The sequence below is a fragment of the Pelecanus crispus genome, chromosome 1, assembly GCF_030463565.1.
Source record: "Pelecanus crispus isolate bPelCri1 chromosome 1, bPelCri1.pri, whole genome shotgun sequence".
Lineage (NCBI taxonomy): Eukaryota > Metazoa > Chordata > Aves > Pelecaniformes > Pelecanidae > Pelecanus > Pelecanus crispus.
In genome coordinates this window covers 12,144,820-12,288,998 of record NC_134643.1, presented here as the reverse complement: position 1 = coordinate 12,288,998, position 144,179 = coordinate 12,144,820, and positions in this window count along the sequence as shown.

Genomic DNA, 144,179 nt, shown 5'->3' with positions numbered 1-144,179 from the left:
TTCACTAATAATTTAATTACCTTTAAAATCTTTGACATTATTAACATTATATATAAAGGATAACACTATTAAATTTAGGGATTCCTTCAGTTTAGGATGTAGATCCTTTCCTGTTGACTCTTCCTTAAATGTATCCAATATTGTACTATAATAATTTCAGCCAAAGTTTTCCTGAAAATCATTTGGCATTACGCTTCCTCTGTGACAGATATCAGAAGAAATCATTATATAGATCTTCATATATTTTTCTGGACCATGCTTTTTCTTTACTTCAGAGCTTATCACAATTCCTCTATGGTTAAGAATAACTTTTGTACTCTACTAAGTGCAAAAAACATCAAAAAAGAAAACTGTTATACTTCAGGAATGTTAATCTGTGCAAAAGTCTTAATAACCTTAAATTAAAACTACAGTTTTAGAAAAGAGGTTCTTATTGATGTATCTAAATTAGTATTCTTCATAGAATGATACTTTATTTATATAATTTAGGATAATTTACTCTGTTGAAATTGGGGGGGGTTCTATTAATTTACATATTTTCCTTTCTTAATTGTGGCTGTATGAAATTCACAGAGCTGTACACTGTTAACAGTATATATTGGTTTTATGCTGCTTTTGTGTAGATCTAACAATGAAACCTACTACTTGAGCTTCTCAACTATTCTGAACATTTTCATTGCCAGTTCAAACATTTGTATAGCAAATATGAAAAACAAGCTGTTTCACTAATCGTTCCTCTTATTGTGGATTAGTACCATTTTTTTTCCCAAGCATTACTCATATAGTAATGCCTTGGAAAAAGACAAGAAAATACCTTGGCAAAATAACAAAAACTTGCTAAGAAATGTTACTCTTTTTAATTTAAATTACTTACAATGTACAATCTGGTATCTGCAAAAATATTTTCTTGGAGGATATAGAGTCAATAATAAGTTATTACATAATATTCTTGACTTAACTCTCATCCCCATCAATAAGAAAGAAAGAAAGAAAGAAAGAAAGAAAGAAAGAAAGAAAGAAAGAAAGAAAGAAAGAAAGAAAGAAAGAAAGAAAAAAGAAAAGGAAGGAAGGGAGTGAGGAAGGAAGGAAGGAAGGAAGGAAGGAAGGAAGGAAGGAAGGAAGGAAGGAAGGAAGGAAGGAAGGAAGGAAGGAAGGAAGGAAAAATAAGGGAAGCAAGGGAGGAAGGTAGGAAGCTCAGGAAGGGAACTACACTTTTCTGAAATGGACTATTAATGTTTTGGGGTTTTCTTCTATGTCCCAAAACATCTTTGTGAAGCAAGTCATAATGATACTTCTTTAGAACTTCATGGAAAAAAAAAATACTATGAAAACTTCTTGGCATGGCAATGCCTCTGATTGATGAAGAATATCCAAACTGTCAAAGAAAATATTAAAGTTCCCTCTTCCTGTTCACTCACCAGGCAGCTGTGTTTGGAGTTACAGACTGATTCTGCATGTTGAGAAAACATCTTGAATTTAAGGAACCTCTAAGTACTGGATGTTTCTCTGGCCACTGACCTGTTTCCTGAACACAAACCCCTCCAGTCCAGCAGACTTAGGTTCCCAGGGTGTCCAGGCCTTCCAAACCTCTGCAATAGCTTAAGCACAACCTCTCCAAACTGCCCTGCCCCCCATTTTCTGTCATATCTTAACAATTTAGGGACATGTGGAAAAGTACTGGAAAGCTGGAATGCCTGCAGCATGATGAGCACTGTTGTCATGATGATTAGGCTGCAATCAGATAACCATACAAAAGCAGCACTGACTAGTAACCGTATAGAAAAGAGATGCGAATTTTGCAGGTGTTATAAATTATCTGTTCTTTAGACTTATCAAGTAGAACTAGACAAAAGAAACATGCAGAGCTCTCCAACTTCATATTAGAGGATATTAAAGTGTGGCATTTAAGCACAGAGCTATCTCTGAGCAGGTTCTGAGGTGCCTTTTCATAGACAGAAAAAGTGTATCCAGAATCTTCTGTGCCCTGCAGGATGGCACAGCCTTCTCTCCCCAAATTCTTGTGTGCTAGGGCACAATGGGGCTCAAACCCCTGCAGGGATCATTCCACAGATAATCGCCACAGCATCTATAAATAGCAGATTTGCACAATCTCCTCTGTCTTTGTCTACATTTTTAAAAGAAAATGAGCAGAGTTTCATTCTGAAGGAACCTTGCTAGTTTGGTATGTGGTATGCAAGCTCTGAGATCCTCCTTCCAGCCACCTATATCCCACAGTCTGAAGCTCCATAGAAGAGAGGGGGATAGTGGTTCTTTGTTGCTCAGAGGACAACAGTTCAATAATGCCAAAAGCAGAACCAGGGAACATTCCCATTCAAGCAGAGAAAGTTTAACTGATGTGAACAGTGAAAAGTAGAATTGTGAAGGGCCCTTTTATTGTTTATATAGTACAGTACATAGGTATGGGTTCATTATCACCATCTCACTACATGAACTCGTCAGTCTGGTCTTTGTATCAGAAATATTCTTATTTCACAGATTGGTATTTTAGCCAGGATCTGTCTTTAATACCATCTGAAAGCTGTTTAGTGATTGTTACAAAAATTACTTGGTTATAGGGTTGGATCATGAGCATGCAAGCAAAAATTTCAGAGTAGCTCATTAGCTTGGAGATGGGTATAGGCATTGGAATTGCAGAGAAATCCTTGTGCAGCAGAAGAGAAAGCAGTGTGGAAGATGCTGAGGGACTACTGGGAAGGGGAAACAGGTTTGCCAGAAGTTTTGGCAAGCCTCTAAAGTACCTTTCTTTCCTTAAATAAGAAATTTCTTATTTGTCTTTTTTCTTTTGGTAAGACAGAGACCATTAGGAGAGTTAAGGGCTGAGGTACAGCTTCTTGCAGCATCCATGAGGATTTAGGAAGGAAAAATCTACCCAAAATGACAGTGTGGATTAAAATATGTATAAGTCTTTGCACACAGACAGTGAAGTCTTATGTAATTCAATAAAACTTTTCTCAGTCAATAAGAACAAATATTTAGAAAAGTGAGATATGTTTATATAAGTAAATTCTTCAGATTTCAATACTGGCTTTGTTTATATCTAAGCAGCAACATAAATCAATCAATCCTGTATGAAAGAAGTTTTTAAAAAGCATTCATACTAAAATAAACTATCTTGAAAGTCTAAAAATCACAGGTTTTTTTGGAATGGCAGCTAGTTGCCAAAAGTCTTCAGTTTCTGATGGTCTTATATGATATGTAATTCAAATATAAGATTTTTAAACAACAATAAATCACTACTTATCCATGCAGACAATGCATTATGCTTTAGCACCATTACAGTAATCAGGATTGTTTGGAATACCAAAATGGAAAACAAAAGCAGACAGGCCCTTGATATTTGGTGTTTTTCACTTGTTTTAAAATATCCTAAGAAATGAGAAGGGAGAGTATGGTTGACCACAATAATAATATTCCAAATTTTATTCTTTAACTTTCTAATACTTGTCTTTTTCAAAATAGAAATTCATTCATGAATTTTCTGCAACACAATTCTATGTTCAGCTATGCTAAACTAGTTTTATATTCTAGATTTTGGAATTTTTTTTGTGGGTTTTTTTGAGACTAGGTCTAATACAATGGCTCTATTCTTCCCAGTGAGATTAAATAGGCTCTACTGGTTTAAGTGAGAAGGAAATGTAGTTATCCATAACTTAAAAAAAGTGGATATGAGTTTTATTTAAAAGCAAATCAGTAATACACATAAATTTAAAATTAGTTACTTATTTTTCATTTTCATTTCCATTATATGGAAACTAAATACTGAAAATGTATACTATAATTGAAGCTTATTTATGATCTATCTGGCAAAAGAAATTTAGAAGATATTGCATTAAATTGTAACATGCACATTAAAACTTTTAATACCTGCACTTTTTAAGGTTCTTGATTAGTATAATCAAGAAACATATGTAAATGTCCATTCTTTTGATAATTTAAATGGGATAAACCATTTAAGGCATGAAATAGGGAAAAAAAAAGTATTTCTCAATTGTAATACATGTGTATTTTTCTAACATCTTTTTGGAAAGCTATATTTTTTTTCTGAAACTGTTCCCCCTTACCACACACAAACTTCTGGATTTTTCTGTCTTAGGTTGATTCCTTGTCTTGAACACATTTTAAATGACAAGAGAGTTTACTCATTTCTAATTTATAACCAGTAAAAAAAAAACCAAAAAACAAAACCAAAAAACCCCAACAACAAACCAAAAAAGAACAACAACAACAAAAAAAAAAAAAGAAAACAAAATACATACAAATTCACTCTTTCTTATTAAAGACAAAAAGTAATCTTTCTGAATTAAATGAAGGTCTTGCTGCAAAACTATCAAGATGAAGGGCTAGAAATGTGTAGGGCCACATGTTTTGTTAATCCAAAATAGCCTTCTGAAGGTTCTGAGTTGCTTATCTAAGGCTGTCAAATATTTGGCATGGCTACCATCTTGGCATGTCATGAGCACTTTATTCAAATCCTTATAGGTGGTCATAGCATTTGAGATAGTAAAACTTTGATTCCTAGGGCCTCTCAAGCACCAGGGTAGTAAGACAAAGATCTTGTGTTTCTCTGAGTATTTAAATTCCACATAAAGGCAGAACTTCAGTTTACTGGGAAAGCTGTTGCTCAGCAGCAGGCTACCTAAATATTCTGAATGAGAACCCCAATTAGGGCATGTCCAGTCTAAAGAACTTACCAGAAATTTCAGATCTGAATCCTAGACCTCCCTATACTTACATTTCCTCAGAGAGTACCTAGGGGAGCCTACAAGAAATCATTCCTCCTGTTGAAGCAGTACTGATTCAGAAAAATGGCTGGCAAGAAGGACATAACTTCTTGTCTACTGCTAATGGCTACTCTAGATACCTGGTTCCTCGAGGTTCATTAAATTTGGTTTGCATAAAATACATAAATAGCATTTTGAACTGGGATGGAACCCATCCTTCCTTCTCTCAAAATGCTAAAATTTACAAATATAGAGCCTATGCAACAAGAGAGCTGCTGAATAGCCTCATGGCAGCCATATTTATACCCTGGTAATGAGAGCTTCTTCCTCTTGAGAAACAATAACTTTAACTTCAGATCTCCTCAAACTGAGAAGAATATAATTCTCAGGTCTCCCATTTCCTGGTCATGTGCTTCAACCTGAAGAATATTATACAAAAATATATCACCTCCTCTTGTCTTTGTGTGTCCTGGTTTCAGCTGGGATAGAGTTAATTTTCTTCCTAGTAGCAGGCACAGTGCTGTGTTTTGGATTTAGTAGGAGAAGAATGTTGATAACACACCGATGTTTTAGTTGTTGCTAAGTACTGCTTACGCTAGTCAAGGACTTTTCAGCTCCCCATGCTCTGCCAGGTGCACAAGAAACTGGGAGGGGGCACAGCCAGAATAGTTGATCCAAACTGACCAAAGGGCTATTCCATACCATATGACGTCATGCTCAGTATAGAAACTGGGGGGGGTTGGCTGGGGAGCAGCGATCGCTGCTCAGGAACTGTCTGGGTATCGGTCAGCAAGTGGTGAGCAATTGCATTGTGCATCACTTGCTTTGTATATTATTATTATTATTATTTTATTGTTACTATTATCATTACTATTTTACTTTATTTCAATTACTAAACTGTTCTTATCTCAACCCAGGAGTGTTTCTCACTCTTACTCCTCCGATTCTCTCCCCCATCCCATCGGGGCAGGGGGAGTGAGCAAGCAGCTGCATGGTGCTTAGTTGCTGGCTGGGGCTAAACCACAACATTGTGAAAGAAAAGCATAATAACACAAGATTAAGCAAACACATTCTAAGTGTTATTTACCTCAGCTTTAGTAAAGACTTTGACACTGTCTCTCATAACATCATCACAGACAAGCTGACAAAGTATCATCAGATAAATGGACAGTGAGGTGGCTGAATGACTGTTCCCAGAGGACCGTGATCTCCTTGTGCCCAGAATGGCATAAGGTACAGTTTGAGGCCAGTCACTAGTGGTGTGTCTCAGAGATCAATACCGGAGCCAGTAGCATTCAACATTTTCATTAATGAAAGATGGAGTTAGACTCTTCTCAGTAGTGTCCAGTGACAGTACAAGAGTCAACAGACAAAAATTAAAACACGTGAAATTCCATCTGAAGATAAGAAAACACTTGTTTTTTTACTGTAAGGGTGATCAACCACTGAAACAGGTTGCCCAGAGAGGTTGTGGACTCTCCATCCTTGGAGATTTTCAAAACTTAACTGGACATGGACCTGGACAAGCTGCTTTAGCTGACCTTGCTTGAACAGGGGGATTGGACTAGATTACCTCAAGAGGTCCCTTTCAACCTAGAATATTGTGTCATTTTGTGAATATGTGTATGTATGTGTGTGTAAATATGCGTATATACATATATTCCTTCTTCAAGAAGGAAGTCTTAAGGGTGCAGGAGTGGGCTATCCCCATGTGCCGTAAGACCAACTGGTGGGGAAGACGACCGGCCTGGCTGAATAGGGAGATTTTGCAGGGAGTCAGGGAAAAAAGGAGAGTCTACCACCTTTGGAAGAAGGGGTGGGCAACTCAGGAGGAGTCCAGGGATCTTGTTAGGTCATGCAGGGAGGAAATTAGAAAAGCAAAAGCCCAGCAAGAAGTTAATCTGGCCAATGCTGTAAAAGATAATAAAAAATGCTTTTATAAGTACATCAGCAATAGAAGGAGAGCCAAGGAGGATCTCCATCCTTTGCTGGATGTTGGGGGGAACATTGTCACCGAGGACAAGGAAAAGGCTGAGGTACTTAACGCCTTCTTTGCCTCTGTGTTTAGCAGCCAGACCAGTCATCCCCAGGGTACTCAGGCCCCTGAGCTAGAGGATAGGGACGGGGACCAGAATGGAGCCCTCATAGTCCAGGAGGAAGCAGTCAATGACCTGCTATGCCACCTGGACGCTCACAAGTCTATGGGGCCAGATGGGATCCACCCGAGAGTATTGAGGGAGCTGGCAGAGGAGCTCACCAAGCCACTTCCCATCATCTATCAGCAGTCCTGGTTAACAGGGGAGGTCCCTGATGACTGGAGGCTTGCCAATGTGATGCCCATCTACAGGAAGGGCTGGAAGGAGGACCCGGGAAATGACAGGCCTGTCAGCCTGACCTCGGTGCCGGGAAAGATTATGGAGAGGTTCATCTTGAGTGAACTCAACAGGCAAGAGCAGGTGAACCAGGGGATCAGATCCAGCCAGCATGGGTTCATGAAAGGCAGGTCCTGCTTGACCAACCTGATCTCCTTTTATGGCCTGGTGACCCACCTGGTAGATGATGGAAAGGCTGTGGATGTCATTTACCTGGACTTTAGCAAAGCCTTTGACACCGTCTCCCATAATATTCTCCTTGGGAAGCTGGCAGCTCATGGCTTGGACGGGTGTAGTCTTCGCTGGGTAAAAAACTGGTTGGGTGGCCGAGCCCAGAGAGTAGTGGTAAATGGAGTTAAGTGCAGTTGGTGGCCGGTCATGAGTGGTGTTCCCCAGGGCTCTGTTTTGGGCCCAGCCTTGTTTAATATCTTTATCGATGATCTGGATGAGGGGATTTTGAGTGCACCCTCAGTAAGTTTGCAGATGACACCAAGTTGGGTGGAAGTGTCGATCTGCTGGAGGGTAGGATGGCCCTGCAGAGGGACCTGGACAGGCTGGATCGATGGGCCCAGGCCAACTGGATGAGGTTTAACAAGGCCAAGGGCCGGGTCCTGCACTTCGGTCACAACAACCCCATGCAACGCTACAGGCTTGGGGAAGAGTGGCTGGAAAACTGGCAGGTGGAAAAGGACCTGGGGGTGTTGGTCGACAGCCGGCTGAACATGAGCCAGCAGTGTGCCCAGGTGGCTAAGCAAGCCAACAGCATCCTGGCTTGTATCAGGAATGGTGTGGCCAGCAGGAGCAGGGAGGTGATTGTCCCCCTGTACTCGGCACTGGTGAGGCGGCACCTGGAATACTGTGTCCAGTTTTGGGCCCCTCAATACAAGAAAGACATTGAGGTGCTGGAGCGTGTTCAGAGAAGGGCAACAAAGCTGGTGAAGGGTCTGGAGCACAGGCCTTCTGAGGAGCAGCTGAGGGAGCTGGGGTTGTTTAGCCTGGAGAAGAGGAGGCTGAGGGGAGACCTTATCGCTCTCTACAGCTGCCTGAAAGGAGGTTGTAGTGGGGTGGGTGTTGGTCTCTTCTGCCAAGTAGTTAGTGATAGGACGAGAGGAAATGGGCTCAAGCTGCGCCAGGGGAGGTTTAGGTTGGAAATTAGGAAAACTTTCTTCATGGAAAGAGTGGTCAAGAATTGGAACAGGCTGCCCAGAGAGGTGGTGGTGTCACCATCCCTGGAGGTGTTTAAAAAATGGGTAGATGTGGCACTTCGGGACATGGTTTAGTCTAGTCTACCCTTGATTGGTTTAGTGTGGACTTGGTAGTGTAGGTTAATGGTTGGACTGGATGATCTTAAAGGTCTTTTCCAACCTAAACGATTCTATGATTCTATGATTCTATATATACACCTGTGAATATATGAATATCAAACTTCTGTATTTGCCAAGGCCTAACACTTACTTATGTGCTATAAACACAGTCCTGGACCAGGTTTTAAACTGATATCTGCTATTTTGAATACATTAATTTACAGGAACAGAAAAACTTCATAGAACATTGTATGCAACACCTGGGTTTTCTAGCCAAGTGTAGTGCCAGAAAGAGAAGGTGACATACATATGTAATTGCACACCCACACTCACACAATCTTTTCACAATATGGAACAGATTTTGTTTACCTCTGTCATAGCTACTGTGTGTTAACTTTATTCATAGTAAGTAGTAAGAACCATTGCCTTGAGCTGATTACTGACTGCGGTCAAACTTCCTGCTACTGTTTGCAAACTAAAATTAAACAGGAAAATCTGAGTCCTCTAAAGATGTATATACAAACATATTTATGTACACATTTTCAGGAAGACTAAAGTGCAAACAAGTTCTGAATGAAGACCACCTCTAATTCAACAGAAATCTGTCTACGTCTGAAATATCTTCTCCAGAACATGAGTACTTCAGTGTTAACTCTTTCTTTCCTAAGACAGCTTTTTCACACATTTATTTGAAAACCTCCAAAAAGGTAGCTAAAATTTTCTAGGATTTTGTTTCTTGTTACCTTTTCCTACTTTCTGGCTAGTATACATAGTGCTTTTCTTCAGCCCTCTGCAACCCAGTTATATTTGTATTCAGATAGGACTGATATTCAAAGCTGTCTGGACATGGTCCTGGACAACTTGGTCTAGGTGGCCCTGCTTGAGCAGGGGGGCTGAATCATATGACCCCAGATGTCCCTTCCAACCTCAACCCTTCTGTGATTCTGTGCTTCTGTGCTTCTGTGCTTCTGTGTCTGCCATAGTTAATAATTTCTCTTCTACAGTTTCCTGCCTTGTTACAAAATTCCCAGATTCTGCCTGGAATGAAGGGAGAGTCTTCACTGTGCTATGTGAAAAATCTAAATCCTTAGTTGGTGTGAGTTTTCCTAGTTGCAATGAGGCAAGTAAATTACACCATTGGAAAGCTGATTTTAGATGGTGAACCTGACCATTCATTGGTGCTGAGGAGAGAAGGCAACTAATTTGTGGCTCTTAGAGAAAAGAAATTAAAGGGTTCACCATTCTGTCAAGAGAGAATGGAAAGGCAAAGAAAAGGACTGCTGGGGGAGTCAGTAAAAAGAACAATGGTTCACCTAAATAAGTGGTGAAAGTAGACATACATGTCACTCAATAGAGAAAAACTGAGCCAAAAAAACCCTAAGGAAAATCCCACCTGGTGTATCATGTGCAACAGTGACTTGGGGCTAACATCTAGCACCTGGCTGTGTGGATGGTCACAAGTAAATAAATTCTTCTGTTTCAGCTCCTTTGAAGTACACAAATTCAAACTGTTTTGATACCTGAAATACAGTAAGGTTTTCCTAATTTATCTTTCATTATATGGATTACAGAAGTATTAGTTTAGGTATTGCTTTATTTTTACTCTGTACTGTGTCACTCCTACATAAAGAAAAGAAAAGAAACTCCATAATAATAACATCTCTATATATCTTAAGTATTCCACTTCATTCAAGGACTCTCTTAATGTGTAGAAATACTTGGCAAAGGAGTCAGCTTTGGGTGACTGGAGAAGGTGACTGGAACCCAGCTAATAGCACACCACTTACTAGCAGTGGAAGAATGTTGTCAGTTTGATAGGAAATTGAGAAATGAAGGAAATTTTTTCCACAGTTCTGAGCAAAGACTTTTGGTGTAATCATGACCATGTGTCTTGCATGTTCCACTTTGGCATCACCAAAGATGACTGCAGCACACCATGCGGCTACAATTAATTGGAAGCATTGCCACTAACCCATTCTAAAAGCTGCAAACCCAGGGTAGTAAAGATTTAGGAGAAGGTAGGAGATTGTAAAAAGGAAAAAAAAAAAAATCCCAGAAAGCAGAATTACAGGCATACTGACAGTGTCAGTTGGTGTGACAACTTGTTGCAGGTGACTGCAATGTCCCAAAGTGGCTTTGCCACATGGAGGCATGCTTCCTGAAAGGGTTGTGATAGTAGTAACCCACATCAGTAAGTAGATACTTACATACAGTTTTTTCTAGCTAAGACAACAAGCAGTAAGTAGAATTAGGAACACACAAGTAAAAGAGAAGACCCCTCAAGTTCAGTCTCCAGATAGAGGCAATGATGCAATGAGATTCTTAACATTTTTCCTCTAAATAAGCACGGTAGAGGGCTGTTCCAGAACCTCTCATCTATAGCAGTTAAGAGCTTTCGTTGATCAAACATAGCATCAACATTTTTCCTGTGTGTTGTTACCTTTTAGCTAGATGATCTTTCCCCCACCCAGCTGTATAATTCCCTCATATATTTGTACAGCCAATCATGTTCTTTCTCAGGCTCCACACTTCTAAACAGAACAAGCCATATAGTTTTAATTTTCCTTTGTAAAATCAATTCTTTGTTGTCCTGATTCCTTTACTGTCATTTCTTGTGTCATACTACAGTCTCATGTTTTGTCACAGTGTGTAATATATGACTCCACTTCCACTGCTTAAGTCCAAAAGAACATCTAAAAGATGTTCTAAAAGAAAAAAAATCCAAGCACTACCTGTGATCTCTATCCTTGACAATATTTCTCAGTGCTCTGTAACTAAAATTCACAAATATTCTTGGCCATTGTGCTGAACTCATCAGTGAAATTCTTAGCTGACCCCAAGACCACACCTTGAAGAACCCTTTCAGTCCAGTTCAGCACAGCTCACGGTTGTCTGTGCTTTTCAACAGTTTATTACCTATCTTAGACTTAGGTTAGGTGCTTCCCCATTTCCTTTGTCTATAAAAACTGTCATTTCACTAAGCATATTAGACTAATGCTTTTTATAAACACACACTGCAGTTTGTCTTGTTTCCCACTTATTTCCAAATCATTAATTATCACTTACTTAGCAAATGACATTGCTTTTCACTTCAAAGCTTTTCTGTTATGGACTACCTGATCTACAATATGCTACACTGATAAAACTTTTCCTGCAAATTTGTTTTACAATGTACTGATGGAAGATCAAGCAGCTTTGTATGTCTAGATCCTGGTTTTCTCTTTCTTGTACATAGGTAGAACATTTCTGAATTTTCTACTGACTTAAGGTCATCTTCTATGAGCCTACTATTTATTCCACATGCCATTTTTTTCTAATTCTGTAGTGCACAGTATCTGGTCTCACATGTTTGGCACAATCAGATTTTCTTGGTTTTCTTTCCACAATAGATATAGTAACTGTCATTTTCATAAAGTCTTTCCCATAGTCTTTTTTCCAGTGCCCATCTTTGCATTCACACTTGGTGTAAACAAATGAAACAAAGGATTATTTCTTCTTTTAGTTATAGAAGGATTTAAATACTTATTTTATTCTTCCATTTAGCAAAATTATCTTAGATGTATTCCCTCAGCATTTCCTGTCCCCTCCTTTCCCTCCTCCCCCCTCCTCCTCCCCCCCCCCCCGCCCCCCCCGCTTATTTTGGAAGTTTTATTTTCAATATTATAGTCTTTCTCACTTCAAATCTCTTAATCCTCTCTCAAGCACTGACTGCTGAGCACCAAAATACTGCTTTGGAAAATTAGGCCACAACATTTCAATCCTCTCCCTTCTTTGACATCCTGGTTTGGCATAACATTTTGCTATGATAAGCAGTCACACCACAATATGAATGCCTGGACTCAATATTAAAAGAACTGTTGTCAGAGAGAAACAGTCAGTGTGTAGTCACTAACATGTTTAAGATCTTTATGTCTATGCAGTTCTGAAATCACGCTCATATCCATATACATCATTCAGTCCTTGACATTGGGCAACTTAATCATAGCATTATAGAATCATAGAATGCTTTGGGTTGGAAGGCACCTTTAGAGGTCATCCAGCCCAACCCCCCTGCAGGGAGCAGGGACAGCTTTAACCACATCAGGCTGCTCAGAGCCCCGTCCAACCTGACCTGGAATGTTGCCAGGGATGGGATCTCTACTACCCCTCTGGGCAACCCGTTCCAGTGCTTGACCACCCTCATCATAAAAAATTTCTTTCTTATGTCTAGTCTAAAGCTATTCTTCTTTAGTTTAAATCCGTTATTCCTTGTCCTGTCACAACAGGCTTTGCTAAAAAGATTCTCCCCATCCTTCCTGTAGGCCCCCTTTAAGTACTGAAAGGCCGCAATAAGGTCTCCTCGCAGCCTTCTCTTCTCCAGGATGAACAACCCCAACTCCCTCAGCCTGGCCTCGTAGGAGAGGTGCTCCAGCCCTCGGATCATTTTGGTGGCCCTCTTCTGGACCCGCTCCAACAGGTAGGTCCATGTCCTTCTTGTGCTGAGGGCCCCAGAGCTGGACGCAGTACTCCAGATGAGGTCTTATCAGAGCAGAGCAGAGAGGCAGAATCACCTCCCTCGACCTGCTGGCTGCGCTTCTTGTGATGCAGCCCAGGATTCAATTGGCTTTCTGGGCAGCAAGCGCACACTGTTTGTTCATGTCCAGCTTTTCATCCACCAGTACCCCCAAGTCCTTCTCCGCAGGGCTGCTCTCAATCCCTTCATCCCCCAGCCTGTACTGATACCGGGGGTTGCCCCATCCCAGGTGCAGGACCTTGCACTTGGCCTTGTTGAACCTCATGAGGTTCACACAGACCCATCTCTCCAGCTTGTCCAGGTCCCTCTGGATGACATCTCATCCTTCGGGTGTGTCGACTACACCACTCAGCTTGGTGTCATCTGCAAACTTGCTGAGGGCGCACTCAGTCCCACTCTCTATGTCATTGATGAAGACTTTAAACAGTGCCGGTCCCAGTACAGACCCCTGAGGGATTCCACTTGTCACCCGTCTCCATGTGGACATCGAGCCATTGACCACGACCCTCTGGATGCAACCATCCAGCCAATTCCTTATCCACCAAACAGTCCACCCATCAAACCCATAACTCCCCAATTTAGAGAGAAGGATGTTGTGGGGGACTGTGTTGAATGCTTTACAGAAATCCAAGTAGATGACATCCATTGCTTTTCCCTTGTCCACTGATGCAGTCACTCCTTCCTAGAAAGCCACGAGGTTGGTCAGGCAGGACTTGCCCTTGGTGAAGCCGTGCTGGCTGTCTCGAATCACCTCCCTGTCCTCCATGCGCTTGAGCATAGCTTCTAGGAGGATCTGCTCCATGATCTTCCCAGGCACAGAGGTGAGGCTGACAGATCGGTAGTTCCCAGGGTCCTCCTTTCTTCCCTTTTTAAAAATGGGCACAACATTCCCCTTCTTCCAGTCAGCAGGGACTTCACCTGACTGCCAGGACTTTTCAAATATCATGGAGAGTGGCTTGGCAACTACATCAGCCAATTCCCTCAGGACTGTGGGGTGCATCTCATCAGGTCCCATAGACTTGTGCACACACAGGTTCTTCAGGTGGTCTCGAACCTGATCTTCCCTTACAGTGGGAGGGGCTTTGCCCCCCTGGTCCCCATCTTGCAGTCCATCGACTCAGGAGGGGTGAGGAGAGAGGTTGCCGGTGAAGACTGAGGAAAAGAAGTTGTTGAGCACCTCAACCTTCTCCTCATCTGTTGATACTAGGTCGAATACATATGCATATGCAGACATGCCCAAACAGATTGGTATGTGGAAAGGAAGTATTCAGATTAGAATATAAGATGTTCATGACAGCTGACACTCACAGCATGGGTATGAGAGTGTAAGAGATGAGATTCAGACTAGGTCCACCTTGGGAAAGCACAGCCTCTCTCAGTGATGTCTGATTTATAAAATACAAACAAACAAACCCCCTCAGAATTTTTAGTGCTTATAAATTGAAGAAGTTTTAAAATAAGCTAAATTAGGCAGTATTGCATTTTCAGTGGAGAATTCAGATAATAAAATTCTTATTTTCCTATAAGAATCCAAGAATTCACCTCAAAGCAGTCCTGACTGGAAGAAGAGGTGGCTTATAAAGTATCACATTGCTAATAAATATTATCTAGATGTCAGTATGTCAAATCCAATTCTTTATTGTAATTATTTTGTTATTTATTACACAATTCTTATTTTTTATTCTATAAAAAGATTTTTAAAATCTTGTACTCAGTATCTATTTAATGTACATTCACAGGCATATTTTCATCTGACTCAGAATGGTTTTCCCTGTCTTTTCTTTTTTTTTTTCTTAGGGCATTCATGGTATTGATTCAGTCAGGGATTCCAGACAAGACAGGAGCATTATGATCTTTTCAGCTGACCTCACCAGACATAAACCTTCACCTAGTAATTCCTAAAGTCAAACCCCTTTCAGCCATGGCAATCAATTCACAGAATTACCCTTTAATATTTACTGCCCATTGATATTTATAATTGGGTCTGTGAAAAGTATATGAGCAGTCAGTATACGGTGATCTTTGCAGAAGGAACGCTTCTTATATTTTATCTGTTTTTTTAAGGTTTTAGAAAAAACACATTGGTTTCTGATAATTATTGACAAAAATAAAATTAAAAGAAAATACAAAAGTTCAGAGCAGAATCTTTAGCTAGCTGAAGTTAAGGGTGACATTTACAGGAAACCATCCAAAAATATTTTTAAGCTTCTAATAATTGGAATAACAACTCCAATGTTGTTGCAAGTATTCACATGAAGATAGTACTTAATTTGGTGGTGATCTTTGAAAGAGAGCACTAATCTTTGGCAGCAGCTAGAAAATTTATTTGCTTTAGCATTCTCAATTGAGCCCTGAATCACCCCTGCATTAAAAAAATAATAATAATTGTACCTCATTTTTTCCTTAAAAAACATATTATAAAGTAATATGAAAACCAAAACACTGAGATAATTATATGATTAATGTTTTCTGGCTGTACTTTATGCCTTATAATACCTTTGAGAGACTTTCTTATAATCACCACACCTCTGTTTTTGCATTCTGGCCCACAAAAAATATATGTGTGGAGGCAGGATGTGCTAAACTATAACAGACTGAACTTAGAAGTTTGTTCTGAGCTGATTGCACTCCTTCCTCTCAGAAGGGATGCCCTAAGAGACTGGTCAGGTGAGGGTGCATTAGGACAGATTGAATATTTGCATGTTTCACTGAGTTCTGCAAGCCAGAATTCCTACAGCTTGTCTTGATTTGGCGGAACAAATCATAGGAATTACATCTGTAAAAATGGGCCTCTATAAACCTTCTGTCAAACTAAAATCTGCTCAAAAAATATTTGACATCTCGATAATTTTGATTAGCAATGTGATACTTTATAAGACACCTCTTCTTCCAATCAGGACTGTTTTGGGGTGAATTCTTGGAGCACACTGATCCCTATATTTATGGGATTGCACAAGAACCACAAAGTATGTCTTGAAAATAAACCACAGAATCACAGAAATGTTGGAGTAGATCAAGTCCTACTTGTATTTCAAGAAGGACTATCACCAACAATACTAAAACAGGTCAGTCATGGCTTTGCATAGCCACATCCAAGTGTTCCCAGCCTCCCTGGGTGACTTGTTCCCAGTGAAAAATTCCTGATGTCCAGTCTGAATCTCCCAAGTTGCAGTCTGTGGGCTTTGCTATAGCCTCAGATACTACTGAGAAAATTTGGTTCCATTATCTTTCTAACAACCGTCAAATAGTCATGCTTTTAGATGGCCTCTTGGTTTCCTATTCACCAGAATAAGCAAGCATATTTCCCTCAGCTTTACCTTGTAGGTCATGTGCTGTTGGCTCTCAACGTTTTTGTAGCCCTGCACTGGACCCTCCCCAGTTTCTTGACATCCTTCTGGAATAAGGGGGGCCCAGACCAGGCACCATATTCTAGCAGTGGGCTCATCATCACTAAAGGAAATGCTTTCACTCAATCTGCCTGCCATGCTTCTTCTAATATAGTCCAGCATGCAAGTCACATCATCTGTGACTTGTTTATTCATTTGTCATTTGTGTATTCACCTGGCCTCCCCCATAACACTTAAGTACTTTTCAGTAGAGTTGTTACATTCCCATGCTGATGCATGGTGTTACCCTGCCCCAGGTGTTGAGCTTTGCAATTCTTCATGTTGAACTTCATGACGTTTATCTTGGTTCAGTCCTTAAAGTCTCTGTGGATTGAAACACCTGTTACCGCAATTGGGCATCACCAAAACTTTCATTTAGGGTGCAATCTAAATTACCATCCAGGATGATGATGAAGATGCTGAAGAATATGTGCCCCAGTATCAAGTCTGGGGTACACACATCAATACTTGCCACCACTCAGATGCCGTTGAGGAACAGCCATTTGAACCCAGCAGTCCATTTAACTGATGTTTCTATCAGTGTTTCTGTCTATCAATAAGGAAGTACTGAACATGAAAACATGTTCCAAAGGGCTCAATGAATAGAAGGTAAACTAAGAGAATATTTTTCTAGGGCTCATTTCCAATTCAAAATTACAAGTTTTAACACTGTGATTTTGGAGAATAACTGGATTATTGAGCTTTTGGGCATATAATGTTTTTTTTTTCTGCAGTGCTGTTTGATCAGCAGCATTTAATGGGGACCCAGAGAAGTGAGACAAGTCTATTCTGTGGAGGAACACAGTTATGCTAGGTGAACCAGTCTCCTAATGGAACAATATCATGCCATACTAATATATCTGGAGTGTTGTTGGGAAAGACAAGCTACTTGTGGCAGAATATTAATTCTGTTCCTTCATTCTTGGTGTGAACAAGATAGGAGACTCTAAGCCAATTTTTCCATCAAATGGTATACCCCCCACCCCCAAACAAAACAAAACAAAACAAAACTCACCAGGAATTCTGTAACAATAAATCTATTGTTAACTGATATTTAAAGAAATTATTTTTGTGAGGTAACCAGCTAATATATAAACAAGAAAGCATCAGGAAAATTAAATGCTTTCAAGCAAATGTATGGCACTGTAGCATGCTGAACAGATAACTCACCAAGCTTGCTCAGCTTCAGGGACGTCACACAGCAGTGCCTACACTGATAGCCTAAGACAAAGTTTACATAGAAGCATAGAATCATGGAATCATTTAGGTTGGAAACAACCTTTAAGAACATCAAGTCCAACCATTAACCTACTACCAAGTCCACCACTAAACCATGTCCCTAAGCATCACATCTACACCTCTTTTAAATACCTCCAGGGATGGGGACTCAACCACTTCGCTGGGCAGCCTGTTCCAATGCTTGACAACCCTTTTGGTGAAGAAATTTTTCCTAATATCCAATCTAAACCTCCCCTGACATAGCTTAAGCCCATTTCCTCTCATTCTATCACTTGTTACTTGGGAGAAGAGCCCAACACCCACTTCACTACAACCTCCTTTCAGGTAGTTGTAGAGAGCGATAAGGTCTCCCCTCAGCCTCCTCTTCTCCAGGCTAAACAACCCCAGCTCCCTCAGCCGCTCCTCATAAGACTTATGCTCTAGATCCTTCACCAGCTTTGTTGCCCTTCTCTGAACACGCTCCATCACCTCAACATCTTTCTTGTAGTGAGGGGCCCAAAACTGAACATAGTATTCGAGGTGCGGCCTCACGAGTACTGAGGACAGGGGACGATCATTTCCCTAGTCCTGCTGGCTACACCATTTCTGATACAAGCCAGGTTCCTGAAGATTTCATTTTCTAGTTCTCTTCAACTTCTCCAAAGCATCATGCCTTTACCACAAAGCTAGCTATGGAGAAGAAGGTCCACAGAATATTTATTAATGAATAGCAGCAAATAATATTCCAGGCCCAACATTTAGGTTCTGACAAAGAAATGGAATTTCTGCCTTTACAGAAATAGGATTCAATGGCAGTTTTGGCTGACTAAAGGCTAGCAATTATGTGCTTTGATCTTTATGTATGATACCTTTAAATACATACTATGTTTCAACAGAAGTTTAAAAGCTTATTTAATGCTACATCTCTTCCTGTCAACCCAATATAAAAAAGCCTTCCATTTCACAGGACAGAGGAGAGAGTGAACTTGTTTGAGCCTTCCCTATTCCTATTGTTTCCAACTCCAAAAATCCTTATGATATGGAGGGTATTTCATAGTCCAAACTATTATAATGATAGACAGATGGCAATCTAAAGGAAAAATAGCCAGAGGAGCAAGAAAAATTATAGGCTATATACAAATCCTACCTTTGTTCTAGAAGAAAAGAACCTCAACCACCAAGGTATTAAGCTTTGTATGACAAAACAGCAGACTGCCTACATTTCATATGTGTGTGCATATACATGTCACCTCTTAAAAAACAGGTCACAAGAAAAATAAGATATCATATTTAACACATTAACACCACATGCCATTTCAGACAGTGAGATAAGATAGCATGGTGAGTAGGCCTAACTGTTGGTATTTAAGCTATTAATCATAACCTGTCCTTTCCAGCAGCATGGGGGAAAAAGTCAGCATAGTTAACATATTTCTCATGCATATGCTAGCCTGTACTTCTGTACTGTAAATGAGCTATCTCTCCAATACCTTGATTTGATCCACTCTGTCTTTTAATTTCATTGTGGATTACAGTAATCAATGGCAGCTGCAAAGGGAAACATTATTTTCATTATTTCGAATCAAACTGAAAACAAACTTTAAGCTGTATGTCATGGAATAAATTAAATCTCTTGTACTTCAGATTACATTCTAAACGTGATACATCAATCATACCCTCCATGTATTGTGGGCCTCTTTTCCATCATGTTCCCTGGTGACCTTTCACTGTGTTCAAAGGATAATATAACAAAGTAGCATTACAGAGATCATTTTACATACCTCTCATTTTATATTCTTACAACCCGTTGCAATAAAAACATATTACAAATCTAAACCAAACAGACCTAGATTATATATGTTCAACAGATCAACCACTGGTTGGGTTGATTAGGCTGCAGAAGTTTAAGAACACAAGCTACAACTTGTATAAACCACTAATACCAGTTACAGTAAACTTTCAATATTCAGAGTTCAGAGATTTATGTGGAGGTGCATTGAGTCTAAGGCCTGATTTTGGTCTGAGTGCCTTTTTGCAGCGTAGTCAGAATATTCAAAATAATCATTGCCTAAGTTTCTATTTTTCCATTTTCCAAACGAATGGTTTCATTAATTTGTTTGGCTCATCTCCAGATTTTCCTACCAAGACTTGTGTTTCAGTAACCTGCTTTTTAAGGGAAAAAATAATGGGAAAAAAAGTACACTAAAATAAACAAACAAAGAAATAAGTATTCCAGAGGATAATAGGGATGGCTGAAGATTTTGTCCACTAAAACTGTGAAGTTATAATTTTATTTTTTTCTTCTTCTGGGGGATTATGCTTAATCTAGGAAATGTAACTCAGCACATATGCAGAAATTGAAGTCAGAAAGCATCACGCTGTGTGATCACCTTTTTATCAATAAAATAAAAAATGTCTCCACATCTTAAGAGATCTTTGATGTATGCCTATGATTTCCAGAGAAACCTTCAATTTACTAGTCTGCTTTCTTTTATTGCAGGGAATGAAATCACTATTTTCTCATAAACAAACAGAAATTCATGTTGTGTGAATCACTACCAAAACCAATCAGTTTCACCTTGATGTTTTCAAAGATACTGAATTTTGTTGTGCTCTTCACACCAAGTAAGTAGTCTCAGAATTGAATTCGCACAGAGGATGGCACCCACTAGTCCTCATAGATTTCCTCTTATCTAGCTAAGCTCTCCAAAAGGTATCATTAATACTGGACCACATCCATGCCAAAATAATAAATCTGTATTCATTCCTTGAGCTTGCACTATTAATACTCCTCTTGCTTATGCCGAGTACACACTCATCTTAACGCTACTTACCATAGCCAAGAGCTATGGTACCATATACCATATACCATATACCATAGCTATCTCAATACGGAAATTGAGGGGCTACACTTGAAAACACTTAAAACCACATACCATTCTATTTTTTTTTTTTTTTTACCATAAAGAGGTAGTTTATAGGATGGAAGCCCTTGCTGACTTTTGGTTTTCCCTTGTGCAAACAGGGTGTGGACCAAGGCAGCTGTAATCTGTTCTTTCTTAACTCTAACTAACTTCCTATTGTCAGTTTCCCCGAAGAAACTTTAAAAAGCAAATAAGAACTTGACTTAGTGCCACACAGTGCAAACCTCAAGTCCGTTGTCAAGGAACTTGAGTTTTGATACTCAGTCTGGAGTCTTACTTTCTTTATTTTCACCTCATTACTTTTTATTATGTCAAGTAAAGCCAAATTTCTCCAAGGGCAGCTTTTTTCATGAGAGGGGGGCTACTAAGCCCATTTAAGATCCTCTTTGTAAAGGGAAAAATTTCTCCACTTAATTTCTTTCTCTTCTATTTTCAGAACTAACTTGCCACTTTTGGCGCTTTGTTTTTGCTCTGCAATTATGTCGTTTTCCTTTCTTATTCCTTCAAGTTGCAGGGAAAATTCAGATATATTGATTTTAGACTCAGTTGAATAAACCCATACATATCCACCATAAATGTATTCTTCCTTGTGAACTTTGTGACTGATATGAGCTCATTAAAATCAATAGACAAATTTCAGCACTGCAAGGTTAGGGTCATGACTATCGCATTTATCAGGCAGCATATATAACTCTTTAGAGCATTTATTGTAAAGTCAAAGTATATAAAACACTAAAGTCAATAATCTCCTAAAATAGCCCACAAAATCAGTGTTTAAGTAAAAGAACACCTTTAGAGCAAATTAAACCACTGTAAGATGTATATCAAATACCATGGGCAATAACATTTTTTAAAGTCCAATGAAGTCATTATTGCTGCCTTTAAAAACAATCCCCTAATGGAAAGTTCTTAGGAAAGCCATTCCCCCTCAAAAGTCCATAGGCTCTAATTTAACTGTTGTTGCTTGAAAGAAAATGACTAAGATGCTGACAAACCATGACTGTATTGTTAATCAAGAGACTGATCATGCCCTATCACTTTTATATCATCTCTTGAAATGACTGTATTTCAGTATAAGTATTCAGTCCAATTTGTTACAGAGAAGGTATAATACTACTCTGACTACAGCATCTTATATTAATTTCAGATGTAAAATATGTATGTGTAATTATGCATTTGTATTTTGCAAACTATAATATTTGTGATACTATGGGAAGACTGAAAGAAGGCTGCTGTTTTGTTTTGTTTTTTTTTTCCAGGAGAAACTGAAAAACACCTCAAAGCAATTTCACAGTATAGTCGCTATTTCAAAATTAATAGATTCCATGTTACAACAAATTGTGTCAGAATACCTTAAATTCTAGAATAACCAGTTTACAGAGAGAACAGCTCTTTTTGAGGTCAACTTTGGTTGTTTTGTCTTTTTTTTTTTCTTTTTGAGAAATATTTATTATTTAGTAATTACATTTCTGCTTATCCTCTGTGCTTTTACTCATACTGGATATGGTAACTTTTAGTGATACAGACTAGCGGCTTTTCTGTGTGTGTGTGTGTTCTTTATCCAAATGGCAGGTAAGTTAGTTATTCTTTGATACATAGCAAAATTTGGATAGAATGATAAGAAAGAAAAGTGTTATGTCAAGTCAGTGACTGAAATAAGGAAATTTTATGGTGGGCGTGTGAAAATAAAACTTATGAAAAATACTGGCATACCGATTTTTGTCATGAAGCCATCCCACCTAACTTCAAGAATTTAGCTGAAATACCCAGGATAAAACCTGGTTCTCCTAGGCTTCTTTTATAGTTTTATATAAAACAGCCTTTTTTTATGCCTCACACAATGAAAAATTTGTGGATTGAAAAGCAGAAGTCAAGCCAGGATAACTGGAAACTATTCAGATGATGAAAATAATAGCAGAGAAAATGATTTTGAAAGTATCTTTACACTGTCATTCAGTTTCTTGCTGTACATGAATATATGGGTACCTCACTTCTTTGACTATAAAATGGGAGTAATTGCATTTGTCTCATAGGAACTGGTGAACAGTAATCATTAAAGACTTAAACGCTTCCATGATGTGCCTGGTTAAGTTATTTAGACAGCAAAGTTTTCTTTCCATTCTCTTTTCATTTGGGGGGGAGTTATAAATGTTTCAGCTGCCCTTTTCTCATTTAGAGCTTGGAATTTTAAAAGGAGAGGAAAGGAAGGAGGACATTCTTTATCGAAACTTGCTTTAGAGAGGCTGTGTATCGCCTTGTACGTTTTAGGACTGGATAGCCTGAATCCTCGTCTGCAGCATGAGGCAATGAAGTGGCTCCAAAAATAACCCACGGCTCTGGTTTGGTGGTTCCAGGATTTGTCAATGACCTCTATTGGTCTGCTCTGATAAACAGTGCCCCGCAAAGCAAAGCTATTGGCAACTGCAGCAGCGGCAGCGCCCGAGCCGCGGGGCCGGGGCGGCCGCTCGTGCCGGGGCGCCCTCGCTGCGGCGGCACAAAGCGCAGGCGGAGAGCGGCAGCCCCGCGCGCCGCCCGCAGCGGGGAAGGACGGGAAACGGCGAGCTGTGACGTAATGCAGCTCTGACGCACAGTGGGCGGGGCCAGGAGTGACGGCGGCCAAACCCCACCTATAAACGCAGCCCCCAGGCAGCGCGGCAAGCAGGACGGGCGAGCAGGACGGGCGAGCAGGGTGCGAGGGCGCGGCCGTTGTCGCGGCCGGGGCGCGCGGGGGGGCCGCGTGCCCCCGCTCCCCGCTCCAGGGCAGCGCAGGCGGCGGTCACCGCCCGCCCAGGAGCGGGCCCGGCAGCTGCGGTCCCCGCCCGCCCGAAAGCCGCCGCCGGGAGGAACGCGGCGACCCAGGCGCAGCTCCCGCACAGACACGCAGCCGCCCGGGGCTGCTGCGGGGAGTGCCTGAGCCTGTGGCGTGTGCCGCAGGGCAGCCGAGACGGCAAATGGCTTCGCTGCGAGCGGGGAGATGATCCGCTCGGCCTGGGGCGGAGCCGAAGGAGGAGGTGGGAAGGCTGAGGAGTGTCAGGAGGGCGAGAGGGAACAGACCGGTGGAGCCGCACCCTCCCGGCCCTGGGGCCAGGGCAGCAGGCGGGGGCCCCACAGGAGCGGAGGATCCCCTGCCCTCTTGCCGGCAAGCAGGAGGAGGGGATCCAGGAGACGGGGGGATGGAAACGGGTCCCTGCCCGGGGCGGCAGGCGAATCCCCTCCCGGCCTCCCTCCCCTCCCCAGCTGCCCCCACACAGCAGATACGGGGCTCTGGGAGCTGAGGGCCAGGCGAGCGGGGAGGGAGGTGAAGGCGAAGGCCCAGCCAGGGGGTGCCGAGGGCCGGTCAGTCACCCCACGGATTACGACTGCCCCTGTTAAGGAAAAAAGGAGGGTAATTGTGGTGGGGGATTCCCTCCTGCGGGGAACTGAGGGCCCGATCTGCCGCCCGGAGCCATCCCACAGGGAAGCCTGCTGCCTCCCTGGGGCCCGGGTTAGGGACGTTACCAGGACACTGCCCGGCCTCGTGAGGCCCTCCCATTGTTGCCCGTTGCTGGCTGTACAGGTGGGCAGTGGTGAGATTGCAGAGAGAAGTCCTAAGGCAATGAAGAGGGACTTCAGGGCACTGGGGCGATTGCTCGCAGGATCGGGAGCGCAGGCAGTGTTTTCCTCAGTCCCGTCAGTGGCAGCTAAGAGTGCTGAAAGGAATGGGAAAACTCACCTGATTAGCAGGTGGCTCAGAGGCTGGTGCCATCGGTGGAATTTTGGGTTTTTCGATCATGGGGAAGTTTACACGGCACCGGGCCTGCTGGCGCCTGATGGAGATCGGCTGTCTCCAAAGGGGAAAAGGATCCTCGCCCATGAGTTGGCGGGACTCACTGAGAGGGCTTTAAACTAGGTTTGAAGGGGGAAGGGGATATAAACGGGCCCGCTAGTGAGGAGCCCGGGGGCGGCATGGCAACGTTGGGGGTGAAATCAATAGCCCGGCTCAAGTCCATGTACACCAATGCACGTAGCATGGGCAACAAACAGGAGGAGCTGGAAGCCGTGGTGCAGCAGGATGGCTATGACGTAGTCGCCATCACAGAAACGTGGTGGGACGACTCTCATGACTGGAGTGCTGCACTGGATGGCTATAAGCTCTTCAGGAGGGATAGGCAGGGAAGGAGAGGCGGTGGGGTGGCTCTGTATGTGAGGGAGTGTTTTGACTCTATAGAGCTCGACAGTGGTGATGACAAGGTCGAGTGCTTATGGGTAAGGATGAGGGGGAAGGCTGGAAAGGCGGATGTCCTGTTGGGAGTCTGCTGTAGACCACCCAACCAGGATGTAGAGGTAGATGAAGCATTCTATAAGCAGCTGGCAGAAGTCTCACAATCACCAGCCCCTGTTCTCGTGGGGGACTTCAACTTGCCAGACATCTGCTGGAAATACAACACAGCAGAGAGACAACAGTCTCAGAAGTTCCTAGAGTGTGTGGAGGATAAATTTCTGACACAGCTGGTAAGCAAACCTATCAGGGGAGGTGCCTCGCTTGACCTGCTGTTTACTAACAGAGAAGGGCTTGTGGGAGATGTCGTGGTTGGAGGCCGTCTTGGGCTTAGCGACCACGATATGATAGAGTTCTCAGTTCTGGGTGATGCCAAGCGGAGGGGCAGCAAAACTGTTACCATGGACTTCCGGAGGGCAGACTTTGGCCTGTTCAGGATGCTGGTTGGTAAAGTCCCTTGGGAGGCAGTCCTGAAGGCCAGAGGGGTCCAGGAAGGCTGGGCCTTCTTCAAGAAGGAAGTCTTAAGGGTGCAGGAGTGGGCTATCCCCATGTGCCGTAAGACCAACCGGCGGGGAAGACGACTGGCCTGGCTGAATAAGGAGCTTTTGTGGGGACTCAGGGAAAAAAGGAGAGTCTACCGCCTTTGGAAGAAGGGGCAGGCAACTCAGGGGGAATACAGGGATCTTGTTAGGTTATGCAGGGAGGAAATTAGAAAGGCAAAAGCCCAGCTAGAATTCAATCTGGCGAATGCTGTAAAAGAAAATAAAAAAATGCTTTTATAAGTACAACAGCAATAAAAGGAGAGCCAAGGAGGATCTCCATCCTTTGCTGGATGTTGGGGGGGAACATTTTAAGGACAAGGAAAAGGCTGAGGTACTTAACGCCTTCTTTGCCTCTGTGTTTAACAGCCAGACCAGTCATCCCCAGGGTACTCAGGCCCCTGAGCTAGAAGATAGGGACGGGGACCAGAATGGAGCCCTCATAGTCCAGGAGGAAGCAGTTAATGACCTGCTATGCCACCTGGATGCTCACAAGTCTATGGGGCCAGATGGGATCCACCCGAGAGTACTGAGGGACCTGGCAGAGGAGCTCACCAAGCCACTTCCCATCATCTATCAGCAGTCCTGGTTAACAGGGGAGGTCCCTGATGACTGGAGGCTTGCCAACGTGACGCCTATCTACGAGAAGGGCCGGAAGGAGGACCCGGGGAACTACAGGCCTGTCAGCCTGACCTCGGTGCCAGGAAAGATTATGGACAGGTTCATCTTGAGTGCACTCAACAGGGAAGTGCAGGTCAACCAGGGGATCAGGCCCAGCCAGCATAGGTTCATGAAAGGCAGGTCCTGCTTGACCAAACTGATCTCCTTTTATGACCTGGTGGCCTGCCTAGTAGATGAAGGAAAGATTGTGGATGTCATTTACCTGGACTTTAGCAAAGCCTTTGACACCGTCTCCCATAATATTCTCCTTGGGAAGCTGGCAGCTCATGGCTTGGACGGGTGTAGTCTTCGCTGGGTAAAAAATTGGTTGGGTGTCCGAACCCAGAGAGTTGTGGTAAATGGAGTTAAGTCCAGCTGGTGGCCGGTCACAAGCAGTGTTCCCCAGGGCTCTGTTTTGGGCCCAGCCTTGTTTAATATCTTTATCGATGATCTGGATGAGGGGATTGAGTGCACCCTCATCCTGAAAATGACACCAAGTTGGGTGGGAGTGTCGATCTTCTGGAGGGTAGGATGGCCCTGCAGAGGGACCTGGACAGGCTGGATCGATGGGCCCAGGCCAACTGGATGAGGTTTAACAAGGCCAAGGGCCGCGTCCTGCACTTGGGTCACAACAACCTCATGCAACGCTACAGGCTTGGGGAAGAGTGGCTGGAAAGCTGGAAGGTGGAAAAGGACCTGGGGGTTCTGGTCGACAGGTGGCTGAACATGAGGCAGCAGTGTGCCCAGGTGGCCAAGAAAGCCAACAGCATCCTGGCTTGCATCAGGAATGGTGTGGCCAGCAGGAGCAGGGAGGTGATTGTTCCTCTGTACTCGGCACTGGTGAGGCCGCACCTGGAATACTGTGTCCAGTTTTGGGCCCGTCACTACAAGAAAGACCTTGAGGTGCTGGAGCGTGTTCAGAGAAGGGCAACGAAGCTGGTGAAGGGTCTAGAGCACAAGTCTTATGAGGAGCAGCTGAGGGAGCTGGGGTTGTTTAGCCTGGAGAAGAGGAGCCTCAAGGGAGACCTTATTGCTTTCTACAACTCCCTGAAAGGAGGTTGTAGTGAGGTGGGTGCTGGTCTCTTGTCCCATGTAGTTAGTGATAGGACAAGAGGAAATGGGCTCAAGCTGCGCCAGGGGAGGTTTAGGCTGGAAATTAGGATAAATTTCCTCACGGAGAGGGTAGTCAAGCATTGGACCAGGCTGCCCAGAGAGGTGGTGGAGTCCCCATCCCTGGAAGTGTTCAAAAAACAGGTAGACGTGGCACTTTGGGACATGGTTTAGTCTAGTCTATGCTTGATTGGTTTAGTGTGGACTTGGTAATGTTAGGTTAATGGTTGGACTGGATGATCTTGAAGGTCTTTTCCAACCTAAACGATTCTATGATTCTATGAGTCTATTCCATGATTCTATGATTTCCCATCTGGCTTTCCAGAAGCCAGGGACTGGCAGTATAAAACCAGCTGTCAATATCCTATGTCTCCTCAGGGCTACATTGAAGATCTGGTTATGTCTAAAAGGGGACCATACGTTCTATGTGAAGCCAAGAAGTAACTGTTAGCCAAATTGAAAGTTTTAAGAGTACAACCAAAATGAAACAAAAATTTATTATCATTAGTCCAAATACATTGATGCTAATACCATCTAAATAGAAAGCAAATCTTGTTAACAATACAGTATTTCAGAAGTTGTGATTTAGATAAACCTTCTACTACCAGCCTCTTTTTCACCTCTGTTGTTAGACTCACCTTTCCACTGCTCCTTGGCATCTTAAGGTCAACAGTTCAATCATAGAATCACAGAATGGTTTGTGTTGGAAGGGCCTTAAAGATCATCTACTTCCAACCCCCCTTACATGGGCAGGAACACCTTGCACTGCACCAGGTTGCTCAAAGCCCCATCCACCCTGGCCTTGAACACTTCCAGGGATGAGGCATCCACAGCTTCTCTGGGCAACCTGTTCCAGTGCCTCACCACCCTCATAGTGAGGAATTTCTTCCTTATATCTAATCTAAATCTACCCTCTTTCAGTTTAAAGCCATTACCCCTTGTCCTATCACTATAGGCCCTTGTAGAAAGTCCCCCTCCAGCTCTCTTATAGACCCTCTTTATGTACTGAAAGGCTGCAATAAGGTCTCTCTTCTCCAGGCTGAACAACCCCAAGTCTCTCAGCCTGTCTTCATAGGAGAGGTGCTCCAGCCCTTGGATCATCTTCATGGCCCTCCTCTGGACTCGCTCCAACAAGTCCATGTCCTTCTTATGTTGGGGGCCCTAGAGGTGAATGCAGTACTCCAGGTGGGGTCTCCTGAGAGCAGAGTAGAGGAGCAGAATCACCTCCCTCAACCTGCTGGTCATGCTGCTTTTGCTGCAGCCCAGGATGGGGTTGGCTTTCTGCGCTGCAAGCGCACATTGCTAGGTCATGTTGAGCTTCTCATCAATCAACACCCCCAAGTCCTCCTCAGGGCTGCTCTCAATCCATTCTCTGCCCAGCCTGAATGTGCACTTGGGATTGCCCCGACCCAGGTGCAGGACTTTATACTTGGCCTTATTGAACTTCATGAGGTTCGCACAGGCCCACCTCTGAAGCCTGTTGAGGTCCCTCTGGATGGCATCCCTTCCCTCCCTCGTGTCGACAGCACCACACAGCTTGGTGTTATTGGCAAACTTGCTGAGGGTGCACTTAACCCCACTGTCCATGTTGCTGACAAAGAAGGTAAACAGTGCCAGTCCCAATACCACCCTTGAGGAATGCCACTCATCACTTGTCTCCACTTGGACATCGAGTCGTTGGCCACAACTCTTTGACTGCGACCATCCAGTCAATTCCTTGTCCACCGAGTGGTCCATCTGTCAAATCCATGTCTCTCCAATTTAGAGATCAGGATGTGTGGGACAGTGTGAAATGCTTTGCATAAGTCCAGGTAGATGACATCAGTTGCTCTTCCCTTGTCCACCAACAGATATCGGGGTGGTTGAAGTCCCCCATGAAGACCAGGACTTGTGAACGTGAGGCTGCTCCTATCTGTCTATAGAGGGCCTCATCTGCTCAGTCCTCCTGCTTGGGTGGCCTGTAGCAGAACCCCACTATAATGTCACCTGTCCCTGCCCTCCCTTTAGTCCTGATCCGTAAGCTCTTGGTCAGCTCCTCATTCATCCCCAGGGGGAGCTCCATGCACTCCAGCCGGTCATTGACATAGAGGCCGACACCCCCTCCTCATCTACCCCACCTGTCCTTCCTAAAGAGCCTGTATCCTTCTGTTCCAACAACCCAGTAATAGGAGCCATCCCACCACATGTCCATGATGTCAATAAGATCATAGCCCTGCAGGCGTGCACATGTCTCTAACTCTTAGTTATTCCCCATGCTATGTGCTTTTGCATAGAGGCATTTAAGTTGGGTGCCAAAGAAGCTGACTTACTGGCTGGAGTGGCTGGAATGTCTTTGTGCTGCTTTTCAGGTGCTCTCCTGCTGACCTGTGATCCTTCTCCAGGCTCTGGGCATCTGTTGTTGGCATTGGCATCAGACTGGTAAGAGTGGGATGGATTGAGGTTCCCCTCCCCTGGCAACTTTAGTTTAAAGCCCTCTTCACCATCTTGGCAAGCCTATGGCCGAAGATGCTCTTTCCCTTCTCTGACAGATGAATCCCATCAGCCCCCAGTAGACCAGGTTTCTCAAAGCAAGTCCATGGTCTCAGTAGCCAAACCCCTGGCTGTAGCACCAGTCCTGTAACCATTTGTTGAGTCACCAGATTCAACTGGCCCTTTCAACACCCTTCCCTTTGATCAGGAGGATTGATGAAAAAACTACCTGTGCTCCAGAGTCCCTTACCGTCTCTCCCAGGGTTCTGTAAACCTTCTGTATACTCCTGAGACTGCTCCTGGCTGTATCACTGGTGCCCACATGAAAAAACAGCAGTGGATAACAGTGGACTGTATGAGGCTTGGTAGTCTCTCGGTGACATCCCTGATACAAGCCCCCGGTAAGCAGCACAACTCTCTAGAGAGTGCATCAGGTCAGCAAACGGGTGCCTCCGTACCTCTCAGAAGAGAGTCACCTACTACTGTCACACGTTGCCTTTTCTTACTTGCACTGGTTGTTATACTGGGAGCAGATCGAGCAGCCTCACTCAGCTCCAGCATCTCTCCTGGTGTGATGGGTCTTTCCTCTTCAGTCTGCAGAGCAATGAAGCAGTTCTGCAAGGGCACCTCAGGTGCCTCCAGTCTAGGGGGAATTACAGGGATTCATGACCTCCTTGAAATCTTTGCTGGGAGAGCATGATGTTCATGACGGGGGTTAATTCCTTCTCTTTTACAGAAGGAGCACAATGTTGACAGTTTCTTTCTGTCCCCTTGCTGCCATTTTTATGTTTTCTTATGTGCTTTGCACCCTGCTCTTTTGTCATTTTGCATACATTGGATACTTGTTCCTTGTCCTTTTTTTCCCCCTACCTCCAGTTTGGTCTAGCTATTAAGTTTCCATTTTTTTCAGTAACTGATTACTGGTGAGTTATTGATAGCCCTGGGACCACTGGTATCATACTGTGCCCAAATCTTCGAGGCCTCTCCTGTCACCCCACATCTGTCCTCCTTTAAGCTGCATCATGGTTATACTACAGAAGTAGTTCAGTCTTGTATAGCATAACTACTTGTTCCTATCTATATCATTAACAATAGGCATTGCATCACATAACTATATGATGCTAAACAAACTAAAATTAAATAACAGCCACCTCGTTATTAATCAGCTGCTGCTAAAGCTAACCAAGCTAGACCAAAGCAAGCCAAGTCCAAACAAAGTATGTCTGATGGCCCCAGGCCTGAGGTCTGCCTTAGCTTAATGCAGAGCTGGTGGCCTGCTACAATGGCAATTCTGTGCTTGCTGTCCAGCAAGATTACAGCAGATGGAAGACTATATACTGACTATATCACACAGGAATTATTTTCTGACATAGGCACCACAGTTGACAGCTTAATCTGCCCTTAAATCTGAACAGATAAACTATGTCACTGGTGCAGAGGTCCTGGCCTGTAACATTGAGCAACTGTATAGCAATGTACATTTTCAAATAATGGCCAGGCAGTAATGAAGAGCCTTACCGTATATCTGCCTGCCTAAAAATTGCAGCACTAAGGCATCAAAGGTCCTTATTATCTTAACATTATGACATCATAAAGTGATTTTAAAGGGGGGGGGGGAATAACATGTGAATGGATGATTTCAGCTATTTACAACTTTTTTCTATGTGTGTGATCAACACACTGCTCTGCTTCCAGATCTCTTCACCTCTTGACCATCCAGAGATCTCAGAGTCTGCAGAGAGCTTGAGTAACAACCCAGAGAGCCCTGGACTGGCAGTGCAATGTCTTTATATTCATGACAAAATACTAAATGCTGGGTGTACTAGGCTCACAAAATTCCATTGAATATAAATATGGCCTCATGGTATGTGATGTTATGCATTCAGAAAGGTCAAGCAACCTTGTAAAACTCCTTACAAGGCAGTTTAAACATACAGTGTTCTATAGTCAACCATCTTATATACTGAATACAGATATACTTCACTAAATAAAAACTGGTAACGTTACTGAAAGCCTGTGAGATAGTAGAAGAATGAAAGGACTCAAGCAAGATTAGTTGTAAACTGAGCTTTATACCAAGGTGACAGAAGAAATAGCTATTAAAATGAGTTTATCAATAAGAGGTCTTTTTTCTCACATGATATGTATGGAACTTTTCAAATTATTTTATTTCAGTTTTAGTGTGGACCTTCAAATAGTAATAATTCGTCATTAAATGCACATGCTGTGTTTTACTTCTTATTGCAGAAATCACAGTGCTCAGTTTCTGTGTTTTTGCAGCAGACACATTTTCATTTGGTTTCTTTTTTCCTTTTGAAAACCAAAACCTAGAGAGTGAAATGAAGATTAAAATTATACTAAAAAATGCAAGCAAAATAGATACAATTTGTATGCATTTTTTAAAAAGGAATCTCTGAGAAAAAGATTTACAAGTCGCCATGCTCATAACCATCAAAACTAAAATTCCCAGTAACTATAAGGTCTTTATCTACTTGTTATACAGAATTATTTGCTAGCATCAACCTTTGTAGTTTGTGCCTTTGCAGAGGCACAAACTCTGCTGAATTTCAGCTCTGAAGATGATCTAGGAAAGAAAATTGTTTCCTTAAATAAGATTTCAACTTTGAACTGTATGGAAGATTTTAGGTGACTGTAAATCTGCATATATTTAAATATTGCTACATGTTGAAGATATCTCTTTATGTAAAATAGTAATTCATTTCCAAAAGACAATGCAATAACCATCTGACAGTACCAGTTCACAGCTATATTTAAGGTGGCTTCTTAAAGAGAGGAAAACACAGCTTCCTCTTGGGTAAGATCCTGCTGGTATGAATACACAGAATTAAAGTTCATGATTCAGTTACTTCTAGCCTAGTTACTTCTTGCCTTCTCTAAAAGCATCTGGAGAATAGTATCTCATCTCCCCATTGGACTCTGAAATCAGAGGCAGGAAAACAGACTCAGAGCCTCATTAAATTAGGCTTCTATTATAGCACTGGAAGTTGTTGCTCTAAATTGAAACGGTCAGTTTGTCAGCTGCTAGAACTGGAAATAATCTTACTGCAGAGTATATCCACTAATTTACATGCACTAAGGATCTTATTTATGGCTTTTCTTGTCCCAAAGGTGTTTTAACTGTTTGGGTTTTTTACAAAGAATAAGATTCAATGACGCTTAATTTTTGTTTCTTTTGGCACCTGCTGGGATAATCACAATGGACCACTGAATTTTTTTGCCAAAACGTACGCTACAATATCCAGTCTAAATCTTATTTCTTCCATAGGTGACAAAATATGGCAGAGCCGCTTTTCTTAGGAGTCATACTGGTGGAGTCATACTGGTGGAGTTACTTCCAGCTTCTTTGCTTGTTCTAAGATTTGTGAATGCCCTCCTATAATTTATGAGAATAGAGGTCAACTAGATGAAAGCCAGCAATGGCACAAGTTTAGGAGCTAACAGACAGCTGAGAGGTCAAAAATTATGTCAAAGGCTAAATACAGCTGAAAATGAGGGAGTCGCATAGAAACTATGCGCTTGTACTATGCGCTTGTACATCTCTACACAGGATACCTTGTTTGACTGATGGAAGGGAGTTATTTTTTTGGTCTTGAAACTATCTCTTTCTTAAAGTGAACAATGGTGGCAAGCTTCAGCTACACAATATACTTAGAATAATAAACTGATTTTTTTTTTCAGGTCAGATTTATTTGCCTAAAGACTTTTCAAAAAATGTACTGATTTTTTATATATGCAAACTTTTATGTTTCTGTATATTCTCTATTATATAGATACATAAACTCACAAAAAAGCACACCAGGAACAAAAGAAATATAATATGTGCACTCTTCCTCTAGCCCAGTATGCTATCACTCAAAGTAGGTCATAAGCATGAGAGAGTATAAGAACAGAGGAAGTATGTACGACAGTTCCCTCCAGCACTCTCTGGAAAGTGTTGGGCACTTTCTTTGCCAGAGTTGATGACTCTCTACTCTGGTGTAGCTTTCAAGGGATTTCTCTTCCATGAACTTATGCAAATTTACCTTGAAGCTGTATAAGCTTTTAACATTCACAGAGACCTGCAGCAAATTCCAGTACTTAACTTTATAAGACCTCCCTGCCCACCCCTGTTTAATCTGAGAACCTGTGGTCCTTGAAGTTGGAGAGACAGTGAATGGCTGTTTCCAGCTCAGCATGTCTTCCATGCATAGTTTTACATACTTCTATCATACTTCCATCCTACTTCCTTCAGTCCTCTCCTTGTAAGGATAGAGAGTTCCTTTCCATATTCTGGTTTTGGTTTTGAGCAGGCTTTTGATAGGTGTCTGTACTATCCTCCTCATCCAGAAGCTATTCTTTACTTCCTGTACTTTTCCCAGTTTCACTACATCTCCCTTTTTCACACAGTATTAAAGTTGGTGCATCAAGGATCTTTACAGAAGCATAACAAAGGCCTTTGCTTTGATTTCCACCTGGTAACCACAGGATACCTCCTATCTGTTATAATTCAGTATCTCATTTCAGCATCATAACGGGTAGATCAGAGCTACTCTTGACACAAGTAAAGTTGGGACTGTTTTTTCATGTGTGTTTACTTACATTCTCCCCTGGGGCGGGGGGGGCGGAAATACCTAGGGTTGCAAGTTTTTTCTGCAAAACTTTACAGTCAGTTTTCACTTTATGTGCCCCAAACAGCTACAAATTTTGTCAACTTGCCATTTGTCCGCCATTGCAAATCATTTATGTTGAACAGCAATGGCTTTTTCACAGATCTCTGAAGGATTTCACTGGTTATCTCCTATTATTGTGAAAACTGACCACTTGTTTTCCATCTTCTAGCCAGTTCATTATCAATATGAAGGCCTTTTGTCCTGTCCCATTGACCAGAATTAGGGCTCCAAAATAAGGAAATACCAAATTAGGAAATTCCAGTGTTTGTATTTCCTGTGCAATCTCGATATGACACAGTCTTACATGTAATCACGTATTTAAATTTTCCAAAGTTGCTGTGTTCTAGTCACTGCACTGAATCATTTTCATTACAAAATCAGTCAGAGCTCTGTACTGATGTGGCATCCCAACTTTGCTTCCTGCACAAGTAGAAATGAGTACTGAATGACAAAGGTTAAGTGTGGGAAAACAAAGTATAGTTGAACTTTGCCTTGAGAACCTGTTGTCTGCATTTGCCTTGCAGATGTCAATGTTAGAATCCTACTCAGTGAGATTTATCTCAGATGTCACTAGCTGTGTGTTCTTTACATTTATTTCTGTGTGTTTATCCCTTGTTTTCTGGTATGAAATTTGCAGATGTGCTTAGTGTGTTTTGAACAATGGTAGTGCTGTATCATGGTATATATTAAAAAAAACAACTAATAGACACCTCAAATTAATAGACTCATTTGATTTACTGTGTGCATCAGCTTCAACCTTTCCGACCTTCTCCTGTTTCTCTCAGCTAGCAACCTCACCAGGGGTGTTGTGAATATTAGTAAATAAATGTAAAAGACTTAGATGCTATGACAAAATGCATACTGAATTTAATAATTTATTGCAGCTTCTACATTTTGTGCAGCAAACTTAACTTGGGCTAATGCTGCACACTGTTTACACAATGTTGATTAGCTGCTCAGTAAGTGAGCACTCCCCATTCTCTGCACAAAGAGAGGCATGGAATAAATAACATAAGATTATGTAATTAAAGACTACATGGTAATGAATACATGTAGGACAACCAGAACAATATAACAAGTGCAATTGTAATTGTGACCTTTCCCACTCTGAGTGCTTTACAGTATAACCTTAACTTTTTTTTTAAATTACTTATATTCATTTAACTAATTGACTCGATTAATTATAAATTAATATAAATATTTTTCAGAGAATCACCTGAAGCCAGCGAACACCAAACAGCCCAAGTTTGCCAATCCCAAATCATGTAAGTAAATTTCATTGACAATAGTCCCATTCAGTTATTCACGCTATTTGTGGCCAGGGACTTTCCACCAAAATAATTTTGACAGAAAATACCATTTAGTTAAATCTGACCCTTCCCAAGGAGACATAATGATGTCAATAATTTTTTTTTTTTTAGGAAAGTCTTCCTTAAGCCAAGAAGTAATGTCTGTCAAAACGAGTACCAGAGCAAGATAAGAAAGGAGGAAGTGAAGGAGAGAGAAATTGAGGAGAAGGGGTTGCTAGTGTTCTGTTGGTTAAGTGAGTAAAGACTTACGTGGAAGATTGTCTGGTGTATTTCAGACCAAGGACTTGAATAACTGTATGAGTATGATTTGGGACTTTTCTTGGATGAGCTTATTGTAGTTTACATTGGTGGTGCTGTACCATTTTTTGTAAATAATTTCATATTTCCAGAGGCAGAGGGAGGGAGGGAGGGAGAGAGAAGTCAATGTTTACTCTATGTCTATAGGCGTAGACATGTGATAAAGGCATTCATCTGAACTGTGGAAAATTTGATTAAGGACTGAATGGGGTTTGCTGATTCAGCACTATTCAAAAGTTTGTTTTCTATTCATTGTTCAATGCGGGAATAAAACTTAGTACTCCCTAATCTATTACCTGGTGGCCAGTTTATTCATCTAGTCTATGGGTGCTTCATATTCAAGTCTCTCACATATGTCACGCAGAGTGAAGCTACAAACCTTTGACTCCCAATGACATTCCTAATTCCTGTACGTATTATAGGGTTGAGAACTAACTTTTATTTTTAAAAGGTCTGTAGGTTCATTTGTTAATTGTGAAGATATTTTTTAAAATTTAAAATTTTGTACAGAGACATTTTCCCACCCAATTCCTGTGGAGTCATGAATTTCACATCATTTGACTTAATGTTGTAATTTGACAAGTGATATGTATGAGCACTTGAAGAAGAAGAGGAAGGAAACATTGGTAAGAGAAATTACGTTATGTGCTTCCTTTGTCTGTAACAGACGTAGAAAATGGAAACTTATTTTTGGTCTGGTGTTAGTCTAGATAAGCCTATCTATAGAGGCTCTAATGTAGCTAGTTTAGATAGTGGTTGAAATCAGATATGAAAGCATAGGCTCTAGTGCAGGCATCTTAAACCCACCAGTGATTTCAGACATGCTCTCAGGCAACTAGCCTGTATTGAAGGTCGTGTTATCATAGTTTCACTGTTATTATTACCACCAAAAAATAGTTGAGATATTTCAGCTACAGTTAAGACAATGACCTGAAAGAGAAGCTCTGGATTTGTAGAAAAAAAATGTGGAAAAAAGAAAAAATAAGGAAGGGTTAAAAATAAATGAACCTGTAAAGAGAGCAAAGATAGGACAACAAAAAATGGAAAGGACAGGTCAGAGAAAAGGACCTGAGATGTGGAGAAGATGCATGGTAAATTATGTAGAGCTGAAGACAAGAACAATGTGAAACTAGGGAGGATCGGAAAATACCCTTCCTTTAAATTGATTCAGATCATAGGGAGACAGGTCAGGATAACCAGGGAAGAGGAGGTGGAAATAGCAGAGACAGAAAATTAGACTGTGAAAAAATTGTTTTAATAGTAATGGATAAAATCTTTTAGACAAGAGTAAATCTGTCAGAACTCAGGAATAATGAAGGAGAAAGGAGGTCTGAAGTTGATGCTAAGGCTGAATGTGTGTGTGACAGAGAAGAATTGTAATTACTGGAATTAACAAAGAAGAAAAGAATGAGAGGTAATACAAAATGTCTCATTATTCATAGCCAGCGCTAATCAGAGATTAGCCGGTACTTCATTGAATTTCCATATTGCTGCAGTAAATTAAAACACCTTCAATTTTTCTGCCGTACAAAGACTGAAGAAGTAGAAAGGGAGAAGAGCTGTACAGCACACTGAGCATTAGCATAACCCAGTTACAGACCCAAAGATAAATGAACTTAATGTCAGGTTTCAGGGAGAATAATTATGTTTGTATACAGAATCAAAGGCAAATGAAAATGAGAATGTGAAAATGAAAACAACACTTGAGTAAAAACAAAATCTAAAGAGGTAAAATGTTCTCAAACTGGGAAGCCAGAATAAACTCATTCCAAAATCCTAAAACAACCAGCACAAAAAATCACAGATCCAGTACCAAGGACTATTTGATGAAACAGTCATATCAGAAATTATAGTGTCTAATGGGAGCAGTGAAAAAGAATAAAAGATCAGTTTAGATATGCTTCTCAGTTGTATGCAGATATTAGAATGAGCTGTGGATGTAGCAAATTATTAAAGACATGAGACAATAATAAATGAGGTAAACTTCAACATGTGTTTCCCAAAGACAGATCTTCTTGTAGATCTTTGAAAAGGTATCTTCTTTGATAAGGAAGCCCATTTCCAAGCCAAAAGAAATGTTGCAGCTTTTGTGTCTCTCTGCTTTAGTAAGGGACTTGATGCAATGGCACAAAGGAAATTCCTTGTGAAACTGGAGAAGATAGGGATTAGCAGAGGAACTGAATGTTGAATAAAGGGATGGCTCAAGGAAAACAGTGACTGAGGAAGATAGTATCTGGCTGGAAAAAGGCTTTTAAGGGAATTTCTTGGTTTATAGTCTTTAGAAGAATCTGATTTAAAGTTCTTATGAGAAACTTCAAACCTGATTGAGCTCGTTAACGTAAACCAGGAGGTACCAGGAATCAACATCATTACAGAGGAAGACTGGAATTACCGTCCAATATCTGAATGACTATGATGACCAAAAAATCACTATGGGCAGATCTCTCTTCAAGAAAATGAATTCAAACCAAAGGAGATGCAAAGAATGGCTACTGGGATATCAGGGAAGAAAGAGAACCTGTCATATATGAAGAGAATTAAGGAGCTGAGATTCTTAACAGAAAAAGAGAATAAAGGAAATAATTTCTACTCATAAATACATAAAAAGAAGAACAAATGAAGGTAGTAGGATTTAAGATAAAGCCCACACTGGCACAAGCAAAAGGATATAATGAGAACAAAGTGTTATAATCACTAAAAGGGCCTTTGATTTTTGGTCACAGCTGTATGGTTAGAAATCTTAGTTTTAACATGGAGGTAGAAAAGCACAGAGAACCAGAGGGGCTGCTGTTCCCTGCCACAGCAGGGCACCAAATCTGACTGGAGAAAGACCAGGCAGTCTTCCAGGTTATATCCTATATTCCTGTCCTGTTTGATGTGTGGTCGCAATTAGTCTTGCAGCTATGTTTCAAAACAATCTGTTAGTGAAGGCTGTTAGTACAGAAAAATCTACTACATTCAGTAGCATGTAAGAAGGTACAGCATTTACCTCCTTTGTGAGACACTGAGTCATTTTGACTTACAGCAGACCCCTGAATATACTTTACTGGTGCCAACACTGGATTATTAGGGAGATTATTTTGATTTTGAAATGCCAAAATCTGACTGCCACACCAAAGCTGTACACGACCTGCTCTGGTCTGACTGAGATCATGGGACAAACTAAAAGCTTTTATTGGCATACCTTCCCTGTGCCCTAGCCATACACACAAAAGAACTTTGTTCCAAGCTACCTGAGCTCCTGGTTTGAACTCCAAAATTTCAGTGATGTCATTTATCAAACTAAGACTGTTGCCTTCAGAACATGCAGGCTACAAATCTCTTTTTTATTAGCAAGCCTACAAATACCACAGAAAAGGACATATATCTCTATCTTAGTTCTTAGCCCCCTTTAAAGGAGAAGTTTGGGGTTTTTTTCAGTTTGATCAATGAGTCATATCCTAATCACACAGTATTTTAGAGACGTGATCTTAAATACATAAAAATTAATATTATATTTTTTTCTGTCTCCTCTTTCTACAAGCTGTTCCTAGCAAGTATGACAGAAGTCAATGCATTTGCAGTCATTAAAACTGCAAAGTCTGGATAAAGCCATGCTTACAAAATGAGAATCACTCCCAGCTTATTCTGAAATATTTCTGATGTGACATGGATATCATTCTTTATTGGATCTTTTCAATCTAATTACATATTGCTGCTCTAACCTGTTAAAAAAATATACATAGGTTTGAAAAAAAAAATGCTTATTTCACTGATCACACTATTTGATAAAACACCCATTTTTCCCTGTCCTTACAGTAGAGGGTTTTATGATCAAATGCTTGTCAGCTCAAGGTGAGTTCATTATATTAATTCCTGGAAGAAATACTGCTCCTGTATGACCTTTTTATTTAACATTAGGACAAAAAACCTGTAGTAATCTGTGACTAATATTTAACTTTTGAAATACACATTTCTGGCAGGGTTTGAGTAGTTTGCCAAATCATTTTGTGATATTTTTGGCTATAAAAGATAGTTTCCCAGGTATTTGGGTAGACAGCTGAATGGAAAAAGGAAATGCGTTGCCTCCAGATTTGATGATTGAATGTAAGCAGTGTTCATTGTTTGTAGTCCATTCTTTGTTGTCTTCAAACTGCAGCTTTCAGCCACTAAAGAATGGTCACCCAGGAAAGTAAAAATCACACCTGGCACCTCACTTCTGAGGTCAGCATGAATTAATTTCAGTCATTTCAGGATAGAAGTGTCTGCTATTGAATATGTCCACATTTGAAATCCATTTTTTTATTAACATTTTTTTACTTTCCCAATAACATTTAGAATATAAAGCCCAGAAAATGCACATATATTACTATAACATTTTTCAACAAATTTTGAAAATTATCACTTCCTTTTATATTAAAAAAAGAAGCACAGAAAAGAAGAAATCTTTGTATCTGCATTGATTTTGTGTCAATATCCTTATAAAATGTAATTCTAACAATACATTGGCATTTAAAGGTTTTAAACATTTACTAAGACGACACCTATAATGGACACAATCTTAGATGGAGAACCAGGATATCTTTGTTCTATTCCCACCTTTTCCTCTGACTCACTGTGGTCATCTTCAATATATGTGTTTGCATGGGTCAAACGTGGCTACTAACCAAATTCCTGTCTACTTACTCAGCTGTCTGCCTTGAATGACTTCCTGCTTGTGAGGATGCTTTGAACTTGAGCAGCCTCATCTGGTAGGTGAGATGTATGCTGACACTCAGGTGCTCAAACTAGTAGTACAATATCAATTCAGCTACCTTAATTTAATATTAAAATAGAGTTTGCATGTAACCTCATTCCTGAATGCTATTTTCCTGCTTGTCACTCTCACTGAACTTAATTAAGTAACAAACAGGATACCCAAGCTATTTGGAGGACAAGACCATTATGTGTCAGAGGCAAAAATACTTCAAATAATCTTTGTGTGTCTGTTTCTATACTTCAACAAAATACTTAAGTTTTTTTCCATTCAGACTTGAGTTCAAAATGTGTTTTGATTCTTACAGTAACCAAACCATTTCTTCTATGCCTGGTTTTGAATTTTTTTTTTTTTTTTCAGATATACTGGTTTTTTTACCCCTTCAATGCTAAAAGAAAGAAGAGAAGTAAAGATACAGGAAGATCATGAATACTAATGTGTTTGAACCAGTCTTTGGAATGATTAAAATCAGCACAAGTTTCTTCATACTGTTTTAAACTTACCAGATGTAAAAATAATCATGATCATAATCATGATTTCAAAGTGCTTGAAGATGACATTCCATCCATAGAGATTAGCATGGGCCTTACGATAACAAGCATTGCATCATTTATCCTTTAAGCTAAGAGGGGCATTTTATACTTTCCAGGGTGGCAATGTGATATATTTCAATTGTTCTTAATCCTAATGAAGCTGTAACTATAAATAATAGGTAGACATCAGGATGAGACACTAGATTTAATAAAACTAATTAATTTTATGATGTCTACAGAATGACTTTAGTCTTGGAAACAAAGACAATTCAAACTTATTTATAGAGGAATGTTTATTCCTTCTCAACCATATCATCAGTATGTTTTAATATGCATGCCAAGGTAGAAGTATCTGCTTGCAGTAAAATTTAATGCTTGCGGGAAGAAAGATACTTTTAGAATGTTGTCTCTCTGACACTTTGAGAAAAGCTTTGCTAGATTTAATTTTAAAAGGGATAAACATAACAAATGCTGCACATAAAATTGTTAATAAAAAATGTAAACTTGAGTAAAAAGCCTGTAAGTCAGAAAATGAAGAGTTAATGATACATTTGTGATGCAGATACCAATTAAGTCATTGTATGCATACAATACCTAGCAAAAAATCCATTGCCTTTGTGTACATCTGGAAAATTTAAGGAATAAAGAAGAAATACCTGAGTTACAGCAATGCTTCTTGTATTCAGAGTCATGGATAATTGTACCAATCTGTAGAGTGATACAGAAAATGGGACTTACTGAAAAGGTGTCTAGTAGTGTTATGGAATGGCTCTATTTTTATTATTGGTGAAGACTCGATATTTTGCAAATATTCTCCTTCAAGCTCATGCTAAGGTGGCGGAGGGTGTGTCTAATCTTGTATCTTTTAAAGACTAAGTCATTCTGGGATTGTTGCAGGAAGGAGATTTAATTTCACTGATTATATTTCACTTTTCCAATAGAGATGTATGTTTAAACAATTTATTGTAGCCCTAGACTTAGCTAAACCTTCCTTCCTACTTCAATTTATTGTGCCAGATAGCCCCTAAATAAGCCCCCTAAATTCACTTTGGATTACCTCTAACTTTTACCCAAATTCTGAAGTAAAAATATAGGGAAACTAAACTAATGTAACTTAACACTAGCTTACAAGACATTTTAAATTTATACCACAAATTAATTTTACCTAAGATTTTCCATCAGTCACCTGCATCAGTGTTTTGTCAAATATAGTAGCTACTTAATTTAAGGAAAAGATACATTCACTATAGTAACAGAACCAGACTTTTTTTTTTTTTGAGTATGAGACATCAAGGAAGAGACTTTTACTACCACCTGGAAGAATGTTTAAAAAAGCATAAAGAATAAAGTGTTTCCAAATCAAAATATTGAAAAAGGAGCTTCTGTACAACCTTAAGGTAATTTAAATATTCCCAATAATACATTCTTTGGAGCTAATACCCCTCAAGAAAGAAGGGATGGGACTGTTTCTAATGAAATTCATGTTCTGATGGGTTGAGAAATGTACAAAACTATCAGTGGTTAACCTGGCACTGCCACCATTTCATTTAACTTAAATAGAAAGGAAAAAACCCATATCCAAACAGTTTAAAATTGCTTGCATGCCCACATCCATTAAAAATTCTGTATCCAGCTCTTTTGCAAATTTGTTGTATTGAATTTTTATATCCACCCCTCCTTTACAAAGTTGTGAAAGTAAAGCTAGGTTATGTCATGCTTCTTCAATCATGAATCACAGCTTACAGACAGACAGTCTTATTTCAAGTTACCAACATGAAGCCCTAATTTTGATGGAGTAGCACAATGATATTCTGCTGGTGGAGCTGAGATTCAGGATGATAACATATTTATTTATTATAATTTTTTCCTTTCAAGCAAACAGAACTTTGTTCTAACTCTCCAGTTTGGCAGAGAGGCTCTAAATGTTTTTAAAGTTCAGTTAGCTGAAACAACATTTAAAATATTTACAGGAGGATCCTATTATAAATAAATTCTACATATGCTATATATTTCCTCAGATTAAGCAACTTTCTTGTGAGTCATAAAGAGGATTATCTCTACAGTCTCTTTGGAGGCTCTTCTCTCTTCAGGAATTGCTATAAACTTCATGACATAATTTCACCTCCATTTTGGTCTGTGGTTATTATCCACTCCATCTAGATAGTTTCGTGCATAGAAATTAATGAGAAGTGGGCAAATACAGACAAACCTGTGCATATATTACTAAAGAACTCAGATCAGCTACTCTTCCCTGTACTTTTCTTGAAAAAGAAGAGCAAAAATAGTGTATGTTTCGGAGAGGTAGTTTTTAGTACCTGTGGTCAAAACTGCGCACTCCTCCCACTTAAAATGTCTGAGCTATCTGTGTCTGAGCTAGTCACCCTAGACTGCCTCTGTAATCAACACACAGAAAATATGAACCTCAAAAGGTGAATCATCTGACTTGTAAAGATATTGCTACAGATGCAATGAGTAGCTCTCTGGAAGGGCATAGTTTTCTCCATTAACTCAAAAAATTGATACAGGAATGAGCTGAAAAACAGAAGTTGAACATTGAAAGGCTTCATTTGGAGAATGCTGCTGATGGTCATAGGAATGCTGTACCCTGCAGTGTACCCTTCCTAACTGTAACTGATTTGTACAATTTAAGCAATGAAAAAGAAATGGGAGAGCTTCTGTGCCTCTTAGGAGGTTTTCAGAAGCAGAAGTTGCTCTCCAACAATCAGAAAAGGAGAGAGCAATCCTGTGATTACAGAGCAGCACCATACTGCTCAGGGAGAAGATTTTCTGCAGGTTTGACGTACAAATTCATTTTAGCTTTGAGAAGTCTTAGAGAATCATAGTTTTCATAGTTAAAAGGTAGTATGTGCATGAGCATGGACTACTTATACTTCCCTGTCCTGCGTACATGATGTAGGTCTTAAGTGCTTAGTATCCATGAAGTACTTTTTAAGTTGAATGACAAGTAAATAAGCCAAGTTTTTTCCCTTGCTATTTTTGTGCTTTGCTTTTTCAATTATTATTTTTTCTTTTTTTTTTAAACAGATTCCTGTTCATTTTCAAAACTCATTGTTCTGTCTAAATTCAACTCTTTCAGTAAAACGTGACTATTTCATATGAAAATATAAGCCCTGATTTTGTATTTTCTTTCCCTCAAGATTAGGGTTGTCATAATAAGTTCATCCCTGTGAACCTGCTTGGTTACCGAGAGTTTGAGTGCCAGTCTCAGATGCACTCTTTTCATAACTCACATTAATCTCAGCAGTAGTGCCAAAGCAATGCTTTTATTTGAACATTTTCACTTTCCCACCCTATCCTTGCATAGTCTATATATCTCACAGTCTGCATTTGATCTGAATAAATAAAATGGACTGCTGAGTGTTCTGACTGGGATGGGATGTCTCAGATTCATTCCACATGGTGGTGTTTGCTTTTTCACTTCTTTTTTTCCCCTGTTTGCTATTGTGAGCCTTTTGAAGTTTACAAGTCAAGTTCTTCTCTCATTTATACAAGTGCAATCCCATTAACTCAAATAGGTGTATGCTAGGACAGGGCTTGGACCTGTTCCTACCACTTGCTGAACGTTGCAGTCTCCTTTCTAGACAGGTATCTTATCTGCTGGCTTTCTTGTCTTGTTTCTTTTAATTTCAGCTCTAAGAATGTGCAAGGATAAGCGTTTATCATAACATGCCATGGATTCTGGAGTTTCTTTAATAAAAATAGCCCAGCATGTGCCTGCCACAAATTTCAAGGTCTGTATATTGCCTACTCAAAATAAAACAGCTCCTCTCCACACTTCATTTTGAGTAGAGATGGACAAATATGGAATTAAAGGCTAACCATAAGGGTCCTACAAGTGTCTGCAAAATTCAAGTAATAAATATCCAAATATTTTTTCTTCTTCATGGTTTTTTTTTTAGGCAATTTTTAATACTAATCTTGTTCTGGTAGTTCAAGTGGCTGTCAGGAACATAGTTATTTCTACTTAGAAAAGTGGCTTAATGAAAAATCATGAGTATTTAGGCTAGTGAATCTAGAAAACTGCTATATTCATGGCATAGAAAAAAAGGCATCCCTTCAGAAATGACACAGTTCTTCCAGCATTGCAACATGCTCGTGAGACCTGCTGAATCTATTTACAATCTTTACAGGGATACATTCACCTCATTTCTAATGTGTTCCTGGGCAACCATCACAATGGTTAGGAAAGGTTGATTCAAATAGAAAGAGGGACAAGGAGAAAATACTCAATTAAAACCAGACTGAGGTGAAAAAAGAACAGAAAAAATCTGATAAAATAAAGAGAGGAAGGAATATAAAATTTGAGAGATTTAGAGGTATCAGTGAGGTATCAGGCCCAGCTACAACCTCATCCTTTGCTTTGCTGACCAAGCAGCCTGTTTATCAAAAAGAAAGTAATGAGTAAGAGTCCCTGAGCCCTAAATGAAATTTCTAACCAAACTGTAACAATTAATTTACGGATAGAAGGCTTCAGCTTAGACATTGCTTTCAGCTTGTTCCTGATTAAGTGTGGTGTTTTTAAGACCCTAAAAATGTATTTTATCACCTATCAAACTCTATACTCCCATGGCTCTCTGTGTAATCAGAAACATTATGTATCCCTTGAAGATAGGCTGTATTGCAAGCTCTGCTCAAAATATTGTCTGACTTGATTCAGTCCTGAAGCTTAAGTTAATGAACAGCTAAAACTATTTTCATGTTTGTGATCACCTCTTTGAACGGGTAAAATTCCCGCTGATTTTAGAGGGACAGTTGTTCATTTTTGAATCTCATGGTTTAACCTGAATGCAGCCTGGTTTTAATCAGGCCATAGGGTAGTTGAATCAAAGTTATTAGTTTCACCTGGAGGCAAATGTTCTTCATTCAATAAAATTTCTTTTGAAATATCAGAGTTTGTCTGAGTAAAGGCTCAGGGAAAAATAAAAAGAGTATTCAATGAAACAAGCATCAATCAGGTGATCAATAAACTCTCCAGTCAGGAAAGCTCATAGAAAAGTTAGTGCTGCCAGTGTTGTAGCTGTAATGTACAGGGTACATTTGCTAACATACTCAGTAGTTATTTTTCTGAACAGATATGGCTGGAGACAGGGACATGACATTGTCGAAAAAGTAAGAAACATCTCCTCAAGTAACTACTACAATAGAGAATTACTACTTCACGTTATCATCTGATCAGAGCTATTAAAATTTGTGTTCTGCCAATGCCCTTTTTACCTGTTACCTTAACACAGGTTGAGACTAAAGCAGTGATATGCTCACTATTCCATATACTTTAAGTTTGATGTTATTGCCAGATTTCCCCTATGCCCCCAGCAGCTGAAAGCCTGGATTCAGTAACAAAATAGCTTGGGTTTTCAGCACAGACATGTCTGAAAAAAACTCATGGGGAGCTTTGAGGAACCAGACCTCAATAAAATTTAGAGGGTAAATCTGAGTTTTGGAGAATTTCCTTGTTCACTTTTTTTTTTTTTTTTTTTTTAATATTTGCCAGTTGCTTTACCCCTCATGCTCCTTTTTCCAGTAGGGAAAAAAATATTTTCTTTCACTAATTTGGATTCTTACTCTTCTGGAAATAATCTCTCAAGAAAAGAAGAGGAGTAGTTTCTGATCTCTACCATTAACATCTTTTCGTTTTCCTACATTGTGTGATTTTCCAGCTATTGTACTTTGTTTTACAGTTATCTGACCATGGACCTGTCTGATTACAGTTACTTGGTTTTGGTAATGTATTTATTTATTAATTATTGCCAGGATCTTCATGAGAACAGATGAGAACAAATGAGTTACTGGATGAAACGCTCCCTCTGCTGTCAAAGGAGAGTATCAGTAGTGGTAGGTTTGTGCCTAATGCTGCAAACATTATCAGGGATAGACGATATCATGATCCATTAAATGTGTTTCTAACTGTACTGGCTAGGTATGCGGTCTCCAAGGGCAAGCTCTTAGCTCTTACCTTTAGTCTGGATGAAACTTAATATCTGAATTTGAACATTTCCTCTGGAGCATTCAACTTTATTAAAAGAGATAAAATAAAACTGGCCTGGTTCTTACACCATAAATCTTACTACTAATCTTTTTCAGATACAGTGTAGGCCGTCAGCAGCTGGCTGGAAGCCCTCTGAATAGGACAAGTTGTTCTCTTGATGTTGGTGGCTTTGCACGGGACTGTTGTTGGGTAATGTTTAGGTCACTTTTAATTTCTGTTGTTTGTTTTCAAAAAACACTTCCAAACAAATAAGGGAACATATGTCCTGAGAATAAGGTGACAGTAAAAAATGGAATAATACCTGCACATATAGACTTACTTTTGATGGCAGAAAGTAGGTGAGTTGGCCCTGAATTAGCAGGGCTAGGATATCATCCAGGGAACTCTGCAAGAACAGTGATGTTCTGCCACTCGCTGAAGTAATGCATGTCTTTGATTCTGCAGAAGAGCACTTTTGTACATTGTACTGAAATTCTGTTAGCATTGGCTCTGTCTTGCAAAAATGTGATCATAAATGTTCATGTACCAGGCGCCACATGTATTTGCTTTGATAATGTTCATAAGTTCTTTTATTCACCTTGTGAGAACTGTTGTACAAGCAAATATTTGTTCACAAGAGTATTTCCAGAATGTGAAAATGCGGTGAACACTCATGCAAACAGGTTTGTGTGTGAATATTTGAATAGCATGTTTTTTAAAGCCCTTCTGAGGTTAAGGATCTGAATGAGAGAGAGCACAGTACCTTAAATAAAAGAGGCAGTAAAAAAAAAACGCAAACAAACCCAAAAACAAAAAAACCAAGGAAGTCCAAAACCAAGCAAAATTTGGAGATTCCCCAAATCATAATATTTTCTCATAACATCGCTATACTGGGTGGAACTCTAAACTCTTTTTTATTTCAATTCCTTTATCAAAAGCCTAAGTGAAGTCATTATTATGCTAACAGAAAAAGCCTTTTTAAATATGATTTACTCCAATTAGGACACTCAATCAACAGCAGAATAATTTTTTTTTTTTTTTTTAAAAAAAAGACCATGAAGGAGAGCAAGTAAGCTGGAAGGAATTCAAGTTCACTAGCACTAAGCTTCAGGTACTAATTTCTCAGTACCGAGTCCAGAAATTCTGCTTTATGTGCCATTCAAAGATTTTATTTTAGACAATTCTGAGATAAACCCCATAATTAATCTCACCAGCAGAACCCTCTGCTGCCTCACTCCCAGCATAGCACTCTAAGCTCTGTAGTAGATCCAGGCATCTTTTAACCATTCTCTCCTTTTGAGTGCATGACTTGGTGTTGGTATAAGGAAAGAGTAGCCTCTTAAACACTTATACTTTGTAGTCTGGTGATTTTAACATTTTTTTTATGTGAACAAATAGGATTGAAACCTCCACAGGTTTAGGAAAGTCTTGAATTCAGGGGAGACCTTATCAGTCTCTACAACTACCTGAAAGGAGATTGCAGCGAGGTGGGTGTTGGTCTCTTCTCCCAAGTAACAAGTGACAGGACTAGAGGAAACGGCCTCAAGTTGCACAGGGGGAGGTTTAGATTGGATATTAGGAAAAATTTCTTCACTGAAAGGATTGTCAAGCACTGGAACAGGCTGCCCAGGGAAGTGGTTGAGTCCCCATCCCTGGAGGTATTTAAAAGAGGTGTAAATGTGGTGCTTAAGGACATGGTTTAGTGGTGGACTTGGCAGTGTTAGGTTAACAGTTGAACTCAATGATCTTAAAGGTCTTTTCCAACCTAAAAGATTCTATGGTTCTATGTTTCTGTGATTCTTTTACTTTGGAGGAAGTGTTCTAGCCATAGAAATGCCATCACTGCAAACATGCAGCAAAGCCAGTGAGTTATGCTCCTAGTATGCCCAGCAATATTGTGCTCCTCCCAAGGATTCTGTTACAGATCTGGCAGGAGAAAGACCTGTATGTAATTAGCTCATTGAAGATACTGTTGAAGACATTCATTAACACAGCTTTAGGTGGCTGGGGAAGCCTTTTTTTTTTTTTTCTGTTTTCTTTTTCCTGAAATTTAAGATGTTATTGGTCAATTAAAGAGGTTAGACAAGTTTTTCCTAAATTCCCTTCTCCTATATTAGTGTCTAAATTCACCCAGTTTCAGTGGCTAAATGAATGCTTCCCTAGAAGACTGAATACCTCCATTAAAGGCATCATATTGCCAGATCCTTTTGAATGTAGATAAAGCCTCATTCATCAAGCAAAGCTCCCATAAAGCCATAGAGCTGAAATGCCTAGTCTGTTTGGCAGATATATGTGGAAAATGGGGACAGTCCCCAGCCAAAATAATCAGTCGCTCTGCCCTGCAGCCAGGGTCCAGGTATTATGAGATCTGTAGCTCCAGAGCTCACCAGAATTTTCAGGATTTTTCCTTGGAACAGGGTAAGCCTTGCTTCAGCTGGGGTTTAACTCCTGACCCTACAGATGGTCTCCCCTATTACAAACAAACCACTCCTGGCTGATCTTTTCATGTCAGAGCTTTCAAAGTCTGGTGAAGCCAGCGTTCTGAGTGTATGAGGTTGTGGGGTTGTCCCCTTGGTGGGGAGCCAGATCTTAGGACTTCATCTTGCTGCTCCATGACACAGGTGTTACTGTCCCTTCAAGCTCTGCTGAGCTGAATGCCAATGTAACAGAGCAGCCACTCATCTCTCTATTTAACTCTTATTTTTCATGTGGTTCTCAGGCACATCTTGTTCAAATGTCTGTTTCAGTGCATGTTTTTTAGAAGAGGCTATGTGTCAATTCACACTTCTAGGCCATATGACAAGAATTGGACAGTATATTCAAGTCCTGCAAGGAGTATATTATAGCTGTTTATCACTGATACATTAAAATAGTAAATCAAGGGGGAGACACTTGGATAAGTCAACACAAGATTTGTGTCTATCAGAGCAAAGCCACAGGCCAGAACCTCAGCAAAAAGGCAGTGAATTAAACTGGTCTAAAACTAAACTGCACTTTTCATGGTTAAGTGCAATTACATGCAGGTTTGGTTTCCCTGAAAGGAACTGACAGGAGAAAATTTAAACTATAAGTTTCTGGTAGACCAATAAATCTTGTTTTCCATGACTCATATCTCTGTCTCCTGGCCAGAAAAGAAGCCAGATATTTTATCTGTGTTTGCATATATGGCTAGAATTATAAAGCCCCGTTCAAAAAAAAAAAAAAAAAGAAACAAAAACAAAAAAACAAAGGGGAAAATACAAAATGTCATAATTTTCTTCAAATTTAAATTCTCTGTTAATATTCTGTTTCCATTGCATAAGACATTCCAGTCCCATTCATGCGAAAATTCAGACACAAAGAAATTATGTTGCATATAGTGCAGCCATGAACTTTTTGGTCTACCAAAGCTTTTAACCTTTAACCGCACAAAGATGTCTTTGTTATTTAGGAATATACACTGTAGATTATAAGATCCCGATACTACAATCAGAGTTTTTGAGAGAGATTCTTTTTGTTTGTTTGTTTATCTACAGTACTTCTCGAACATTTCACTGCAAATATAATAATGTTTCAATAAATGTTATTCATTGTCTCTTTTTCAGGTTCCTTTCTTCAACTGGAACTGTACTGTCTTGATTTGTGAAGAGCTAATTCCATAAAAACAATACAAAAACTTCACTTCTTAAAAAAACATTATATCCATACCCAAAAGAAAGCAAAAACTAGATCTCGGGCAAAAGTTGAAACCTTATTTATCAGGTATATTTAATGTGAGATATTTGAATCACACATTATTTTGAAAAAAATGAGCTGTTCATGGGCAGACACAAAATGGGGAAGAATTCCTACTTTATAGAGGGTTTTGCAAGGCTCTGTAGAAGGTGATTATCATATCTGATTTTGGCAATTATTAGACTCCTAATTCAGGTTCTCCAGCTTCTCCCCTAGAGGCATTTGTCTCTTCCCATGGATTACACAGGGAGCCTTGGATCCTGACATAGCTATCTTCAAGTGTAGACAACTATTAGGACAGTGAAGTTTAGTGCATAGATAAGTAAAAAATAACTTTAATAATCACTTTAATGAAAACTTCAGGGTTTTAAGTGGTTAACTATATTTGTTACAGGCAACATTTATCTATTCATTTTGTCTGGGTGAAACTTCCCCTGAGGCACCAACTGAACTGCTAGGGACTGGGTTCTTCTGTAGTGCATCTACTTTTAAGCTTCTCTGGGTCTTGGAGCCTGGGGTTTTTTTTTCCTCTTGGGTTTTTTTTTTTTTTTTTTATTTAACCTTTTTAACATACTTCCTGGGCTTACACCACAGACTTTTACTAATTGGGAAGGCTGGCTAGAAATCAAGTGAGAAAGGTGAAGAAGCAGCAATGTACTTGTGGCTACATCAACATTAGTAAATAGTGTGAGACATTGATTAATTGGATGTGGCATGGCTCTTGCCCACATGGAGGAATACCCTTGCCCCTCAAAAGAGAGACTACTTACTGGGAATAGTCTCTGTCTGACACCACCCCCTAAATCACACCCAAACATTGCTTGGGAAGGTAGGCAGGAGGCAAAGACTGTGCTTAGGACCCTTTTAGCCATTTATAAGGTTGGATTTTCCCAGACCAGGTCACTTGCCTATGCCTTGTTCCTGTTTATTTAGATACGTCCAACATGTCTTTTTACCAGCATTACTTTACCTACCTCCCTGTGAAAGATGACGTGCAAATCCAAAAAAACTCATGAGGTCAAAGCACTGAGAAACTGCGTATTCTCTCTGGGTTAGGCAGCTCAGCACTGGTTTCAAGGGTCCAGGGTGCTAAGCTGGACAACAGCATTTCTACTGAGGGAAATGAATGTCTAGAAAGGCCCGGAGAAGCTAAAGATGAAAGTGATTGCTGCTTAGTCAGCCCCAGAAAGCCAACACCTGCATCTGCTCTGTTGGACCAAAATTTGTACACTGGGGAAAGGTCCAGATGCAAAGCTTAACTAATCCTTTATGAATAACATATCATCAAACATCTGTATATTTTAAAGCCAATAAAGCAAGGGTAAGAAGGAAAGTAAAATGCTGCGTTATTGAAGACTGAAAGTACCCCCCTGGCTTCCCCCAGGCCCTGAGCTTCCTCAGGTCTCAGCAATTGTATCAGACTGAGGACCATGCACCACCAGTTTTATCCTGGGAATCCTCTGCCTGCGTGTGCTGAGCTCTCCTGCCTGTGCCTCCACAGAGGGCTCTAAGTGCATGTCAGCGGGAGCTAGTGCATGTGCAAGCTGTCAACAGGCCCTGGCCCTGAGCACAGCATTACCATTCCCCTACAATCCGGCAATTGCACTGCACAGGGGAATGCCTCAGGTGTGCTGCCATGGCCAGAATTGAAGATTTCCAGAAGGATCTAATTTCTTTTTCTAACTGTTTGCAGAATTGCTTTGCATATATACTCACCCAGGTACCTTTGAAGGCAAAGCACAGTTTGCCCCCAGGCAAACAGCTTGTGAGGGCAGCTACTGGCTCCTATATCTGTAGCAATGGGCATGCTACACAAAACAATTTGGCTTTCGAGGTCAGTGTCCAGGATTAAAGAACCGCCTGTGTGGGGAGAGAGGGAAGGAGGGAAGTCAGCATCACTGCCACCAGGAGAGCTCAACGGTCTTTAGTTTTTCCATACTACCATATGCTTCTTCAGTTATAAGTGAGTAGTTATTAGAGCTGGAGAGAAATTACCCATTGAAATGTCTTGATGAAAAAAAAAGGAGTTTAAATAGGCATTTTCCATTCAGGTACTTCATGAAAACCTTAGAAAAGGTCCAGATAGGAGTCAGGAATAGCCACTGACATCAGAAACACAGTATAGCACTTTGTGATGCTGATTAAATTGCAATAGTATGACAAATGGTACCTAAAGCCCTGCTTTACATTTGTGTTAAATAGAAAGGCTTTTAAACAGAAATAAAGGATACCGTAAATAATGTGCTGCTTGAATTTTTCTCATGCATTTGAGTGAGATATGCATTATTTCTCTTTCTTTTATTGGAACTTTGCTAGAGATATAATTAATTAGTGTACTTTTGCATGCATTTACCATCTTTTTCTTACCAATTAACATCATTTTTCGTGTCTTTTAAATGACAGACTTAGAAATTACAATAGTACATCACCATAGCCAGTTTGGTATCTCTACATATCTTCAATCTAATATTAACAACAAATTTTTATGTCTGTTGTGTTATAACTGTGCTTAAGGAGTGACAGCAGGACACATCCATAAGGCTGTTTGCAACACTTGTGCTGAATCTGTTCTAGCTGCACTTGTATAGTTTAAACTGTTTCTCACAGGCTTAACCTAGACCTCACTGAAGGCAGAAAGAGTTCTTCAGTAATCTCCAGTGCAGACCCCTGAAAAACAAGACAAACTGTTTTCCCTTCTGGCAGAGTTAACCAAAGGCCTGTTCTGAGCCCTACACATCTTAAACAATGCTGTTCAATGATACCTAAAGCTGTGGACGTGTCTGATGCTTCCTGGCATCTCTCTCTCATTTTATGTGAAACCTAGAAAGACCTGTCAGCTCAGGGCTTTGCCAATACACACATTCTTGCACATACAGGTCTACGTGACGAAACAAAAATGAATCTAAGCTTATCCTGTGCTTCAATAAATGTTTTCCTATGAGTTTTTTAATTTTTTTTTTTTTTCTCTTCTTCTGAACTCCGCTTTGATGCCAGAAAATAGTATCATCTAACTGAGGGCTAAAGACCAAGCAATACAAGCACACTGCGCATGAAGGTAATTGTCTTTGCTTCCCAGTGATAAACCATATGAAAGAAATTACAGCTTTTCCCTATTATTCATGGGGCTGATCCAAAGCCCATTAAAATCAATGGGGAACTTTCATATTAGTAAGTGTTTCAAAACAGGTTCTAGGAGATTTGTGATACAAGGCCAGCATTTTCAAGGTGTCAGGGAAGAAATTTAGAACATGGGCAGGTGATAAAAAACAACTAAATAACTACTCAGTTAATGAGTTACCACACATCAGCAGAACCACAGTAACTGACGGCATGCACAGTCTTAATTTATTATGAATTCACAAGAAAATATTAATTTAATTCTTTTTTAGCCATTAATGGCTTGTGGAAGATCATTTATCCACTCCACTTCATCTAGGGAATCACCTGACCTACTCTAACATTCTAAAAGATTGAGATACAAGCTGAAGGGTATTCTGTGCTGCTGGGGTAGGCTTTTTCACAGTTCCTCCCACTACAGTTGCTCCACTTTCTTTGAAATGTTACAACATTCACCGGAAAGAGGAACAGAACAGGACTTGTCATGGTAAATTGCCTAAAGTTTTTCTCTAGCCCATTAAACCTGTGATTATTGTACAAAATATAGAACTGACACAGCTTCAACAGAAGAGACTGAGAAGTTCAAACACTGAAATGAGTGCCAAGCTATATTCTAGATATCTTTGAGCAGAAATTTCAGTATCTGGCATGTTTTGCTAGCAGAAATATCTCTGTAGCTGCCTGGCTTTTATATAAATGCTTAGTAGAGTGGCATTGTGAGCATTGGTATTACCTAACTAAAGCCCTTCTTGTGAAGCTAACCCTGAATGCTGCAGGTTTAAACCAGTGGGTTCTGCAGGAGCATAGCACACTAATGACCCTAGCAGCGTTGATTTGTGTGCTTCAAAACAGAATCAGGTTTAAGCAAATCACATTCCAAGTGTTGCTCTAAATGCTTTCTTCTAGAACAGCAAGCTTCAATGCAACAGTGAGGGAGCGAGTTTGATGTACCCTCTGTCGCTGATAGGATTTGGCAACTAGGGAGAGGATGCTCAGCTCAAACTTACAGCGCCAAGCCATTCACTAATTTTCCTATTTGTATTAGCCTTAAGTATATATGAAAGCAACACACTACCACAATTATTGGATGTTTCTATTGAGAAAATAGGAGGGACTGGAACAACAGGGGTACTGCTATTCAGAAATGGAATGCATTGGCCAGACTGAGTGTTTCAAAAATTATGCAGCACTTCATCTTGACAATATGCCTTGGCTTAGCCAGAAGCTACATTTTGTGATTAGTATATTCAGTCACTTTCTTTTCTTTATGTTCAGAATCCAACTGTTCTGCAGATCTGAAAAACAGAACAAAAAGAAAAAATATGCTTTTAAAACCAGTCTGACAACTGCAATTAAATCAATCACCCACTCAGTTTCAGATATTTGTAACATCAAGTAATTTAACAAACACCTTTCATCCATAACAGCTTAAGGCATATTTGCTTTAAAAGCACTTCAGTAGAAAATTCCAGCATTCCTCCCCCACTAAGATCCTTTTATAAAGAATGCACTTCTAACTATAGAGACTAAAAAGGGTTGAATATTCACTAGTTTATAATTTTCATCAAGGACCATAAACTTCTGAGGGCACTATGCCTAGCTGAGGGCAAATCTACTACTTCTTGAGGGAAAATATTTAGGAATGGCAAAGAAACTGTTATGATATGTTAAACTACAAATAAATTTCATGTAAGTCCTGGCTTCCATTTCTGTTGTGCTCCTGTGCATTCCTATCAGGCCATGAAACAGAAACAGGTGCTTGGGTTCCATCCTTGGCAAAGTGTCTAACCAGCAAAATTTCCAAAACCTTCTGTTTCTTACAGTTTGCAGCCCTGTTCTCCAATGGAGGTCACGAAGAGCTAGAAACCTAGATGGATATGTCCAGCAGAGCAAACTACTCATGGGATGCTGCTTGGAAATATTTAAAATTGAACAGAATCAAGTTTCCTGACATATTCTTCACCTTTGTGCCAGGACAGAATAACTCTCAGAGTAGGTCTCTTCCAGATGCTGTGTGCTTGTGGAAAAGGATGAAAACACTAGTTAATTATATTATGGAAACACAGAATCATAGAATCATTTCAGTTGGAAAAGACCCTTGAGATCGTCATGTCCAACCATTAACCTAGCATTACCAAGTCCACCACTAAACCATGTCCTTAAGCACCACATTTACACCTCTTTTAAATACCTCCAGGGATGGGGACTCAACCACTTCCCTGGGCAGCCTGTTCCAATGCTTGACAACCCTTTTGGTGAAGAAATTTTTCCTAGTATCTAATCTAAACCTCCCCTTGTGCAACTTGAGCCCATTTCCTCTTGTCCTATCACTAGTTACTTGGGAAAAGGGACCGACACCCACCTCACTACAACCTCCTTTCAGGCAGCTGTAGAGAGCGATAAGGTCTCCCTTGAGGCTCCTTTTCTCCAGGCTAAACAACCCCAGCTCCCTCAGCTGCTCCTCATAAGACTTGTGCTCTAGACCTTTCACCAGCTTTGTTGCCCTTCTTTGGACACGCTCCATCACCTCAACATCTTTCTTGTAGTGAGGGGCCCAAAACTGGACACAGTATTCCAGGTGCGGCCTCACCAGTGCCGAGTACAGGGGAACAATCACCTCTCTGCTCCTGCTGGCCACACTATTCCTGACACAAGCCAGGATGCTGCTGGCCTTCTTGGCCACCTGGGCACACTGCTGGTTCATGTTCAGCCGACTGTCAACCAACACCTCCAGGTCCTTTTCCACCTTCCAGCTTTCCAGCCACTCTTCCCCAGGCCTGTAGCATTGCATGGGGTTGTTGTGACCCAAGTGCAGGACGCGGCCCTTGGCCTTGTTGAACCTCATACAGTTGGCCTGGGCCCATTGGTGCAGCCTGTCCAGGTCCCTCTGCAGGGCCATCCTACCCTCCAGCAGATTGGCACTCCCACCCAGTTTGGTGTCATCTGCAAACTTACTGAGGGTGCACTCAATCCCCTCATCCAGATCATTGATAAAGATATTAAACAAGACTGGCCCCAGTACTGAGCCCTGGGGAACACTGCTTTTGACCAGCCTGTATATAACTGTAATATGACTGTGATACAGTCCTTGTAGTATTAGAACAACATGCATCCAAATTGGTCTTAAAATTAAAGCTCCTGTTACACATTGGGAGGCAGTACAATTTCCCTGAGCTCAATCTGAACGTCACTACCAAAGAAAATTTATATTACGTATTAAATGATGTTGCCTTCTATTTCATATAGGTGAAGCTGGAGTGGTGGATCACAACATTAGGGAAATCAAAGAAATGGATCTTTTTTCCAAATTTCTGCAGCAGTTAGAATCAAATAAAAGTGGTGACCATATCGTTTCCTGTCAAGGTAAGACGTGTGTCATAGGAGAGTATGTAGTGAGCTACAGGTATGAAAAGACACACATATATGCATAGTATCTGACTTCCAGCTGCTGGTTAAGTAAGTAAATTCTCAGAAGTTTGTATTTCATTAAACGTCAACATCAAATCAAAATCAACTTAGGTATAATATGACAACTCTGGCTATCCAGTTAAAACAGTCTTTAAGAAGATGGATGTGCACAGAATTCTTAGAAGAAGATGATAGCTCACTACAAATTTTTTACTAGCCTAAGTTAAGCATCTACAGCATTGTTTCAGACTACTTAATACATTTTTAATATAATCTGTCTATAAATCAGAAAGATTTATAGAAAAAAACCCCCAGTTTTTCTATAAGCCTCTTTTGAGTGTAATGAGTGTTAAAAATACAAAGTATAGGTAAATCACCCAAAGCATCAAGATACACTTGCCTAAAAAACAGTTCTCTAAAATAAGTAGTATGTCACATGGAGGATGAATCACCCCCCATGGGGCCATCTTTTTCTCTGCTGACTCTTCAGGAAATCTAAACAACCGGCTTAGAATTTAAAAGCTAAAATTATATAATATGAATCTAACCCCAGTGATAAAGCACTTTTTCATTCTTTCTTCAGCACTAGGCTATTGGTACGTCCTCTCTTTATAGCTTAGAAAATATCCATGTCATGTTGTGCCTAAAAAACCATAGGCTTTGAGTAAGGAGGCAACTAGGAGAATCAAGATTCAGAGACAAAACCTTTTTCAAACAATGAAGCTCCAGAGCTATTGAAACTAAGTCATTTCCACAAAGTTCTTCAAGCAGGCAAGTCACCCCTCCCTCAGCAAAGAAAATGCCAATATATATCACAGCACTCTGATGAAATTGCATTGAGGGAAAGGAATAGCTGTGAGGATTGGAAGTTCAGTCAAAATATTATCATAATACGGAGAAGGGAAGTCAGTAAGACTCACGTAAAGATTTCTCTAAAAATTTTATAGTCTTTTTTTCCTGTTACAACTGAGTCATAGCTATAGCAGAAAGTTGTGCATTTGCTGCCAATCTTGGTGTGGTCAGCTTGAACACTTTGCTGCTTTGAACAGGGCCACGTGGCCTCACTGAAAGCCAGGCTGCTGGGATGTAGTTGCTGCAATGTGTCTGAATCCCCTGTGTGCTCAGCAGTGCCTTCTGGGACAATTTTGTGGTGAATGAGGGGATAACAGCATAGCAATCAAGGAACAATAAGAACTGGGCATCCTAAATTTTGGGTTTTTTCTTGCATCATTTTGGTTGCTTAACCATACATTTTTTATTACCCCCCCCCCCCCCCCCCCCAATCTGTTTGTTTTATTCTGCTAAAATAAGAGATCTTATACAGGCAATCCAATTTCATTAACCAGATTTAGAAAAAGAGCATTATTTTTCTCTGTTTGCTAGACTTCATTGACCTCAGAGGGTTGATTTACACTGTAAAAATTCACTGACAAGGAGCGGTAGTATTTCTGGGATCTTCAAGTGCTGACTGATAGGATCATTTCAAAAGACAGCTCTGGGATGGCTGATAGTTGCCATAAAATATTCATTATTTTTGAAATTTTGCAGCAAATTTATCCTATCTCTCTGGAAGCACAGGCTTGACGATTACTGATCCTTTAGGAGTAGCAGTCAGGATCTGAAAGCTTGCCAGCCTGACTTGGCAATTACTTTTGTTGCTGGAAAAAACATGGGACAGCCAGTTATTGTCTAGCATACAAGACCTTGAAGAGTTTCCAGCTGCACAAGACTTTGATTTAATGCAATATTTAGGAAATAACAGAGGGTTTTGAAGTAGTCCGGTGGAGCAGGTATGGTATTGATTCTGGTTTTAGCTATGCTTATCAATACAGTAAAAAAACACTCCAAATTATGGAAGTGCTAACAGATCACTAAGTACATTTATCCAATAAAATCTATGACAGCGATGAAGTGCTCAGACTCCTTTAATGAAGCTGTTTATTTTAAAGGGCTCTTTTAATTGAGCTATTCCCTTTTGTATAACAATGAGAAAAACAGCATTACAGCAAAGACCTGAACTTGAATCTCTCTACCACAGGCAAGTTCTGCAGGGATGGTTGTTACACAGTGTAAGTAGTCAGAAATGTAAAGACTGCAAGATACCTCTGAATGCTCCCAAATTATCTTATATAGTAAGAAACATAATAAATTTATTGTAAGACAAGTTGTCCAGTGTTTAGAAAACTCAACAGATGTAGGAACCCAGTGTTCATATTCTGTCTCAGTCCAGCTTGGAGTACAGGATAAAATTCAGGTCTTCTGCTTTTTGTTAGGAAGTGTTCAAGGAGTAAGGGAGGAAAGCAGTGAAAAACTCTGAAGCCATTTTATGTTATATAAAACTGTTTGTTAAGCTGGATATCACCCATCATAGAAAATTATTTGGATGTCCCTGAGGGAGGCAGGACATGTGAGTCCTTCTCCCCAATCTGTCTGCCAGAGTTGGAAGGGGAATATAACCCTCTAATATCTTAAGAAAACACCCTCTTTTCGTTCATTTGCTTTTATTTAAAATGGCTTATAACTGAACAGAACAATTTGTTCTTCAACAAGTTGAAGAAAACATTTCATTCAACCAAAAAAAAATTATGATTGTCTGAAAATGTCACAAAAATCAGTTTCATTTCCCGCTTGTATCTGAACCAAACAACTTAAAGATGTGCGCTTGAAGGCCAGAAAGCCAACCGCGTCCTGGGCTGCATCAACCAGCAGGTCAAGGGAGGTGATTCTGCCCCTCTACTCTGCTCTGGTGGGACCCCACCTGGAGTACTGCGTCCAGTGCTGGGGCCCTCAGCACAAGAAGGACATGGAGCTGTAACACCTCTCCTATGAGGCCAGGCTGAGAGAGTTGGGGTTGTTCAGCCTGGAGAAGAGAAGGCTGCGGGGAGACCTTATTGCGACCTTCCAGTACTTAAAGGGGGCCTACAGGGAGGATGGGGAGAATGTTTTTAGCAAGGCCTGTTGTGTCAGGACAAGGAGTAATGGTTTTAAACTAAAGGAGGATAGATTTAGACTGGATATAAGGAAGAAATTTTTTACAATGAGGGTGGTCAAGCACTGGAACAGGTTGCCCAGAGAGGTAGTGGAGGCCCCATCCCTGGCAACATTCAAGGTGAGGTTGGACGGGGCTCTGAGCAGCCTGATGTGGTTAAAGCTGTCCCTGCTCACTGCAGGGGGGTTGGGCTGGATGGCCTCTAAAGGTCCCTTCCAACCCAAAGCATTCTATGGTTCTGTGATTCTGTATTATACATACAAGCGAAGTCTTAGGCTTGCCCTAACATGGAATAGGACATTTCTAAATGCATTAACATTTTTGTGGGACAGGAAAGCCATTTCTATCCAGCTAAGGAGGAACCATGAGAACATAATATAACTATTGCATGTAACAACATGATTATGCAGATTGTCTACAGATGTGAGTCAGAAGAGGTCTAATGAATGCAGTAGGGTTCTGCTGATTTGTATCAGTTGATGATCTCAATTTGCCGCATTTTGGATGAAAGATAGAAAAAATTTGTCCTAATTTTTTTTCAGAGATCATAGAATCATAGAATGCTTCCTAGAATACTTTCTGAAATGTCCAGTCCACATGTTCTGATTAAATGCTGTTTTGGAATGTCAAACTACTTACCCCTGCAGTGCTATCCAAAATAACTGCAGAGTAGTGTTTAAATAGCAAGAGACCAAGCCATTGATAAAACAGAAATGTAGGACAACATTAACTTTTGAGGTGATAGCAGTAGAAACATAGATAAAAATAAGAGCTAGGTTGAACCAAATCCAGTTGGCTTCACGTGTACAAGTTTTCAAATCACTGTAGGTTGTTCTATTCTATCCTTTAGCGATTCACTGATAATGAATCTGCTGACATTGCACTTCCACAACAACCACATATTGGCTACATGGACCCCAGGGATGTTTAAAATACAGACTGCCATTACTGTAGGTTTCTTGTCTTGCAAAAACTTGTCAAAAGTGGGGCTGATGAAGAAATGGAGTTTGGAATGAGGAATCTGACCTACCTGAGTTGGTTTTTATTGTGGAATTAGGCTTTCCATTACAATTCTTTCTAGTAAGCAAACACATTCAGCAAAGTCTGAAAAGTTCTGGTTGTGAGGAATCTTTAAAAAACTCAGCAAAATATGTTTCACAATTTCCATATTTTATTTTACGTGATACCATGAATTCAACAACAGGTCTTCCGCTTTCATGATTACCCATTGTTTTATGTAAATGAAATCACTGGAAGTCAACTTAAATTTTGCCTCGGTGGGAGGGAATTTGACATCAGCCTTTACCTAGAGTTAGAAGAAATAGAAGGACATGGTAAAACTCCAAGAAGCTGGGCCTTGAAAGTAGTAACAGTTCTACAGAACCTGTTACTCTGATTTCTCTAAACCTCCAATACCCTTTTCAGGAAAAAGCAAAGTGGGAACCACTGTCCTGGGAGGAAACATTTACCCCGCTTTCATGGCTCTCCTGTCATGCAAACTGATGCTTGTGAAATTGGTGTAGGTTAGGATGCATCTGTCTTCATGTTGTCCAGCAATCTTTAAAGGAGAAAGTTCTGGAGGCACCCACTTAGCAGAGACATTTTCAGCCATATGAGTGTGGCAAAAACATTGTCAGTAAACCACGCATAGGTACAAGGCATCTATTATGATTTTTTTGCCATTTACAGCAACAGAAAACTTCAGACAGAGGAATGGGAATCTTTTTCTTCGCAAGTAGGAAAACCTCAAGGAAATACATCAAGAGATCTATTCATGGAGTTTCTGTCTTCTCCATAAGAATTCTATACAAGGGTTGCTTTGGCTTTGTAACTCTGCCTGGTCTAATTAAGACCTGTCTGTGCTAAGTTCGCCAACAAAGATCTGTTATTTGTAAAACCCACATGCTTTTATTTTCTGCGCTTATGCAGTTTTCCATTTCTCTGCTTTTAACTTCTCTCAGGAACAATGAGATCCAAATTCTGTAGGGATGAAATATTAAATCTTTATAGAAGCAGATGTTGCATGTGTGCTGACTGCGTGAATTATCAGGTACAAGGCTCTTAAAGAGACTGGCTTGCTTGCCTACAAACATTATGTGACTTAATAAAATGTCTTTTATATGCTATCAGATGTGTGTGTTTGCAGTTGGGCTGCGCTGCATTACATCTGAAAGGCCTGAATAAATCAGAGAGTCAACTGGAGCTAGTATTAAATTCTAGGAGCAGGAACATCTACATCAAAGACAATGTAACTACTAAGAGGGCACTGCACTATCATGTCAAACAGTATGGTTTTACTGACTGTGATTTACAGAGCTTTTGTTAGGACTATGAGGCCAAATTCTATGCAGAAGTGAATTGATTCTGCTGACTTCAGAGGAGTTCTGCCTGCTGTTACCATCACACAATGTGTTTCTTAATTAGAAAATACAATACTTTTATAAAGTATAGAAATAATGGTAGTTTCTCATGATTTCTATTACAAAAATGTTCTGTAAAGCTATCACGAGACATTTTCCATGAATCAAATAGTGTATCAGGAAGGAGAAGGTAATGGAATATATTGAAATGCTGAGTCCACTCATGCTGGCATTACTTCATCATGATAAAGGATTATTTTATAGCATGAATCCAAATCCTATAGAATGCATTTAGAAAACATTCCAGGTTACAGAAGTTTAGCTCTTCATGCGAGAAAGGAAGGGTGAGCTGGCATCTTCCTACCACAGCACCATACAGAGGCTCCTCCACTGAATTTCTCTTGTGTTGAAAGTACCTGATATGTGAAGACTACAGGAAAAGGGTTTCTTAAGGTCTGTTTGCAAACTGCTTCAGCTGTTAATCATTCTTTCATGGCTTTATTGCAGATTTAAAACAGATTTATTACAAGTAGTTGGTGGGTGACTGTCAGAGACAGAACAATTCACTTCAGGAAGCAGAGAGGTTCTGGAAAAATCTATGGACACTTTGAGTAGTGTTTCACCTGCCCAGGACTCAACTTGAGCATCCAGAAGTTAGATGCTTAAATCTGAGCTAGGTATCATGTGTGTCTTTTGTGGTCAATGGAGAGGAAAAAGAAAACTTCAAAAAGGGAAATTTTTTTGACCTGATGTGTTTGAATTGGACTGTATGATACCCATTTCCCTCTACAGACTCTAAAAGGAGACTGCTATAACTTAGACTTCATGTGTTCAGCTATAGTCATTCATGGCTAGATGAGATGAGTCCCGTTTATTTAGACTGGAACCTTTACTTACTGATTTATGGAAATTAGGTGTCACATTTCTCTCCCTCCCCCCCCCCCCGCCCCCGCCAAGTCCCTCCTAGTTTTGAATTAAGATATGAGGAGAGGTCCTGAGATCTGTGTAACTGTTCCCATAGTCTTAACCTAAGAAACATCTTCTTTAAAATATGTTTCTGAATATTTTACAATGTTCTTAAATGTTTGGAATATCCAACTCATGTGAGATGTAGCAATGAAAACCTGCAATTAAGCTTGGAGGGGGGTACTCATTTCTTTTTTTCTTGCCTCTCGGTTAATAGTGATTCCTGCATACATTAAACAAACATCTTTGACCTCATTGTTCTTCTTTGATCAGGTGGGGAAATTGCAAAACTGCTTTTGAAATTGCTGCAGTTTGTTTCTAGTCACTCCAGAAGAGATGTGCAGGCACTCCAAAAGTGGCAATATGTCTTGCAGATCCTATGAAGAGCTAAGAGGCAGATACTGGTCTGATACGCTCTTAAGTTTTATGGAATTCACCGTGTTGATGGCATGCAGAATTAGATTCAGTGCTTCTAAATACAGCTTTGCCATTGCCCCTTGTGTGGGACTGGATAAATCATCTCCATTCTTCTATCACCACAGTGGAGAAAAGAAAATATTACTATTGATTTTTTTCCTTACAAGGCTGTTTTGACAATTTGCTAATTCATATGGTACACTTGAACATGAATTATTATATAAAAGTGTTAAATAACACCTAGATATAAATTTAGTTATGGTTCATAAAAGCTTAGCTAAGAAAAGGATTTCTTAGTTTTTCTTCTCTTTATCCAATTGCTGCAGTTTTTCATACTTGGAATTAAGGCTTTGAAGTACACAATTGCATAGGATTTATTAAGATGTTTAATGATGGGCATTTGATAGACTTGTTTTTTATTGTTAGCAGGCTAGCTAGAGTGTTTAAATTTAGGAATATTCAAAGTCTGTGCCTATGGGAAAAGATAATTATGTGCAAAGAGGTTTTTGAGAAAGATTCAGCATGCAAAAAAAATATTTTCATACTACTAACCTTTCCCAAGTAGAGGAGACTGATATTTGTATTACCTCATTTCAAAGGTACTACAAGTTTTCCTGTGCAGCTTGGCATATGCCTAATAATTACTGTAAAACTACGAGGAAATCACCCGTTCCAGTTTGCTTAGATAAAGTTTCTTTGAACTGCCTTCCAACACTGGACTCCATTCATAGCACATTTCATTCTAACAGAGTTTCCACTGTCTGCTATAGAGGGTAGCTTGCGTAAGTTTTATGAAGCACAGCATATGGAATTACACATGCTATTTGTAACAATCAGTGCATAAATAACATGCACTTTAGCAAAGACCTTTATCCTCAGTCATAAAATGTGTGTTTTCAACAAGATGATACTTTCAACTGGAGCAGTTTCCTCTTGATTTTTTATCAATATAGACAATGTTTTAAAATATTTTCTGAGGCTTATTGTATACCTATGCTTTGCAGTGCAACAGCTTATCATTTCTTTCAATATTCATGTTCAAAAATTGGAAAAATTAAGCAGCCTTCTACTTAAAATCCCAAGTCGATTACTGCAGGTGTCTAACAGGCACAAAAAAGAGGTGTTTACCACCTTTTTCGTTCCTGGAAGAAAAAAAGATTCAGTTTTCAAAATTAATGGAAACTAAATGACAAACAAGGTTTAGAATGAGAGCTAGATCAATTGATTAATCAGGTAGAAAAATTTATGTCTCCCTCTCTTCCATAAGAAACTAACCCTCTCTGCAAATTGAGAAATGAGCTTTTCAATACAAGATAGCATCCATAATGTGCAAACTAAACCACATGTACTTTTAGTCAGATATGAATGGCATTGTGTTTTATAGAGAACAATATTGCATATCTGTTTATGTGCTAGCTCCAAACAATAAATATCTAACATTTCTGGTTATTCTATTAAAAAGAAACAGTTATAATCAGTGTCTATAAATATGCTTCTATTCATGTTTTATATTGTGAGTGTTTTTAATTTCTAATTTGGAAGAAATGGCAAAATTACAGGGACCAAATTGTGAAATACCAATTTCCTGATCAGTGTGTTGAAGAGAATCCTGTGATAATGATAGATTACCCAGGTACAAGACGAGCTAACTCAGAAGTCCATTCTATCAACGAGGGATAGAAACAAAGTTACTTCTGTTTTGATGGAGAAATCTCAGAATAATTATTAAGCGATGAGATTTGAAAGAATCTGCAAAAACAAGGGGATTGTGCAATAGTCTGCATCTTCTTAATAAAACAATATTTGCATTTTAGCAAGTTCTAGAAACCCCGTGCAAATTTAATTTAGTGCTGTGCAATGAGATGAAAAAAATAACCCATTTTTGTTGTACTTTCTTACAATATCAGCTGGCTTCCTCTTCATATGTGTGGAATCACTTAACGTGAAAGAATTGCAATAGGAAGCACTAAGGTTCAACCAAGTGTTCTCCATTAAGTGCTTTTTGAACCTTTTTAGTTACTGTTTGGAATATGAAATTTAGACTGAGTCCATTTTTGTCCTCTACCAAGACCAGCCACCAGGAACCAGCTAAGATGACCCAGTTCCAGAGTAGCTTTGTGCCAGCAGAGGAATTGCCTTTATTTATAGAGCTTTCAGTTTTCCCAGTGGGACCTGAAAGGGTTTTGAGAAGGATGATGCAGAAGCTGAATACCCAAGTGCAAGATAAGGAGCAGTAACTTTTTTCTTCTTTATTCAACAAAGAAAAAAAAATGGCATCTCTCAGTTCCCCTAAAAACTACCTCATTCCTGGAGGAACGGAGCGGGTCAAACGGCAAAAGTGTTTGTTTTGAAGACGTCATATACTTCCAATTGCTGTTGACTACTTTTCTGTATGGTAGATATGAATGAAAAATGAAAATGAAAAAAAATCTGTTCTTCTCAGAGAAAACTGAAGTTCCTCAAGAACTGGATATACACTGCAAAGTGAATTTTCACTGCCTGTAACATTCCTTTATTCCATTTGGCTTTTCACGTGATAGAGCAAAAGAAACTAAGTTCTTTATCTAGCTTATTACTGGAGACATATATGTTTGCACATTCAGAAGTTAGCTTGTTGGAAAAACACCTTTTTTTTTATTATTAATATTATTAGTTTTTTAGAAAATTTGGATCAGCTGTACACACAGAAATTACTTTTGTAACATTTTCTGGATAAGACTTCACCAAATGGAAATTACTGTTTCACGTATCATCCCTGGGGTCTTGATGTCTCATCACTCTGGGTCAGTGCATCTACAAGCTGATCCCAAGTGGTTCTCAGACTATGAGGAACTTATACATGCTCAAGCAGTATGGGATATTTAAAAAATTTTGACTGATAAAGTTCAAATATATGTTGGCATAAAGCGTAGCTCTCTATCAGATGCTGTGTGCTTGTGGAAAAGGATAAAAACACTAGTTAATTATATTATGGAAACACAGAATCATAGAATCATTTCAGTTGGAAAAGACCCTTGAGATCGTCATGTCCAACCATTAACCTAGCATTACCAAGTCCACCACTAAACCATGTCCTTAAGCACCACATTTACACCTCTTTTAAATACCTCCAGGGATGGGGACTCAACCACTTCCCTGGGCAGCCTGTTCCAATGTTTGACAACCCTTTTGGTGAAGAAATTTTTTCCTAGTACCTAATCTAAACCTCCCCTTGTGCAACTTGAGCCCATTTCCTCTTGTCCTATCACTAGTTACTTGGGAAAAGGGACCGACACCCACCTCACTACAACCTCCTTTCAGGGAGTTGTAGAAAGCAATAAGGTCTCCCTTGAGGCTCCTTTTCTCCAGGCTAAACAACCCCAGCTCCCTCAGCTGCTCCTCATAAGACATGTGCTCTAGACCCTTCACCAGCTTCGTTGCCCTTCTCTGAACACGCTCCAGCACCTCAACATCTTTCTTGTATTGAGGGGCCCAAAACTGGACACGGTATTCCAGGTGCGGCCTCACCAGTGCTGAGGACAGGGTGACCGGTCACTTCCCTAGGCCTGCTGGCCACACTATTCCTGATACAAGCCAGGATGCTGTTGGCTTTCTTGGCCACCTGGGCACACTGCTGGCTCATGTTCAGCCGGCTGTCAACCAACACTCCAGGTCCTTTTCCACCTTCCAGCTTTCCAGCCACTCTTCCCCAAGCCTGTAGCGTTGCATGGGGTTGCTGTGACCCAAGTGCAGGACCCGGCACTTGGCCTTGTTGAACATCATACAATTGGCCTGGGCCCATCGATCCAGCCTGTCCAGGTCCCTCTGCAGGGCCATCCTACCCTCCAGCAGATTGGCACTCCCACCCAGTTTGGTGTCATCTGCAAACTTGCGGAGGGTGCACTCAATCCCCTTGTCCAGATCATTGATAAAGATATTAAACAAGACTGGCCCCAGTACTGAGCCCTGGGGAACACCGCTTGTGACCAGTCACCAACTGGTTTTAAATCCATTCACCACTACTCTCTGGGCTCAACCACACAGCTGATTTTTTGCCCAGCAAAGAATATACCTGTCCAAGCCATGAGCAGCCAGTTTCTCCAGGAGAATGCTGTGGGAAACCGTGTCTAAGGCTTTACTAAAGTCTAGGTTGACAACATCCACAGCCTTTCCCTCATCCAGTAAGCCAATCACCTTGTCATAAAAGGAGATCAGGTTGGTCAAGCAGGACGTGCCTTTCATAAACCCATACAGACTGGGCGTGATCACCTGCTTGTCCTGTACGTGCCGCGTGATGGCACTCAAGATGATCTGCTCCATAACCTTTCCCGGCACCGAGGCCAGGCTGACAGGCCTGAAGTTCCCCAAATCCTCCTTCCAGCCCTTCTTGTAGAGGGTCATCACATTTGCTAACCTCCAGTCAACTGGGACCTCCCCTGTTAGCCAGGTCTGCTGATAAATTATTGAAGGTGGACTGGTGGGCACTTCGGCCAGCTCCCTCAGTTCCCAGTATCCCTCAGCAATGCAATCATAGGTGAGCCCATTATTGTTATGAAAACAATTACTTAAGCTCCTTGAGAAAAAGGTGACAAACATTACCATGAGATACAAGACTGGTAAGTAAGTGGCAGCAAAACAGTAAGCAACAATAACTTATCACAAAGATAACCAGAGAGATAAGTAAAAATAGAGAAACACATAAGAAAGGGGAGAACCTATTTAATAGTAAGTGAGCGTAATAAATAAACAAAACAGGGAGAGAGTAAAAAAATTGATAAAATATCCTATGCCTCAAAGATGTACTGTTTTGATATATGTTACATAATTTTGCTTTATTTTACAAAGATTTTCTGGGGATTTCAGACTAGACCAACCTGCATTTTTAAGGACACTATGGCACTCTGTCATTTTAAACACTATGAGAAAAGTGGTTTCCCCTGGATTTGGCTGATTATGTTTGATAGCAAATTTCCCCTTTCAACTGTGAAATTATTCAGTTTTTTTCACAAAGCTTCCCGAGGTTCAGAAAACTAATATGAAAAGTAAGAATCAGTTACAATTATTAAGTCTTTTCTGTCTGATCACACTGCTATGAAATGTATATGTTTCTTTAACAAGCACTCTCCTCAAGTCCTGAGGAGAAGGACTTGGGGGTGTTGATTGATGAGAAGCTCAACATGACCGGGCAATGTGCGCTTGCAGCGCAGAAAGCCAACCCCATCCTGGGCTGCAGCAAAAGCAGCATGACCAGCAGGTTGAGGGAGGTGATTCTGCTCCTCTACTCTGCTCTCAGGAGACCCCACCTGGAGTACTGCATTCACCTCTGGGGCCCCCAACATAAGAAGGACATGAAGTTGTTGGAGCGAGTCCAGAGGAGGGCCATGAAGATGATCCAAGGGCTGGAGCACCTCTCCTATGAAGACAGGCTGAGAGACTTGAGGTTGTTCAGCCTGGAGAAGAGAAGGCTGCGAGGAGACCTTATTGCGGCCTTTCAGTACATAAAGAGGGTCTATAAGAGAGCTGGAGGGGGACTTTTTACAAGGGCCTGTAATGATAGGACAAGGGGTAATGGCTTTAAACTGAAAGAGGGTAGATTTAGATTAGATATAAGGAAGAAATTCCTCACTATGAGGGTGGTGAGGCACTGGAACAGGTTGCCCAGAGAAGTTGTGGATGCCTCATCCCTGGAAGTGTTCAGGGCCAGGTTGGATGGGGCTTTGAGCAACCTGGTGCAGTGCAAGGTGTTCCTGCCCATGTAAGGGGGGTTGGAAGTAGATGATCTTTAAGGCCCTTCCAACCCAAACCATTCTGTGATGATTCTATGATTAAACCAAGAAGGAGAAGAAGGTAGGCCAGATCTGAAAATCTCTGAAAATTCCAAGTTTGCTAATGTGTCATAAAAAAACCCAAAATCCATGAATGTAATGGACTTGTATGCAGAAACATGCCATAGTTTTCTCAGACTTGAAGCTGAAACCATTGCTGAAATCGTTAACATCACCCTTGTTAGCATGTGGACACTCAATATTTTGCTTTCCTTACATAGTTAATCCAAAGTTGAGCTCAAGCAGTTAATGTTATTGTAAACTGGGGATAGCTTGAACTTTAGGACATTAAAAATAAGGGCATATGGTTTTTAGAAACACTAGATGCTTTATTTTTCATTCTCTTCTTTAATATTTTAGTAAAGATTTTAAGCTGACTCTTAGATTTAAGATTTCTTACAGATATTGGATTGCAGGCACGGTGGAAAGCAAAACAATTATTGGGTGTTATCCATTAAGAAGAATTCGAATCACAACTGTTAACAATCCATAACACCAGGGTAGTTGAGGGCTTTTGTCTGTATCATAAAAGACCCTCAAAGTTACCATAAAGCTTCATTCTCTTTCAGTGTGATACGTTACACATGTGATGGTTTATTTTGCAAGCAAATTCTGCATGTAAGCTGTAAAGTGCCTGAATGGTTGGATTATGAAATAGAAAAATAAACAACTGTAATTAAGGGATCAAGCATTCCAATATTGCCTCTATTATATCATGTGACTTTATTTTCCTAAAAGTACTTCAGAGAAATATTCTGCCAAATTAAGAACTTTAATCTCTCGTAAGATGATCAATGAAATATGGATCTCCTAGTCAGAAAAAGCAGCATTAACATGTTGACTACAGAAAACGTTTTCTGGGAAATCTTTCCTGAGTAATTTTTAAGCTTTAAATAAAAGTTTAACTATTGAAATCACCTGTCTAGTTTAATTATTCATTATTTCATTTTCTAGAGGAAATTAAAAACCTTTTGTAGTTCTTTCCATCTGAAGGTGTATTGTATGCATTGAATTTTAGCCCAAGACAGCTATTACAAATTAAAATAGGTACATTTTTGAAGCTTTTGTAGGTTTTGAAAGCACCTATGAAATTTGGGACTATGGAGATATCATTCTCCTTAAGTTTATACTACACTGTACACTGATTGTGAAGTTCATGCAGATTTTGTTAGAGATGCTATTTTCAACATAAGAAATGTTTAATTATTTCATGAAACAGTATTGCAAAGAAGCCTACAAAAGGTGCTTCCAACTGTTTGATTTATAAATCAAACTCTGATTCTGTATGCGGATACATGACAAAAGTTTAACTAAGCAAAGTCTTCAGTATTGGAACAACTAGAATCTATCAGTGATGTATTCAAGTACACATTTTCACCAGTTATTAACATCCTACTTTATTAGAGAGTTCATTTTTTGAAGTGCTTTGTGAATATTAAGTTTTAGAATGTTACATTTTCAGAAATGTAATAGATTAGTCTACTTTATACTGATATTTTTTAAAAAATTCTATTGCACAAATTATTTTTTCACAAAACCTTACTAGGCTGTGTAAGTTTTCCTAAATGATTTTTTTTGTCTGACCTCAGAAGGGCCTTCGTTTTATATATTTTATTATTATTAACCAAAGAATCGAATGTCAAGCTTTAGTGAAAAGAAAAAAAAAATTGATATTTTGCATGACATTTGGCTATTTAATCAAAGCAACCCACTGAGATACAGGCATGCATAAAAATTAAGGACAAGAAATGAGAAGGAAAACCATATGTACAAAAAGAACAAACTTACATACTATTCTTCCCTTGCTTTGCTATCTACTTAGGAAGGCAAAATTATCTGTCTTTGCCTAAAAGCACAATATCTTTAATGACCACAGTGGCTGGATGCAGAATTTTGCAGATCATCAACAGAAAACTTTTACTACCTCAGTGCTCAAAATATCTGTCCAAGAAAAAGCTTTTCATACTGATTTTGAGGGAATAGTGCCACCTACTGAGTCAATGTCTTCCACTTCTGTAGCACTTGAGAGTTCCCATAAATACAGATTTAATCCAGCATTGTGAACTTGAAAAATCTTCTGCTCCTTAATCTTTGAACATTATTATTATGTTCCTAATATTTTTTTTTCATTAAATTTATTCTACCAGCTCTTAAACTAAAGCGTAAACTACTTGGGTGTAACCCATATCTACTAATGGGTTGGTGCACTCTAGCACGTGAAGCTCAGAGCCTACAAGATATTACAAATGCGGTTGGAATATAAATAATGAAGAACACGGCTCCAGGCTCTTAGATAAGGAAGGGAGTCCACTCTTTCCAGCTGAATTTTATTGACAAACCCCAAGATTTTCACAAAGTAAGCAAGCCAGGGGATTTGTTATAGCTTAAGTGAAAATAAAATGTATCCTATGCATAGCAATGATATTCAGGTGAACACCATTTTAATTTGTTTTCTTACTAGGCTCCCAAGAGACAACAGATGATCCAAATAAAACAGAAACAGAGAAGGTTTGTCTCATTTTAGAATATTTTATTTCACAGCTTTAATTATATGCCTTGAAGTAATAAAATGACCTATGTATTTCCTATAAGTTAAGTTAGGAAGCCTATAAATCAATAAAAAAGCATCCAAAGTAAATGGACTAGAAAATAAACATTGTTCTTAAGATGGACATTTCTATCAAAACAATCCACAGCCAATTCAGGGCAAGATATGTGATGGCCAACATAATCAAGTCTATTCTTCAGTTATCCCATCAATTTAGGAGAAAGACAAAGACCCAGTGTGAATGCAGCTGTGGGGTTGGGCATCCTTAAAAAAATTATGGAGACATTGATAATTAAGGTTACATTCTGATTTACACAGAAAGCAGGGCTGAAATCCTCCCTTTACATTTTAGTGACTGAATTTTGTCTCCAAAATCATCATGATAACTCTTAATAGAACAATTTTTAAAAACTCTATAGTGAAATCTTTAGTAAGAAATCTTGTAGAGAAACATATTTGACTGTTCTCACTTTTCATTCTTCTCGTAGTTCCTTGTTTCTGTTAAGTGTACAGTCATTTTCTGTTAGTCTTTCTATTCCATTTTATGGAGGAAAAATTGATAATAATTCTAATGAAGTTAAGACATCTCAGTGTGTGAAATCCTGAAGTTACTGGGCTGAAGAACTCTTGATCTGCAGCTTTCAATCATAGTTCTGCTATTTTGTTAATCCATCAATTTCTCGAGGTGTTAAAATGTGTGTCCCATTAAAACATAACCTGTGATTAATGACTCTGGTATTTGAGTTATAATTTGCTTCTACATTTGCTACAGTTAGTGATGGATGAGGAAGGCCAGTGAGGGAAAATTCTTGCATAAGATCTGTCTTTATCAGTAAAAAATGAAAATCAGAACTCAGAACAAAGTAGAATGCTCACTCAGTTTTCAAAATTTGTTTCCTGAAGGGTAGGAGAAAAAAAAAAAAAATTTGTGGAATGAAAAATTAAAAAAAATAATAATTTCGTAATATTGCTTCATTTTGGACCTATTAACCATTAATTTACATCTGTTCACTTTATTGCAGTGCTGAATGGAAACTAGTTCTGTCATTTGCTTTCATAGGAGAGTCTGGTTTTTATGTAGAATATCAGCCTCGGGAGAAGAGTTTTGCATTTGACTGAATGAAACAGTAGATTAAACAAGATCATCATCATGTTCTACATTACAGTTTGGCACTTAGGAATTTGTGGTTGAAAACTTATATGGAGGACAGTATTCTAGACTGTGCTTTATTTCAGAATGAGCAGGCAATGCATTACTTGGCAAGTTCCTAGATGTGGAAAATACACCCATTTTGCATCCATAGGATTTTATATTTTAAAGTAATATGTACCATTATGTTTTTATATAATTTTGTTATCCCTATCCTTTCATTAAGATTTGTCATGGGGCAAATCCAGAGATCATTTAAAAACAAACATATCGGGAGATCTGGTTCAACTGAGTATTTCCCCTCAGATTTAAGAAAGTGAAACAGAGCAGAATTCAGCTCCCTCATCTAGGACCAGCAGACAGCTTATATTCAACATTCATTCTTCAGTTGAAGCCTATGTTTAAGGATAAATAGAAATAATACAACTAAAGCCTCTACTTTAAACTGAGCATGTGCTTACATGCCTTGTTAAATCAGGAACACTCCAGAAGTTTGGACTGGTTTGTAGATGGATCAGAGGAAAAATGGACATGTAGTGGTTATGGTGAAGCTATAGGAAAAGCAACTGTGCATATTGCACATGAAAAAGACTGTCAATACCCCTGGAAAATCCGTGCCTGACAGGCAAAGCTGTTGTGATCAATGAAAAAATATGTAGAATTTAAAGGTAGTCTGCCAGCAAAACATTGAAGTAGCTCCAGGCACATTAATGCACTAATTCAAATAATAAAATCTCTTACATTCTCCATGCACATAAAATCATCTGCAAAGAGTTTTTGCATTAAAATGTTGGATGACTGTGTATTGAGACTCAACCAAGAGGATATTTAGGAAAAGCAGGAATGGCATTTTGTATGAGAAAATCTGTAAGAGTGTTTTTGTTTGGATGGAATGTAATAACTTTCTGTCTAACCTATCCTGTGTTTGGGAGACAATATATTGCCTTTTAGGGAAGTGGGCTTGAAGAGAATAGATCTCTCCCTCCTTTAACTGCTGTGATAACATTATTTTAATTCAACACAGTAAATAAAACACATGCACATATACAAGCACACTTACTTATATGCATTAAAAACAGAAAAAAATTTACATATTTGTCCTTAGACCCTAAGCTGCAGCATTATTTCAAAATGTTGATTATGTGGTAGACACTATAAACTTTAGGGAATGTAAAAAGATTAAGACTAGGAAAAGGAATGAAGGAACTTGAAGGTGGTGTGTAAATGAAGTCAAATATTGACCATAGGGACAGGTAGATTTCAGGCCTTCTGAGTCTGCACCTAAGAATAATGATTATCTGTTCAGTGCAGGGAGATTTATGTCTCAAAACTCTCTCAAGACCATGAGAAATGCCATCACCAATTTAAGAAAATGTATTTTTCTTTCTTCTCTAGCACACATGCATTGCTATGCTACAAAAAACATCTTCATCAAAACTTCTTCCTGCACATACATTTCTTCTTACCATTTTTCAGCTTTCCACCAGTTCCCTTGTCTATCATAAAGACAGAGCATCACCAAGATACTTCTCTTTAGTGTTAAGGTAATTTTCCTCCTGGATTCAACAGTATCCCTTACAAGATGTATTAGGAAAAAGTTTATGAAATTCTTCTTTCATAAAATGGAATGGAAGAAAAGAAAAGAAAAGAAAAAGAAAAGAAAGAAAAGAAAAGACAAGAAAAAAAGAAAAGAAAAGAAAAGAAAAGAAAAGAAAAGAAAAGAAAAGAAAAGAAAAGAAAAGAAAAGAAAAGAAAAGAAAAGAAAAGAAAAGAAAAGAAAAGAAAAGAAAAGAAAAGAAAAGAAAAGAAAAGAAAACTGATCCTGCTTTTCTTAAATAATATGTAAGATAAAACCCAATATCACTACTCAACTGAGTGAGGACTAAAACTTACCCATCAGAATTAGAATTTTTAAAAAGGAAAATCTAGAAACCCTTGTCTAATGGGAGGAAAACAATAAATATGGGTGTTAAGTATGCTAGTATGAGCACAGTCTAGTTTGTGTTCCTCTAAGGCCCTTACTTGATATTGGAAACAAGAGTCTATTATATGCCAAAATAAAGCAGATTTTTTTACAGGCTTTACAAAAAAATCAAGTGTTTAAGGATTGGGAATTTTAGTAGCCACAAGCAAAAAAAAAAATCATCATGACATGGTCATATCCCTTTGAAACAGATGGCCCTGGTGTCATTTTTCAAATGCCACTGGCCTGGCAAGGGAACAGTACCATGCAGACTCATGCAGCTCATTCCCAGAAGTCTATCCTTATGAAGTTCTCATTCTTTTGGGATAATTTATCATGGCTACAGTTCATTATGAAGTTTTGCATACTTATCAAATCTGCATAAAACTATAATGATAGAGTTTACAGCTTATATCTTAAACCCCCCCCCCAAATTTCTAAAGCTACTGGGTTTTATCATAGTATATTTAGACTGGTTTAAGTCAAGGTTTTTCCCAGCTCTGGTTGTGACCAACAATGTGGGTAGTCTACTCAAAGGAGGCACTTTATTTTTACTTGATCAGAGGGAAGATGAAAAATAACAATCTTGACCTACACTAGAATTTCTAAAGTTAAGTTATGTTGATAGTATTTGGTAAACCACATTATACAAGTCTTGTATTTCCACTGTGACTGCATGAATAGAATTCTGGGTTCTAATGGACACATTTGCATGTCTTTTTTTCAATTTCAGTTTCTACAGTTATTGTCTAGTAGCTTCTGTTTCTAAACATTTTTCATAAAATTATCACCTCCCCCCCAAAAAGACAAAAGGAGCATTAAGACAGTCACAGGAAATTGACTGAAAATTCACAGAAAAACAATAAAAACAAAGAAACTCGGTGCAGAATTCAACTGGAATGTTGCCGTTATGTGATGATCTTTACCCCATCTATACACTGTACATCTGCCTTACAGATCACAGTACAAATAAATCGGGATTCACTGTAGAGCTACAGAAGTCACAATTGTGGCAATTTCTATCAGCTAAAAATTAGTCCAACATGAACATTTCTCAAGGCATGAAATCAGTTATATTTTTCAATACAATGGCAAAGAGGAAATTTAATAGGACAAAAATTTCTTTCCTTCTGCCATGCACTCTTAACTCCCACTCACAAGTAGTATGTCTTCGTGCAAGAGAAGCGCTCCTTTTCAGACATATGGCATGTTCCAGTTCCTACTGAAGCCTGTTGGATTTGATGGGAGTTAGGTCATGTTCTTAAAATGGGTTCTGAACAGACAGCAAAGACCATAGATCAGTTTATGAACAGGTTTCATTGTAGTCTGGCGCTTCTGAGCTAACACTTCTCCCCACAGCCTTCTCTCTGAGAGTCCAATGGCAAGTTGACCATCTGTCTATAAAGGAGAAACCTTTGATATATATGAACAGCTCAGCTTTTACTCAGCTTGGAAGCATTCTGCACACTAATGTCAAATGCTCTTAGAAAACCTACCATGACAGTTTTATGAATAGAATCCATTGTAAATTCAAACTTTGAAACAGAATTTATGGACTATGCTTAATGCTTAAAAAGTGAGTCATCTGGGACAGGTATCTTGGAAAGTCTCTATGGTTCATGTATAGTGAGCTCCAAAGTGAGCCAACTTTTGCTTTGCACTTCAGAGAATGATTTCTTCATTTGAAGGGATTTGTTCTCTTCCATAGTGCTGATGAAATGAAGGGGGGGGGGGGGGGGGGAAGAAACCAAGCCAGTATAAACTACAAATAATACACTTTCATGCATCAAAATATGCACAAGGAATTAAAGCAACAATAAAAATTAGAAAAAATATTGTTTTCTTACTTCTACAGCAACTTTTCATTCTCTGTTTTTCTAGGAAGCTTAAAGAACTAGAAGTTCATTTCAAGGTATACATGATACTACGATGCAACAGGCATTATTGTGTCCTAAGAGTGAAAAAGAAGCTGCAGATGAGGATTTGCTGTCTTCATGGTTCAGCTGGAGATTTTCAGACTCTCTGACACTGGTTTTGGCTAGGTTTTCCTTTGGACTTTCAGGCTTGTTAACCTCATCCATCAAAAATTTAATTCTAGAAACAAACCTGATTGACAGCAGATGTTAATGGCAACTCAAAGCTTTTTTATACCTTAACTACTCCTTCTCTGCCTTCTTTAGTTTTCCGATCCAAGAGCTTTCCTCTTTTGACTACAGATTTTCCAACTGAGCTTCAATCCACACTTTCCTCTCTTAACTCTTCTCTCCTTCATGCCTGAGCCCTTTTGTACTTTTCAACTTCCTTTCCATTTCTTTCCAGCTGGCAAAATAATCCCCTTCCTCCACTCAGCTACTACACACCAAACCATCAAAGTATTGTGTAATTGGCTACCCTTAGTATATCTTTTGTGCGGGTATTTTGCCTATTTTTGCTGTCATATGACTTGTGTTTTAGATTTTGAACACTTACTGACAGACTAGCTAAGGAAGGTGGTTTGGCAGAGTCAAGAGAACTAGTTTTATTAGTAGCTCTGCATTACAGAATTTTTTTTTATACAGTCTTTGATCCAAGTCTTTGATATGATTTATTCTGTGTTTAGAGTAAAATGGTGGCATATCTACAGAATACAATGCATACCTGCAAAAGGTGACTAAAGTATGTCTGAGTTAGGTAGCTTCATTTTCTCTCATTCTCTGGGAATACTGTTTTCCTCAAACTAATTTGCTTTGCTGTTTCTTATGCTAACACATGCATTCTGGGACCTAGAACAGGTCAGCTTCTGCCACAGGAGCAAAGGGAGCACAGAGCCATCCTCCCAGGGGCATTTGTGGGGTATAATGAAGGAAAGAAAATTTTGTATTTGTGCTCCAATTTACTCTGAATCTGCTCTATTGTTACACTAACTCTAGAAAATGTTTTTACGTTCCAGATTATTTTAGTATAGCGGTGACATCACTGTTTAAGTAAACATTTCCTGTATTTGGTCTAGTTAAGTATTTTTACAATACACTGGGCTTACTTAATACCTCCTACATCAGAAACTTTCACATTCCTCAAGCTTTTTATCAGCTTTTCCCTCAGCTGCACATATTGCATTACATTGATAACCTGTCATACTTCATTATATATATATAGACCTAGATTGTCTTTCTAAAGATGTTCTCTCAGTTATCAACTTTTATAGTGAATTGCTCTAATCTTAAATTTTAATATCACTTTTAGAAGCAGAAGCTCGAAGAAAGTAGGGAAAAGTGTTTACTAAAATTGTAATTTCCCATATAAACCCAAATTATTTAAAGGAAACCAATACTTTCAACTGTGTGGAAAAAAGAATGGTCATCTTTTACTTTGTCTTTTATGTTAAGCAAATAATAAGCAAAAAGCCCACTTAAAAGAAAGAAAGATAATTTCTTTTCCTTTGATGTGTAGAGGAATGCCTTGTCTATTCTCCTGGTGGTGAGGTGGAGGGAATGCATAACACTGAAGGCTGATACAACATAAAAGACTGACTTTTGTACCTACTTAAATAATTTATTTCTACCATCAACAATAAAGGGATCAGAGCCAGACCATGAAAGATCAGCACCAGTCCCAAAATAAATGTGCATCTCAGTGTCCTCTGGTATGAGATTCTGGAATGTTTTCAGGATCTGGCAGTACAGTAACTAGATGTGCCACTTAATAAATGAAATTAGTAACTTAAATCTGCCATAGTATCAAAGAAACCAGTGAAGTTAAATCAATGCTGAATTTGAACTGTTTCCTCAAAACACAAATATGATTTGATTGAAATATTGGCACTAAGCAAGTATTTTTGTGAGTGACTTCAGTGTAGGATTTCTTTCACTGTTAACCCTTCATCATACTGAAAAAAAGCCTAAGAAATTTAGAACAATTTTACAAAATGTGTAAGTAACGTGTTTACGACCACTGCTTTGTTTTCCTAAATATATACATATATATGTTTTATTCCTTTTTCTGTTTTTGGTAGTCCCAAACATCAGAAATAGTAAATTCTTTGTATAAGAGTTTTAAAGATACCAGCCGTTGTCATTTGTTGAAAATGAGAGTGAATCAAAGTGAGTAGCGCCCTGACCTTCAAAGTACAGATCTACACAAAGTATCCTGTATTTTAAAACCCAGTAAGAAACATTATTGGGAAATAAGCTTGTAGGATTGTCCTTCAGTTGCGAAGATTAAGGTCTGAATTTCAGTCTAAGGACAAGCTTTATTAGTCATACCTGGTCCCTATTTCCTATATATTTCCTGTCCTAGAAAAGAGGCTTTCAGACCCATGACATGCTGCTTGCTCCCTGTGTGAAGCTTTCTCTAATAAACTCATGTATATTTTTTTGCTCAGATTCATCTTGTGGTTTAGATAAATTTATGTCTCTGAAGCCACCACCGTACAGGTAAAGATCACCTTTAACTCAGTGAGTGAATAAGAAATCAGGGTGGGGTTTTTTCAATTTTAAAGATTGTTACCGAAGCTAGAAAGAGACTGTGAAAAGAGGTTTTCAATGTAAAGGTAAGCTTCTCACTGGAAAGCATGTGATCAGTTAATTTATCATTCTGTTTGGATTTATCTGTCCACTGGACAAGCTAGGAAGCACTTGGGGAAAAAAAAAAAAAAAAAAAAAAAGCCTGGTTTGAGTAACTTATTCAGGCTGAGATCTGAAAATATTCTCATGATTTTTTTAACAAGAACAAGGCTAGATACAAATGAAACTTAAAAAGATCTGGTTCAGTCAAACACACAGTGCAGCTTCTGGAGAGAACATTGTCTATGATTTCCATGACTCCTGAGCTGGTTATATCTTGAACTTGAATTGGGCTTAAAAGCAGAATGGTGCTCAGTAAGATAACCTGTGATTCATAAGCCATTCAACTGTGAGAAAATATTCTTAAATTCCTGCGTGCCACCTTCCCATCAAGTGATCTTTCCTTCTAACAATATTAGGCGCAGCAAAGAAACAAGGTCGATTAAACTACAACAGACTTTCTTGTAACTTTTCCAAAAGTTTATTTGAAAAGGAAAATAACTTTATTCTAACATTTCTAAAGTCATTCCAGCCAGGAAATCATTACCAAAAATGCAAATGATTATACTCTTAATTTAGTTTTATCTAATGAAATTATGTTAGCTCTTCATCCTTCTTTGCAGTAGAGTAGAATTTTTCGACCCTACTCAGATACTGGCATCACCTGGAATTTCAATTACTCCTTTTACTTTAATCATCAGGAATATAATCTGATGCCACAATCACCCACTGCCTCATTCTACTGGAAATGTTTGTGTATTTCTTGATTGTTGTAAGTGATGAGACCGCACACAAAGTGAAAGCACACTAAGGACACATTACAGAAAAAAAAAAAAAAAAGAAAAAGAAAAAAAGAAAAGAAAGAAAATATAACCCTATCCCATATGCTTATCATGTGGTTTGGGCTGAACAGTGCGCAATGTGGCTCTATCTCATAAATTAAGCCTATCTTAAGCTGGCAAATTCTATAACCCTGAACATGAAAATACTGGTGGCAGCAATCTGGTTTCAAATATTTCTATTCAATCCTTAGGCAAATGTGTGTGCTTTGGATTTTGAGCTGGGAATCTTAAACCTTCTCAAACCTTCCCAACAGTTTCTGGTTTCAGCCAGCCTGAAAACAGCCTCTGAGAATTTATCTTGCATATGTGTTCATTAATCAGCTCAACCACCAGTATTTAAAGATCTGTAAACTCTGCAGAAGTATGGCATCCCTAACGTTTTCTTTCCCAGCCTCTGCAAAAGTAATATTTAAACAAGCAGCAACTGTCATTTGCAATGTAAACCAATAGCTAAGCAACAGGAAAGTTAAAATCTCTAGTCTTATTAAATGCTGATTAGAAAAGCCTTGAGAAAATACTCTCCTGTTTGGCTTTTTTTCTTTTTTTCCTTTTTTTTTTTTCTTTTTTTTTTTCCCCTTCTGAATGAAGTGGAAATTTTTGACATTTGCAGTAATATTAGTAGACCTCAGATCTTCCTGATTTTCCAGAAAATAAAGATTGTTCACTCATCTATGACATACATTACAGCACTACTTTAAAAAAAAAAAATGCAATGATTTACTTGGGTATTCCCTTGTCTCTGTTAATGTCCCTCAGAAAATAAATCACATAACCAATCAATCCCTGAGGTGCCTTCAAGATATTTGCTCCTTTTAAATACTGTGCGCTGAACTTAAGCTACTTTGAGCATTAAGTTGGTGAAGGCCACACTTTCAAGTATTTAACAAAACTCATATCTAATGTCTCTAACAAAACATCTTCTGTCACCTCTAGCAATCTGGCTAAAATGAGAACTCAATAAACTTACAATCATGTATTTAAATCAAACCCAGGATTTTTGTGAAAGGTGAAAACACATGCTTACGAGTTATGTTCAGATAATCACCCAAAAAATCTGTGCTTCTGAACTGCTCCTGTTTGTGGTTACCTGGGCCATGTGCATTTGTTTACACTCTTCATCTTGTCTACCTGCTGTGATCCATCTGCACAAGAAATTTATATTATTGTCAATTGGCAAATGCAGCTGTCTCTGTGGCAGGTCTGAACTCATTTGGTGAATTTCATCTATGAGGGTTACTTAAGTATAAAAAGTTTTGGTTTTGACAATACCATATAATATTTTTCAGGTCACAGAAGGAATGTGGGAAGGTTTATATATTGCCATACGAGAGAAGAAATGCTTTGGAGAGATTAACAACAGGCACACTTGAGCTGATAATTCACAATACAGTTTTTAAAATGCTGTAGTGTGCTACACTGCAGGTCAGGAATACTTATCAAAATATACCAAAGATGTGTTTTCATCTTACCACTTATCATGTGGCGACACCTCATCTTTCCAGCTCCTAAGAGGCTTTTGGACACTCTATTTTCTTTTCCAAGGAATGGAGATAAATTGACCTTTACAGGTGTATAAGAAATCTAAGAAACTTGCAATGAAGGCTCAGGATAATGCTTTGAAAAAAACTGGGTTTATTTCATATTGTGCCCTTAAAAAAAGGGCACAATTGTATGGGTATTTTTTAAAAGTCTGAATCAGACCCTTAAATATAAATGAAAAAGGAAAGTTTTTTGGTGGTGTTTTTTTTGTTGGTGGTGTGTTTTTTTGTTTTGTTTTGTTTTTTTTTTAATTCTTTGGAAACAGGGGTAAACCCTCTAACTATTATGAAATCTGATTGCATTTTTACATATATATTGCATCTGAGTCCTTATTAATATTGCTTGACACGGTTAAACACAGCAAGAGAAGCTTTGAATCTATTTGTCCTTAATAGCTTTAGAGATTCTGGTTTTTATTTCATTAACTTCTATTCTGCTCTGTGACCTGACATTTTACTTCAAACTGCTGGGAAGGGGTCATCCATGTATATGCTTAATTTCATGAGATCATAACAGCCTTGAATTTTGTTTCTGGGCAGTTCTCCCACCTTGGATCAAAAAGACTCACTTAGGTAAATGGACTATTCAAGTCAAGCAAGAAACTACCAACCAGTTAATAGCCTTGTGCATGTGGAATTCTCTAAATCAGCCTGTTAAAGGGAAGGCCCTGAGAATTCAAGAGTTAGTAATGGCTACATTTTGAACAGATGCATAGACAAGAACAAATTATGGCTCTTCTGAGGCTGAAGAGAGACTAAAGTAAACTTATTTCCCCTCCTAAGCAGTTTTTTAAGCCAAAATGGCATTTTCATGAATCCCAACTGTTTATATACATAGTTACTGAACACTTAGGACCTGATTTTTCTGAAAATGTTTTTCTTAAAATGAAGACTTGTATGTTACCCACACTAGGCCAAATTCTGTTCTGAATTGCACTCTGCAACTGAGAGTGAAAGTGGAGTTTGGTCCATGACATTAATCAAGTAGTACAAAATGTAACTCTGTTTCTTTTTTCAGATTCTGACTTTGATTTTAGCTACCAAGCAAGTCCGCACTGATACATACTTCACTCAAAAGAACAGGAAGGAAAATATTTTTCATGGTGTAGAGGACTCAACTATAGTGAAGATAAAACTCACTGTGAAGATTTTGAAAGGAATATATCGGAAATAATTACGGGGGCAGGGGTGCAGAAAGAGGTTTTTTCACTGCCAGTAATCTCAGATCAGACCCAGACCAAAGATATAAAAAATTTCTCAGAAAATAGCATACTCCTCAGTTCTCTCATTGTTTGGCTCTTTGAATAATCAAAACTGCTTCCTAATTTAAGGAGAGATGTTTATCACTAAATCAATGACATTCTGTATAAAACTGTATCTGTCTACAAAGTCTTTATTTTAATTTGTTAAGTTTTCCGTCCTTCTTCATAATTTATATATTTGAAAGAGAGATGATAAACAAAAAACCCCTTAAGTTTCTAAAAAAGGAGAAAAAAAATCATTTCAGGTGATCCAAGGAGCCTGAAGCTCTTTGTGGATTTTGTACTTACTATGTAATCGATGATAATCCTTCTATCCTTGTGTCAGTTGGATCCGCTACAACACCAGTCCAACCCAACTGAATCTCTATACACTTTGGAAACAGTTCTGAGAAAAGTTGCTAATGTTCTCATTCTCAAGCCAAATGTTAGATTTACACAAGTGTGTGGAACAATCTATTTGGGGTATTGCATGAATTTGCTACAGACTTATCTTTACCTTGTGAAAAGAAACCTCACTTCCTTTCCCTTCCTACAGCACAGTTATACTGATTTACACAGCTATGGATGAAAACAATTCCTTTGTTTTTATCTGAGCAAACCTGGCACATGACAGCCAGATATAAAATTGAAATTAAATCTTGTGCCTGTCTGACTGGTTACTGGTTACCTTCATCAAGCTCTTTCTTGGCTTCTGACTACTCTCACTCTTTTCCTTAATGTCTCAGTTAAAGCAATTTCACTTTTTCTTTTCTTCTGACCATTCCAGTGTTGAATTCCACCCAGCTTCCTCTCTGCACTGAAGTCTGCACATACAGGTCACATATAGCTGATAGAAGGAGAAAGGAAAGCACATGGTGTATGGGAAGCCCGGAGACAGCTTTTTCCTCCTCACAAAAAAGTCAGAGACAACAATGTCCTCCACCCATGAGGTCTGGTAAGCAGAAGCTTGTTTCTGAATTGATGATAGCCTGATTCTTCCTCTTGCCTCTACAGCCTCTGCAGCAGCAGAGCTAAAGCTGCAGGCATCCCATCTTTTTTTCTTTTTTTTTTTCTTGTTTTGCCAGGTTGGTTTCCTGCTCCAACCAGTCTCTAGCTAGAACTGCCTTGGCTCACCACCCAGCCACACAAGTGTTAGTGCTGGCGCAAGGGAGGCAAATGGGGCAATTTCCCTTTGGTTGACTTTAATTAGCTAAAGCCAGCTGTGACACCGAAGCCCTGGGAACAGTACTGGTATGATACTGCACTCAGGATTAATTCCCCCTGGTTTGCATATTGGTACAGAGAGTTCTGACTTTTGAGGTATTCCCTCCAGGATGTCAGGTTTCCTTGAGCTCCTGCCTGCTACTGCCAATGCTGCCGATATTCAGCCAACACAGCGATGCACCTGCTTTTTCCCTACCCGGTTTCGGATGGTGCCAGTCTGCACATCTGTTCTAATACCAACATATGCATTGTGCTTACAGAAAAAAAGGAAAAAATAATACTGGTCTGGAATGCATAGTATGGACAGGATGGTATTATTGATTTGAGTATTCCTTATTCCTCGCTATCAGTCACTTTGAGACAATAAAAACTCAAAAACTATGTTTATTTGGAATAAAAGCATTGGAAGTTCTGACTGGAAGGCTACAGATATACGTGACAGAAAATAGGGTGCTAAGAGAGGAGAGACAATAAAAACTCAAAAACTATGTTTATTTGGAATAAAAGCATTGGAAGTTCTGACTGGAAGGCTACAGATATACGTGACAGAAAATAGGGTGCTAAGAGAGGAAGGGGCTTTACAGTTATGTTAGGTCCCTAGAAAATTTATTTGTCCAGAGAAAATCTGGAGGAATGAAGGCAAAAGAGAACTATTCTATCTATACCCATCACAATAAACTGTTTTAAGAACTCACTTTGATCTCATGCTAGCTCACAAGAAAATTTATCCCAAATAAGATTTTCAAAACTTATGACTCAATCCAGCAAACACAGATTGTTCAAACAGAAATTATTTAAAATTCCTGCATTAAGAAAAAGAGTTCCAACTTACTTCCAACTTAAAGGCTAGCTTAGAAATGGCTTATGCATTTATTAAAAAATGTCAGAGAAAATAACATCTGGAGGAGGGAATGGCTGAAGAGAAATTTGAATGCACTTCTAAGCCAATATATGAGCATAAAATTTTAGTTCTGTATATTGTATAATAGACTAACCAGGCTATACACACACATGTACTCCTATAAAAATCTGTATATTTAGCCACTTATGTCATAAACCACATTTTAAAAATATATACAAGTCTCTAAAGAATTTGACAGTTAACTACAAGCTGTATTATGTCAGCATAGAGCTTGAGGTCAGCTGGAAATCTCCAGTACCTGCTTAGCTGGAAAAATCAGTTTCTTTCTGAGTTTCCTGCAGTTTTTAGCAATAGGCAGAAAAAAATGGCATACTATCTGCAAGACTGCAGATGCAATCTAGGTGAAGATAAGACCCCATTCTTGAAGGAATTCCTACAACTTTTGCCACTTTCAGTAGCACTTGATAATCCTTAACACTAGCTCTCTGATTGCCAGATTGCCAGAATATTTTAGTATCAGTACTGGCAATTATTTTGAAGCTCTCAGATACAGATGTAGCAATTTATCTGGAGCTTTGTAAATCTACAGTAGGTTTCCTTGATTGCTGGACCAATTTTCACCTGAAAATTCAACTTTATCCATAGGTCTCATCATTTTTGCCTTAGCTGTTTGATTTGAAATAACTAAAGTGTCGTTTAAAGCCACCTAACAAAGAGATGTATATAAGAACTTGCTTACATTTGGTGTAAAAATGAGTGGCTGTGCATTCTGCAATTACAGAGGACTTCACAAACATGCCAAGAAGTACTTGTCTGAAAATACCACAACAGTAGACTTTTGGAAAGGAGGACCATGGTTAGTCCATAAACCCATCAGTTTGTGGCTGAGGAGAAGGCAAATGAGTGGCACATCTCTAGCAGGAGAATGAAGACAATTCTAGGATGTGTAGTTTCTTTCAGCTCTTAATTCATGCCGTCCTAGAAAAATGATAGTTAGACACTTTCTTTAACTTTGAAACTACTTTTTAGCCTCTGTTTGCATCACTTACTTCTGGAGTGATCTTAACAAACAAATGTAATGAGTGTAGTAGATGGATAAGAATGACCAGGTGATTGAAAGCCCCAGTGCTTTGAAGTGATTGCCTCATAGCAGTAGAAGGTAATGCTTGTCATGAGGGTTCCTCTTTCAGATATAGATATAGATATATACACACACGTATAAAACTCTTGCTTTTTATCAAAGGATATTTGAATCAGGCTTTGGTGTACAGCAAGTCATTTATGCTCAGAAACACATTTTGTATATTCATCCTTATTTCCTCAGACTCATTTCCTCTCAGGCTTCCCTCATCCTTATTTCTTCCTCAGGATGAATGTATTCTGTTACAGTGACACTGGCACAACACCCCAGAGTGAGAAGTGTGGGCATAGTATTGAGACCTAACAGCCTGTGTTTCAGAGAAACCTGTGTTCCTCAACAAATAAAAATAGATGCAAAAAAACAGTTAACATTTTCCAAGCTTGGGTGGCCTTCAGCTGGGAAACTTATTATGGCTAGATGATTTTGCTGCAGTTTCTAATGGTGTTAACAACAGATGTGAATACTCACCTGGTGGAGGAAGGAGGTGTGTGAGTGGGGAAAGCGGAGAAAACAGCGCCAGACTCTGTGGTGCCCAGTGACAGGATAAGAGAATTTGGACACAAATTGAAATACAGGAAATTATACTTAAACTTAAGAAATTGGTTTTTTTCCATGAGGGTGATTAAACATTGAATAGGTTGCCCAGAGACTGTGAAGTCTCAGTGCTTGGAGACATTCAAATCCCAGCTGAGCATGGTCCTGGGCAACCTGACTTTGCTTTGTGTGCTTGGACTAGGCAATATCCAGAGGTGCTTTCCGCCCTGTAATCTCATTACCTGTATATACCAAAGACTTCTAGTGCTTTGGGAAGGAGTGTTACAGAAACTGAAGGAACATCTTTTAAACTTCAAGTGCATTATCACTTGTGGAAAGTATCTCATGTTGGCTTCAAAGTCACTGCATCACTATAATTGAAAAAGGCGCTCGTGGCAATCATGATGAAAACAATATCAGCTGCTGCTTTAAAGTAATCTATTTATTTTCATTGGGATCATCACAAGTGCTACTCAACAGTAACATTATGATAGTCTTAACTAGGGGTACTTGTTGACAGTAGGAAAAATCCAATGTTCTTATTCTTTTCCTTTCCTTCTTAGAGCCTTTTCTATTGAAAGCTGGGGGGAGGAAAACAAAAAAAACCCATTGCCCAGATAGTTGTTAACTGTTTTCATTCAAAACTATTCTTATCCGTATCTGATGTCAGGATGCTTATGGTGATAAAGGATTACTCTGGTGTTTGAGCCTTCCAACATCATGTAGCGAAGCACACTGTTCCAAGAGAGAGAAGCTAGATTTCACAGCTGCCATTGGTCATCCAAACCCTGCAGCATGGTTTACAGAATACATGTTAGTGATGCAGCAAAAAATCTTTAATGTGCTAACTTCTGCAGGACCAGACAGGAAGAACAGTTAGGGTACAGAGCTGGGAATATTCTCTGGATATTTTGAATATGTAGTCCTTTTTGCAGGGAGAAAACCTAGCTAATTTTTTCTTTTCTAAAACATTTGACATTTATGTTTGGCAGAGATTTTTTCTTCACTGAGGACAAAGGGAAGTTTGTAAGACAGGTTTATTGACTGCCTACAGTACTTTATATTCCAGTTTCTCTTGTCACCTACACAAGTAATCACATGTGTTTTCAGCTTAGTTCCGATGCTTTCAGCCAGACCGACGTCTGGGTTTTTATTTCACAGAGTGTCTGGGCTCTGGCTGAGAGGATTCAGAGCTCCACTGAGCATTCCCTGCTTCCATACAGAGCATACACAGAACACATGCTTCACACATCTGCCAAGAACCAGAACTGTTCTCTGCTCTGCCATGCTGCATTTTTCCTACTCTCCTAAAGCATAAAAGGGGGCCCTACTAACCTTTCTTATCTGTCCATCAAAGTAACTTCATGCTACACCATTGATCTGTAGTTCTGAGGACTTGCTGTGCCAGTACCTAGGCAGTGGTATCATAAGAGTTAATTTTTAGTGCATTATGTCTCCTGGTTTTAATTGCCATTTTCTACAAATGATGCTTCTTCTGTGTCAGGCTAGGTACAAATTCAGAGACATGGCTCACCTGAGTACATTCTCATGGACTGGATGCTCAGCAGCTGCTTGCTCTTTTTTGTGGGTGGTCTTTTTTTGGAGGGAGGAGGTTAGGGGTTTTTGTTTGGTTTTGCTTTTAAGTTAGCTTCCTTTTTTGCTTTCTCATTGAGTTTTATGTTAATGCTCTACTTGGTAAACATTGCTAACCAGCTTGTTTAAAACTCTGTTCAACTGAAGCCTGAAGCAGAAAATTAATCTGTAATTCTTTTGGGCACCTACACAGTAAGAAGTAAGGCAGAAGCCTTTTGGGGCAAGCACGGAATGAACAGATACCAAAGGTAGGGCTGTCTTGGAAACATTGTCTGTATAAGCTTTAGACGTGTGGCCCTCAGTGCCTTTGGAATAGTTCTTTCTCTGCCACCTGTAGTGCTGATATCAACTGTTTGGTGATGTACATAAGTTCATCACTACAGACTTTACAAGTATTCTTAAATGAGCTATTTCTGAATTCTGAGTAATGTAAATATACTTGGGAGTACACACAGTATAAGCAGAAAGAAATCTGATTATATGAAGCAAAAATAAGAACATCTGTTACAGCTTGGGGGTAACAGAAACATGAAGAATAGACAGACTTCATAAGGTTTTTGATAGGGTATAGCATAATAGCCCTGCAGTCAGATTGTAGCCAAAGAAGATATGGACTACAAAGGTAGACTGCAGGGTGGGTGGAAAAACTGCTTGAGTTGCTGGACTTGGAATTGTGTCCAACTGTTTGAAATCTCCCACTTCAGCTGTGCATTATTTCAGAGAGTTTAGGTATTTTAATATGTAACAACAAGCTACTGTTGGAAATCTAACTTGTGTCAGGCTACAAATGATGTTCCTGAGGGGTTGGTATTGTGCTTCTACTGTTTGATGTATCCACTGGAAACCTGGAGAATGGGACAGGAATGCAGCCTTAACTGATTCGCAAGTGGCACCCTATGGAGGGGTAGTGTCAAACCACAGCAGGGCAGGGCTGCCTTTCAGAGGAAAGGAACGTTGGCAAGCTAGAAGGATGGACAAGGAGAAGTACCATGAGTTTCAACAAAGACACATGTGAAGCCCTACATCCAGGGCAGACTAACACTATGCATCAATACAGATAGGGAAGTGACTGAACTAACAGGCTAAAAATGTTAGCAGTGTGTCCTTGCAGTATGTAGGCTTGCTGCATACTGGGCTACTTTATGGAAAATACAGCCAGCAGGTCAAGGCAAGTGATTATTTTATTCTACTTAATGCATCTGAGACCTAATCTGAAATACTGTGTCTAATTTCATACATACCCACCCCTTCCCCAGGAAGTCTCTAGACCTCCAATTTACATACCTGATGACAGAATTGTAGAAGACAGCCAAATTCTCCCCAGAAGGCCACAGCAAGAAAATAAGAAGCAAAAGTCACAATTAGCAGTAGCAGAAACTCTGTCTGTAATAACTTTTCTTGTGTATTCAATAAGAAGGTTTAACCACTGGATCAGGTTGTCTAGAGACCCTGTGAAAGCTCTGTCCTCAGAAACTTTCAAAACACCTGGTAAGGCCTTGAGTTATTTGATCTAACCTTGCAGTTAGCCATCCTCTGAGCCAGAGTCTGGATTAGAGATCTCCACAACTCTTTCCAACTCAATTTTTCTGTTTCTGTGAGTCTAATATTTACTTAGGGGAAAAAAAAAAAAAAAAAAAAAGAAGGTTAAAAGAGCTTGAGAGGAAGTATAGTGAAAAGTAATCATAGCAATAGTGTCAGTAACAGATAAAAGATGTGGGTGGAGAGTTCTCTTGTTCTTCTGATAAATCAGACTATTACTGGTGCATGTTAGTATGTCCTGCTGATGCTCTCTGGATTAAGTGACTGTCAGAATCGGGTTCCGGAGGAATTTTTTATCCCTGTGATTACACCAATTATGGTGTTTGATGATCTGAGTTGCATCTGGTTCCATTCTGATAAAGGAAGATGCCTTGAATATCTTCTGATCTTTTCCTGTGACAGAGTTGTAGTTTTTGGTCTTTTACTATTGGTCTTTGATAGCATGGCTATGCAAACCTCACCCTAGCAATTCCCCACTTCTATGGCTATTATAAAGATACTTATCTGCCATAAAGATTTGGGGTTTTCTGTGTCAGAGCATTGCTTTCTGACTAAGTAATCCTGTGGTGTCTAACCACTAAGTGTAGACCAATGGTCCCTTTTGAGGTTTCCTGTAGCCTGTATTTCTGTAATTTCTAACTTCTTTTTACTTTGAAAGACATAAGAAAATTCTTCACAGCTCTGTGGGATCAGATTGGAGTACATGTTACAGACTCTAAAACTTCCTTTATTTTGTGTGAAATATATGCTTTTTCCTTGTTCTTGCTTTGTTATTTTTGGAAGTAAGGAGCATTCCCGTGCAGTATGCCAGTGTGTTGGCAGATGCTGAGCTAATGAGGTGAAGTGTTTCTACACAGTGTCAGGGTGAAGAATGCCAGTCTAAGCTTTCAACTCTCTCCCTAAACAGAAAACAACAGTGCTTTGTAAATGCTGAAAGCTGAGGGTTATACTGCTTCTTTGGTGAAGGAAAACTGGTGGAAATGGCCAGACGACAGCTTGCCTAGCAGCACAGAGCCAATGCAAATAGCTTGAGACCATATTGTGGAGCAGAGTCAATGGTGCCTGGCCGTAGCCTGTTAGTCTGGCAATCCAAAGCTGCTGCAATAGTTTCAGGTTTCTTCTAAGTCACTAGCTAAAAGATCTTGGAGCCATTCCAGCCTGAATAAAGGCAAATAAATTGGACATGTACGTTGTACCAAAGCAAAGAGCCATGCTGAGCCATCCTTCCCAGTATGTAAGTGGTGCAGCACAAATACAGATTGACTTGGGACTTCAGCATCTGTACTTTCCTAAACTTCCTTTTTAAAACTGAGTTTGGAACCATACAGAGGGAATAATGATAAATACATACCCAAGAGGAAGGGTGGATTATATTGCCACTTTTATAACTGTCATAATTCTTGTTTATTTGAAATCATCCCCAGCCAAGCTATCTTGCATGAAATAACCATTTTGTATACTCTCTGGGATGACTAAGTAGTTAGAGAGGTGAACAAGTTCAAAGAACTTTATCTCAAATGTGTATGTATGAAAAAGCAAGCAGATGTTAGAGGGGATATGATCAAGGGAGTTTTTAGTTCTACTATCACTACCGGAATAGAGAAGCAACCTTAATATAAATAGTATGCATATATAAATGTGTATTTACATCTGAAAGGGGACAGAATTAAAACTGTAATTCTCAGTAATAGAAAGAAATATGTAAGCAAAGCTGAAGTAAATAACCTACTGTCTTTTACCATAAGATTCCTGTTTACTGCCATCTGGCATGATGACAAACATTCCCCTAATTCTTTGTGATTTCACAAAGTAGTATCTGGGCATGATCAAATGCAAAGCTGACCATTAGAACTAAACCAAGTCTCTGGACCTAAAATCAGTGTTGCTGTATTTTAGCTGTAAAGGGTTATAACTCATACTGCCATTGGATTCTTATGATGTCAGCCTATAGGACTTGTTCAGACATTTCAGAACAACTCTCAAATGATTTTAGAGTATTTTGGACCAAGGAGGTGTTCATTATTTTTGATGTGTTTAAAAGGTCAGTTGAAAGGCGAATTCTGCTGGCCAAAAGCAGATCATATTGATCTCTGTGACAGACATTGAAGTTGGAACTGGTTACCCAAGGATCCCTTTGCAGTCACTGGAAAGAAATAGAGCTAATAGACCAACTTATCTCATCCAAATATGGGAGTCAAAGATGAGTCAGCCTAAGTTGTTCCCTAGAGATACCTATTTCTCTTCACTGCCTGTGAAGGGAGCCTAGGGTGACCAGCTCAAATGTGGATATGTATCTTGCAAGTCAAATGGTAAGAATTGCACCTGAATGCAAATAGCTTCAGCTAACTTGCATTGGACTTTTGAATACTTTAACTTAAAAATCAAGTGTAGCATATCCTAAACACACTTGCAATCTAAGATTTAGATATGTATCCTCCAGCCTTCCACACCTGTTGTTGACTGTCTCCATCAGAGAGTGTAAAACATATAGCAAGACTTCCACACAGGCATACATCTAGGTCTCACCTCCCCCTTCTCCCCCTCTATACATGTAGATATTTCTCATTCATTATAGAATCATAGAATCATTTAGGTTGGAAAAGACCTTTAAGATCATCCAGTCCAACAATTAGCCCAACACTACCAAGTCCACCACTAAACCAATTAATTGTAGAGTAGCAATTTCATGTTTCCTGGCTTGGTGGCTGGATTATTTTTTAATGAAAGTAAAAACTAGGAATCATTAAGATTGGAAAGGACCTCTAAGATCATCAGTCCAACCATCAACCCAACACCACCATATCCACTAAACCATGTCACAAAGTGCCATGTCTACCCATTTTTTGAACGCTTCCAGGGATGGTGACTCCACCATCTCTCTGGGCAGCCTGTTCCAATGCTTGACTACCCTTTCTGTAAAGAAATTTTTCCTAATATCCAATCTAAACCTACCCTGGCACAGCTTAAGCCCATTTCCTCTCATCCTATCACATGTTACCTGGGAGAGGAGCCCAACTCCCACCTCACTACAACCTCCTTTCAGGTAGTTGTAGAGAGCGATAAGGTCTCCCCTCAGCCTCCTCTTCTCCAGGCTAAACAACCCCAGTTCCCTCAGCCGCTCATCATAAGACCTATGCTCCAGACCCTTCACCAGCTTCGTTGCCCTTCTCTGGAGATGCTCCAGCACCTCAGTGTCCTTCGTGTACTGAGGGGCCCCAAACTGAAGACAGTGTTCAAGGTGCGGCCTCTCTTAGTCCTCCTTGTTCTTCCAGGGACCTTAGTCTTCCCAATCTTCTGAGCTGACCATTCATTTTGTTGCCTGCTTTTTTTTGTTTTTCTTTTCACTAATCTTTGAATCACCATTTAAATGTGGGTTTACTCTTTTTTTTCCAAAAATTAAACTCCAATATTACTAGCCATGTTGTCATGGAGTCACATCCACCAAATCCACTCCAGAATCTCTCAGGTAAAGCATGTTTTCCACTCCCCAAAGACCCCTCCAATATTTTTTTTTCTCAAGTATTCATAAGCAAACTTTCACAGAATGGTTGAGGTTGGAAGGGACCTCCAGAGGTTATCTAGTCCAACCCCCTTGCTCAAGGAGGGCCACCTAGAACCAGTTGCCCAGGGTGATATCCAGATTGCTTTTAAATATCTCAAAGCTGGGAGACCCCACAGTCTCTCTGGAGTCAAACCACAATCTCCACAACCTCTCTGGAGTCTTTCAACTAATGTTATGTCCTTCTCTTTGATGTTCCCCCAATGCCTTTGGTACTGTTATCTCTGCTTTTCTTGAAAACTTGTCTTCCTTTAGGTTTTGGGAATTTAACCTTTCCTGGTTGGTTCTTTTCCCATTTGATTCTTCCTGTATACTTCAGAGGATCTTTTTCCTTTTTCCTTTCCATTCTCTGTGAACAGTCTTCCAGATACAGAAAGCACCGTGAGAAGAAAATGGAATAAAAGTACTTAAGTAACTCTCTCTGCAAATACAAATTCAGTTGCATACTCTGAATCATAGAATCATAGAATTCTTTGGGCTGGAAGGGACCTTAGAGGTCATCTAGCCCAACCCCCCTGCAGTGAGCAGGGACAACATTAACTAGATCAGGTTGCTCAGAGCCCCGTCCAACCTGACCTGGAATGTTGCCAGGGATGGGGCCTCCACCACCTCTCTGGGCAACCTGTGCCAGTGCTTGACCACCCTCATTGTAAAAAATTTCTTTCTTATGTCTAGTCTAAAGCTATTCTTCTTTAGTTTAAATCTGTCATTCCTTGTCCTGTCACAACAGGCCTTATTAAAAAGATTGTCCCCATCCTTCCTGTAGGCCCCCTTTAAGTACTGAAAGGCCGCAATAAGGTCTCCTCGCAGCCTTCTCTTCTCTAGGCTGAACAACACCAACTCTCTCAGCCTGGCCTCGTAGGAGAGGTGTTCCAGCCCTCAGATCATTTTGGTGGCCCTCTTCTGGACCTGCTCCAGCAGGTCCATGTCCTTCTTGTGCTGAGGGCCCCAGAGCTGGACGCAGCACTCCAGGTGGGGTCTCACCAGAGCAGAGTAGAGCAGCAGAATCGCCTCCCTTGACCTGCTGGCCCCGCTTCTTGTGATGCAGCCCAGGATACGGTTGGCTTTCTGGACTGCAACTGCACATTGTTGGCTCATGTCCAGCTTTTCATCCACCAGTACCCCCAAGTCCTTCTCCGCAGGGCTGCTCTCTTCATCCCCCAACCTGTATTGATACCGGGGGTTGCCCCGAGCCAGGTGCAGGACCTTGCACTTGGCCTTGTTGAACCTCATGATGTTCACAGAGGCCCACCTCTCCAGCTTGTCCAGGTCCAGCTCCTGTGCAAAGACCCTCTTTCCTCTTTGAGAAAGGAGACTCCCATTTGTCACCAGCAAGCCTGGTGCCATGTAGGCCATCCCATTGTCGAAGAACCCAAAGTTGTGAGGGTGGCACCAGCCTCGGAGCCATGTGTTAAGAGATTGGATCCGCCTGTTCCTACCAATGTCACCTCCCCCAGCTGGAAGGAGGGAGGAAAAGATGACCTGTGCCCCCGATTCCCTCACTAAGCATCCCAAGGCCCTGAAGTCTCTTTTAATCACCCTTGGGCTACATACTGCAACTTCGTCACCACCCACATGGAAGAGCAGTAAGGGGTAGTAGTCTGAGGGCCGTACCAGGCTGGGAAGTCTCCTGGTGATATATCTGACCCGGGCTCCTGGCAGGGAGCAGACTTCCCTATGAGGAGGGTCCACCCGGCATATTGGACCCTCCGTTCCCCTCAGGAGGGAGTCTCCTATGACTATGACCTGTCTTGTCTTCCTTGTTGAGGTGGTAGTAATATGGGGGGTAGGTCTTTGTGGTCTTAGCAACTCTTCGGGTGTGGATGGATCAATGCCCACATCATCCCCTGACTGGTCCTCCACATGTAGAGCCTCATACCTATTGTGCAGAGGCACCTGGGGGGTCACGGTGGGCAAGGAAAGGGTTTGCTTGCCGCCCCGTTTGTGGACTTGTTTCCACTCACTGCTTCCCTCTAAGACCCTGCCTACATCTTGGTGGGGGGAGGATACTGGCTCCCTTTGGTCACAGGCTTTCTCTGGAGGCTGTCCCTGGTCAGGTGTCTGGGATCTCAGAGCATGATTCCACCTGTCTATGTCTTGCTCAGATTCCTTGATGCTCCATAGCCTGTCTACTTCCTCTCTTAGGTCTGCCACCAAGCCGAGTAGATAATCCACTTGGTCACAGCGCACAGAGCTGTTTGCTCCACTGCCACAAGTTGAATGGACAACAAGTTGAATGGACAACTCCCACAAGTTGAATGGACAACTTGTTTTTCCTCCTTTTGCTTGATCCTGTCTTTTCCAGTTTCCTACAATCCCTGCTGCCTTTCCTCAATCATGTTGACAGTCAGAGTGGTGATCTTGCCTGGTCATAGCCATAGTCACTTACATACTAGATCCACACATCTGAACAGTATCAGTGTGGTCATATTCCTTCCACATAACAAGTCTAGGATATGTCCCTTGCTACCCATCTCAGCTAAAGCTCTTGTCCAGTTTTTCGTCATCTTGCACTTTTATTATAAAAACCACTTTGTCTGGCTTTCACGAATGTAGTCTTATATACCAAATCTGCTGTGATGGCTATTGCAATGTCCCATCCATTTTGCCTTACTTGTGGCCTCCCTTGCTATATGCACTGTCACACCAGCTTGCCTTAATTTTAAGGGTCCTCCTGTTATCTCTGATTCAATACTAAACACCAGCTTCATCTCCAATCTTATTACCACTTCTCACCAGCCATTTTTCAAGCTTTATGAATTTTAAAGCAAGTTACTTTTTTTTTTCTTCATCAAGCCCCTCATATTTCATTTAATAGTCACATATCTGTTGTGTTATTTTCCTCAAAATCCCTCCTTAAATGTTCTTTCCATGACAGACAAAGAAACTAGCAGTTGCTAAACTGGTGATAAGCTATGGTTAATTTTGTCTCATGACTTTCTCACAGGTCCTGATTTGTCTAAATGCATTTGTTGTTTCCTATGCTGTATTCAATTGTGAACTCTCCTAATAAAGAGCAATGATTTTGTTGCTGTTTTTCAATGACATGTCATACAAAAGGATTTGGTCCATGACTCAGTCTTCAGTAGCCTATTAATAAAAACAGTTCAAAATTTAAAATATGTTTGTAATACAATTGTGGTGTTCACAAGCTGTAACATCGTTCTTATCCATTTATTAGGCTAATATCTGTGCCTGTGAGCTGCCAGTAAAGATTTCAATCCTTTGTATGCACGGGAGGAATGTAGTCAGATTGTGTGCCTCTAGATCCATGCCATTTTGAGTAAAATTGTTATTAACATCAATGGCTTGAAAGTACAGAAGGTAGTAAGACAACACTAGAAAAACTGATTGTTAAAATGTATTATTGAATGTAGTAAGCTCTTTAAGATTTATCTCTGTGAACCCGTGCACTAGAAGCATTCTGTTGTCACTGTCATCTTCAAATATTTTTCTGGTGTGTCTATAAAATACGTGTTCTGTGACTCTGATACTTGCATGCTACTGCTATTTAGACACCTAATAAGTCAATAGCAGTTGAGATAAGCACCAAAGGACTATCAGTGGCTGTACTTGGCTGGAATTGTATTGAAGTCTATGAAACTTCTTTAGTTTACACTCACCAAGGATCTAGCAGACAGTCTGAAAAAAACCAAGAGTTTCACGCTGGCTCCCTTACAAGTGTAGCAGTTCAAACAGAGTCTGGCAGTGGATTAATAATGTGGCTCATGGATGTGACAGTCACTGGGACCTTGTTATATTCAGAACCAGACTGGAATGTGAGAACTGTAAATCATAAAGTTGTCTGAAAATACATGAAATCTTATTGACTAGATGATAGAAAAACAGTTTAAACTTGTGACATCTCCCAAGCTTCTTTTATCATGTTTATAAGATTTAAAGGGAAACTTCAGGATGAGAAGAAACTAATGATGAGACTTTTTTTTTGCTATGTGTAGAAAATGATTTAAAGTGTACATTGCTCATAAATCTTATTCAAATCTGTGCGGTTTCATATACTCATATTAAAATTCACAAGGTTTAAGAACTGTGGTACCCAGAGGGATCATAAAGTACATTCACTTTTTTTCACATTTAAAAAAATGAATAAATCTCCAAGCTGGATTTTATCCAATCCTTTTTTCATCCTATTTTATTTTTTAACAGCTCTTCATGCTTTTTATGAGGACTTATAGTCCATTGATATAAAAAGACACACTGAGTTCACTACATGATAATTGTTGGTGCAATCTAGCATGCAGTGAGATGATGTGTTGCAAGTAAGGAAAGCTGTAAAACATGAAAATAATTCTTTACATAGCATAGTAATCCACTTATCAGTGCTTACCACTGATTACATATCTCTTAATTCTGTGTTTTCGCTATGTCTCTTTACTTCTCACAATATTTGCATCTTGTTGAGGTGGAATTTTCCTCATGGAGTCCCTTTCCAACAACGGTGTTCTTTAAGTGAAAGTAAATTTTCATGATAAATCATTTTGTATGACTAACTATCCCATAGAAATAATCTTGGTTGCGCTTGCTTCAAGCTAAGCAATTTAACCCTGAGCAATGGGTGTAGCAGCCCAAGACCTATACGAAAGTGGATCTGCCCAGACAAACTTTCTTAAGCACAGACCTGCTTCCTGTTCTTTCAGGTATAGGGGGAGGGGACCATGAATTTATGGCAATACTTGAAACAGTTGTTCATTCTTACCATCAGCCAGAGCAGTTAACCCACAGCCAAGCAAAGCATTATCTAAATGTTTGCTACCTTTCTGGACACATGGAGAGCGTGAACTGCCACCAAAACAAGGGCTAAGATATCTCTCAAGCAACTGTAAAATCTCTTTGGAAATTACATCACTTTATTCTGTCAATAATGCAAACCTATCCCTGATTTTACATCCAAAGGGCAGTGGTCAATGGCTCAATGTCCAGATGGAGACTGGTGACAAGTGGTGTCCCTCACAGGTCTGTACTGGGACCAGTGCTGTTTAATATCTTCATCAATGACATAGACAGTGGGATCAAGTGGACCCTCAGCAAGTTTGCAGACGACACCAAGCCGAGTGGTGTGGCTGACATCCCTGAGGGACGGGGTGTGATCCAGAGGGACCTGGACAAGCTCGAGAAGTGGGCCCATGTGGACCTCATGAAGTTCAACAAGGACAAGTGCAGGGTCCTGCACCTGGGTCAGGTCAACCCCTGATATCAATACAGGCTGGGAGATGAAGGGATTGAAAGCAGCCCTATGGAGACGGACTTTGGGGTACTGGTGGATGAAAAGCTGGACATAAGCTGGACATGAGCTGGCAAGGTATGCTCGCAGCCCAGAAAGCCAACTGTACACTGGGCTGCATCACAGGAAGCATGGCCAGCAGGTCGAGGGAGGTGATTCTGCTCCTCTGCTCCGCTTTTGTGAGATCCCACCTGGAGCACTGCATTCAGCTCTGGAGTCCTCAGCACAGGAAAGGCATGGACCTGTTGGAGCGAGTCCACAGGAGGACCACAATGATCAGAGGGCTGGAACACCTCCTCTACGAGGCCAGGCTGTGAGAGTTGGGGTTGTTCATCCTGGAGAAGAGAAGGCTCTGGGGAGACCTTATTGCAGCCTTTCAGTACTTCAGTACAAGCAGGCTTGTGAGAAAGATGGGAACAAATTTTTTAGCAGGGTCTGTTGTGATAGGACAAGGGGTAATGGTTTTAAACTTAAAAAAGGTAGATTTAGACTTGGTATAAGGAAGAAATTCTTCTCTATGAGGGTGGTGAAAGAATGGAACAGGTTGCCCGGAGAACTTGTGGATGCCCCATCCCTGGAAACATTCAAGGTCAGGCTGGATGGGGCTCTGAGCAACCTGATCTAGTTAATGTTGTCCCTACTTATTGCAGGGGAGTTGGACTAGATGACCTTTAAATGTCCCTTTCAACCCGAGCTATTCTATGATTCAAAGAAATAAAATTATTTCTCTTTCAACAACCAGTAAAATGATTGGGGAGGTGGAGAAGAAGTAATATGTTCCTGGATTTGAGGGGTGAACAGAAAAGAAACTGTCTGGTATCTTTTGAATGTAAGTATGGAAGCAATTAGTCATCAGATTTGTCCATAAAAGAGTTCCACAGGGAGAATAGGCTCAAGACACATACCTGCTTAGAACAACAGATTCTGTTATTTCTAAAATTCAATGGCTTGCAAATCCCACAGAAAAAATAAAGCTCATCTCTATCTTTTTATTGCAGGTCCAAATTTTAAAAAGCGACAGTAATTATTTATATGCTTTGACCTTTCAAATCAGCTCATCCATATATCTCTGCATCACAGTCATAATTTCTTCATGATTAGTGGAGAAACATTGATTAGAGGACACATACTCAGTTCTTAAAATATAATTTTAATTTTAAGTTGTAACTTAACTAAATTTTTTTTCATATATTAACCTGTCATTTGGAAGCGGTAGGTTTAATTCATCTTTGGGTTATGTATAGGCTTGGCTGATAAATTCTATCCTTGTCTAAGCATTTGATTAAAACACAAAAATTATTTTCAATACCAAAGTAAAAGAGGACGGAGCCTGAAGGTGAAGAGCTGTGTGTAGTGGCTAGGCAACGTGTGAGAATGTTTACAGAGCACCTGACCACAGTAGGTTTGTCTGCAGACAGTGTCATAAAGCTTCTCCAAATGAGTGAATAAAGTTCGTCATTAAGTTCTGTTGTGGGGGGACACTAGGAGATTGAATTTGTGTTTGACTTTCTAACACAGAAGAAATGAATGTTTCCAAAGCAGTCTGGCCTCCACAATTGCAGGTGACCAAGCTACGAATGGGATCCGTTCACACGGAGTTGTGGCTAAATAGTGTCTACCCTGGGAGTTTCCTTGTACACAGCCAGGAAGGAAGACTACTAGTTGCAGGAGAAGCAGAATGTATAAAACCTGGTTTCCTGTGGTTTTTCATACAGTTCTCTCCTGTGTAGTTTCTGCAGTATCTAACAGTAATATACTTGACTTCTCTGGGCAGGTTTTTATTCATCAGTGGGGGACAGTTATCTGGGTATTCCTCCTCTACTCAGCTACCAATGTTTTAATAATATTTTGATATCCCTATCTCAGGTATACATAAAATTGGGTAATAAGTTGTAAAATTGTTTGGAAGCAATGGGGTGCTGGAGGCACGTAAAGAATAAAATTGTTATACGTTACATTTTTAGAACAAATGCTTGCTCAGGTATCCTCACTCCCCTGCACCCAGGTTTGTTCACAGCAGGTGGGTACACTCCTAAAGCATTATTTTAAAACAGTGCTTGTTCTGTGGGACACTCCAGTTTTGATCAGCCTATACCACATGAGAACTAGTTACTGGGCATAAAAACAAAAAAACACCACAAAAAACAATCGCTGAACTTGAACTTTATTAAAGATATTAATTTTTAACACAGATTTCATGCCAATCCAGAGCAAAGAGATTTTGGTATCCACTTTGCCACCATTTCAAAGAAACTTTGTGTTGTTAAATATCTGTATCTATGCACAAAAGCAAACATATCTAGAGCAAAACTGTCATTCATGTCTGTACATTGGCAGTGAAATTATAAAATAGATGCACATACAATCTGATGAACTTCAGTAAACCTGAAAACATAGCAATAGAATTGACATTTTTGTGATCCCAGATATTCTAGGAATACAAGGACTTTGACATTCTTTATTCAAGTCCCAGTAAACACTAACTTCTAAGAGAGGGTTTCATTTATTTTAGTAAGGTGTAAGAAATTATCTTAATGCACTCTGAAATAGCCCTTGATTACCTTTTTCTCTGAGGAAGAAAATCTAACCTATAGCTGACTGATACTGAGAGAGGCTACAGGAGTTTATGGTGTTAGGTTTCATGTTTATGTTTGGAGAGTTGTGATTCCCTCATCACAATAATCTGTCTTGGCTTAGTGTTGACAAGTAGCATCATCTTGATTGTCACCAAAGCTGCTGCACAGTTCTCAAGCCTGGGAAGAGAAAGGACTAATATTTTAAAACATATACAGTAATCAGTTCTATTGGGAGGTTAATGGCCTCTTCATTTGTTTTCACAAAATAAATACAAAGTTTCTTCAATTTCCAGTCTGCTCACTCAATCACATTCTAGCTAAAACACTGCAAAATTAGTTGCATGTGAATGGAATTACCTCTAGGGAATTAATTGCTCAAAACAGATGTAGAAGATCTCCCCAGCCTGACTTGCTGTTGCTGTTCTGCATCAAGATCCTGTCAAGAGGAGCTGGCTGAGGTTGCCCTTTGCAAGAGATGCTCAACTTTCAGCCTCCAGGCCCTGTGGATGTTAGAAGAATGACAGGAGACAGACAGTGTCTGAGGAGAAACCTGACTGGTTTTTTCATACTGCAGCAAATACCCAGCTGATCCCAGAACTGTCTTTCAACATGCAGCTTCCTTAAGGATCTAATTTATCCTCTGGCCTTGTTGACTTCAGTGGGATTTAAGCACATGGTCAAAATTAAAAAGATTACTTTTTTTTTTTTCCCCGAACTAAAAGGAAGGGAATGTCACAGACTATGTGTGAATACTTGCAACCATTGAGAGTCAGGTAAAATATTGAATAACTCGCTTCTTCCCACGTTCTTTCCCAGCCCTTGTCCTTCCCTGAATCCTTTATTATCAAACCAATATACAATACATACTTCTGTGCTATTGTCAAGTCCCTGCTGAGAGTTGGGAGGGGAAAGAGGGAACAGGAAAAAGAGTTCTTCTTACTTAATGAAATATTTCATTTAGGACAGAGCTGAACACAGTTTTAGAGCTCTGTTTGGAAAAAAAGGAAATTTAAAAAAATCCATTAGTTTTTCACTTTTTTAAATGAAACAAAACTAAGAGATTCTCAGGTCATTGTTCCTTACCTTAACTTAATAGTTATGTTCCTAGATTTTTCTTTACCCATAGTAATATGCCAACCATAGCTATATTACTTGATTAGAATTGTTTTGGAAGCAAGAATACATTTGTATAAGAACAGTTAACTAAGAAGGTTAACGCAAAAAAAAAAAAAAAAAGCTTTCTTTTGTTCATTTGTAGGACTTTGTTTTGGGTTGTTTTTTTTTTTAATCTTAAAGTGATACCCTTCATAGTGCTTGTCAATAAATGTACAGAGTGATTTTGAAAACACCCTAAATAGGAATGATTTTATTTCTCACCATACTTTTTTTAGGTACTAGAGATCATGAGTGCATTAAAGATTTAAGCCCAGTCTTTAAAAACTATTCAGGTATTAACTTAGCAATTTGAAACTCATCTTCTCCAAAATAAAGACTCTAGTTTATCCCATTAGTCGCAGCTGAATGTCTCAGTGATGCAAATCATTGTATGTAATTATGATTTATATTGTTATGCACAATTTCTATTCTTGCTGTTTAATGGCCCAGTCCTTATAAATTAGGCTAAACAGATTTGATAAATTAAGTTAATATTTTTCCTTAGTGTACAACATCTTTCATTTCTTTTCCGTATAAGCAAGAAATCATTGGTTTACCAACAGCATGTAGGACATATCTTAGATTATCTCCCTACCACAGTTCAAAGAGTTTGTCATTTATACATATCACAAGAAGAGCTAGAGCTGTTATAATCAGTGTTAAAAAAGGATATTGGAAAGGGTTTGAAAAGTCCCTGTTTCAGGTTTAAATCAATCTCTTACATGTGAAAGATTAAAAGGAAATTTTTCTGGAAGGAATTATTCCTGTTGTGAGTTCTTTGCCTCTTTTGTGAAGCACATGGTTCACTAGAGCCACAATATTAGAATGGAGCACTGCTTTGCTATAACAGGTCATTACCTATCTGTCAGTGGGCAGAAGACCTTAACGCTGTCACTCACACACAGAAGGCTTTTTGTTTGCTTGTTTGTTTATTTTAACTGCTCTTTAGTGTCCTTAGAAGCTTTAGCACCTTGGAAAAAAAGTCATAAAAAATAAGAGGCTTCCTTTTCTCAAATCTTGTGGCATTCTGCTCTGATACCTAATGTCTCAAAATAAAGATATTTTCAGAAATATAAGGCTGAGTAGCCAAGCCTATTGCTAGTTCAGCCCTTTTCTGAAAGGCACAGACACTGTTTGACTTCTGTGCAGTCTGGGTGAAGCTCCAAATGATGACTTCATGATTTCTACAGCAGCATTTGAATAGGTAGGAAGCCAGTTCCTAAGCTTGAGACTAGGGCTTGGTCTTGTGCTTCCTTGAAAAGTTCTGTCCTGCAGATGTGAGTGAAGTGTCTGCTAGAAGATACGCCAACTGAAGAACTTCCGACCACTAGATTAGATTTTTTAATTTTTTTGGTTTTAGTGCTCTGCAGTGTGACTTTTCTTCTGCTTGCTTCACCCATATGTTTTCTATATAAAAGAAATCCACTATCTAATGCACTGAGTTGTTTTAGTTTTACAGGTTGGAGAGTTTTTTAGCTATTCTTATCTTTTTTTTTCTTTTTCATTTTTTTCATGCCTCCCAGGATAACCTCCAGTTTTTGTTCAGATTTAGTTTACTTCTAACTTACTTTTTTAAAGGAAAACTCACATCAAGATGACTGGTTTTGTCTAGTATTGTGTTTTCAGCAATTTTTTCCAGCTATGTGCTGATTATTTTGGAGCACAGTAGTCAACCAGCTGGCTAGCAGCCTATTTTATATACAGAATATCTGAAGCATGCACTTCTCCAGGATCACAAGTAGCAGTCCTCATATATCATGTATACAATTGCACATGAGGATTGGGAGTCACTGCCTGTATTTCATGCATGCAGTAGACACTGTTTGAGTCACATCCTGTAAATTAGGTATCACTGTTCTTTGTGTTACCTCTGAGCTCCAGGTTAGAGTGCATACCACTGTAGATATGCCTTCAAAAATACAAAGGGAAATGGCTTAGTCTAGAGACTCTGCTCTGTAATAAGTGAGACAGGAGTGGTGCATAAAAGAAGAGAGACAAATGCTGATTTGCCCAGTGTGACCCTACAGGTCTGTGAAAGTCAAATGCTACTGCTCTTGTCTCCCAGTGTAGCACCTTAATTACAAGGCCACATTGGCCAGACCAAGCAGCCTGCACTTAATAAAATTTATTAACATGGCACTTACTTTCTTTGTACATGATAGTAATTATGGGTTAGAATATGACTTGCTTTCAGTCTGTCACATATTATTTGTTAAGTTCCAACAACCAAGCTTCAAAACACCAAGGAAATACAATGTAACATGTAGTATAGGCAGTTTAAGCCAACTCCCTTGCAGTTCAACTTTATTGGTATGCAAAAAGAAATAAATATGAGGAAACAAATGTAAGAACACTACCTGTTAACTTTTTGTATACTGCAAGAAAAGCCTAGCAAACCAAGTCGTTAAACAACCTATTTGAACAAAACGTTCATATTGACTCAGGCTTTTGCTTCCAGTCTGTTCTTAACTTTTCCATGTAATTTCTCTCACATAATAAAATAAAAATAGTAACAATAATTTTAAACAGAGCTTATTCTGGTGAGAGACTGCTTATTAAGCAGGTTTACTGCTGTGGGACAGTAAATTTTTTTTCTGTCTTTAGCTTCATGGAGCAAGCTAACTGGATTTTTTTTTTTTTCCCAGGGTAAACTGAGTCTTTTTTGAATGTGCCACAGCTTTGATTATTTTTTTTTTTTTTTTATTAGGGACATGGGCTGTAACAGAATTCCAGCAGGTTTTAATTATATATTTTATCTTTTATTCTTAGGAAAATACTAGTCAATACTAAAATAGGAAAGAGTTAACACACACACATCTCCTTGGCAATTCCGGGGGTTGAGAACTGGCTAAATTTCCTGAAACTCTTAGGACAAAAAAGTTCCTATTATTCCCCTAAAAGCATATTGCATAAGACACTGACAAAATTACAGGGTGAAATTCAATGACCCATGTTATGCAGGAGTTTGGATTAGATGACCACACTCCTTTGCTTCTGACCTTAAATTATATACATTTGAGACAAATATGGCTTATATTTTCATTTTTCATTAAAGGTCTTTCACAGACACAAACACAAATGTAGTCACACGTCAAGAAGATTAGGTAGGTCAAATGTTGAACTATACTAGACAAAATGAAACTACAGTTAGTGCAATGTCTTCTGCATGTGTATAAAAATGGCTGTTCAATAGCTGATCTTTCATAGACATAAATATTAAAGCTACTGCAGACATGGTGTATACCAAAAGTTAAAAATTGAAGATGTGTTCATGATCATCAATAGAGCATGGTAAGAAGGTACTGAGACCACACTTCTCCATCTATAAAGTGCAGGGCTGCAGACCTAGCTTGCAATGACAACGCGGCTGTGGGAGTGCAGTGTCACGCCCGCACTAGTGAGCACTGTGCCATCCTTGAAGGTGGGACGTCTTAGCTACAGTGTCATAAGGACAGAGCTGGGCTTTTTCCTGTTCAAGGGAAGTCCCGGATGGGAGTAACGTCAGTGCCCGTTGTACAGAGCAGGCATGCTCTGAGAGGCACAGAGGTCCCTCCACTTCCAAGGGATGTGCACTAGGACTAGAGTGCAAGCTAGCACTAATTTCTAGCGTAACGCTGACATGAAAGAAAATTGTCCTTATTTACCTGCAGGATATGGTCACTAGTACAAACATCAGCTTGGATGCCAGTCTTAACACTGCACTTGTGGAAAGTGCCTGGAGGAATATCATTATACGTGTCCAAACCCTAAATCATTAAATGCTGCTTTTAGGAAAGATTCTTTACTTGAGTTATCCTGGTTTAGAGGTGACATTACGACAGTGGGTGGAATCACGTAAGAGATAGGTAAAGGAAAACACCTTCAGTGGATCTTCTGCAGAGGATCTGAGTGTATGAAACTCTTCTTATCTGAAAAAAAATTATGAACAAAGTAAATCTTAAATATTATATATACGCATAACAAAATATGCCATGTCCTCACCATAAACTTTTCCTTTAAATCTTGTGAATATGATAAAAGAAGTGACACAAGTTAATCTGCAGAGCTAACTTGCTCAGAAAAGGAAACTCATGACAGCTCAGCTCACCCGAATGCCTTGCATCTTCTACAGGCTGTACTGAGAAACCAAGAGCCTACAGGAGGACTTGCTATATGGGAAAGCACTGACAGAAAGTAACTCATGGCTGTGATGAAATATAAGATGTACTCATCATGTCATGTGAAATTAGAGGCAGCAAGCGGTAGCTTCTGATGCGTTAAATAAGGAAGTACTAAATACAATAAAATCACGTTACCTTTCCAATATATGTAATTAAAAAGACCATTATTAGAATGCTATGTCACATTCAAGTACTAATGTATTATAAAAGATATTAATAAAGTAAAAAGGGTTCAATTAAATGCTATGTATGTAATTCATTTCACAGCTAATTTTCTGGACTAATACTAAATGACTTTTTTTTTTTCCTCTTCAGGAATTTTCAGGCTTTTAAATGTTTTCCTTCTTTTTCTTCAAAGCAAAACTGACTTCTTTCTTTTGTTCTCTCTCATTTCTTGCCCCTCTTCCCCCCTGTATAGGATCAGAAGTGCCTGTTGTTTAGGGCACTAGCTCAGAACAGAGAAAACTCACAGTCAGTTCCCTGCAGCGGGAGTGTTGATACATCATTAATCTATCACTTTAGCTGATGAAAATGAACCAGAGAAAGTGACAAAGAGCAAATGCTCTGTGTATAAGACACATTGTTCAACAAGCATTCTTGAACAGACAGAACAAACATTAAAGCTGCCCCAGACTAAGTTAACAGTATACATCAAAGTTGTCTGCTGGAGATGATCATGTATGAGAATATTTGCTTATTCATCGGCCTAGAGGAAGAACAAGAGAAGGATTCAGTAGGTATACCAGTAGAAGGATGCAATAGGTATAACAGTGTGGGCTATGCAAGGCACTTGTTCAAATCCCCCTGCATACCAGAGGCCACACTCAGCTCAACTGGATCCGCTTTCTTCCATTTTATCTCCCCACCACCACCACCACCCTAACTTGCTCCTTTATACCTGAAAGATATTTTTAGGAAATAATTTTGCAAAAAAATACATACCAATTTCTAAATTCTAACTTCATAAGTTTCCACAAGCTTGCGTTTTCTTGTAAAAAAACTTCTGTTGAAAACTTTCCAGTCTATATCCCAGTCTGTGAAGCACAGAAGCTCACAATTTCTAATCTGTTTTTCTGAAGTCATCAAGAAAGGTACGAGTCAAACTGTGTAAGCAGGGTGCGTCACAGACATATTTTGCTCTCTTTTGAACAAGGATGAAATTCCACTCATGGGATGTAAATTTTCAAGTGTGCCTGTTGTAAACTCAGTTGCTTACCTGCTTTGACAATTGTATGTCACATCATGCAGAGCAATTCACATAGCAAGGGTTTAGAGCAGAAAGAGAGCAAGTGGTATCCTCCTCTTGTGAGACAGGCTGTTGTTTCAGCTCATCTGAACCTGCTTTGAAAGCAAACACAGTCATAGAATCATATCTGTTGGGGTTTTTCTCCCTCTACTTCTCTAATACAAAGGAGAGATCCTGTTTGGGGAGTGGATGGAGTTGTTCGTTGTGGGTAGATCTTCATAGTGTTTCTTGGTTTACTTATCTTTTGACATTTATACTGAGGCTGTTACTGTGTGATTGGAATAGATTTGCTCCAGTTGGAAAACCTTTCAAATAATCCATGACTCAAATACTGTGTATTTCCTAAATGGACACTCCAGGAGGATGCATTGGCTTTTGGGGCTGTTGGGAAGAAAAATTCTAGGTGGATGGCATTTGAGTCTTTTTTTTTTTTTTTTTTCCCCTTTAAAAATTACAATTGCTGTTCATTTGACTGTTCAACATTCAATCTCAGTATATGTTGTACCCAGTATGAGACAAACACAAAGACAGGAAAGGAGATTACAGTCTTTCCATCTGCCTGAATAATTTACTGGAGATAGATTGGTACAAAAAACTCATTTTACCCATACACTCAGGAATTATAACATGATTTTAGTGCAGTCATAGGAAGAATCACTATAAAATTGTATTAGTTTATTGCTACTGGCTTAATATAAGATTCTAGGCAATCTCGTTCAATTTCCTTGTCAACTGCAATGTCTTGGCCAACTTTGAAAATTGTCCATTTTATTAGCTACTCACAGGAGACATTTGTAGACCTGCTTTTATGCTTGCAGTTCATATTGAACTGGAATTGTTTGGTGTCTCTGGGAAAAGAAAAAAACAAAAGATTACTGTAAAAAAACCCCCTTTACAATTCCTGAATTGCCTCCATTATTGAAAAGTTGTGTATTGTTTTCCTGAAGGGTAATAAAACCAGATTTCTGTAAAAACAGCTGCCTCTTATCTGAAAATTGATAGCTTGCCTGTCGTATTTCTAAGTTTTCAGGAATTCACAATTCATGTCAGTAATTGTTGGATCACATAGAACATGAGTTACTGAATCAAGTTTTTGGTAACTAAATTCCTCTGTATAAATTTGGTGGTTTTTTTAAAAGGAAAATTTGCATATACTTGAAATATAATTCTTATAAACAGGAAGGATTATTATTATTAGACCTACATGTAATGATCTTGTCTACTCTCTGTTGAGCCAAACCACATTTTGAAATTTGATTTCAGTAGATATTTCTCATTAAAGTAGTGCAAATATCTAAATATCTGGCTAGTCATTGAAAGAGCTCAAGGTAGAGCAGAAAGGAGCTTTTACTGAACATTTACTTAAAAATAAATGATGAATTAAGATCTTCCTTACACTCCTGATTGGTCTTCTACCACTTTGACTCTGAGTACAAAGGAAGAACAGGTACACGAGCAGAACCTTGATAATGGAACCAACAGTAACAAATTAACTAATTTTCTTAGCACACTACTTTTAACAGAAATAATGGATACTGGTTTCATTTCTTTCTATATTACAATTACTATCAGATTATAGCTTATTTAATAATGAAAACCCACACTGCTGCAAGGTGAAAGCTCTGCAGTTAAAAGCTCCTCAAGTAATGTTAGGGTTAAAAGATGCTCAGGTTCCCGGGTTTCGAGCCCAAGCATGTTATGCTCTTCATTTAGCAGGATGGCAAAAATTAGATATAATTAGGATTGTTAATTTTCTCTTGTGATTACGGATGGTAATCATCTATTAGAGAATGGTAAAACAGATTATGATTTCAAGCTAAAATTTGAGTAACAGTATCCTGGACACTTTCCCTAAGCCCTGTATCCCACCTAATTTTTCACCTTCTTTTTCCTTTTCAGCTGGCATCAGATGTTTCTTCCAACCTTTTTATCTGTCCACTTGGCTCCGTTCCTCTCCCTCCTTCCAATCCTTTTCATTCTGCTCAGGTTGTCTTGTTTTCTTAAGCAGAGAGGTGTGCCTGTAACACTCAGCTCCCTGCAGACCTGGACTCAGGGCCTCAGGCTTGAGAGTATGCAAAAAGAGTGAGTTGTCCCTTTCTTCAACGGGTTTTTCACCCTCTTCCTACAATGCTGCATCTTCTTCAGGATATGCTCCAAGTCTCTGCATTTATTGGAGACTTTTCTTCTACATGCAGATATATCCATAGTCAGTTTATATTCAAATTAATCTGATGGCTTGCTTTCTAGTGATCAAATAACAAACAGTTAGATGCCAATAATAGAATCATATTTCCTGAACATGCTGGACTTCTGTACTGTTGTGGAGACATATCTGCAAGGTGGTTTTATTTCTAGCATTTGTCTTGTGTTTCTTAGGATTTCCAACAAGCAAGGATAATCTTCGGCACTGTCAGGATCCTTTTAAAGTTTTCCTTAACGAGTTATGTATAAGCTAATGGCTTGTTAATAGAGGGTATTGACATAGAAGCACAGAGAGAAAAACTTAATATTTGAAAAGAACCAAAATAGCATGAAACAACTATGATCAGATTCTTCTGCTTTCAAGATAGTTTGCACTATAGTTAAAACTTTGAGTCTCTTCTGTATTTCTGGAAAGCAAAGTTACTGGCAAGTTGAAGAGTTTTGATATTGCTGTTTACAGGTGTTAGAAACAGGATGTTTGGCAAGTCTCTTATTTTCAGGAGCTGGCTTGACTGTGAATTGTTGTAAAACCACAAACAAGACTCCTTTGGAAGAGTCGACGGTAATACTCTTCCCAGTGTCCTTGCAAAAAAATACTACTTCTTAGAAATTTATACTTGCTTTAGCACAAGAAAATGAGAGCTGCAATCCTTTTATAAACATATGGAAAAGCATGTGACTTTCATGGCAGGTGTTTTCCCTTCTAGGAATAAGCTGAATGGGAACCAATTGCAAAAATGGGAGGCACTGTGTAGGCTCTGGAAGGGCCATGCAGATTCAGCTCCCAGCGAGCCTACAGTGCCCGAAGGTGAGAGCACCAGAGCTCAGCTGAGAGAACAGGGAAGCATCCACAGAAGGGTCATGTAGACAAGCATCTTAAATTGTATGGCTTAATAGGGGGCAGCTATTATAGGTATACAAAGTCAGCAGCAGCTTAGGACAAACTCAGCTGGGGAGAAGGAAACATCCTGAAGCAGTACTGTCTGACTGCATAGTTATATTTGTAATATTTATAACACTGTCAATCCTTTCAAGCACAGATATTAACACAACCCTATCTTCCCTCTGAATAGGAGCAGGACTCAGCTCTGAATTTGTTATCAAAGTCTGTAAAACCATTTGATAATATTTTTTAATAGAAAACACTCTGTAAAATAAAATTAAATTGTTTTATTTAGTTACTCTATTTAGAAGTACTTCCAATTTTTTTAGATATTTGGAAACTAAATAAAAGATGGATTTAATTTTAAATGTGAATAAAATCTTTTGGGACCGACTGTTATAGTGTAATGAAAAAAGTTTGCTAAAGTTCTACATATGTGGTTTATGGGGACTTTGTATCCACTTCTAAAAGAAAAATGGTATTAAAACATAATTAAAGTTGTGAATGATTTTAAAGAGTTGGTGGTTTAAATATTCAGTCCAACTTCTGTTGGTTTTATGTGGTTTGTAATAAAATTCAGAAAATATATATAAAATTCCATTAAAGATTATTTTCTTTAATCTCAGGATTTGGTAAATTCAGTATCTAGTGAAAACATGATGCTAATTTGCACCATTCTATTTTGGTTATATAAAATTGGGGAATTCAGGATTCTTTTCCTTTTAATAGTGTTTTTATAAAAAGAGAGATTGAGAAACACATATATCAGCAAATCCCACATTTCTACAGGCCCAAATCCAATTTTAGACACCAGTTTGAAAATCATCACTAAAATAGTAGGAGTTGCATGCAGAGCAGAGCTTGATTGCATCCCTATAAATTCTACAACACAGAGAACATATGGGGTTTGTGCACAAAAATCTAAACACAGATTCTTACCGCATGCACTGAGGTCAGTCTCCAGCTTTTCAGGGAAAATTTCTTATTATAAAGCTAGCTGAAGAAAGAGAATGGTTTCTTGTTTTGTTTGTTTTTCCTTCTTAATAAATTAGAGCTGTAAAGCTTAAATTACCTGAAGAGAGGCAAGAAAAAAATGGCCTTACATGGCCGTTTTATGGCACATTCAATTACTATTAAAAATTCTAGCCAAATCAGATACATGAATGAAGAAGACATATACAAGAACCCTTGCAGTTGCCACTACAGTGCTGGGACTCCTGGCAAAGGAACAGAGCTGTAAGCTCATCTCAGCAGCAGCAGTAGTCCCAGAAAATCTTAAAGAAAGACTTAAAAGCTACAGACAAGGCACCAGAAGGCAGCAGCCTCTGGCAGAAGCAGAGATTAAAACTCAACGAGGCAGTTTCTGAATGGTTTAAAATTATAGAAGCACCATTAACAAGAAGCTCCAGCAATGCCTTATGCCACTATAGAGACGGAAGAATTTATCTTCTTTTTATCCACACTGGAGAGAAGGGAGCAACCTGAGATTAACAAAATCCTTTTTACTTTATGGTTCATCTCCTTTGACAAGCATCTATTTTGATTTTAAGTAGCCAACTTTCTTCAGGCTTTTGTGAACTGGTACCCACTGGATGTCATGACCAAAGCCTGGAGACAAAGGAGAGAAGCCAGGACATCAGAATGAAGGCACATGCAGAGGAAAAGCAAATAATGTACAACTAGAGAAGAGTTACATGAAAAAATATGGGAGAAGGTGAGATCTAACCATGAAGAAGATGGAACAATGGAGTCCATCAATAGGAAGTTGATGAGCTCATTAAATTAATTTGCTTATCATAGCATCATAACTAGTCAAGAACTAAACGTGGCATGTCCAGCTTCACAGTGTCCGATCTTGAAAGACATCGCCCTGGCTCTTGCCATGGTACTACTGTAAATTTTGTTCATAAACAATTAGAGAAAGGAGTTCCAGATGTTGAATCTCCTTTAAAGCTTCTTGTAAGATCTTGCAGTTTCCACCTGGTTTCCTATCTGCAAGCTGAATCAGCTCAGTGCTGAAGTGCTTAGCTGGTATGAGTTGATAGACTGAAATCATAATATAATACATTGCCAAAAGACCTTCAGCTGGGAGGTGTGTGGGGAGCTGAATGAATGTTAAGGTGCTGTTTTGTGTACTGAAATATTACTTTCTATCCAATTGCTGTTTAATCTCAAGTATATTGTGTTCAAAAAACGGGTAGATGTGGCACTTTGGGACATGGTTTAGTCTAGTCTACCCTTGATTGGCTTAGAGTAGACTTGGTAGTGTAGGTTAATGGTTGGACTGGATGATCGTAACGGTCTTTTCCAACCTAAACGATTCTATGATTCTATGATTCTATGATATTAAGACGACAGAAATCCAAAAATCTACCAGTCTACGCCATGCTCTCTCTCTGAGCCAGTGATTTTTTCATTCCTAGATATATGGTGGCTCAACTTTGAGAGGCATAAAAACGAGTAGTCATTTTTATCTACCTTTCTTCATATGTAAGAAGCACCCATATGGATATATTCTAATGAGACACAAGAAGGGAGAGTATCTTAGTGTTCTGACTTCCTATGCAGTGCTGTAACCACTGTTGGGGGGAAAAAACCCTAGGTGTTTCCTCTTATTTTGTTTTAAGAGGAAAAAAGATAATTAATAAAAGCACATGAAACTCGTTCAGACTCTGAACACCGGGGCCCCTAAGCTGGAGAGAGAGCTTCAGATATAGCCCTCTGCAGCCTTTCATGTTGTCTAGTTCAGGCACCATGTGCACCAGTTGTGGACTGTGTTGTGGCAAGTCTTGCTCTTCTATACTGAACAGGAAGAGCTAGAGGACTGTATAAAACAGGCAAGTTGGGCCTCACAGTGACTTCTGCTCCCAGGCACAATAACAAACACTTAGCCTTGGGGCTGTCAAGACAGGTCCCATCTTGCCAGGTTCAGGGTATCAGATCTACGGCTGATCTAGTCGCTCCAGGCTCCAGGAATAGTCATGGGGAGATACGTGAGCTCTGTTAGAGCATGTTTCATCAGGCCTATCCCAAATGCCTGCTTCAGGTTGAATGCTCCATGCCTAGGAGCTTCTGGTCTGGGTTATTTATTTTCATGGAAGGTCAGGATGACTGAGTGAGATGCAAATCTCTACACTGCAGGCAACCATATCCTCAGATGAGCCCTATAGGTTGTGCCTCAAATCCACATTTCTTTTCAAACCTAGCCTTAAGTCTGATCTTAAGCACCTTAAGGGCTAGTCCCAATATCCCCTGAAAATCAGCAGCAGAAGTCAGATTTGGTCAAATCACGAAGGACAGGTGCTCCTTCATTCATAAAAACTTCCTGTCTCCCACTCTGCTCATCTGAAAACAGTTGCCTTTAATAAAAGAAATATCTAAAACGTGTCTGGATCATGTAATAAGCCTTCCACGCCAGACTCTCAGATAGCAGAAACCAGTGTACCTTCCATAAATCTATAATGTTTTATAGGGGTTAAGGATATGGTTTGATGTTTTTACCCCACAATAACATAGAACTTTATATAAATAAATTTACACTCTTCAAAACATAGCAGACCATGATTTTGTTTATTTAATCTGAAGCAATTTAACAAACTGACCCAAAGAAAAGTATTTCAAATGCCGTGACTTGTAAATGTCAGTTGTTGGGGTTTTTTAAAGAAACAATAAGATAGATGATGTGTTAGATTAACCTGAGCTAAGAAAATAGAGGCATAGCCAAAATTATAGACAAAGACTAATATCTGTGCAAGGAAACATGCTGAAAACAAACTAAGTTTGACCTCTGGTAATGCTAGCAGCTGGGCTATACATGAGTGCAACTTCAGATCTGTTCATTTTAGGATTTTTTTTTAGGAATTTTTTTTTTAAGAGTCCATTTTGTTGAACTGTTCTCAATAAATTAAGCATTGGGTGAGTTTTCTGCTATTTTCTTTTCTTTCTCTAAGGAAACCCTTCAGACCAATCTACTGAGAAACAAAATGAAAGTTCATCCTATGGCCTGTTGCTGTATAAATTTTCATAAGAAAGAAATGTATGCTATGGCCCAAAATGCTGAAGTAGTGAATTAGCACGTTTCCTGTGGATTCCTGTCTTACATCAAAATTTTCTCAGCCAACTACATCAACCTGATTTTTCCTTTCCAAGGTACAATTTTACATACATTTTGCCTCCATGTTACAGTTGCTTTTCAATGTTGCAGCCTGTTCACGACAGCTTGCTGCCGCATTGGGCTGCCATTTACTACCCCTTTTGAGTTGCCATGCTGTAAAGTGAAATAGGGAAGTATTTTTGTCTATGGTATCTTGGATTTTTTTTAGCTGGGGCCAGTGTTTATTTCAGCATATCAGCATGACTGAGGGGTACAATAAATCACAACCAGAGATGAGCAGACGGGGATAAAAGTCTCTTCAAATGGTCATTTCTCCAGAGAAAATGTATGTGCTATTACACCCTAATAGGCCTTGGAGAAACAAGGCTATCAAAAGGTCAGTGTGGGGAGAAACAATTTTAATAAGATTAATAAAAAATGCAGATCAGGATTTTATCTGACAGGGGAGATATTGGCAAGGATGGAGCAGTAGTGGTAAGACAGGAGCACTCAGATGAGATGCTCTCTCAGAGCTTGTCTCCCTTCAAAGACCCCTATGCGAGACACAGGTATTTGCATGCACATGGAAAATAACACTTGAAATCTGAATGAGAACTCCCCATCTGAAAGTGAATAGCTTATCGCCAGAGGTGAACCTAGATCTCATTCAGATCTAATATAATGTACATTTTGCAAAAATTTATTCTTTTAAAAATTATCTCCTTTTTTGTGTGTTTTTACAACAGTACTTGAGCTTTACACCATGTTTAAATGAATATGCCAGAGCTCATACGTGATATGGTATTTATGAGCTTTCGTACAGCACTCACATCTAATGATTTTTCTGGGGACTGTGCAGTACTTATAATATTGAATTACAAGAGTTTAAGGACATGGCAATCTAACAGATGCTCTTAATGTCATGCAACATTGGCATGCAACAAATATGAATGCCTTATTAAAAAAATATTAGAAATGACTGCTACATAAGTGGGATAAAGAAATGTGCTAATCTGTTTCTTTTGGAAAATAATCAAGCCAGCATTCAAGACGGTTCCCTTATGTATGGAGCATGTATAAGGCAGGAACCTCTATTGTTGAGTACTGTGTATGAGCTAGAAAAAAACCTATTTTTAATTGTATAGTTTAATATTTGTATAGAACCTTTTATCTTCTGCCATAAGAATTTTACAACTGGTATAAAAGACACTGAGATTGGAAGATGTTGGCATGAATATTTAGGACTCCTGGATTATGTTTCCGCTGCTGGACAGCCAGGGACAAACCATTTCTCTGATCAGGGCTTTTATGACCGCCCTAAAATTGATTAATAATAACTCTCCACTTCTTTCCAAAATGATAAATATACATTGACAAAATATGGAGTCTAACAGCTAGGTTATTACTTATTTAATTCAAATTTCTTCCTCCATGTGCCCTTGGTATCTAAGCACCGTTAAATTCCTCTAAAGAACAGAGTTGGGAAAGGAGGTGAAAGGTGTCAGTTGAAACTACAAGGACTCCTCAGAGATGCAAAACATTTTTGTCATGAACATGATTTTTTTATGCTGTCTAAATGACATCAGTGAGCAAGAATTTAGGTTTAAGCCCAAAGATAGAATCTCTAACGGTGCAGGTTTCTCCATCCCTATGAGTTAGAGCTTCTTTTATACTGAAAGTTTCTCTTTAGGAAAATACTTTCTTCTCATTATTCACAGGTAAGATTATTCATGACTACATACTCTGCTTTCTGGAGGACTTCTGCCTTTATTCAGTAACTAAGTAGTTGTTCACTGTGTTGTTTCAAGTCTTGTTTAATACCCATCATGCAAATTTTGGTCAAGATGTATTTCTTTGATCAGTCACAGCTATGTTTTATCAATCTCTTAAAGATTCACTCACAAGGATATACATAGCTGTTCTGTAACACTAACCCATCGCAAAAGATTGCAGTCATTACCTCTTTGAGATATTAAAAAAAAATCCAAAATGTAGTATTATATACTTAATGAAAGAAAATGCTACTTTGGTATGTTGTTAAAGCACCTCACCTGAGTGCTGAAGATATGAAAAAAGCAGTCCTGACTCTCATCTGACAGTCATAAGAATGGTCTCGCGACTATTCCAATTCAGTAGTTTACATCTTACACAGAACTATGGCATAGCAGCCAGAAAGGATCCTGAATTATCAGACTTTATGAATCTTAGATGCGGCTGCACTGAGCCAACACCACGTACTCTGTATTTAGCCAGAGAGCACAAGGAACTGCTGTGTGTCTGTGTACTTAACCATGTTCCAACGTGCATGAGATTTTCCTTGTGAATAAGAAAAGTCTGTACTAATTACCATTTTCACAAATTATGTTTAACCACCTTGTATCCTCAAAAGGTAGCATATGGATGCATTTTCCAACTGTTAACTCCTCTTTCAGTGTGGTGATAAAACTCCCCCCTTTGAGATATAGAGCTCTTACAGCTATTATTAAAAAAAAAAACCAAAACCAAAAACCAAACCCAAACCAAAAAACCCAGTTCTTGCTAGTTCAGTTGAAAGAGTTTTAGAGAAGGGTAAGTTCTGCATCATCCTGTTCACAGTGAGCAAATATATTGTCTTGGCATCAACAGTTTTATAGCTCAATTTAAAAATAGTTCTGTTAAAGTATTTTAAATGTCGTTATGCCTTCTGTCTCTCCTTTATTCTTTAACTTAAAAGATTCTAAAGCATCTATTATCTGAGTTTGTGGGCTTCAACTACCTATCTCACATGTCTGTATGGGCTTTGAAATACGGACTCCTTAATCACCTGTTGCACAGTAGTTTTTAACACTTTTTTAATTGCCTGTTGTGGACAGGATTTCTTTTTATTACATTTCCCTATTCCATATCAGTATCTGAACCCATTAGAGAGTATTATGAACAGGTATCTTTTCCTAAGCATAGGCTTGAATACAAAATATTATACCTTACATTCTTCCAATTTTTACAGGAAATCTGGGAACTGGTGTCTGAACTACATTTACTCAATCATGAGCTTGCTAGGCATGAATGTTACCTGCTATTTTTTAAATGTGCCCTTCTCCATTCAGAGATTTTTTTAATTATGTTTTTATGTTGACATTGTACCAGAACAGAAGCGGACACATTACAAGCTCTTAAAATATTGTTCATCTCCTTCTACCTATAGAATCTCCGCTGTTGATCCCTGCTCTGAGAAATGAGTCAGATAAAATTTAATTTAATAGGAAATATCCCTTAAGTCTCTCATTCCTAGAAACTCCCACTCCATTCCAGTTTTCAAACTCAAATCACAGAAATATTTCAAATCACCATTCATTTTTTATAGTGTTCTCCAGCTCTTTTATAAACTTCACATTCAAAAAGCATGTCTTATCATAATGCTGAGAATCACATTATTTTCATTCTTTTCACCAGATGCGTTGACTCATCGTGTCTTATTTCATTAGCTACAGTAGAGTATGACAGTATATACACTTCAGTGAAATCAGCAGATGTGGCTAGACTTTTAACTCTCCATTTGTCCTTTCAGAACCAAATTCTGAAAGCTGATTAATCTTTCAAGATTCCTGAAATCCCTCATTTGATTTAGAGCATGTGTATCCATCTGAATATATGTAAAATCAGTTATCATAAATGTAACCTACTTACCTGATATATTTTTGCCCCTGCTGGAGTTTTTTATTTCATTGTGGCTTTTACTTCCACTCTTCTAATTTAATCACACTGAAGACAGGGATAAGTACAGAGCATGTATTGTGAAAGAATGTTTCTAGACTTATGCAGGCCAAATGGAATTGAAGCTCATTAGTGACCCTGATTCCACTATAAAAATCATGACAACTTTGTAAAATATACATTTAAGTTATGTTATGACGTTCATGTCTAGAAAAGGGGATTTGATCAGTTAATATGAAAACTACCAGAGTAGCTCCATTAATCAGATTTTGTTTCTTCTACAGATCTGAATGTAAACAGTTGAGCAAGTGCGAGTTTGTGAAATGTGTTTATTATGTTATTCTTTTAACCTCATGAACTGTTTAGTATATTTAATGTAGAATTGCATCAATCACTCTTTTCTAGGCAACCCTCAGTGTACATACTTTGCATTCCTGAGAAGTCTCATGAATAAAAATAAAGTGAGAGAAAACAGTCAATATGTTAAAAAAAAACCTAGACAAAAGGATTTTTACTAATTTTTAGTTTCCCTGAGGATGGTAAGTCAGTGCTGTCCTACAGCAGGGTCAGGTAGACTGTCCCAACAGAGTCCCTGGCTTTTCCTTTCCTGCCCCAAGGGCAAAGGGCAGTGCAGCTATGAACCATTGCTCCTCAGTTCAGCCTGGCTCAAGAGTATGGGGAAAGCATGATGGGGCTTAGAAGGCAATTACAGCTACAGACAGGGCAACACTGTGCTAGATGGCCCAGCATCTGTGGCTAGCAATAGATACATGACCTGAACATCAAGGTGTTTAAAAAGCTCTGTCATGAGGGAGAGAACAACAAGACACCTGAAATACCCTAGCGAGTTCCCCATAAAGTTGACAGAGAAAAGTAGGTACCTCTTTTCTACCAATATGTTACCTCGTTTCTGTCAATATATCTGCCTGGTGGCCCAGCCCTAAAAGAAGGAATAGTGTATGCACCTCTAACCATCACGGTCATGAACTTTGTGAGGAGGTAGGAGATTAAAGTTTCAAGCCTCCCCAGGCTAGAACGGTCTTTAAACTACCTCTTCTTCTTCTGGTTATGGTCTTTAAGTTGCTAAGTAACAGTGGATGCTGCTGACACCTCAAACACAAATCTGTTTCCCTACGCTAAACCTCTAGCACTTCAGCACTCAAAAAAAATCATCTGTCAAGCAGGGAAGCACACACTGCATTAAACTTATCTAAGAAGAGGCAGAGTAGATGATATGGGTTGCTGGATTCTGGATTTTGGCAGAATTTGGCAGCCCATATCTGTCCCTTCCTTCACCCATGTTCTCTGAGAAGGCACAGAGCATGCAGGCAGAGGAAGATGACTGAATAGAGAGTGCCCTTGCTCCACTCTGTCTTATAAGAGAGGTCACATCTGGGCCTTGCCCATCTAAGCTGGAGTGTTCTCACCTATGGCTTTTATACTGAAAACATTTTTTTTTTAAACATGTAATACCAAAGCATTTCTTGATTCTTCTATAAGTTACTTACATCAAGATCTTTTGAACCTACAATAGGTTGTGGTTTCAGTGTCTACAATTAAACAGCAAGCACAATGTTTGTACAATCAAAAGTTCAGCTGCCTGTAGATTTCCCTAAAGCAAAGAAGAGCTGCCAGATCACTGCCTCCTTCACTGACCCCCCCGGGTTAGCCGCCTGCATTTGTGAAGGCTTACTAGAAACTAAAACAACCTGAAGACATGTCTTACTTCCCGATCTGAGACCACAAGTGCCATCCCCACTCCACTCACCATCGAGTTTTTGGTGACACAGTACTCTGACAGCTGCTACGTGTTCAGGATTTGGTGGCTTTTTCTGAGTCTGTGGCAATGCATGACCTGTTATGATGCTGGTGAGTGACTCTGCATCCTCACTGAAATCACAGGTGAGATGGTTGCACTATTATTCAGCAGTTTGGTTTTGTTTTTAAATTAACCTCATTACATAGGAATGCAAGGTATTTTAGGATAAATCGAGACTAAGAGACCCCTCAAAGTCTGTTTCTCTTTAGAGTTAACATACCATGAACTGCAATGAACCAGCTCATGAGCTTCATCTTTCACCCTCATTCACCTGGCAGATGCTCTTCATGGTATGTGAAAAGTGATTCATTAAACTGGCTGCAAAGGGCAAACCTCAGAGTAATTTTACTTATGATCTTTGTTCTCTCATTTATTATACACCGAATAGCAACAAGCAAACTTGTTTTATTTTATTGTTGTGCAAATGAGATGTTTATCTCAGTGTGAAAAGCACTTTGGTCTGTTTAGTCAAGCTGGAAAGGAGATGGATGAAAACATGAAAAAGGAAAAAGAAATAAAAGTCAAAAGGGGAAGTGTGAAAGGGCAGAATTTTAATGATACACATACATACCTGTATCTCATAGGATGGACCTACATCCGGTGAATTTATTCAAGCTCGTTTTTAAACTCATTTACACTTGTGGTCAGAATCCTATAGCAGTGCATCCTACAATTTACTTTTGTGCATTATGAAACTGTATTTCTTTTGAGCATTCTACATTATCATTTTTGTGTCCTGAGAAATAATAATTTCTCCCTATAAATTCTTCCTAGAACTGTTTATGACTCTATAAACCTCTGTAATCTCCTCTACAGACTACTGTTTTCATAGCAATTGCATGTATAGACTCCAATGCATATAAAAGCTGCTGATGGCTTATGAAAATCTCTGGTTTTGAAAATTGTTTTAATTTCATGAATTTGCACTAACTGAATGTCTGATTCACTGTTGGCTTAATTAAATGGAAGCACCTTCTATGAATGACTGTATTTGTTTGCAGGAGTTAAAAAAATAGTCTGACGTGTAGAAAAGTTTTACTGTGGCCATACACCTTCTTTTCAGAAAACGGAACATGGTTTCACTAACTTAATTTGTACCAATGATTATGTAACTGGTATGGGAAGATATCACACATCAACACAGCCAGATCAATATGCATTTACCTCTCCGTCCACAAAAGCAGTGGAGATAACAAGAGTATGCCCTAAGTATGTAGTTCTCTTTTCTGTATTAGCTGTTTATGACTTTTATAAACGCCATTCAACACTGAGCTACTGTATTACTAGATGCTAAATTAAGCACAAAACAACCACTAGATGGCATTTGTTAGCTGTAAATGAATTAAAACAGACTCGCTTTAAAGGAGGACTAAAGGGAAAGGGTTTACCTGCTAATAACTGTCATGTGGATGGTTTTACGTGAACAATATTGTGAATGAGGGAGGGAAAAAAGTTAGAATTAAGGCTAAAAGTAAATCCAGAACATCAGAGACACGAAAGAGAAGAGAGTCTTGTGGAAATTAGGAAAAATTTCTTTACGGAAAGGGTGGTCAAGCATTGGAACAGGCTGCCCAGAGAGGTGGTGGAGTCCCCATGCCTGGAAGCGTTCAAAAAACGGGTAGATGTGGCACTCTGGGACATGGTTTAGTCTAGTCTACCCTTAATTGGCTTAGAGTAGACTTGGCAGTGTAGGTTAATGGTTGGACTGGATGATCTTAAAGGTCTTTTCCAACCTAAACGATTCTATGATTCTATGAAACAATAAGCACAGCTAATCCAAAGGCAAAATTCCTGGCAAGGAAAAAAAGATACATTAGAGCCTGACTACCAGGCAAGCAAGAAGCTTCTCAGTGCTTCTCACAGGTCAGGGCTGCCTCACTTTCCTGACACAGAAGGTGCATTCCTGCATGTCCAAGCAGCTCAAAGTCCTGCCCTCTCCTGTGGTCCCCCCATTTCACTGGGATCCCAATCCATGCTCTGGGGTCTCAGTCTTAATTCCCCCATAAAGCAGCATCTTTGCTTCCGTGATCAAGTGTTCCCACCCTGAGCCCCGTGGGCTCCATCAGCCCGTGCTTGAGGACCTGCAGTGCAGGCAGCAGTGCTCTGAACAGCTTCCTTGTACATGTGGATGTGTGCATGTCAGGGTACACTCACTTCCAGCTGTGTGACCTGAAAGTTCCTATTGCTTGTGTATTTTGTGCATATTCCTGCATATATTATTGATCTCTGTTTTTCAAGGCTTTGGACCAAAATAATTGTCTGGTTCTGGTACTGCTCTAGCAGTCAGACTTTAACTTATTTGTAGAACTTCTGTTGATGCTTTTAGCCTTGTCAGACCCAGAGATCATTTCAAGATCCTTTCCAGGATCTGTGTGGCCCACATCAGCACATTTCTCTGCCTTGTTGATACAGGACCATAACAAGCGTAGGGGAAAGGCTAACTCAGGACCTGCCACCCATGGTTAATGTTTCACATCTCAGAGAAAAGTGGTTACACATCTACTGCACAATCACTATGCAGGATGCAGCTAATTGTCCCTGTCTACAATTTGCTGATCAGCTGTTGCTGGATGGGTTTCTTCTTTTTTCCTTGGGGGCTGATTTGATGTTGAGGTGCTCATGCTTGGCCCCAGCCTCAGTTATCTTGCATGTGTGTTGCAGCCATGTCCATGTCTGGACACTCACCCTGCTCATCTGGACCCTGGCTTGCTGACCTGCCATCCTGGCCAGGCCTCATCATGTCCTTGTCCCCACAGCCCTGCCCAACCATCCCGGGCTTTGTCTGATCCCTGTTCCCCTCACCCAGCCTTATCCTGCCCACCTGCAGTATGACATTGCAGCCTGGCCTCCGTCACTTGAATCATTCTGTGCAAGTAGGGAGCTATAAACTAAATAATGGAAAAGGTCACAAAATACATGATTTTTTTCTATTAAAAAAATGTAGAATAGAACTTCTGAGGCTAATCATCACAAACCTTACTTGAAAAATTGCTTGAAAACATTTTTGGGGGTTTATAAAAGTTGGGGTTTTCCTTTTCCTGCCATTGTAGTCCAGTGCCTCCCCAACCTGAACATCTCTGCCTTCCTGACTGTTGGGGTGCACCAAGGGATGACTGCAGTGTGGTATTGGGGGGGGCAATCTGACTTGGATGTAAGTTGGAAGGCACTGGAGGGCATTTCCAAATCTTTTTGTTTTGGTTTGGTTTCAGCCAAAGGCTTTTCAGCTGTCAGGTGTTCTCTCTTTCCAACAAAAATAAAAGATTAAATTGTCTGCAGAAAGCAGACACATTCCAAAAAATGTCCTTCTAAAGAAAACTCAATATCCTGTTGGAAAATAGTTTCAGTGGAAAACAACCAGCAAGAACCTTGTGCAGTTTTATCCCAAGGCTGATTGTTTCTCTTTAAACCTAACCCACTTTTAGAGAAACACAACCTGTAATTGTTCAATGTAAGAGAAGAAAAAAAATGGAAATCACGTTCCGATGGTCACTGAAGGGAGTGTGTCAGATGTGAACACAGAATAATGTATCAAGCATCTATTTGTTTAATTCAGGAGACTGAGACACAATTATGCAGACCATATAGTTAGCATGGCTGTTGATCTGCTTTGGGCATTTTGCCAAGCAGTTTGGGGAACCAAAATAGTATTTGTATATCAACAGCTTACAATATTAACACTAATATATTATTTAGGCTGCAAATAACATTCAAAGCCTGTTACAAAGTGTTCAAGTGTGTTTAAATTATGTCATTGTGTTGTTACGTGTAACAGCTTATATGTGATTTTTATTGATATAATTTATTTTCAAGCTGAAGAGAGGCAAAGAGCTGGACATCTTTGATGTTGGATTTATTCAACATTGGATATTCTTTGGTGAACAACATGTTGGATAGTCCAATATCTGTATTATAATAGTCCTACTGTTAAAGATATACTGCATACCTGTTATTAAAATGAAAAAGAAACAATAATATAATAGCTGAAATATTCATAGCTTTGGAAATGAAATATTAATTTCAATTGCTAATTATTGTGTTGTTATTGCATCTTATTTATGCTATTTAGAGCTGAAGTGAACAGAAGGTGTAATTTCAAATGTAAATCCTGTTAACATTTCCAAATGGATTTTGTGTAATTCTTGCTGCAAACACAAAATAAATTTACCAAACCAAAGTTCATGATGAGTTAAAATTTCCCATAAAGGAAAGCTACTGAAAGATTTGCATAACAGTGAAGTCATCAAAGCTAAGGTTAGCTGAGATTTAATCATGATACTGCACACACACATACAAATTAAAATAGAAGGAAAAACTCTTTGCCCCATATTTGCAAATAGCAAAAACATAATGGGGAAGAGGCAACTGAATCAAACACTGGGTCAAAATCTAAATCAGTGTTAATGTTTGTGTGTTCACTGCTCAGACAGTATTCCTTAGCCAGTTCTTACCAAAAAAGATAAGGTAGCTGAAGGGTTAAAATAATGATATTTTGGAAAGATTTTATATAATTAAAGGCATAGATGAGGCACGTTTGCCCATAATTTGTGCATAGTAGTACTGATATTTTTACATGCATGCTTTTGAATTTCAAAGTGGCTGAAATTGAATCCCATTGCTCCCTTCACAGAAGGAACATACAGACTATGCAAAAAACACATCAGATGTGCCCAGAGCAGTTTGTTTCTGCAGCTTCTTGAGGTTTAAAAAAAAAAAAAAAAAGCCCCAAAAATCATTCCTAGTTCGCTAGTGCCATCTGGTGGCCACACCAAAAACAGACTTTATTTTTCATAATGTTTTTGCGTGCCTTGTTAAGGGCTGGCTGACAAGAGCCCTGTTCTCATACACAGCCTCACCACAGGACAGAAATCTTTCTCTCCCTATTTTTCAGTTCACTTCTTGTTTTGTTGTTCCCTCCTATTCTTCATGCTGCTTACCCTCTTCTTTGGTTCCCTCTGATAAAGCACAATTCCTAACTGAAGTCAGTAGAGGAAGACAGTGATTTCTGGGGGTAGGTCGCTGAAATCTGTGAGCTTCCATCAGTAAGGAAAGACTGCTTTGAGGTATGTGGGGCATACCCACAACTGAGCAACCCTCCTGTTTGTCTTAGTCTCTGAACTGCACTTAGGACTGGTGTAAGAAAACTAAAACCTTCGGACTGCGACTGCAAAGACAGCAATTGAGACTTGAGCTCCATGAGAGGCAAGAGAGATTTTTAAATATGATCTAGATTTAATTCCTGACATCTGCACTATTTATTCTTCTTTCCCATAACTACTCCTACTGCTCGACTACTCTTAGTTGACTCCTGGGAATGAGTAAGTTCAGAAATGAACATGACTAAGATATAAAAGGGATGGCTGAAAGCTAGCACATGCTTGTGGCATCTGCTCTTATTGGAGGATGTGGAGACACTGAAGGGCAAAAGTCAAGTTCCTTCTTCACTCCATTGTTGGGAGAGCCAAGAATAAATAATGGTTCATTCTTATTCATGGAAATGCAAAATACAAAGAAAGGTAGAGTGAGCCAGAGGCTGGAGAGGCCAGCTATGCTTGTAAACTGTATGTGTGGAACATTTCCATAGAAAAAGATTTCTCCATGTACTGTTGGTGATCTTCAATGATTTACGTAAATATATGTTTAATACAAACAGATCATATCTTCAGTTTCTGAATTTCAGTGACTATCTGATGAAGCTGGCAAAAAAAAAAATCAGCTTTATAAAGAGTTCATGTATTAATGTTGCATTTTACCTGAACCTACAGCATCTTCATCGTAAATTACTGAAGGCTGTAAGAAAAATAAATTACACTAAGTTACATGATAGCTATTTCTAAATATATTTTTTTTCCCCCACAGAGAAAAGCAACTCCCAGAGTGGACACTACCTTCTATTTTCCCCACACAAATTGCTTTTGGGGGGCAATAACAAGCCATGCTTTTATAACCATCTAAGGTTTGTATTCCATCCTTCAGGTAACACCACTGCCATCAATATGTGCCTGTAAATCTTTTTTTCATTTAGTCAATCAAACAATCTACTAAAAAAAATCTGCCCAATAAATACTTAAAATGCATCCAGAACTTGATTTAACAAAACCTGAGCCATTATTTTTACAATGCTTCATTAAAAGAGGAGGTATGCAATATCTAAATCACACATATTACTGCACATAACTGTGAAGCCCTAGAAGTTCTGAAGTTTGGTTTTGTCCCCCACAAAAGAAGACAATAAAATCTTAGGATTTTTCATAAAATTAAGTATTAAAAAATGGTTCATTTTCAATTATAATTGAAATAATGAAGTAAAAAAGGATTGGTTCATTGTCATTAGAATTCTTAGATAAATCCACAAAGACCATTGTTATAACAGTTACGAATTTTACTGGGCCAGCATTTTCTACTTACAAAGTGTTCTAGCATAAAATTTTTGGAGAGCTATACTCTTATCTTCCAGTGCTGCTTCTCTTTAAAGGTTAGAAGTTACTAAACTACTCTGCCTGTTTTTTCACTGTGATTATTGAACCCCTCTGTTCCGGACACTCCTACTTCAGAGTGGCAATTCTTAGAAAAAAATGGTGCTAAAAATGCAATCCTACTAACAAAACCCCAAAATCTCACTTACTAATGTAACAATATGATGCAACCATTTGAAAACAAATTAAAAGCAGTCTTTGTCTTTCTTTTGCCTTTTGTCTCTGTACCTGTTCGTTGTATGCCTGTGCATCACTTACATCAGACAGAAAGAGCTTTGTCTAACTCACTTCAGAGCCCTCGTCTCACTGAAGAGCTCCTATAGCCCTTAGAATCAAAGTATCTTAGGAAGCAAACCTGCATTTATTCAATGTTGCAATACTCCTGCAAAGCAGCATGGTGCTATTGTTTCTATTTTGTACAAAGGCAACTGAAGCGAAGATGATCTGTTGTTCCCTAGCAGGGACTACCCCCAGCTCTCCCAGCCTGACACCCCAACCACTGACGTATACAGAAACTGTAATAAACAAATCCCCCACTGGTACTAAAGTGATCCAGGCTGAACTGCATACTTTTCCAAGGCAAGGGGAATGCCAACACAGATGTGTGGTGGATGATGTCTGGGACTAATACATCACCGGAATTTTGACATCATAATGTGCATATTTAGCTGACAGTGTTATGAGGAAAGACCATATTATACCATATACCTGGTATAAAGGTGTTGTTTATACTATACCATATAGTCTTTAACTACAAAATCAAGCATTTTTTTTTTCATTTTTATGTCAGACCCCTTTCCCATAGACTTCTAGCTATTCACTGTCCCTGTGTCATGACTTGAAAATGATAATTTTCCATCTCTGCTGGTCTCAGTCATTCATTTTTCTGCTCTTTTAAGTATTTTTGCCTTTCAAATGACCTATGACCTACTCTTTTTCTTTCATCTACTAAAAATGTGTAGTATAGCCCCTAGTTTTCTCCAAATACTAATTTATAAATGGCTATATATTTTACACTTCTGGACAGCTGTTAGGATTCAATTTGCATGAGGGGAAGGCCCCCTTGCATTCTAACCAACCTCAAAGGAGTCTGGGAGGCTAGGGGTGGCTAGACCAACTTCTCATTTCAGATTCGATACCTTTGAGCGAGATTAAGACACAAATGAGGTCAGATTTTGTAAGTCTGCCTGTTTATTAATCACTTGGAGAAGAGAGAAAGTAATAACATCTGCCAGCTCCATCAGCACACCTGGGTGCACCCCATTGGGGCCCATGGATTTGGGGGTGTCCAGTTTGCCTAAATGAACTCTAACATGATTCTCATCAACCAAGGGAAAGTCTTCCTTTCTCCAGACTTTCTCTCCTACCTCCAGGGTCTGGGATTCCTAAGGGCCAGCCTTAGCAGTAAAGACTGAAGCAAAGAAGGCATTCAGTAACTATGTTTTTTCTGTATCCTCTGTCACCAGTGTTCATTCAGCATTGGGCTCACATTTTCCCTAGTCTTCCTTTTGCTACTGATGTACTTGAAGAAGACCTTCTTGTTGTCCCTGACATCCCCAGATTTAATTCCAAGTGGATCTTAGCTTTCCTCACCGCATCCCTGCATACTCTGACAATGTTCCCATATTTCTCCCAAGTGGCCTGTCCCTTTTTCTACATTCCATAAACTTCCTTCTTCCATTTGACTTTTGCCATTCAATAATTCCATTGAATACCAAACTTTAATCTCTTTGTACACCTACAATAAGATTGCTAGCTTGGTACATAACCTTAAGTGACTTTCATTTGCATGCATTCTTCAAAGGAACAGAACATGATAATTTGGACTATTAAGCCAACAACTGAGACATGATTTTCCTCATAGATTCAGGGTGTTCCTGAATAATAGGTTAGAATCACAAACAGACCACTGCATATAACAGCTAATCACCCAAGCAGGTCTTATGTCTTTGTTTTTAAATGTCAGCCAGCTCACAAAACACTTATTCTCATTTCTTTTTAGGATGAACCAAGTTTTCAAGAACAGTGCAAAAAGATATGCATGTTCCTATTTCATTAACACCTGGAAAGTATAACCAGGCCCATAATACATTTATCATTAAAAAATACTCATTATCTTAACACTGATACAAGTCTTAACAATGAATAGTTTCAGTGCAGTCAGTGTGCCTATCTGTGGATGTACAGATGAATGGCATTTTTTTTTAATCTTCCAGAAGTGGGATCTCAATTTTTACACTTCCTGATTTCTACTTCCTCCTAACTCACCCATAATTATAGGAATTGAAATACATTGTAAAGAAAAGTCAAGCAAAATGTTATTTCTTGGGAAAAAACCCACGTGCCAGGACATAGAGGTATATCAAAACCAGGACTGCTGTTACATTTAATAAGGCAATAAACCAATGATGAATGACCTGGTAAAGTGAGATTCAAACCAACACCGTGTTACATACCTGGTAATGGAAAATATATATGGTAACACAAAAAATATAATAGTAGGAGTTTTCTTTTCATAACCGATGCATCAATCATAAAAATGAAGGAACATTTATATATGCATATTCTAGAAACAACCTTCTTATCTTAGATCATACACCAGTTCTCATGATGCGATTATGAAAAGTCCCTTGACATTTTTGCAAGAGGAGTTTTGTTAAGCCAAGTGTCCTGGACAAATGCCACTGCATCTGGGGCTATAATGAGAATACTTTTTCTGCTGATGCTCGAGTGATTCCAAGAATGAATTTTCATTTGATTATGTTCATGATCATTGCATGTTCAATTAATCTAAACATCAAGCAGTAGATCTTCAGCTTGACTAGATTCAGCGTCTTAGAAATCAACTTAAAGGTATAATGACCAAATTTACTAATTCTGTTCCAGAACACACATTCTCCTTCAATGTTTCAGGATAAATTCTGTCCCACTGAACTGACAGAATGCCATATGATTTATAGAGTTAAACCACACAGAATAACAACAATAAAAAATATTCACTGTAAAATAAATAAATAAATAAACAAATCACAGTGAAATGACTAAGTATATAGGGCATTAAAGCATTTGAAAACAGAGGAAGAAAAAAACTGGAATGTTTTATTTTTCCTATTAAGTTGAACAACTCATCTAATGAAAATATTGCACCTGCTTAAAATTCTCAATTTTACTTGAATTAAATAAACAATGTTCTTCCACTTATTCTAAATTTTCTTGTAATTTATATATCAGTCTTGATGGCATTTGGTGTTATGCTTACCTGAATATTTCCTGTTTTTCAAATAAATTTATTTGTAGTCCTATGGGAAGGAAAGTTTTAAGTGCAAAACCCACATTTTCTAACGAAAAGATTAACATTTTGATTAATAAACTCCAAAGCATTTTCATAATTCAGACAGCTCTTCAGCCATTTAACTTTCACAGACTTGTTATTATCACTGCAATATTCTGTTCTCTCACATCCTGAGGGGTAAAGCCCCTCCCACTGTAAGGGAAGATCAGGTTCGAGACCACCTGAAGAACCTCAATGTACACAAGTCTATGGGACCTGATGAGATGCACCCCACAGTCCTGAGGGAATTGGCTGATGTAGTTGCCAAGCCACTCTCCATGATATTTGAAAAGTCCTGGCAGTCAGGTGAAGTCCCTGCTGACTGGAAGAAGGGGAATGCTGTGCCCATTTTTAAAAAGGGAAGAAAGGAGGACCCTGGGAACTACCGACCTGTCAGCCTCACCTCTGTGCCTGGGAAGATCATGGAACAGATCCTCCTAGAAGCTATGCTCAAGCGCATGGAGGACAGGGAGGTGATTCGAGACAGCCAGCACGGCTTCACCAAGGGCAAGTCCTGCCTGACCAACCTCGTGGCTTTCTAGGAAGGAGTGACTGCATCAGTGGACACGGAAAGAGCAATGGATGTCATCTACTTAGATTTCTGTAAAGCATTCAACACAGTCCCCCACAACATCCTTCTCTCTAAATTGGAGAGGTATGGGTCTGATGGGTGACTGCTTGGTGGATAAGGAATTGGCTGGATGGTCGCATCCAGAGGGTCGTGGTCAATGGCTCGATGTCCACATGGAGACGGGTGACAAGTGGAGTCCCTCAGGGGTCTGTACTGGGACAGGTGCTATTTAACATCTTCATCAATGACACAGACAGTGGGATTGAGTGCACCTTCAGCAGGTTTGCAGACAACATCAAGCTGAGTGGTGCAGTTGACACACCAGAAGGACGAGATGTCATCCAAAGGGACCTGGGCAGGCTGGAGAGATGGGTCTGTGTGAACCTGATGAGGTTCAACAAGGCCAAGTGCAAGGTCCTGGACCTGGGTCGGGGCAACCCCCGGTATCAATACAGGTTGGGGGATGAAGGGATTGAGAGCAGCCCTGCGGAGAAGGACTTGGGGGTACTGGTGGATTAAAAGCTGGACATGAGCCGGCAATGTGCGCTTGCAGCCCAGAAAGCCAACCAAATCCTGGGCTGCATCAAAAGCAGCGTGGCCAGCAGGTTGAGGGAGGTGATTCTGCCCCTCTACTTGGCTCTGGTGAGACCTCACCTGGAGTGCTGCGTCCAGCTCTGGAGCCCTCAGCACAAGAAGGACATGGACCTGTTGGAGCGGGTCCAGAAGAGGGCCACCAAAATGATCCGAGGGCTGGAACACCTCTCCTACGAGGCCAGGCTGAGGGAGTTGGGGTTGTTCAGCCTGGAGAAGAGAAGGCTGCGAGGAGACCTTATTGCGACCTTCCAGTACTTAAAGGGGGCCTACAGGAAGGATGGGGACAATCTTTTTAATAAGGCCTGTTGTGACAGGACAAGGAATAACGGATTTAAACTAAAGAAGAATAGCTTTAGACTAGACATTAGAAAGAAGTTTTTTACAATGAGGGTGGTGAGGCACTGGAACAGGTTGCCCAGAGAGGTGGTAGAGGCCCCATCCCTGGCAACATTCCAGGTCAGGTTGGACGGGGCTCTGAGCAACCTGATCTGGTTAAAGCTGTCCCTGATCACTGCAGGGGGGTTGGGCTGGATGGCCTCTAAAGGTCCCTTCCAACCCAAAGCATTCTATGATTCTGTGTTTCTATGATCCTTATGAACGCCACCTAACTCACTGCATTCAAGGTATCATGCTGACTTTCTAATTTGTCAATTAATCGTTAAGGTTTGACTTTGAAATTACAATGTGCAAATTAAAAAATATAGATTAAAAAAAAAATCCCTTTTTTTCTCTTTCACGCTGGCTGACTCACTTTGCAAGTTCAAACAGGAAATGAAGAAATATTGAAAGCAGAAATAGCACACATGACCACAGGTCAGTAGTCATAATTTTAAATATTTATTTCTTTGTTTCTTGTAAGTCTACACATGTATCTTTCTTTCTAAAGTCTTGCATTCCCTCAAGGTAACCTAAACAGTTGAATTTCATCAGACATCTTAGAATGTGCTAATAGGGTTCCCACAGTAGTTTCAACAGGAAAAATTTATTTTCCAAGTTCACTATGCAGATCTTTTGCTACCTCTTCTGTTATTGTCTTCCAGGATATATATTCCTACAGTAAATATCTCAACAAACAATTCAGTGAACTGAATTTATAAGAGTAAGTAGATCTAGAAGTGCCATGGTTTGTTCCATTGGCTAATCAAAATCACAGTTAAAAGGATGGTCAGCCTCAGCGTAAAAGGTCTTTAACCTTTTATGAACTCTGTTTCAAATTACCGAAATTATAAAAAATTTCTAAAAACAGTGTCCTACAAAATACTCAGTGCATAGAATATGAAATATGAGAAACATTAATACCAAGGCTATACTGGTTCATGTCTCTTTCCTCTTTTCTAATATAGAGCAGAACTTTTAATTTCAAAAGAAGTCTGTTGTGGTTTCAGTTGCAGCTACTACACTGGTTTATTTGATCCAAAAATATTTTTCTTTTTGGCCTGCTACACTAAAATCTAGCCACTCAGCTCCCAGGACTGACCTTCATAAACAGTCTTATCTCTATAACAAGCCGACCCACAAGCTTGGATACATTTACTGGAAATTTTTGCAACTTTGGATGCAGCACGAACTTTGCTTTCTAGGCTGATGTTAATGACAACATAAAAAGAGCTAAATTCGGAATTTCAACTGGTGAAATGAGGGTCCTTTACAGCAAAGTTGTCTTAATATGGAAAGATTTCATGCTGTGCAAGTGTATTGTTAATGAGCCTTAAAATGTCAAGAATTATAATTAAAAGTACAGTTTAAAGGGAGGAAAGAAAAACTCCCTGCTGAAGGAGAAATTTCTTAAACAAAGAAGGTTAAATCTTAATGGTTTGGGTTTTCCCTGTTCAGAAAAATCTCCAATGGGCTTTGGGAAGTATCAGCACATAGTCTGCAAATGATGAAGAAAACACAGAAAAAAACTGGTTAGATGTTAAATAGTTAAAAACTCTATTTTCATCTCTTTCCAGAAGATGGTAGTGTAGCATACTGTTAAAGACTCTTGCAGAACCTAACCAGTCTTCCAGTGTGTGAGTGCTAAAACTAAAAAGAGAGTAATTGAGAAGGAAGTAGATTAGAAAGTTGCAATTATAAGGTTTAAAATGTAGGGAGGGTGATTTTTGTCCACTGCTTTAATGTTTACCTTTAGATATTGTATTTGCTAACATCAAAGTAATATTGAATAAATGGATTACTGAAGTATTTCCTAAAAGGGAGTAGAATATGGTTTTGATTCTGAAGATTATTTTGGTGTTCTTGAGAAAAGAATACATTTAAATAAATATGTATTATATTGTTGTGCAGAAAGCAAGCGCAAGAGGACTACGGGTTTCAGAGCCTACCACTCTAATGCTAATGCTCTTCTGAAAAGTATTTATTCTAGAGCAGAGAAAAGGTCAACAATTGCTATTTGAAACAAGTAAACTAACAAATAGGATATAAACCCAATCAATGTTGCTATGTCAAATATGTATTATAAATATGGAATTAAATCTGTGGACAAATATGGTCAGTGTCAAAAGCTGTGATATTCTTGATAAAGAAATTTTGCTTGATTTACTGAATTTAAGTTCTAAAGAATCTTCATTATATGTATTGCAACTGACTGTAAATTGCAGACCCTTCCTTGTCCTTATTCACACAGAGACATTTAGACTTGTGAAAAAACCCAAAACAAAAAAACAAAAAAACCCACAAGAATAGCTTCTGATATTAATTTCAAATAGCACTATTTTGGGATCTGTATATTTGATTTAATTATCCATTTACTGAGTCAAGTAAGTTGTATTTAATTAAAATACATCAACTAGAAAACCATCCAGTCTGACAGACAAATTGAGAATTTTCTTCTTTCTTGGTACTTTTCACCTGTAGTTAATCACTCATAATTAAACTGTCCAGGACGTAAATCAAAATCAAGGAGCTCTGTTTTCAATATCTAACTGTATGGGTTTTTCATACCTTTCTAGATTATAACAAGAGCCAAATGATGTTCACTATTTCTTTCCTTGAAGGGGTGCAGGCACCCTAATTAAGTCAACTTTCTGTAATGGTCACGTTAAGTCATCTCTTTTTTCATCTTCTATTTTCTAAATTTTTACTCATACTTTATAAGCCTTTAAAAAAGTTGGACATGAAAACACAGAAGCTACACTCCTGCAATGTGTACAAAATGAAAATAGCTCTCTTCACTCCTATTGATTATTTCTTCATAAATAAATTTAAGAATAAAATAGCTTTTATGTAGCAATCATTTGTGTTGCAGTGATTTTATGCTTTCCTCCATGATACACCCTTAAAGACACCAGGATACAGTCACAGGTAATGTCAGACACTTTTGTTCTTTCTAGGTGTGTAGCTTTGTATTTAGGAGTTTACAAGGCATTTTGTTGAATGGATGTTGCCAGGAAAGCTAGATCTCTGGATACAGCTGTTCTGTCTTCTGTTTCCCACCATTCTGCCAAGTTCATGTCATCTGTGAACTTTTATTAATTACATATCATTTCAGATAATTGATGAGAGTGTTGAATACTTAGCCAACTGTGTTTCCATCTGAAACCCCATTAGAAATTTCTGTTTCTGTAGGTGGCAGCACATTGACAGTTTCTCTCTGGACTCTGACGGACAGTTCTTAAACCATTTCATGTGCTCTCCTGTGATAGTTCTGCAAATGTTTTGACGACAATGCCATAAATCCATACATCAAAGAGTTGCAAGGCTTATTGCCTTGTTAAATCCTAGTCCCCAACAACCATCCAGTGCTGGAAAAGGGTCCATAAAATATTGATCCACAAGCCTTTGCTTACTAAGGCCACTGAAGTCCTCTCAGCTGCCTATATTAACAAGCATTAGATCTACAGTAAAAAATTGTGGCCATGACTGTCTCCAAAAAGGAATAGATCTTCCATTTGGGCTAGTCAGATTTTACCAATAATGTTGCTAAGCTTTCACCAAATCTGTTTGTCACAGATTTAATGACAATTTAAATTAAAATTCCCAAATTTTAATTTGAATTGCTTTGGAAGTATTGTAATTGCCTTTCCACCATCTGTTGGGGCATCTACCACGCCTGGTTGTGTTGAACCCACACAAAACTCTTGCCACAAAATGCAAGCTAAGGGGGATCTTTCTCCTTCTACTCGAAAACCACAAAAATGAACCAGCCGTCTTTCTAACCAAAGCTTCTTCATTGCAACATGCAAACATGCAGGCAGCAATGTTTGCTTAGAGTGACCCTGTGCATCAGCATAGTTTGATTGCCTGCATTTTTCCAGATGTGACTTAACTTTTGCATTCTTTCTAATGTACCATCCTCCAACTAAATGCCTCTGGATGTTGCAAAATATATGTGCAAATTAACCCTGGCCACTAATAGATCTTCTACATCCCTAGTGGTGTCAATGAAGGGTTTAATCCCTTGTTTTTAAAATGCTAACACCCTGTAAATGTGGTTTATCTGGAAAGCACTACATTTGTCTAATAAGTACGTCATCCTACTTTCCAAATACAGAACAGAAATATTTACAGAAGATATCTGCAATACTGATGATCACTATCATCTCATTCAGTAACAGGCCATTACTGTTGCTAAACTTTTTATTATTATTGAAATCCTTTAAAAATCATTATTTTCCTTTGGCTTATGCCGGATTTTTTCCTATTTTTGCTTCTCTTTCTATTTAACTTTTTCCTCCTATTTCCTTTTTCTTTTTATTTCCTTTTCTTTTTTTTCCTCTCTTATGCTCTATTTTCTCTCTTTCTTTCTTGTCTCCTTTTGTCTCCCATTCTCTTTCTTTCTCTCTCTTGTTCTCTTTCTCTCTTTTCTTTTTTCTTTTTTCTGTTTTCTCTTTTTTCTTCCTTCCTTCCTTCCTTCCTTCCTTCCTTCCTTCCTTCCTTCCTTCCTTCCTTCCTTCCTTCCTTCCTTCCTTCCTTCCTTCCTTCCTTCCTTCCTTCCTTCCTTCCTTCCTTCCCTCTCTCTTGTCTCTCTTTCTCCTGCTTTCTTTTCCTCTTTTTACTTTCCAGTTTGTTTGTATCAGACTATGTTTCCTTTCCCAGTTGTTTTACACAGTGCCTTTCAATTTCTAAACACTTTATTTACTTTTCCAGGGAATCAGATGAATTTGTTTTCTCTTTTTCTTTCCAGTTTTGTAACAATGGATTTTCAGCCATGTGAGAAAGCCTTCTTTCCTTTTTATATCATAAAATTTCTATCACCCCACTCTGTTTTTCTTTGTCTTTTTGTCAGAAAAATGACCTACTGATTACACCTTATCAGATAGGGTTGCTTGCACTGAATGTAACAGGCACATGATCACAAGTCCCTAGGCAGTCATAATCTTCCAAAGCTCTTATTAACTTGATCTCATATAATGAGGCCTAAAATATGGTTTCCTCATGCTTGGTGCAATATCTTATGTATTATAAAATTAATATCTACTCTTTTTTTAACTCATTATTGGTTTCATAAGTGTTCAGCAGCTTTTCATTTTATCATTGCAAAGAAGTGCCTAAGGAGTAAGCCTGATTTGTTCTCTGCTTCCACTCAGCAGCAGATTCTTCCTGTCCACCCTCTTAGAGTCTGTTAATTAGGACCTACTCATCTATGCACACTGGAGAAGGTGTGTGCATCAGATCATCAGATTTGACCCTGTAATATTTTTCTAGTACCTCTGGTGATGTGATCCACAGTGTTATTATTTCAGAATATGAAATGTTAGTTCCTATTCTCTGATTTTATAGGCTTTCTAGTTCTTTTTATCTTCTCTGTCATTCTTCTCTCTGTCATGTGTATGCTACTTTCTTCAGCATCTAATGAGAATTAGACCCACTGCTGCCAATCTTTTCAGGAAGGTTTCTGGATGTTTTATTTTTGTTCTCTAAGAACTGCTTCCTAAGGTTACTATCCTGACAAACCTGGTGCATCCTGCAGTGTCAGTACCAAGGAAGTAGGATCCCAGCTCCATGCCGTTGGGCTGAGCAGGCAGATCTGACATTTCAGGACAGGAGATATGGGAGGAAGGCTATGGTTCATGTAGTCACGGACTAGTTCAGAGAGGGTTTTAGTAACATTTCATCAGAAATCAGTACTGAAATAATGGGTTAGAGGTGAATGAAAGACTGAATTAACAGTGTCTTTGAACACTTACTCGGAATGTCTGTAATTGTATGGGTATGTGTGTGTGTGAGAGAGAGATATTTATTTCAATATTATGTCACCGAACAATGAAATTAAAGGATTTAGACAGTTACCATCTGTTGTGTCTGGTCTGCAAATGTCCTGACCCTCTGAGTCCCTTATGGTTATGGCTTCTTAATTTGATTTCCTGGCTTAGTGCCTTAATTACTTAGCTGCCTATCTCACTCAGGGCTGTATTATTTTTAGAAATTTGGACAGGCCATAACAAAGTGAATGGCACCTTGGGAATAGCGTATCTCAAGGAAATAAACAGAAATAGATACTATACAGAAAGGATAAACCTGGTTATTTTATAAGGGATTGGGCCTGATCCAGTTCCACTGAGCTATTTGTGAACCACTTCTCCCCTCCACTCCACTCACTGGATGATTGCAAAGACATTTCAGCCATTGTCCTGAAAAGTACTTCACTGTATAAAAAAAAACACTTAGGTGGACTTGAAAGAAATAGATACAAACCTGTGATTCATGTATACACAGCTACTAAGCACTGAACCCTGACAGTTCCCAAACTATTCACCAGTTGGACTCCAGACTTTCTAGACATCCATAGATCTCCTTGTTCAGTGCTGCCTTGGGCTGAACTGCTAAGGGACAAGCTCTAGCTGGAAAATATCATCAAAGTTCCCTGAGTGACCAGGTCCAAGAGTCAGAGAGGTTAAAAGTGAAGGAGATAGAGTTTCCTAATTTTGTTCACAATTTCCTAAGACTTTAGTACTCCTTCAAAACCTCTACTCAAACCCTTCAACTCCTATCATTATCCTGTAGCAAAATACGGAGTTCTGAGGATGCTGCAAATCCCAAGCATCAGAATACCCAGGCATTTTATTAATTTTCTTGCTTATTAGATTGTTTGAAAAAAGACAAGTGGAGTAACCAGTATCTTAGATTATTCCAGTTAGACAAGAGCACTCACCTTAGTTCTTTCAAAGAACAAGTACGGAAACTCAGGCCTGAACATGGAGGTGTACCTGAAATATCCGCATAAGCTGTGGTAAGGCACAGGATAATATATAATTCTGCATTTAGCATTTGCCGTCACATAGCTTGGTTGGTCCCTGTAAGATGCACATGTTTTTCTGATGCTGCTCATGACCCCGAGTACTCTGTAGATACCTAGGCTCTCTTTGAATTTTTTCTTCGGCCAAATATCCACAATTTGTGTCATCTAAATGGCTGCCAAAAGTTTTCCATGAAACTAGTCTAATATGACAGCCAAATAACACAGATGGTACTTACCGTGCTTTGTATCAGATGGGTTCTACTTTATTGTACACTGGCAAATTCATAGCTCTGATACCACTGTTTGCATCAAAGCATCATGAGTGCAGCTAGGATCAGTAACCAAAAAGTTTATTTCTGAGTGTAAGAAAGATACAGATGATCCATCTATAAAGATAAGATAAGGAAAGAGCTACAAAAACAATGGAAAGCCAGGAGAGACTGACTTACAAGAGCCAGGTAAAATAACTATAACCAATTAGCTATATTTATGTACATACACAGACACAACAGACAGACACATTCTCAAGGGATAAGCAATCTGTTTGGAGTGTTTCATTAAAATGCTTTATTGCCTGAGAAGGAATCTATCATTATCTCCTGATTCTTAAGTAGAAAGGCAGCTGAAGAGAGGATTCAAAAGCAATTTCAAATCTACTTATAATACGATATTAGCATTCTATGACAAAGTAGTGTAAGTAATGGCAAGAAGGTGAGTGTGATACCAAGCAGAACTTGGAGAGAAATACGTAAAGGTAGAATATAGACATCCATACAGAAATTTGGCAAGGATACTGATGTTAAGCTTCAAATTCTTGCAAAAATTGGTATATCATCATTAAAGTAAAAACCGTTCCTGGTTTCTATCTTATCCAGGACAGAGAAGGCTCCAAGATAACATGTCCTTCCTCTTACTGGCTTAGTTTCAGACTGTAGAAATTGAACTGTTAAATTGTTTTCCATCACAGTTATAGCAATCCAGAGAGATTGCTCTAGATTCTTCTCACTTAATTTTAGGCAACAAATTCAGCATCTAAATTAGGAATATAGTTGCCATAGACTTTTTATATACTATGTGTTGTAGAATAAACAACCACATAGGAAAATTTCAGATGACAGGAACATAATCCTGTATTCCTTTGAAAATTTTTTTTCCCCCTAAGTGTGATTCTTAAGCCTGTAATTCAGTGAAGTATATCTCACCTTTCAAAAGATCTTTATTTTTATTTTATGAAATCATAGCCAAACTGTCTTGAGGTCACAGACAGACAATGATCTTATGTCAGCAACATGCACTCATGAGATTAAATTAAAATAAAAATATTTTACTTTCTGGTCTCTTTACAAAAGTTGAACAGAATGGACTGGGCACTCACAAAAAAGATGCTAATCACACCTTATTTTGAATCAATTTTCATATACTCACTGACTGGTATGGAAAAAGTCTGACGCCACTTCAAAGGAAAATCAAGCACTAAATGTAGCACCTAGTGCAGCCACAGGCATGTTGGTGCAAATAGTAGACTGAACAGTCATTCTTGGAATCAAATGTACTAATACAGTTTTTCTTACTGGATAGCTTTGTTTCCACCTAATTCAACAGTTACTTCAATCAGTGGCTGTAAGTGTAATATGATTTGTTCAAAATGCATCCTGCTGGAAAGCCTAAGCAGTTGCCAGAGAAAGAGTGTGAACCAGTTATTTGTGTTGTCTGGAAATAATGAGGTTGTAGATGAAGGGCAAGAAAATAGAAGATTAAATGCCAAGGTTTTTAGTTTTATCGTGCTGTCCTCTTAGTTTCTAAGCTTATGGGATTTACTACACAAATAGTGTCCTAACGTTTCATTTTTTGTTTTCTCTTAGAAATTTTCCAGAGTAATAGAGACCTATATTATCAATAACAAATGTGTGTCACTATTATTTCTGACAATAGAATAAGTGATTAAGTAAATCTTTATCCAAACACTCCAAATGAAGAAAATGGCTCTAACTTGTGTAATATATATTATTTTATACACCAGACTACAAACAGGAGGTTCATAATTCACATCCCATAAAACAAAAAAAAATAAACTATTACTCGTATAAGCTCAGCTGGATTTCCTTCCTCCACCTCTCCAACATGCAGTTAATGCCTTGCATAAACACATAACTACATAACTCACAATCGTGCATAAACACACATATCAAATCATTATCAGTCTACTATCATTTGATATTACAAATTAATAATTATCTGTTGTTACTATATATATTTAGAATGACATCCACAAAAGACAGCAGCTACCTATGGCTCAGGTTAGATAACCTTTAAGCAACACTGATAAATTCACACATGCAACTATTGATTTCAAATCCCAATGATTTCACAACAGAGAAGTCAATATGAACAAAAGCATCTGTCTGAAGCTGGACTTCTGATGTCAGGAAGCCTGCTGAGTAGTGTCCATGAATAAATATTGATGAGTTGGGGGATATTTAAGTCTTTCACATAATAACACTTTGCTGGTTGTGTCTGATGTATTATTGTTTCTCTTTTCCTCATGTGTTGTAATACGCTAATGGTAAACATCTGTAATTTATAAAATATGGTTTATTAGTCCAACATATTTTATTTCTACTGTTATGCTTAGAATCTTGTTTATGGGCAAAGAGGAAACATGCCTCATATATAAAGCAGAGAATTTATTGTTAGCCTAATTGAAATCTTAAGGGTCTATACAACAATCACAATGAGCCCAGATCTAATTATAGAAAAAGAAAAAGAAAAGATAAATAAAAAATGAACACTTCTATAAAGAGAACATATCGATAATGATAATAATAATAATAATACAGTTTAAATTATTATATAGATGCGTAGTTTCTATCCCTTTTCCTGGCGTTGGACTCACTGTTCCCTTTTTCCTCTGGATCCCAAGTCAGTGGCTCAGTCTGGTGCTGGGGGGATGTTATCGTGAGTTGTCCACAGTCCTCACTGGGAGGAAGATGATGTTTGTGTGAATAGTTTATTCTTTCTCACTCTATGACCCACTTGGTCAGACTTTTCTAAGTGTGCTAACGCATTTTTACACCTTTTCTCATTCTGCATTGCTCTGTAACTCCATGTTACATCTGAATTGATAGTATGTGGTGAATTTTGCAGATGTTGCATATTTCTTTTTTCTCTTTGTTACCCCTAAAACTATCTTTGGCCAAACCCAGGTTTGTGTTTCTTTAAATAACCACTGGTGAGTTATTTAGAGCCATTGGGTTTCTGGTGCCAGCCTATGTCCCATCTCTCTCACCCCAGCCCTGCGCTTCTCTGCGCTGCACTCTGCCTCTCCACCTCTCACGGTCTCTGCTGTTGTGCCAGGACTGAATGTGTCTGCATGATATCATTGTGTTACAGCTGAAAATATCTAATTCTGCACAAAATAGGTACTTGTCAGTACAACCTCTATAAAACTTTGGCTGCACTGTTGTCATGGTTTAACCACAGTAGGCAGTGATAAGCAAAGGTCAATGAAACTAGCCATAGCCACCTGATCAGATGAAAAAAACCTGTTACAGCTAAACCAAGTAAAACCAAAGCTAGGTAGGGCAAGACAGGTTCAGACAAGCAAATCTGACAAGCCTCAGTCCTTGAGCCTTGCAAACTCAGTACAAAGCCTGTAGCCTGTTGCCGGCAATGACAATAATGTATTATAGGGGCACATGGTTACGCTTGTTAATGTTCAAAATATTACCACTAAAAAATACCAATATGGGCTTGCCCGCATCTCACACAATAAAGACAAGGTAACTCTTCATAGTCCAGTTCAAATGGAATAAATTAAAAATAGGCATATTCTATTATGTTATTGCTGAAGGTTCAGATCATGATTAAGGTAAAAAAAGTACACAGGATCCGTTTTCTGACACAAATTTGTGAGTGCACCCAGGCACAAACTTTCCTCTGAAGCAGTAAGTTTGACAGATAATGCAGGATATTAACCAACTTTTCTTTTGTCTCATACTCTTTAGATGGGTAAAGAAGTTCTCAGGAAAACCTGCCAATCACTGAGAATAGTTCTGGACTAAGATTTAACAGTGCTTTTTCTTTTCAGGCATTGTGAATAATGATCACTAGCTTCAAAGACATTAGAAAATAAAGTTTTCCTAATGATTTATGAGATTATTAGTATTTTCTAACACAGTTCCACAATAGTTAGAATGTAGTGGGCAGACATCTTCCAAAGTGTTTTGCAGAAACATTAAAATTTATGTTACATGAAAAAGAATATTTTGCATTCTCTTTTTCCACATTTTCCACTGCAATGCCCCAAAATGTTCCATTTCAACAGTAACAGGCTGAACCTGCCCCCCAGTCAGTTATCTACTCTTTCCTTCTATGATGCTTTTCCCGTTGACAAGGTCTGTATATAATATTCCAGGGCAGTGAGCCAAATTACACTTGGCAGAAAGTTATGCTTTAGTATGCCTCAATGAGTTTCCTATAACCAGGTAGAATAACACACTAATTTTGCTAAACACACCTCACGTGTGGTCTATATATATGGCCTAATTTCTCAAATATACCTTACTGAGTATTTGTCAAAGTCTGTCAAGGAAATGTTGAATTACACTTTTAATTGTCTGTAATCACACAGGACTAAAATAGCATCTATATAAAACAAGCCTTTGATGAAAGTGTGAATTTCTACTTTTCCATTGCTGGGTATCACTCTGGATTATTTTCCAAAGGCAACCACCAGTGATAAGCTCCAAAAGGTGCACTGCCAGCCACAGTTTTAATGCTTTGCAGAGAGCTAATATTACACAGATTGCAATGGTGTCTGGAGAAAGGACCTGCCAGTCAATTTGCCTGGGAATCTATGTCTTTATAATCTGTTCCCAATTAAAAG